The sequence below is a fragment of the Zonotrichia leucophrys genome, chromosome 2 (assembly GCF_028769735.1).
Source record: "Zonotrichia leucophrys gambelii isolate GWCS_2022_RI chromosome 2, RI_Zleu_2.0, whole genome shotgun sequence".
In the NCBI taxonomy this organism is placed as follows: domain Eukaryota; kingdom Metazoa; phylum Chordata; class Aves; order Passeriformes; family Passerellidae; genus Zonotrichia; species Zonotrichia leucophrys.
In genome coordinates, this window is record NC_088171.1 from 15,440,207 (window position 1) to 15,584,385 (window position 144,179).

Here is a 144,179-nt window from a genome sequence, read left to right on the forward strand (position 1 = left end):
CACAGAAAAAGATTTAGCTAGATGTATAGCTTTGATCTATAAATATATATAAAAAGCAGAAAGGAGGTGATTATTTAAGTCTGCCTGTACAGTTACTGTAAAAGCAAAGATCTCAGGAGGAAGAAATTGCCATCTGTAAAACTGTTCAGCAGTGAGCCTATCTAGACTGTAAAATATGTCCTAGTGTGCCCTGTTAACAGAAGATGGCTCAGTCACAGAGCTCCCTTTTTGAATAAATCTCTGAATCTGCTAGGGGATGATCAACTCAGACCTCTTTAATTGCAGACAGCCACTAAGGGATGCTCAGAAAGGAATGGAAATCTTTCACTCTGAAGTTTATGAGCAATGGAATGGTTCAAAATCACTTTCGAAAGTGAGCAAAATATATGACTGCATCTCTGCCAGGGGAAAGCTGTGGTTACCTGCACTGTCAAACGGGTAAGGAGTTCATTGGCTGGCCTAGGTCCTTCCCCCTTGAATGCACCGAGGAGTTGTAACACCCCTTTAGGAAGTGTCAAAATGAATCACTATTTAACGTGTGCTATGTGCAAAACTGCCACTTAAGTACGTATTAAGGAAATAAATGACGAAGGAAACACCTCTGGAAGATGAGCACTGTGAACTGATGGGTACGTCAGAGTTTTTGCCTGGGGAGTTTTGAGCTCCCGAGTCTTCCTGAGCTCCGCACGGGGCTGTTCATTGTTTTGTCTTTACCCAGCCCTTGCTGGGGGCAGTGCGGGCAGGGCAGTTGGAGCCGCTGCCTCCTTGGGGTGTTTCACGGCCAGAGCTGAAGGGGCAGAGGGTACCATCAGTCAGCTGCGCTGTCCGGGGTAATGGGCAGAAGAGAAGAAAGGAAGGAAAATACAGTACAAAAGAAAGAGCCTGTTTAGCCTATTTGCACTTGAAAAGGAAAGTAAGAGGCTAATGGTTATAAAGGGAAAGCTGAGGCGTTGCATAGCGTGGTGGGGCATATGTGCACCCAGGGATGTCCTGCAGGCTGTGCTCTGCGTGGTGTGGGCACGGCGGTGTTGGGGAACAGAGCTAAAGCCATGGAGTGTCTCCACCTCCGGTACCGAGGGAAGTGTTGATGTGTACCTGCAGCAAGGAGCGCAGCATAACCCACATTCTCCGCGTTCCTGAATCCACAAAACTGGGCGTGGAAATAACTCGGAGGTGCCCCCGGGTGTGTGTTGCAGCTATTTCCACAGCTCCTCTTGTGAGGAGTAAATGCCTGAAAACCCCTGGCCTGTAAGTCAGCTAGATTGTTTCCTACAGTTGGAGACAAATACACTTCACAGCTTATAACAGAAGATATTGAAGATATCTTCTTGAAGATATCTTATTGAAGATACCTGTGAGTCCACTTGCTCTTTCAGTAGATTCTTGATTTTGCTTTTGTCAGGAGCAGCGTTAAAAAGGAAAGGTAAATTAGCTCAACAAAGTGTAAATGTCGGGCGTTATCCTGTCTGCTTATCGCCCTCATCAACAGGCCAGGGGCGTGTTGTGCGGCCGGGACAGATGTTTTAAGTGATCACTCATCATCCGATAAACAAGGGAGTATTTGGAGGATGTTTTGTAATGATCTTCCCTGAGAGGGTGTAAATGATTCTTTGAATGCTTTTACTGCAGGAAATGCCCTTCAGCAGAAACCAGGACAGAGCTTTGTCTGCTGCCCAGGAAGGCTCGTTTGAGCCGCAGCCCTGCGAGCCCTTCTGTGCCTGCGGCAGCCTGGTCACCGCAGTGCCCGGGGCTGGGTTGCGGGGGACGGCAGCAGGGTGAGCCTCCTTCCTGCTGCTCCTGTAGGAGAGGATGTGCTCCCACACTTGGTGGTGGCTTGGCTTGGCTTGCAGGGGCAGCGCAGCTCCTGCTGCTCACACGCGGGAACAGAGCCCTGGTCCTGTCACACCGGGCTCAGCCCCTGCCGCCCTTCCCCTTCAGGCTGCAGAGCTCCCTTTGCCCAGCTCGGGTGTGAGTGACTTGTCCCTGTGCTGGGGGAAGGGACGAGCTGCCTGCTTTTCCTGGAAGGCCCTGGTATTGCTGCTCTCCTGAAAGGCGCTGGTATTGCTGCTCTCCTGGAAGGCGCTGGTATTTCTGCTCCTCCTGAAAGGCGCTGGTATTGCTGCTTCTCCAGGCCTGCTTTCCTCTGGACACGAGGGCTGTGCTCAGGGTTACACAACAGGACAGGAACTGAGCCACAGGTCATGGAAAGGAAGGAATTCAGGCCAAGCTGTGGTGGAGTAATAAAGGTTTTGAGTTTGGTCTGTGACACTTTCTAGGTCTGAGGTTCAGCTTGACTTCAGGCCAAATGATGAGTTCCTCCACTGCCAGGGCTGTCATCCTCCCTGCCCAGTAAAGGGCTGTTTTGTTGATGAGCCTGCAAGGTGGTGATGAAGTGTGAGCCGCTCTTGTGATCTCCCTGCTCGGGGCACCAAACCCAGAATTGTCCACCCGGGGCTGAAGTTCCAGCCGTGCTGAGCCAGTGAGGGGCAGCCGGCCCTAACCTGGCCCGGGCCGGAATCTGCCCGAGACCTCCCGGTCGTGAGCGAGCACGGGGCGATGTGGCCTCGTGTGCCGGGCACGGCCGGGTCAGGGATCCAAGGATCCATTGCCCCCTCCCTCGGCCCGGGCCCCCGCTCTGCTCTGCCCTCAGGCCGGACCCCCGGGCTCAGCCGGGCCCGGATCCGCCCGGGACGCGGCGCCCGCTCAGCGCCAGGGGGCGCTCGGGCTCCCCGTGCATTCCCGGGATCGCCCTCGGTTCCCGGTGTCCGGGGCTCCCTGTGCATTCCGGGGCTCCCCGTGCGTTCCCGGCATCGCCCTCGGTTCCCGCTGTCCTCACGGCCCGGGGCTCCCGGCACCGCTGCCCACCCTGGGTCCCTCTTGTCCTACCGGGAGCCGCGGCAGTGCTGCTCCTTCCCCCTGAGCTGCCCAGGATTGAATCCTGGCGTTAAAACATTGGGAAAAGACGCACGTTGTGTTTCTGAATTCCAGATTTTCCACTCTTTGTTTAAACCACTTTTTTTTTTTTTTTTTTTTTTTTTTTTTTTTTTTTTTTTTTTTTACAGGAAGATTCTTGGAAATGTCGCAAAATTTGGTTTCTTTATTTGAACTGCAAAATGACCGGTATGAATTTATGGCAGAAAGTCAGACCTGTGCAGTGGGTGAATCATTATCAAATCCACTCATAGGTGAAGCTTGAGACATTTTTGTATTTTTCTCTCTTTTCCAGCTGACTTGTCTCCATTGATCCGCAGATACTTGAGCAGCACAGGAGAGGTGGGAAGAGTCATTCCTGATGAGAAATGGATTTTTTCCTCCTGCGCTCATTATTGTAGAGGACTGTCAGTTTCCCTTGGCAGCCTGTACAATGGGCTTGCTCTCTAATAAATGCAGATGGCATTAAATTAACGTTTCATTCCCACAGTGACAAACAGTGGCATCCAATTCCAGCACAGGATAATTCAATGACAAAATGGCAGCAGAGATGTACCTAGCCTGTTATGGGCTAATCAGTGATGCAGAGTTCAATTTGGACTCAAAGCATCCACATAACTTGGAGTGAGTTTATTAACCTTTGTTAGCTGATGAAAATGAGCTGGGAAGTGCAAAATGAGAGAATATGCATAATAATAAAAAAGAGCCAAAATGTATAAAAATAAGCATAAAAGCATGAGTAAAATTTAATAACATTTTTATTTCTACTCTTCGTGTAGTTCTAACTGAAACCTATGCAGGAGCTGTCAGGGAGGATAACTGTTTCCACTACTGACTGCAGGAGTGTGAGCACATGTGGGCATGAAGAAAAGGATCCTTGGTTTGTATGCTGGGCTGATAAAGCTGGTAGCAATTGCACTGCCAGCCTGGGAAAGGATGGAGTTTGGCTTTGTCGTGTTCTTGGTCAGAGTTTGGAAACCCAGGACAAAGCAAGGCTGTGGAGAAGGAGACCCAGAGGTATCTGGGAACTGTTGCACCAAAGATCTGCAGTAGAGAAGAGCAGACACTGCAGGGGGACTCCAGGGCCAGTGAGGGGCGAGCAGAGCCCCTCAGCACCAGGGAGCTGCTGGCCCTCGGGCAGGACCTGGCCCTGAGGCTCCTCTCTGCTCCTCCCCTGCTGCCCTTGCTCCTTCCTGCTGGTGCTTGCCTGGTGGGCCTGAGTGCATCTTCCCCTTGGAGTCACAGCACACGTGGGAAAGCACTCCAGGGGGAAGTGGATACTGAACTTTTTGAGACAACTTGCAGAGAAGCAGAGATTTTGCAAGGACAGGAAATTCAGCCTTCACTTTTACAGCATGCCCCGGGGTTTTGTTCTGCACATCAGCAGTTCTGCAGGAGGGAAAGGACCGGTGGCAGCCTTGGAAAACACAGGGTTCCCCTTTCACTTGTGCTCAGCTTTCTGGGCCGTGTGTTTCTGAAAGGCTATTTTGGTGCATGCATTCTCAGTGAGAGCAGTGCTTCAGTTAGTGCTTGGCATCAAATCTTAGGGGTGCTAGCTGCTTTTCACTTTTCATCAGATGAGATATTTAAAAGCATCTCATTCGTGTCCCCAAGAATTAGTCTGAAGATTCTCATCACACTTGGTGTTTTATTAATGGAAGCTTTTGGAGACACATCTGGCATATTTTATTGATCATAATCTCATGGTTGGAAGCTCATCTTGGTAGCTATAGCAACAGAATTTTTTTATTTCAAACGTCAACACAGCTCAACAAAAAGTGGAGTAAGGGGGAGCAGATAATTTAAATTGCTAGACAGCTAATAACTCCTTCTTCTGTAATAACTCCTTCTTCTGTAACCAGTTCTGAGATTTCTGGTTTGATACAGTAAATACTGAATAGCAACTAAATCTTTCAATGATTGTCTCTGCTATGGAAGCTTGTGAAATGCATGGATGTGGTGTCTCAAGAGTCTTTTTTTGCTGATTGTCCATTGCTCCCATCCTCTGCCAGGCTACAGGGATCATGAGCAGGCTGTGGGCACAGACCATGGAGGAGGAACAAGAGTACAAAGGATGCAATTGCAGCCCTCCCTCTACTACCCAGTGAGGGAGGGGTCCCAAGCACTGCCCACAGCAGCAGGGCTCACTCCTGCTCTTGGGGGCAAGAAGCATTCCCAAAACATGCCTGGGAGCTAAGATGAAATGATACAGACTGAAATCATAACCTGTGAGTGTGCTCTGATGCCTAAAGACCCCTATGAGGTTGGCACCCCTGAGTTTTCCCATCAGAGATTTTCTCAGCCGTGTCTGCTCAGGCACAAGTGGGACCTGCAGGTGACCTGGCCTGCACTGTGGGTGGCTCCTTCCTCTGCCTCCAGCTCCAGTGCTTGGCTCTGGGAGCACTCCCAGCAGTGTTTCTTCATCCTGCCTTACAGCAGCATCCTGCTAGCACTTGAAAATGGTGATGCTGGGACAGCCAAGTACAGCAGTGGGTGGATGCTGTTGCCTCCCTGCTTTCCCTTGGGGCTTCCCAGCAAGGCAAGTGGAGAACCACCCTCAGCCTCCAGCCAGAGCAGAAAGTCAGATCCAGCTGTGGCTGCCTGACTTCTTCAGGTCTGCAAGAAGCTGCATATGGGTATAACCAGCACTTCCAAGAGATTTCTAGATATTCAAACCTTTACATCATCTTCTCAGCAACTGAAAAAAACCCAGGCCTTTGGAAGTGCTGGAGAGAACAGCCCTGAGAAAATTGCAGAGGGTGAAGGGCAGACACCCTCCCTGGGGGCTGGAAATGCAAATGTTGGAGGGAATATATTCCCTCCAGCTCCATGGCTGGTGAGCAGGGCAAAACACTTGGGTGTCCTTAACTTGTTCCCCAGCTGGTGATTGCATTCCCCAAATCCTGCTCCCGATGGGGGAATTTCCCTGGGCCACAGAGCCTCGGGCAGGGCTGAGGTTCTTGGCAGCCCCCTACAATGGGCCTAGGTGGTGGTGGTGATGATGATGATGCTGGTGGTGGTGATGATGGTGAAGTCAAACTCACAGCTGACAGGCAAACCATTCAGGGGCTCTGCTGCTCTAAATGTCGCCTGTTTGAGCCCCTTCTGTGCAGGGCTGTCCTCAGCCCCAGCAGCAGCGCAGCCCAAGGCTGTCCCTGCAGGTACCCCTTCCACCCAAGGCACCGCACAGATCACCCTCTCAAAACCCAGCCGGGGTTGTGCTTGAGTTTATTGGGCTTTATTTGTTTGTTTATTTTGGGGTTTTTTTGTTGTTGTTTTTCCCCCCATCATCTCTCCCGGGCTGTGCTAACCTCCCGCACCCGGAGCCGCGGCCGCCCCGGCGTTTCCCGCACGGTGCGGGCCCTCAGGCCGCTGATCCCGGCCCAGGTCACCGAGCGGGAACAAGGCGAGGATTGTTCCCCGAGCCGGGCTAAGGCAGGAGCGGCGGGCACGGGGCGGGCCGGGAGAGCCGCGCCGCCCATCCCGGCACGGCGCAGGGCGAGCCGCGCTTCCCTCGGCCGCGGGGAATGGATGCTGCAGGATGGATGCTGCAGGGATGGACGCTGCAGGGATGGATGCCCGAATCCGTGCCGAGACCTCGCTGTGCCGAACGCAAGGGTGGCTTGGCACGGCTGGCGCTGACTTGGTGGAACGCGCTTCCCCCGAGCTGCAGCCTGGGAGAGCAGATAACCATCGGGAAACAGCAGCGAGCGCTGCCGGGGTTTGACACAGCACAATGCTGCGCTGCTCGGAGAGCACATCCCTGCCGGGACAGGTCCCTGCTGCTTCCACACCCCGGATTCGGGGAGATGAGGACACACCACAACCAATCTGCCCCATGGTCAAGGGTGGGCCCCATGGGGCTTTGCTTGCTGATCAGTCAAGTGCAGCCCTGTGAAGAGTCTGTGCTTTTATACGGCGAGAACATGGAAGAATAAAGCAGGTCCATAAAAGCACACAAAACCAATGTGCTTGGAGAGAATTTCAAAGGCAAAATTACTCATGTGGTTGGGGAAAGTTGAGGGGACTTCGGAAAATTAGTGTGGTGGTGTACTTGAAAGGAATAAAGGGGTACAGAGTTTGCTCAATTTAATTTCTTCTCCTGCCTTTACATTTCCTGAATGCTATTCCAGGAAAAGTCTTTCACCTTATGTCAGGACCCAGGACATCCCTCTGGCTGTCCTGGATTGCCAGGACCCCTGCCAGGGGGCTCAGAGACCCTGGCACAGAGCCCAAATTCCAGTGTGGTTTTGATTATGACCCATGGAGCAAATTACCAGCCTTAGATGAAGATCTGCAAGCCATGACAAATTAAGTAGAATGATAGTGAATTTATCACAGGGTGAAAAAGTAGATTTTGGGGTTTTTAGAATGGGGTTTCAGGAAGGCAAGATGGAGGAATCTGGGCATGTCCAGCCTTTCTCCTTCTTCTTCTTGGCCTCCATCTTCTGCTGTGAAGTTGGCACTTTTGGATTGGTTTAGAGTAGAAGCTCGCTGTCTAACATAGGTGATAGGTATTGGAAAGTAATTGTAAGCATTGTACACGTAGTTTTTAGTATAAAGACATAACACTCCCCCGGGGGCAGGGAGAGTGCCTGGACTGTCATGCTGAACAGACCTCAGCTGGACAGGAGAAAAAATTTTATAGATAAGGAACAATAAACAACCTTGAGACTGAGAAATGAAGAGCTCTGACTTCTTCAAGTACCAGGCTGGGAAATGAGACTTTCCAACATTTCTGGGGCTCACTCTGAGCAGCGAGAGATCCCCACAGCCTCAAGCAGAGGTTTTGCTGCATTGGCACAGCTGAGGGCCTCTGGCACATCAGTGCTGGAAGAGTTTTTCTGGTGCTGCTGCAGGCAGTGGGCAGCATCACTGACAGGATCATCAGCTGAGAATTCAACACCCTCTGGGGAGTTTTGAACTCATACAGACCTCGGATATTTTAGCAAAGATTGAGGCCACCTTTTGTTTTAATTCCCATTGTGTCTTTATAGCTGCGCAGATTGCATGCCACCCACATCTTAGAGAGCCTCAGACAAAACCATAACCCAAAATTTGGGTGCATCACAGCAGGAGATAACTGGAACCCAGGAGGGTTCTAGTTCTGTTATCTCCTGTTCCACACCTGCAGACATCAAAGTCCCTGCATGTCTGTCACCCCCTGGGACACAGCTGGGAGAGGGGAGGTGCTGACCCCACACACCCAGACTGGGGCTCAGAGTCCCAGAATCTGCTGCAGGCAACATTACAGGTTACATTATTTGGCATTCAGCATTTTCAGGAGTGAGGATGGGAAAGGGCTTTTCAATATCTGCTGATGAGTGGTGGCCTCTAGGCCAGGGACTCACACTGGCTTGACCCAAGGAATATTTATGGACTCCATACAGCAGTGGAGAACTTCCACCAGTGGAGCTGAGAGGGCAACAAAAGCTTGCCACTGCCCTTGGGCAGAGGAAAGACCAGACCACGAGTTCCCATGTCTTGGCTGTTTTAACCACAAAAAACTCCTAAACCAGAGGGTGAATGTAGCAGCAATGAAAACCAAACCCAGGAGATAAATGAACTGAAACAGAAAGTCATGACTCATTTATGGTGAATGGGTCTGCACAGAATTTCCCATTCCCACTTCCCATATACCTTCAAAGAACTGTAAAAACCCTCCTCTCTCTTTAATTTTTTTTAAGCTGAGTTTAGAAAGAATATTTGCAAAGAGCTATTGCTTAAGTTCTCATGAGGAGCAGGGCTGGGCTCTACCCTCCTCAGCAGCTATTTCAGTTCCTGACTGGGGAATACTGCACTCCCTGCACTGCCTTTTCATCTTGTGGGTACTTACCTGCCTCTTCTGCATCCCCTGAGTGGTTGTGATATTATGAATGCTAGTCAAAAATGAAATATCACAGGGTGCTATTGCAGCCTCAATCATCCCTATGACTCTGGTCTGTGCTTGTAGCTGGTTGTGTGTGATTATTGTAGCAGGATTCTTTTCCAGGCTTGGAGCTTGTAAATGCCAGCTAGAGAAGGAGAGCAGGGAAATGAATTTAGGTGAGGAGTTAGGTTTATCTTCTGTACTTGTTACTGGTATGATCATTTGTATTTGACTCAGTCAGCAGTCATTTAGTACACAGGCATTAACAAACATTCATTAAAGCCAAGTAGAAACTGACTGCTGCTTGATACACCAAATACCTCAGGCTCCTTGTAGCACTGCAAAATGATTGCACTACTTATTCACGTATATATGTGTATATATATATATGTATATATACATACATATATACATACATATATATATATACACACATATATATACACACACACACATATATATATATACACCACGTGTATATACACAAAGATGTGTGTAGATGCAAGCATGTGCATGTATGTTTGGAGACTGTGATGTTCTGCTGATCCTTCAGTACAGACTCACCCCTGAGGACGCTCTGCAGTTGGAATTACCTCACTGAGTTTACACCACGAGTGTGGGGAGAGGCAGGGCTGCTCTCACTGTCGGTGCAGCCCCAGCCCACGCAGCCTGAAGTCAGCAGCAGCCCCACCAGTGCCTGGTGACTGTGGCCAGAGTTCCTCCCACTCCAGGGGGCAGAGCAGCTGTGCATGAGCTGCCCTCTGGAAGGTGGGAGAGGAGCAGCTCCTCTGCCCCAGCAGGGCACTGGCTGCATGAACCAGCTTGGTGCAGGTACCAAGTGTCAGAAGAGCTCACATTTTATTTGGTGTTTCTGTTTCCAAGGCAGAGCCTGAGCTGGCTGCAGGGGCTGCAGCTCTCTCTGGCACTGAGAGCTCTTTGTTGCCCACTCCATGGGGCACAGTGAGCGTTCACCAAGGAGCAAAACTGCCCTGAAATTGCAGTGTGGCTCCTAAAACTGCGGTCACACCACCACTGCTGGCAGCAGCAGCAGCCCCCAACTGCTCCTGCCAGGGCAGACCAAGGGGACACCTCGCTGCCAGGGACCAGGGGTGGCTGCAGCCCTTGGGCACCAGGGCAGGGGGTGGCAGCTGTTTTGTGCCACCTCTTTTCTGCACAAGCACCCCCAGAGCTTGTGGGAGATCTTGTCCTGCACTCTGATTTACTTGGAAAAAGATATGTCACTAAATATTGACTCATTCTGCAATGAGCCTAATACTTTCCAAACAGCTGCAGGTCTCTCCTACCCTCTGAAATATTCTGTGGGGGAGTGACGTGGAATATATTCCCCTCTGAAATATTATTTTCATTTGATGTGTGTTCTAATGCGTGTGCAATACTGTCAGTGAGATTACTCCAAGCTGTCACGTGTTGAAGACTCTGTGCAATTTGTTTCTATAATGGCACTTCTGACTGCTGAACAATTTAAACTTTTTTTATAAGCAGACAAATAAGTATTGGGAAAGTCTCTCTTGAAACAGGGAAAACAGCTCCTGGGGGAAAACTACTTTTATTGTTCTTGGTTTATGAAACACTTAACAGAGGTCAGACTTCTTTTCTGTGTAAAGATTGCACATGTGGGTACAGAATGATTTTTTGAGTCTCACAGTATGTCAGTAGCAGCAGTAGAAAGCCATTATTAAGCATTAAATAATTAATGTTAATAACTAAGATGCTGATGGCAGGGATGAGGTGGCCGGGCTGTGCTCAGACTAAAGCTCCTTGCTCCTGCTCTGCCTCTCAGGCTGCCCCAGGCAGGGGCACACAGCATCTTTCCTCTGCCCCCACCTTCCCTGCCAAAGAAGGGCAGGATTTTGCCCACAAAAAGGCAGATTAAATGAGAACAAAAGCCAACCAAAGGCACCCCCAGAGCTCAGGAGAGGGCAGTGTGCATTGAAGGGAAGCAGCCTGCTCCCTGTGCCAGTGACTCACATCCTGGTGCTGGGGGCAGCCACCAGGGCATGGCTGGAGCCAGGATGCCGCTGGATCCATGGGCACGTTCAGAGGGAATGGCCCTTGTGTCACCTGCGCTGCAGCCATGCCCTGGGTGGCTGGATGGTCCAGAGGGGCAGGAGGGGCTCAGCAGGGAGGCCCCGGGTGTCCCAAGGCACAGGGACTCTGTGGTGGGTCCTGCTGGCTCCCTGGAGCTGCCCCAGCTGCCATGGTCCTTCCTGGAAGGAGCCTCTGCTGTAGGAGATTGGCTCATGTGAAGTATTATTCACAGTCATATTTTACTACATACACCTCCAGGCTGGCTGTGATGCCAGGAAAGATGTGAGGTTAACAAACCAGGGAGTCAAAATCTACTCTTTCCACTTGGTGAAGAGTTTCACCCTCACACTGTCACTTGGGGATGTACCTCCAGCTGGCCCTCAGCTTTTGCTGCCACTACCTGCCTAAGAATCATTGCTATTTTATACTTCTTGAATGACTGGCTTGAGCAGAGCAAATCTCTGATGTATTCCTACCAACCCTGTGCATGTGAGCAAGATGAAGTATAGAAGCACTCACCAGGACAACAGTAATTAGCTGCAACTCATGAATCAAAATGCATAATTAATGCTGTGTCACATGCTGAGCATCAGTCATGCAATGAGAGGGCTGTGATGGCAATTAGAAATTCCTGAGTTTTAGGTCCATTGCTGGGTCAAAAATCTTGCTCCACTTATGCAAATTGGGCAGTATCAGCTGGGCAGTATCAAGCCTTTGTGCAGCATCAGGCTGAGGGACTCTTGCACCTCACAGGAGCCCTGTTGCAGCTCCACCTCTGAAGAAACGGCAATTTCCCTGTCCTGGAGCACACCTCTGAGTGACAGAGTAATCCTGAGCCCAGGTGAGAGCCAGCTCTCCCCCTGCAAAAGGGGAATATTGAAGGTCCTCCTACTCACTTTTCTTTGCTTGAAGTCTCCTCCTACACAAACACCAAGAGCTCCTTCCTCTCATTTGAGCTTCTCCCATTCCATGGAGGGTGGGAATGGCCCTGCCACAGCCCAGGGCTCCAGCCTGGAGTGTGAGCAAAGCTGGTGTGGTGTGCCTGCCCCAGTGCCCATGGCAGTGCCGGGCTCTGGCACCTGTGGGTGATGCAGCTGGTCCCTGGGTATCCTGCCTGCAGTGACCACATCCAGAATACCCATCCAAGAGCTCAGACACCTTTACAATGACTCAGCTGTTATTGCCTGTCAATAACATTTGCTGTTTCAAAAGACATCCTGGGCTGGTGCCATCCTGTTTGTCCTCTGGTCCTTTCAAACTCTTCCAGCACTACAGAGGCACTGTCAGATGTGTTTGTTTGGGGACCCAGCCTAGTATTTCCCAGTATTTCCCAGTCTTGTATTTCCCAGTATTTGGGATTTCTCAGTCGAGATGAATGTTGGGGCATTGTCATGGTCACATCTGGATACAGGGAAAGGAAGGACTGCCTGCCAGCACAGGGGACAAAGAAGTGGTGTTCCCACTGGGGCTGAAATTTAAAATCACACTTTTCAATCTCATTCAAAGGGGGAGGTTTGTGCTGGTGCAGACAGCACAGTGTCCCGTGCTGCCAGAGGGAGGAGGGGAAGGGTGATCCCTCCAGCTTCCCCCTTAGCACCACTCCCACTCTTTCTCACTGATTTTTAGGAAGCAAATTTCATTCTGCATCAAACACCTCCCACCTCTATATCCCACACTCCTCATGGCCTGTTACTGTTTTGCCAAAAGCACTTTGAACTAAATGCTGCTTTCAAACATGTCCCCAAGCCCTCCTGGTACTGCTGGATCATCTTTTTTAGCCTTCCACCCTTTAATGGCCCACTTACAATATTAATGGTTCACAGTTCTTATAATATAAGATAAATCTAACTCTGCATTTTTTTACATAGTAATTGTTATTAAATCTCTGTGTTCTGATGAAATATTATGAAGGAGCTTCTACCAGCTGCCTCAGTGGTGAGGCTGGATGCACAGACCACTGATTTCTTTTGTTTTGTGGAAGATGCACAGGACTGAAGAAGGACCACATATTATTTTTACTGCAGACTTTCCACAGGTCACTAAACTGACACCTACAGTAAGCAGACCACCATTATTATTCTGAACAGGGAGGCAGCCCCATCCCAGCATTATGAACTGGTTTGAGAAAATTACTGATTTTTTTCAGTTCAGCAGCTGAACCAAAATGTTAATAAAAGAAACAAAGAGGCAATTACCAAAGTGAGCAGTATGTAAAATTTGCAGGTGTTTCTTTTAGGTAAAAAAAAGTCTTGTCTACAAAAACCATTCCATCTAACCCACATTAAAACATTTTATTTCCTTGCATTTGAAAAAAAAAAATAAAAGAAAAAAAGGAGAGGCTCCATACCCAGATCTGTTCCTACACATTCATGATCAGCTGAGAAATCCTCCCCCAGAAAGCAGCTGTGCCCCCCTGCACTGGGTGAATGACGAGGACCTCACACCGACCCAAAACCTGCTGCTGTGACCAATGGAGCAATAAATAATGTCTTGTTCGGGGATGATCTCCTGAGGAGCCAGGAAATTGCTGTTCCTGGGCTAAATGCTCCCTGATGGGTGGGGAACCATTAGGAGGGGTGTGGGTCTCTGATGCTTTATGGGTGAGGGTTTTTGGTGCAAACTGAAAGTGTCCAAGGGCTGGGGCCAGGAGCATCCTGCAGTGTCCTCTCTCTTTAGTGGGGTGAATTGTCACCAACAATTAATCACATTTTTGTTTGCTTGTGTGCTATTTTTCCCCACAAATTTGGGTCAAATTGATGAACACTTTTCAGTAATAACTTATTCAGTAATAACTGAATTACTTTTTAGGGAGAATATTAGTTTCTTTCTAAGAAACTGCTGAGATCTACCTCAGCAGATTATTTCTATTAGCAGCTCTGAGAATCCTTTGGACAGCTGGAGACCATGTAGAAGAGACAGAAGTGAGACTAAACATTTTTCTAGCAAAGATATAATTAGGGATTAGAGAGACTGATCCTACTGCATAGTGTAATTAGGAGATTATGGTGTGGCATTGACTGGGATTAGATTTGACAGAAAAATCTGTGCCCTACTATATAAAACCTTCCAGGTTTTGAAATGGAAACCTATTAACAAAAAAAATCTTCACTGTCTTAAATCCATGTTGTGCAGCAGCCTGGCTGCATGTTGAGGAGTGAAGGGAAACTTGTGTGGTCTCCTGGGCAGAGGTAAAGAAACCCGTGACAGGAGCTGAGCACAGCTCTGCTGCTGCTCCCTTTCCCTGTACAGAAACTGTCCCAGCTGAGCCTCCTCTGGTGTGCCCAGCACCCCCTCAGCTGAGCCTTTCTTGGGCACCTCCTGGGTGGCAGCACCATGGGCAGGGACTCAAGGCTCCTCTGCTTCTCCTCTGGCTTCTGGGCAGGTTCCTGCTGGGATCTATGTCAGTGGTACCTCAGTGCAAACCCCCTTGGGTTTGGGAAGATGCTGGAAGTGCACCTGGCCCTGGGCATGCCATGGGAGGACAGAACCACTCTTTCACTCAGTAACTGGGGCCAGGGAAGGCTCCCTGTGGGCTGGAGGGCAGGGAGAGAGGGAGAAGCTCACCTGAGCACAGGCCTGGTGTTGCAGGGCTCTGCATCAGCCAAGCCAGCCCCTAAATCCAATGAGCACCAGGAAAATTGTAAGAACCAGCTACATGGATCACATTTCCACCCTAAAGCAGTTCTAAAATCAATAACTCAAAAAACCCCCTAAATTATACCTCTAGATGAACCACCAGCAGCACAGGCTTGGTGGGCTCTCAGTAAATTAATTCTTGTTAAAAGTCAATAAAATACTCTAGTGAAGCATCCCCCAAAACAAGCAGCAAGAGCAATTCTGCCATTCTGCTGCAGTGGTTTTTGTGCTGCCCAGAGACAGATTCCCTGGGGAGAAGAGGGAAATTGGGAACTGCAGGGCTCCCCTGCAACTCCCAGAACTTTGCCATGGGTTTCTCTGTCACACACTACAGCTGCAGCACCAAGGCTCTCCAGTTCCCACAACATCCTCTTCTCTCTTTTATGCAGTATTAATTCTTCAGCACAGGAGACACCTTTTCACTGTGTTATATCTATTACTAACTATTCCTGGCAGAGTAGATTGTAAATGTGAACAACTATGAGTACTCCACTTGCCTCATTATATTTCCCAGCACAGGAGCTGGATAATAAAACAACAACTTCATCCTATGGTCAATAAAGAGGAAAAATCTGGGGATGAAATACATGTGACAAACCCCCAGTGTGAGAAGGCACTGCAGCCTCTGCAGATACATTTTTTAGTTTATCAAAAATCAATGTATTGCAAAGTTTCAACAGCCTTCACAAGAAGATCCTGACCAAATCAAAGGCTTCTTTTACTTTGGGGAGCATTGATTTTAGCAAGGTCAGTTGCCTTTCTCTTGCTGTGCAATCACAGAATGAAAAATTGCAGAATTTACAGAAAATGGAGAGTCATCAGCATATCATCTTGTCAGAGCCTGATTTGTCTGGAGACAAGTGACTGTCAGATTTCCTCAGCCTAGGAAGGGAATCTGAGCACTATCTGTCATCTAGTAATTGTGCTAAACTTCCCAGCACTTACATCCAGCCAAACATTTTGGATACTAAAATGAAGATTAAACATGTGATTTTAAATAAAAATTATTCCAGAGTAAGTGCTTGGATTTTCAAATATTTCAAATTAATGTTTTGAATTGTTTTGCAAATTTCTCTCTCATATGAACTAAATCTCCTATTCACTGTAGGCTTGCCTGGTAAATATGGCTTTTTCTCCTCTACATTGTATTTTCCTTGGTCTGGATTGTTACCCACTGGAGTACCTTACTTAGCCTTTTTGCTATCTGACAAGCTAATTAAAAAGTTACTTGAAGTTGCAAATAAAGAAGTAAAAGATTTAGCACTATAAAAAGTAATCTGTATGCTTCTATAAAAGCACGTCTCTGGGGGATAGCAAATGACTGCAACGTACAGTCAGGAATAAATGGTAACACAGCAAATCAGAGCTGCAATTTCATCTCCCATTAAGAGATTAAATAATTTTCCTTTGACAGTGATTGCAGTTGAGCTTCACCATAGCTGAAGTTGAGTTTCACACCTGAAGGACAGGACAGAGGGACCTGGATGGGCTCAGGCAGTGTGGCCATGGGAACACCCTGAAGTTCAGTGAGACCAGGGCTGGGGCAGCGCCGGGTACCAGCACAGGCTGGAGAGATGGGGAGAGCCCTGCTGAGAGGAGCTGGGGTCAGGGAGAGGCTGGGCATGGCCCAGCCATGGCACTCACAGCCCAGAGAGCCAAACGTTTGGGGTATCATCCAGAGCAGGGTGGGCAGCAGGGGAGGGATTGTGCCCCTCTGCTGAGATCCCCCTGGAGCTCTGCATCAGCTCCAGGCTTCCAGCACAGCAAGGACATCCTTGGAGGCCACCAAGATGATTAGAGGGATGGAGACATCACAGGCACCTCTCCTGTGGACAAAGGCTGGGAGAATTTGATTTGTTCAGTCTGAAAAAGTGGAAAGAAAAAAGCTTTGGGGTGACCCAATTTCAGTTTTTCAGTATCTGAAGAGAACCCACAAGAAAGATGAAGAGGGAACTTTTCAAGAGAGCATGTAGTGACAGAGCAAGGGGGAATTGATTCAAACTGAAAGAGAATAGGTTTAGATTACATATTAGGAAGGAATTCTTTACGGTGAGAGTGGCCAGGCACTGGCACAGGTTGCCCAGAGAAGCTGTGGGTGCCCCATCCCTGGAAGAGTTCCAGGCAAGGCTGGAGGGAGCTCAGAGAACTTGGTTTAGTGGAAAGTATCTATCCATGGCAGGGGGCTGGAACTGGATGATCTTTAAGGTCCCTTATAAGGGGACCTTATAAGTTTTGTTCTCTCATATAATATGAAAGCATGAGAACTTGTTTTAAAAGTGTGTGTTGACAAAGTACAGTAGACTTTTCCTCCCACATTTGGCCCAGCAGGATCATTAAGTCATTTGTCAGAGGCTGCAGAAATGGTCAGGAGCTCCTGAAACAGGAATTTCATTCCTTTTTTCCATAGAAGGATTCTTGTCTTTTGTAAGGTCTTGAAGATCTTAGTGTTCCTAAAGTACCTGCTTGCTTAGGGGAATTTTAAATGTGAGTCTTCTCACTTGTGTTTATTTATTGAACCCTGGGGAGAAAAAAGTCTTCTTGTATATCTAACAAAGTACCCTGAAAAGATCTATATTTAAAGCAAGCCTACTCACCTGCCTCACAGCCCAGTTCTGTGGAATGATCTCATTGCTTGGGATTCATCCAGAGCCCTGGGGTTCCCTAAACACCCCAAAGATGCCACTTGCACTGGAGTTACCCCCCAGTTTAGGGCCCTGACTTCAGTTCCAGGGCTGGGATGGATTCCCTGGCAGTCCCTGCTGGTTTTCCACAACAACCCACAGTGGGTGAGGGGCAGGGTCTGTGCAGCTGGGCCGGGAGTCCCCCAGCAGCCCCCAGAGCCCTGCGGTGTGGGGAGAGGAAAAGCAGGGAACAGAGAGCAAGGCAATGAATAATAGATTACTAAAATCTAGCCAGCGAGAGAGCGCATACACAGGAGAGGGATAGAGTGCATAATTCATCTGTAATTGCTTGGAGGGGGGTTTAAATAAAGAGGAGATCTGGGTTTTGTTTCCCTTTGTTTCTCTTTTGAGTTTTCCAGCAGTGTAAATGTGTTTTTACTCACCTGTCTTGGCCTTAGGGCTCAAAGGTGACCCAGCTACCATCCTGCCATCTGTCAGGTGATGGGGCTGGTCACACATGAGATGCCAAGGTGTGACTGAAGCGTGAACTAAAAATGACTGTAGCCTATAATAATGCAGGCCCAAAGTGGGGAACATGGAGGATACACCTTTAAAAAGACCTGGACAAAATGCTGATACCATCTTGTCAATGTCTATTTCACAGCTCCTGAAAACACCCCGAAGGAATTTCTATCTTGTGATTCATGGTTAATCATCCAGCTCACTTTGCAAGCCATAAAATGTAGTGAGGTTGACTTTTGTCACAGCAAATGAAAACCTGTTTAACTTTCGTGTGTTCCTGCTGAATGAACAAGGGAGCACAGCTTGGCTAAATTGGGGTCTGTAAAGGATGCTTCCTTGGGGATTGAGTACGTTTGTGTCTGAAAGTGATGATTCCATGTGATAACTTACACCCTGCAGTTGTAAAGATTAAACACCACTAATTCTTTTTTGCATTACAGGAAGTCACAGAAATATAGGCCCATGGTTTCAGCTCAGAGCTCTCTTTGTGCCAATATCCTGTCTCTGAAAGTCAAAAACATTAAGTTCTTCTGGAGGAATAGCAAGTGAGACAACATGCCCTGGTTTCCTAATCAGCATGGGGAGGGATGAAAGGCTGGACTCTGCTGCAAAACCTGAGCATTTGTGACTGCTGCTGTTCCAGGGCTACCTGTGTACAGTGCCTTTTGTTTTCTCATCTTGCTACACCCTTGGCCTTGGTGAAAGGCTTTGGCAATAAGTTCCATGTTCCAGCTTATGTGAAAACCTTTCTCAGTTTCTGCTTTGTAGCATTTCAGTATCACTGGATGTTCTCTTCTTTTTTCTTTTTATGAATAAATGCACTTAGAAACTTTTGATCTGAGTTGTCCTTACCATGGTGACAATTTTTTTTTCAGAGTTTCCTGGTACTGATCTTTTCCAAAGATGAATGTTTTCAATGTCTTAAAAAAAGTCTCAATAAAGTGGGAAGAATGGGTAATGCTCACTCAGAAAACATGCAGAAGACTACAGAGCTACTCACATAAGAGAAAGAGAAAAACATGTCTCCCCTATCCTCTTTTGAGAAGCAAATGCAAAGGGCTGAGGAAGGTAATTGTTTTGTGTGGGTTTCTATTGCAGGAGCAATAGCTGAAGATCTATAAGTGTTAGAAATTAGTAACTGTTTATTATTTCCTCATTTGTTGTATCAGCAGATGTGTTTTAACTTCTGCGGTCACGGCAGCTTCTCAGCCTCCACAACAATAACCTGTCTCATGCTTATTGCTGAATTATGGTGTGTCCAGCACCTAACAAAACACTCAATTTGTGGCATGCACAGAGTACCTGGTCCAGGCTACCAGCTCTGCCTCTCTGTTGCTATTCTGTTGAGATGGAGCCGATCAGTGAGTGCCAGAGATCATTTAGTGCCAGATGGACTGGCACAGAAAGCTGCACTTCCAGAGGCTTGCTCAGAAGTGACTGTCCTGCCCTTAATTTCTGACCAAGAGATGACTGTAGATACTGTGGTTCTTTTGAGGATAACTTGTGGTTATTAATGCACAAAACGATTTCCATTAAACAGGAGTGGAAATGGGTGATATATTTCCCAGGAAATAGTAAATTAACAAGAAATTTGGCTTCAGTCATTCAAAAAAATTCCGATTTGATCTGAACTCATTTGAACGTTGCTGCCTAGGGAGAGCAAAGGGAAAGCCGTGTCATTGTATTCCTATCACAGAGCCGGGGGAGGGCGACGCCTCATTTGAACGTTCAGGCTTGCCATGAAAAATGCAGGTTCAGTATCTGCTTGAGGGGATTTAAGCCCCTCTACCACCTATTTCTCAGTCCTTCATCACTACCAGCCACACCATTTAGTATTCTGGGGTGCCTGCAATCCTGTTGCTGCTGTTCCACTTAGCATTAATAATTAAATCTTCACTGCAGAGGGGCTGAGCTTGAGATATCTTCCATCCTCGAGGAGTGCTCCAGGCTGAGCAGCATTCACACCCTTTGTTCAAATGACTGCTCATATATTTTCCACGCACCAAAACTGTGGCAGACAGAGGGACCAAAGGTGGCCCATTTAGAGTGACTGTTGTGGTTAGCAGGCTAATCTGGAAGAGATTACAAACATTATTTTAAACCCAGTTTCTGCTTAATTTGAACTAAGATACAAGATCATTGTTTTGGTATAATAACTCTAACATTTAAATTTGTTTTGACCCTGGTAAGGACCTGGTTTTAATTTTGTTGTCCTCCTCCCGCCCTCCTTGCTCTTTTTGTCTCGGAAAGAAGCCCGAGAGCTCTCCCTCCCTTTTCATTAATTACAAACATAACGCTAACAAAACCCTGAGCCAGTGAACACTTCTCACTTGGCTTTGGAGTTTATTCATCCCTAAGGTAGAGCTATTATTTCATAATTGGAAGCACCTTCAAGGGACTCTTTTATCAGCAGTTTAATAGATACTCACAGCCCTGCCACTGCTTCCTTGTGAATCTGCCTTGGTGTTAAAGGCTTTTATCTTGGCTCATCTGTTTGCAGCTGCTCCGGGGCTGCCCCCTTCCAGGACATAGTTTCACCCTGACCGAAACCAGCATCCTACACAGCTTCACTCTGTCCTGGCTGTTTCACCCTGACCGAAACCAGCATCCTACACAGCTTCACTCTGCCCTGGCTGCAGACAGGTGCTCACCATATTCCCTCCCGTGCTGCAGGAAGAGATCATGACCTCAGTTATGTGAAACAGTGGATGGAGAGAACATGTTATGTACTGGTAAAGTCATGGCCTGGTATGCACAAGGCCTCTAGACTTTCTAATTAGGGCCTGAGCTAATTAACTGGCTAAAATGCCCATGTAGTGGACACATTTTTATTTCGTGGGCTTCTAAAGAGATATAAGCCTCTAAAAGGTTTAGCATTTATTAAATTGAAACCTGACATTTCAATTGAAGTCTGTGATTACATGAATGAACAATTTTTATGAGAGTGTGGGGATTGCTTTAATGGCTTTGATAAGGGTAAGGCATTTTCACAAACATTTTGGGGAGTGTCAGCTCAGTGAATGGCTGAGGCTGGGGGAAAAGGCATGAGACCACAGCTATGGCAAAGAGGGGCAGTGCAGTGTCACAGCAAACACAGCCTCTGATTTCTCCCTTTCTTTATTGCAGAGCAATTGTAATGGTCAAACCACGACCTACATGAAACATTCTAGGGGATCCTTTGCATCAGCTTGGGATGTAAAACTACACTGGCTGAGCCAAAATACAAAAAAAATTTCCATTCTTTCTAATGAAACTTCTATTTTACTATTTAAAAACCACATGAAAATAACAAAGACCCAGCCAATCCCCTTTTATCACTTTCTCCCATGGTTTCCTCTCTAGTGAAAAGCTGGAATGACTCATTTCTGGCTAGAAGCAGGTGAGACAGCAGCAGCACTGACTGTGTCACCTACGGCGTTATTGCTAGGCCAGCCTTTGGGCAATGAAATTCTTTATAAGGGTTTCTGTTCACTTTTTAGTGGAAAGAGGAAGGAAAAACCAACAGAGAAACTTGCAAGAAAGCAAACATAAGCCAAAATGTGGGCTTGGATTCCTTAAGATATCTCTGTTTGAAGGAGTGATGGGCTGGAAAGGGTTTGGGCCCTGAACTCCAGTGACTCCTTGGGAATGGCTATGATATACCAAAATTACTAAGAACTCTGAGCCAGCACATAGTTTCCTTCATACCAGCCCACTCAGGGACTTGAAATAACTTTTTTTTTTTTTTTTGGTCAGAAGCAAAACTCAGAAATGAAAGATAGAAACACGGCTTGTCATGGAAATGTTGTGACCTTCTACCTGACTCTTTCTGCTATTGGCACAGGAGGATTGTTTTTTTCTTTTTAAGAAGCAGAATGAAATTCAGAAGAGTTGGTGCAGGGGCCATGATGGAACAAAGGAACTGGAGAAGGAAGAATAAAAGGTGGCATCTGTACTAGTCAATTAAACACAGTCACAGGTGCTGGAACTTGATCATCCATAGTGTGAAATTGTGAAAGCAGTCCTACCCATGGCTTTGGTGAGAGGCTAGCTTGCCATCTTCCACACATTCTGCAACAGGACCATTCCCAGCCAAGCTTTAGACTGTGATTTGCAAGAATGTTTACTCAGATGAATATCACAATGTGCAGATTAGGTATTTTTGTGAGTCACTGGGATGCATAGAGTGAAGCCTCTTCCACCAGGATTGCTCTCTAGTCAAGAACAGCCCCATGGTGACCAGTAAATGGCTTTAAGAGAAAATACCATGCTTATATAACAAAAGAATTTGGAGAACATCTGAAATAAAACGTGTGTCTATTTTTCATATGATTTCAGGTGGCTGAAAATTAAAATCTAACTCACTCATTTTTCTCTCATGAATTTGTCTAATTCTTTATGAACATGAAGACTTTTGGCATTCACCATTTCCACTGGCAGTGATTTCCACTAAGTACATGAACAGACTGTAGGGTGCAATTGATCTGATCACATATGGGTGCCTACCCTGAGATGAGATGAATTACTCCCCAGACTCCTTTGATTGTGATAAATAGAAGTCCACTGTGTCTGAAGGGAGCTTTGTCATCCATCTTTGATGTAGATACACACTAATAGATACCCAAAAAATACTTGGGCAGGATGAGCCTCTCCTCTGACTTATAGCTATGCTTGTGAAGATGAGGGGAAACCTATCCAGGCTGTCAGTTTCTGCTGTTCCTCAGAAAAAAACACCCAGTTTTAACCAGACAGCCTCACGTAACTTCACTTTGACCATCCCCTGGGAGCTTTGCTGGACCTTGAGGAGCCTCTGTGGCTGCATGGGACCAGCAATGTGCAGTGTGAGCTGGAGCTTCCAGTTTCAGAGCACCCACCAGTGACTGGGTTGTTTACCAAGCCATGCCAGACTCTTGCCCTGAAGTAAATTCTGAGCTGCTGTGATTTGAGGAACCAGAAACTCCCCTGTGAACCTTCTCTAAGCCTGAATTTGGTGCAGTATAATAAAATTTATTTCAACATGAGTAAAACATTTATCACACTAGATTTTATTTAATTCTTTTTGCAAATCTATGTATTATTTAGATTCTGCTTATCAGTGGTTGATAGACAGCCCTTCCTTTTCATTAGAAAACATACAAGGTACGTAGAAATTAAAGACACTTATGTAGGGCTATCCTTAATTCTCCAAGGTATAAATGGACATTTACATTGTGCCTTTGAATATGAGCACTTATAATTATAGGTTTATAAGAATAGCTATTACTATTAGAAGGATTAATTGCCTGTTAGCTCAAACCATGATGAGATCAAGACACGACTAGCTGTGCAAAGATGAGTAAGATTTAGCTTAGGCAGAGGTCTTATGCCAAGGTAGCACAAAGAAGTGTCTGCCTTCATGTACTGCAGGCTTTAGCTATTCAGTCAGAAAATTATTCATTACTTTTCTCCACTTTTAATTCTGTGCTGTGACTCAGAGGTATATTTTAGTGCTCCACACAGGAGTGATACAGTTTGGAATACTGTGCTCGATAAGAGAAAGGTGATAAAAAGTTTAATTACACAGGTGAGTAGGGAACCAGCTCTTGGCAAGAGCAGAATCAAAAGATCTGTTAGACCAAAACAAATCTCACTTTGTTCTTTAGTAAGGCTGACAATCAGATAGCTGCAAAAAATGTCCTTCACTTGCAAGCTGAGACTGCAAATACAAACAATAGGTATGTTTGAATTTTTGTTACAGCTTCCACTGGGTGCTCCAAGAGAGATGTGAATATTGAGGATCACAATGGTGACGCGGCTAACAAACAGAGCAGAGTGAAAAAGCATGTGTTGGCCACTGTCCACTCTGCCTAATACAATTTGCAAAAATAATCTGCTGGCAAAATGGAAAAAATTTTACAAATTCCTTGCTGATTTTTCACAGTACAACAAATCATCTTCTCTGAACTGTGGATGAAAGTTCCTCCTTAAGGCAGAAAATTCCTTTGTAGTGTCATGGTGAAAGAAGTTCTTTACTGAGCTGGTGAGAAATCTGGGTTCCTTTTTCTACAGTCTTTACTTTGGTTGTTCCCTCGTCAATTGATTTTCTTTCTAATGCACAGTTATATAAATAAAAATGGCTCATCTATTAGTTGAGTCAAGAGATGGGGAGTGAATTGACAAGTTCATGCAAAAAGCCCACAGCATCTGCACTTTGTGAAAAAGTGCTTTTGTAGTACAGAGAAAGAACAGAAAGAAGGAATTGATTGTATGTCTACGTGTAGGTGGTAAGAGTATTTTTAGATAGAGGTGAGAAGCTGAAAGCTGTCAAAAAACTGAGAGTAGGAGCAGAGTACACAGGAGATGTCCCAGGTAATGTGTTTTAGATCAGGCAAGCTCAACCATTGTATAAAATACATTTGTAAGTAGGATTAAAAATGAAATAAAAATATATTCTATTTATATAAAAAATATTTGCTGAAATAAGTGCATTTGTCTAAATTCAGAATAGTTTCTCTAGAGCATATCACTGCTAAGGTTATAAGACCAAAAAGGGAAAAGGTCTCTAAAAAGAAGTGAAAACTTGAGGAGACAGCAAAATGAGCAAGGTGGATATTTGCAGTATCTGCCTGTTAGATGTGACAAAGCTTTTTGTATTTGCCTTCTTAGTCATTTCCAAAAGAAAGAATCAACATAGTTCATAATGAGATTATGTTTGGTAAGGAGGGGTGGCAAACAATGAATAAACAACCCAGATTTAATACCAATCACGTTTTCAGCAGCACATTTCTGCTGGTTACCTAACACCAGTTCTGGCACTATGAGTAACAGGATGGCAGCAGCCACTCTCAGATACGCATTTCTAATTAATTAAAACATGACACACATCTAGAATTACTGTGACTGAGGCATAAAATAATGGACAGCTGAACTTGCAGAGATTTGATAGACTCAGAAGGAAAAAAATAGAAAAGAAAAATATGGCAATTTCACCTTCAAAATGAATAGGCTCAGCTTTTTATGCATATAAAACTAGTACTTGAGAACTTTGAATCTGAGAAGTGAAAGTAACATTTCTATGTCTTATTCAAACACCAGAAATGGATTTTTTCAAGACTGGATTTTCAGAACTGGGAAGCTTGTTTTCTATGGATTTGTGTTTTATCATAGATAATAACTATCATCTTTTTTCCCCCACAATTGCAGTGTTTATGATGTCACTTTCTTACGTAGATTCTTCTCCACCTCTATATGTCTGACTGCTTCCACAGACCTTGTGGGAGCTTAACCACCTTTAAGAGAACTCCCTTTTGGCAAACACAGCTAAATTTGGACAAAGGTTTTGAAGGTTTGGCATAATAGAACAGATAGAGACTTCAAACACTGATGTTTCCTAAGGAGCCAGTTTACAAAGAGAGAGACTGATGTCGTTGTGTGCAAGGTATGATGCAGAACATGAATTGAGTCCTGTGCTCTCTACCATAGCTCTCATGTACTACATAAAGCAATTATAGCTGGCAGTTCTTTCAGCCTGGGATTTGTGAGGTCAGTACATCTACTGCATGTTTCCAACTAATAAATACATGCAGTCCCATCTGAGGTATGAGTGTGGCAGCATTCCTACATCTCTGGGAAAAACAAGTCATGGTGAGTAAAGGTTGTGAACTTTAGCTCTTTCTACTCCAGTGAAAGGGCAGAGAAATCCTTCATGGGCAGAATACGCAACAGATACTAAAATTGGAACTTGGGCTGGACAGTTTATTTGTAATGTGGAATCTTTCATGACTGCACTTGGGCAGGGACTCAAAATTACATATCTTCTGGCACCTTCAGCTCTATTATGCCTGTTGATCTTATGTGGGACCATTGGTTCAACCCTGACTCAGAGGGAAGAGTGCCTCAGACTGAATCACTAATGCCATATCCTGCAGCACTCTAGTGAAGCCTTGGCAGTAAGGAGGGATAATTACAATGTGGTTACTGTGACTGATTTTTGGGATGCTTTTATGTACACCTCAGGCATGTCAGCAGGTAAAATGCAGTTAGCTTGTTCAGAAGTACCCAAGTGTTCCAAGTACATTATTTTTTACCACAAAACTGGGCATACAGATAGAATCCTACTAGACAGAAACATCCAAAATTACTCTGTATCTTTTTCACGTATGTGTAATTTACAAAAGAGTGAGCATGAATAAAAAACGACTGTCCTTTTCACATTTCTTTTGCCTTTTAAGGACAAACAATGGACATCTATATATGAGATGTTGTTTCCCTTACAATACAAATGCTGATGTCTAGTCTGTTTTTTCCAGACCCTGTGAATAACTGTTGAAGGCATGGGTGTGACAGTGCTATCAGTTTTACAGCACCAACAGAATTTAATAATTATGTGTTGTGAACAGACAGCCCAAAGTCAAATGATCCTTGGTGTCAAGGGGACATTCCCACAAGTACTCAGGCTTGAGAAGAAGAAGCTTTAAGATGTATGAAGTGTTTTCTACTTGTCTTGCAAGTTTGTTGCATTACACATATGAGATTTCAAAGAACTATCAGTATTGAAAGTTCAAGATGGACTGCAGTTCCATATGAAAATATGTCCACATCTTCAATTAAACCTATTGATGCTGTTTTAATCTTTTCTTCAGTTAAAGTCTGTTTCTCTCTCTTAATGGCACTTCTCAGGTCTTTTCCCATTGCTTGTCCCTCCCTCAGCAAACCTGTTCTTTCCACCATTTGATGGTTTTACTGTCTCCTTCCTCCTTCCGTTTGTTAAAATAGTCAAAGAAGAAGTTAGACCAGCATTATCCTTCATTAGATTAATAGAGAGCAGACAGTTTACACATCTCCATGCCATTGTTTCAGGCTGTTTGCAGATTCATTCAGATACTGCTGGATCAGTTACAGTCAGTTCATGCTTTCAAGGTTATCTTTGCAACCAGGAGAACCAGATACTGCTTTTTCAAAGAGAAAGATAAGATTACTTACAATTTGAAAATGCTATTTTCAAATTGTAAAAAAATTTTCAAACAATGTTTGAGAACTTTTTTTTAATATAGTAAGAGATACCACGTGAGTTAACTCGAAATAAATGTGAAGGAGTATTTCTTATTATTTCACTTTGGGTAACTACTTAAAAAATGTGGTTTCTTCAGGTATCGTCTATTGAACAATCAGACAACCCTGTTTGCAGGGAGGAAGGTGTTTTTGTTTTTCCTCTGTTCGTTTCAGCAGGGACAGAGAGGCCCGGGTGTTTCACACACGGCATCACTCGGGAGCTGTTGGCACCGCTCCAGCCGCGCACCGGAGCGCTCCGGCGAGGCGGACAGCAGGACGGACAGACGGACCGGTGCGAGCGCCGATCTCTCACCGGGGGCCGGGCGGTCCCGGGCACCGCCCCCGCCCCACCCCCGCCCGGGCCCGCCCCGGCACGTGACCCGCGGTGACGCCGCCGTGCCCCGGAGCCGACACTCGCCGGGGCCGCGGCGGGAGCGGAGCGGGAGCCGCCGCAGCAGGAGCCGGAGGGGGCCCGGCCGGCAGGTGGGTGCCTGCGCCGCGCCCCTCCGCCCGCCGGGGAGGGAGGGCGGGGGCGGGAACGGGAACGAGCGCGGCGCTGCTGCCGCTGGGACGGGCGGGCAGGGCTGGGTGGCCCCGCGGGGGAACGTCCGCGCCCGGGCCGGCGCAGGGGCCGCAGCCCCCCGGGCCGCCCTCCCGCCCTGCCGCTGCCGGTGCCCCTCGCAGAGCGCTCCCCGCGCCCGCCGGGCTCCGGGCGGCGCCGCCCCGCGCTGCCCCCGGCGGTGGCGGCGGCTCCGTTCCGCGGGCGGCGCCGGGAGCGCCGAGTCGGCGGCGCCGGGAGGCAGCTCCGCACCTGGGCGCCGCCGCGGGCCGCGCTGCCGGGCCGGGCCGCCCGCGCTGCCGTGTGCGAGCGGCGCCCGCTCACCTGCGGGAGACAAAGGGAGGCAGCGGCGGCTCCGCCGCCCTTCCCGGGCGCCCCCGCCGGGCCGGGGGGATCCGCCGCCCTTGTGTGAACTTGAGCGCGGTAACTTGGGGTGGCTGGGCCGGGCTGGGCCGAGCCGCGCTATTTATAGCCAGCCCTCGCAGTCAACAACTTAACAAAAGCCCGCACCGAGGAGCGAGCGGGGCTGGCAGGGAGGCAGCGAGCGGGGGGAGGGGGGCGCGGGCTGCAGCGGCGCTGAAAAGTTGTCCTGACACTTGTTTAAAATGCATCGCTTATTCAGTGCTCTGAGTCACGGGCAATTATTAAATGGTTGCTTATTATGCCTCTAGCGTTTAAAGACGGGTGAGCTCCGGGTAGGTAGTTTACTTGCGAGTAGTGCTCGATTTCGAAGAGTGTTTGAGGAAAGAGCGAAGGGCTGAGCTTGTTTTCATACAGCTTGTAAGTTGTCTGTGTTTTGGTTATATCTGTCGTTTCCATTTGCCTCTATTTGTGTGCAACTTTTGCATGCTCAGTGGTGCTTTGCAGAGGGTGGCTCCTGCAGGCGCTGGTCTGCAGGAAAATACTGGCTGAAGAGTCAGGGGTGCTGGACAAGCAGTGGTGCCCCTTGGGAAGAAAGGTATGAATGGGTTTGAAGTCTGACAAGGGACCAGTCCCCCAGGCTGTGGTCATGCAGGTACAGCCTGAACCCTTAAGAAAACTGCCCAGGGAGAAGAAGAATCATGGAATCTATTGAGGTGTAGCCAGGGTATCTCATCTGGCCTGAACTGTTAAGAATTTATCTTAAATTAGCCTTCGTAATTGAGTTTATTTCTGTATCAGCACTGCGCAAGGGTTCATTTCAGTAGTGGGTGAAGTTTGATGCTGAAAATGGAAAAAGATTACACAAGTCAACTGCTGCTGCTTTGTAGGACACTGTGAACAAGGTCACACAAAGAAATTTAAGGCGATCCGTTAGTACTCAGTAGCACTTTTAACAATTTATCATCTGCTTGTATTGGAAAGTAAGTAACAATTCCCTGACCCCAGAAGGGGCTTTTTTTTTCTTTCTTTTTTTCTTTTCTTTTCCCTAGGGGAAAAGAAAAGAAATAGCAAAAAGTATTTTAGGTTATTTCCCAAGACTCAGTTACCTGGTTCGTGAAGATGAGAAGTAAATCTTCTCATCTTCCAGAGATGCACTGTGCCTGATAATTTCAAAAGAGAGTGGGAGTGAGTCTTGAATTCTAGGATAATGCTGAAGGTAGGGGTGATCATATCTCATGCAATACATGAGAATACTATATGTGTATCACATATGATTATATTTATGATTCTGTGTCTTAGGACTGTGCTTCTTTCAAGCATTTCCATGGACTTGAGGATCAATCGAGAGAGCACCATTCTGTAGCTAAGGCTGGATGCTGAAAGGAGGTGAGGGTGCAGCTGCAGGGGTCAGGTTGCTCCAGGAAAGGCTGCGCTCTGAGCGGACCTACAGCTCTTGGAACCCTGCCTGCCTGAGGGTGACTGGAGCTGTCACATCGGCTCTAGATACAAACGGTTTCGTTTTGTGGGGACGCGCATAAAAACGTAGCTAGAGGCGAGGGTTGGCATGCCGAACCCCTGGTGCACCCGCGTGTGGGGAGAGTTCCCCGGAGCCCCGAGTGCCGTGCCGGGAGGGTCCGATGGGGCAGGGCCGGCCCGGTGCTGGGAGTAGCGAAGCCCATGGGGCAGGGCCGGCCCGGTGCCGGGTGGATCCGGTAGGGCAGGGCCGGTGCCGGGAGGGTCCGATGGGGCAGGGCCAGCCCAGTGCCGGGATCAGTGGAGCCCATGGAGCAGGGCCGGTGCCGATGGGGCAGGGCCGGCCCTGTGCCCGGTGTATCCGATGGGGCAGGGCTGGCCCTGTGCCCGGTGTATCCGATGGGGCAGGGCTGGCCCGGGCCGGGGCGCGCCCGCGGGCGGACGGGGGAAGGGAGGAGCTGACCTCTGCGAACACCCAGGGCTGGCAGCCTTAGTCAGCCTTAGCTGAGTAAGAGATGGGAACGGTTCCATGGCAGCCAGAGTCCGAAGGGATCTCCCTGCCCCGCTGCGGAGTGAGAGCCCTGCTCGCCTCTGCCGCACCCCGTGCCTGCCCTCGGCAGGCTCCGCTCTCGTGGGACAGCGGGAATGATCCGTGAAATGCTGGCTTGTGTGTCCACGGGGATGTGACCCACCTTAGATCATCTGCCAGTAGTGACTGGGGTTTTCTTCACCAGGAGAAATGCGAGGTCTGAGTCTCTTTTTTGGTGTTCATGAACATAGGTTTTCTTAGTGAGGCCATTTGTTATTAATCTCTCAATCACATACTGAGACTTTAAATAAAGTGTTAAGGTATGAAAGCTTACAGATGTTCTCTGTGGAAGTAAATGATTTTTCATATTTACCATCCTCTAATTAGAGTAGTTCAACCTTCTTTACCAACGTGGATGCCATCGAGCATGGCAGGTAAATGGTAAGGAACAGAAATACTGTGAGGGTACAGGACTGAGCAGCTGTATCACTTCAGCTGTTGGCTGGTAGCACAGTGAAATCAGTACTCCGGGTGTCAATATTGTGCATTCACACCTGCGTGGTTGTGAGCCCCTTACAGCAGAGGTTTGACCAAGGCTCCTGTGGTTCTTAAAACTGTTCTATGTTCTTTCTTCATGAAAGGGCATTACAATTAGCTGTCCCCTGGGCTGCACAGAGAGTACAGGCAGTCTACCTTCTGTGACACAAGAGCTGCATTAAAAAAAAAAATAAAGCAAAACAAAAATTAATTCATTTGAATCTGTGAAATCAAGGTGTGGTAGCTGTTTGCTGATCTTCAGGGTTAATTTCCTACCTGTACCATACATATTTATTGCTTTTTTGGGTTGAGGAGGAGAATTGGAGCCTTGCTCAATCATGATGATGTGATCTGTTTGTAAATCTGTTTCAGTATTCTGGCTGAACGCAGCCTGTCTGTCTTTAATCATATGTTCAACATTACCAAATGTTTGCTATTGACTTGATAATTTTGCAGCTTGGATGAAAGACCAAAAATTGTGCTGCTTATTTTTGTTATTTCTTTTTTGTTGTTATTTTTTGGAAATGGATTAGGCTGCAAAACTGACTTCAAAAGTGGGTAGAGCTATTTCTGTAACTGTTCTGTTTTATTTAACTTGTATTATTCAACATTTTGGGTTTTTTAAAGCATAACATGCAACCTGTTGAACCTTTCTGTCTTGAAAAAATTTTAAGCATGCATTCTCAAGAAGTTGTCATATGGAACTGGCAAAAAAAGGAATGAAAAATCCAAGCTTTTAAACATTTGTTAGTCCTGTGGGAAACCAGAGGCTTATGTTCTCTCTTTGGTTTCTGTGTGGGAGAAAGATTTTGAATGGAACCTTGTCCTGTGGTTCAGCTTTTTGAGGTAACAGAGCTTTGAGATAAACTGCAGCTTGGTAAGACTTGCATTTTTCTGGTGTCTGACCTGGAAGCCTTGAAAGGGGTTGATAGCAGCTTTGAAGAAGTGTTGGAAGGAGTCAGGTTTGCTAAGAAGAAAAAAATAGCATTTGCATGGCAGAGCTTCCAAAACTGGGAAGAGAGTGGGAATAGCTGCAATTTGTTCATGTTTACCTTCTGCTGCTGTTGCTAAACAACTGCAGAGCTGCACTTAAAAACACCTATTTATGTAGAATACCAGGTAAGCAAGTTGTTTTGTACCAAGGCTGTAAATAGACTTTGAATGTCAATGTACCATTTTATGGTAGAGAGTAAACACCAGAATCCTGGCATTCTTTTCTCCTGCTTTGTGTTCCTATTGTCAGCTTTGTTGAATGTGGCACCATCATTCCTTCTGTCAAGTCTTTGATAAAATTGCAAACCTGACCTTGTGGTTCTGTGTGGAACTTTGAAAACGGTGGTGGCTTCCTGGTTACCTGTAGGAAATGCTTCTTGGAAGTGAAAGAAGATGGTCTGTAGGAGAGAGACATAGATTAAAGATGGGCACTTCTGTCTTGGTGTAGTATTTGAGCTTTTTACCTTCTACTTTGTCTCTGAGTTATGATCCAAATGTATTTTTTCAAGGCTCAGATTAAATAACAGAAATAGCAAAAGAAAATTGAATGGTCCTTAGTGGGTTTCTGCTTTAGATCTCCCCAGAAGTTCTTTTCTGTTGTTATTTCTGTCCTTGGTCCCGTTTAGCAGCTGAGTTCACTCTGCATGTGTGTGCCTGCATGGAATTGCATTAGTTCCACTCTGTGGCAGGGTAAAGGCTACAAATCTCATCACAAAGTCTTAACTTGCAGGGCTGCAAGTTTCTACATAACTTTTCTCATTCGTGAAATGTGTGCATTTAAAAATAAAAAATGTGTTTGTTAATCTTCATAAGATTAAATATGGCAGCATTTTACTTGAATTCTCCTACTTTCTGTGTGAATGATGGAGATCTTACATGCATTGATTTTCAAGGTTAAAAATCCTACTATATTGTGTTCAGTGCAAGTTGGCAAGACTAATGCTTACCCAGCCATGAATTTGGACATTGATGCTACATGATTAAATAGAATTTGTTTGTAGGTGTGGATGCAGTGGCAGTTGTCTGGATTATAAAGATGCTGAGAAGTGCTTTTCAGAATTTTCATGTATTAGTAATTATTTCATTACCCATTTTGGTTCATAGTCCTGTTTTGTCACTGTGTCACTGTTTTGTTTGCATTTTAATTTCTAGCCCTTAAATATTTGGTTAGATCAGGTTTTCTGTAAGGTAGATAAGTCTTCTTTGGAATATTTTGATTAAAACTAGTGTATTAACAGTTCATTTAAGAAATTAAGCCTATATGTAAGCAAGAGATTGACTCAGATCAGTCCCCTCACCAAATCCCCAGTGATTAATCAATATTAATCAGTAATAGAAGCAATAACTAATTAATTAATGAAGCTAATGAGCCACTTGATAGCAGGAGGCTTGTGTGAATAGGACAGTTCAATCAGTGATCTAAGTTGTTCTACTGATTTTCTGTTTCAACACGCAGAAGGCTATCTGAAAATACTGCATTTTTCATCAATTAGTCTAAGTAGGCAGGATTTCTTCAAAATTAGTTTTATCCAAAGTGCTCTTAAACAGCCACTTGATTACATATACTGGTTTTTTTATTCTTACAGCTCTGAACATCAACAGGAAAATAACACTGAAACAGAATGTCGCTTTCCTTTTGTCTGAAAAGGTGAAATATCTTCAGATAGAAATGGCTGATAAGGGTGGGAAGATGCTTCCAGGACAATTTTACATTCAAGTGGAGTATGACTATGAGTATGAGGCCAAGGACAAGAAAATTGTGATCAAGCAAGGGGAAAAATACATCTTAGTGAAAAAGACTAATGATGATTGGTGGCAAGTCAAAAGAGACGAAAATTCCAAACCCTTTTATGTGCCAGCTCAATATGTGAAGGAAATACCCCGGAAAGCACTGATGCCACCTGTGAAGCAGGCAAGCATGTTGCCAAATAACACCTTGAAGTTGACACATGGATTACAGAGATCAACAGAAAATGTGAATAAGTCACCAGAGCTTTCTAGTTTTGGAAAATGTTCTCCAGTTCAAGTGTCTTGCTTAGTTCGAGATGCCAATCAAAACCTGGGACCCAACAATAGCCCCTGTCAGACTTTTGGGTTGAGTCTGGACCTTACCCAGAACAATGGAAAACTTAACAATGAGTTGCAATCTCCCAAGGTTTCCAATCAGTTTAGAACCATTTCCATGGGTCATTTCCCATGCCCAGAGTTCTTGGAAATAGAGAAGACCAGCTTTTTGCATGAACAGTCTTGTGATTCAGCAGGAGAAGGCTCAGAAAAAATTCACCAAGATTCAGAGTCTGGAGATGAACTCAGTAGCAGTTCCACAGAACAAGTGCAGGTAAGCTGAAAAGTGGCCACCATGTCTGGTTTGTTTTCTTTTGTTTTTGCCATAATTGTCTGCTACTGTTTTGAGATTTATTCCCCAAAATTTCCAGTTGTTCAAATAAAAATGTCTTCTCTCAGCATGAAATTGTTACTAAAATCAAAGCAGTTCATGTGTTTAGTTCTTGCAGAATTTCTGTGCTATGGGAATTTATTCCATTCACATTATTCTGTGATTTAAAGTTAAAGAACAATAGTGTTTCCATATTAAGATTGTTTTAATATTACATGGAATTTGGGTTGTATTTTCTTTCAGAGGAAGGGAGCCTACTGCTGTAACTCCTCATGATTTGGCCTGTTGAAATGTGCAAGTTACTGTCAGTTTTCCCTAACTGTGTATAGATAACATAAGAACTGTAAATTAATGTCTTGGTGGGTTTAATTACACTTAAGACTTATATGGAGTTGAATTTCTGGCTTGATCATTTTATTTGTAGACTGCTTTAATGAGTCAGCCCTGCCAATTTTGCTTCTCACAACTTTACTCTGGATTAAAACTCAAAACATGTGAGTTTGTTAATTAGTATGGAAGAATCTCAGGAATGATGTACTCCTACTTCTGGTTCAAACTGAGCATTGACGGCCTTTGTCCTTGGTAAAGCAGTTTCTCTCACTTCTTAATTTTTTTTTAACAGGCAACCCCCACCCCCATCAAAAGATTAGAACTGTGACTTAATCAGGTCACTTCTGGTACGGGTAACCAAGTTAATTAGTCTGTTGTAATCCAGGTTTGCTCTTAAACCAGTGATGTTTGTGTGCATACGCATAGTTATATATTTATATATGTGTGTATGTAGATAATTTCCCCACCTCACACTTGCCTTCCCCATCTTTCTTTAGGGACATGTTCAATTATTTTAAATTCTGTTCAAAGCTCCCTACTCTTGAACTTAAGCTGTAGTGTGAAACTGTTTTTGCTTGGATAAAAAGTGATTGTTACAGTAAAAAGTGATTGTTACAACACTTGGCAGCATGTGTTCAGAGTAGCAGAGTATCTCAAATCAAACTTGATACTAACATTAGACATGAAAAGTTTTACCATTGAGAGCTGTGAATCAGTACTTTGCTAATAAGAAACAATGAAGGCAAAGCTGCTTAGGAACGAGTCAATATGGGAAGATCTTAAAGATACAAGATTGATTAGGTGAATTACAGAATCTTGAACTGTGTGTATGTATATTTATTGTAATATTTAGAATGTGTAGTTTTCAATATCCTACTATGTTCTTGGCCTCATTCTTGATGTTCAGTTTCTATAGTTATAGGTCACCACGTCTCTAATATTTGTATATTTTATGTTAGTTTTAACTTCATCACCCCTCCCCCAAATAGTATGGAATGAATAGGATTACTGAATTTAATTTCTTTTCTTCAGTGATGTCTTACACAGTGTGAGAATCCATGAGCTTTCTTGCACTTTCTTTGCAGCACTGCCCTAGCTCAGTGTAGTTGATATGAACCACTCAGAGCTTGGCACGATAAAGTGATTAAATAATTAGATATTTATTTTAGAAGTGTGTGTTGGCATGTTACTGCCATATTAATCAATTGCCAAACAAATTATGAAAATACCAAGGAATGTTTAGAAAATATATCCTACTTTAAATGGTTTACTACATTAAAATTTCTATTACATGGTAGGACAGTTCCTTCTTCTGTGTTGACTATAATTTGATGCATTTCCTTCTGTAAAGCAGATGGAATTAATATTACATGGGTGTCTTTTGTCAATAATAAATATATGGCCTGCAGCTCAGTTTCCACTGGACTTTGTGCCTCTTGATGCAGTGACACTTAATCTTTTCACCATTCTCCTCTCTCCCCACTATACTTTATTCAACGCTACAACTGATTTATGAATTTATATCTGAGTGGGGCAGCAATGCATGTATTGTAGACACTGTTATGGGAGGTCTGAAAGGGGGGAGTTTTCACAGTGTTTAAGAGTGACAAATGCTAAAAATGCCACACTTTGGCTGTGGAAAATGCTTGGCAGTTTCACTTGCCATTATGAGAATCTTGGGCAACAAGAGTGTGGATGCTTGCTATGCCTTGCAGTTTGCCTTATTTTGTAACTTAATCTCATGGTGCACAATTGCAAGCTCTTTAAATACAATGAAAATGTTTGACATTTAGTAGCCGTGGGGATTAAAGCAGTGGTAGAACTGATGTCACCGTTAGCTCAGTCTGGATGTTCAGAGTGCCAGCCTTCTCACTGGAACAGCTTGGCAGTTTTTTCAGAATTCTTTCAATAATGAGCATTGTTTAGTAGAAATCAGCTGTGTAGAAATTAATGGCTCAGAAAGCTGTTTTTATTGCTCTTAGTCTGTAGTGAGAACATCAAGTTCCTGGCTTTCACGCACAAACAGGATTTCACTTCACAAGACTGACTGCTTCTCCCTCCCCTGCCTGCTGTGGAGTTCAGTTTTATGCAGTCTGCATTATAATAAACTCTAAGCTACAGGTGTTTTCTCTTAAATTTAGATTAGAAGCTAGAATTACCTTAATGATGCCTTCATGTAAGTAATTTTTTGGGGTATTGAGGTGAGAGCATTCAGTTTTAGCCTGACCTTCAGTGTGTTTTCACTGTCCTTGAGTACAAATATATGAGATATAGAAGAATGCTTCTCTTGTGAGATCTTCGTAAGAAGTGGTTACATTATTCTCTGCAGATTATCCTCCTCCTCCTTGCCAGTAATGAAGTGCTGGTTCTGCAGCTGTACAGTCTTGAAGTCATAAGCTTGCTGGCTGTGGAAATACTGGAAGATCCAGAGCCTCCAAAGTAATGCAAAAAGGAAGGATTTTTTAGCAGATGAAATATGTGAAGGACAGACAGGTAGCAGTGTGAGCAGAAGGATTTGCTAATGAAGGTGTAGCAAGGGATTTGGTCGAGAGAAACATTAGGACTGGGTAATAAACATTTTTGATGTTTTATTGCAAAGAAATGATAACTGTTGGTTGCCACTCTGGTGGATAAGGCATTGTAAGAACCATAGGTTAGCTTATGGACTTGAGCTGTGGGAGGCTGGAGGTAATTAGAGGAAGTAGGGCTTGAGAGGAAACAAGCTTCAGTTTAACCAGATTTAAATCTCTGGTGTTGACAGTAACTGCAGGTCGAATTGGAACTGAATGAAATGGTTTGAGTGAATGCACAGCTGGCTGTAAGAATCACTGAGACAATGGTGGCACTCAAAGCATCAATGAAGTTCAATGAAATTTCAGGAAAATGGTGCCAGGTGTCGTGTTCTGATCCCAAGGAAAGGGCAAAAATATTCCTGAGGGAGGCCAAGCATATGGGGAAGAAGGAAAGTTCTGAGTGATTCTTTAGCAGATAGGGACAGTACTTGAAAGAAGCAGATGGGATGTTTGAGCAGTATGCAGTAGAAGCAGAGACCTGGGTAATTGTTCTGAAGTAAAAAAAGAAAAAACAAAAAAAGGACCTACACATTCAGGCATGCCTAAACAGGCAGGAAGAGCTGAAGCAAAAGAAGAGATTAAAATGGTCTTCAAAAAGCACCATGGGCAATGCTTCCCTTCTTACCAAGTTTTGAGAGAGGGTGTGCAGACAGGGAGAGTTGGATAAGTTCAGAGATCATGTTAAGAATGTTTAGGTGATATCTTTGAGGATGATACTTCATGATAAAATTACAGACAGAAATTTAAATCTGCTTTTTGCAATGCTAATGGATAACCTATGGGAAATAACTTTGTTTCTGATGCATGTTACCTCCTCTTTTGTCATAGGAGACATAGAATGTATTTAAGAATAAATACATGGCACTGTCTGAATGTTACTTTTTATGCTTATTAAAAGTTACTTTTAGCAGCAGGTTGGTTTTAATCATTATAAATATAGACAGTGACCTATTTGCAAAGATTGTTCTGTCTTTCATCCTCTTTAGTAATTGACTATTGCATAAACTGTGAAGCACTAAAGGGGATTATCACTAGGATGGCTGTTTTGCTTTGATTAATTCTGAGTAGTAAAGATCTTAAAGAGCTCTTTCTGTCTTGCCTTTGCAATTTCTATGGGATTGCAGTAACTTTTTATTCAGGAAAATCAAATATTTTCCATTTCTGTGAATGTCAGCGTATCTTCTGGAGATCTTGGTGTTCTTGGCTTTGTCCCTTAGTTGAAAGACTGGTGGCAGGTTTTTAGTGTTTGACTGCCTTGCTGGTCAAACATTAAACCTCTTAAATAAATGGCTATCACTGTTTTGCTGGCCACAAAATCAGTTTGCTTTTATGATAAAAAAATTTAATGTTACTTTTTTTATTTCATTCATTTGTCCAAGAGATGAGTAATTTGACAGTATGAAGGAAGCATGCAAGATTTTTTTTCTTAGTAAAACTGAATGTGTTTGCAGATTCATGGTGATATGTATAATGTAGTAGTTTGAATTATGTTTGAAGTACCATCCTTTAGTCTCTTACCTTCTTAAAAACAGCATTTGTTATTCTAATGATGTTAAATGCTGAAATATGCACATTAAAATGAGGTGAAGAATAACTTTCAATGACAAGGAACTAAAAGCTTTATAATTTAAGGAGTTTTATAAAACATTAATTTAATTTTTTTTTCTGGGATTTTGGTAGCTGCTGCTAGAGGTTTGTAAACAGCTTGAAATGTTTGCTAAATTATGTTAATAACTGAAAGGTACTGGACAGATAATATTAAGGAATATTTTTCCTGGCTGGTTTTGTGTATGTGGTTTTTTTTCCTATGCAGTGTCAACAGGTGTGGATAGTTTCACTTTACAGTGCTGCTGTTTGTGATCAGCTCAGCCTCTGTAGTTTTAATAAGTAATTCAGGTTGCTGATAGTTCTCCCTCTTGGTCCAGGTGAGTAAATCTGGATTGAGGTGCCCTAAAATGAGCAACCCTTGTGTGTGGCACTGCCTGCATCCCATATGCTCCTCTGCACATCCCTGCTGCAAATCAGATTGAGCTACCTGAAAAAATAAACAGCAAGCACCAGCGTTATCTGTGTGAGGCAGGTGTCAGAAAATCACCACCTGTGAGACAAGTTGGTTTTAGTTGAGTGGCTTGTTCTAATACTGGTGTTGGAATGCTCAGCTCAGTAAGCTACAGATCTGCTTGTACATGCAGCTTTGTGTTGTGCTCTCAGACTTGAAACAAACATCTAGTGCACTGTCAAAATTCTGCAAGTGCCAACACAGTCTTTTGACTCTTTTACTACCCCTATTTACCCTAATTTCGTGCAGAAAATGATGAAGTGGAGCTTTGAAGGCACTGGTTTAGATGAATAAACCTGTGGTTTTTATCCTGATAGAATTACTTCCTAGCTCAAATACAGCTCTAGCTGCGCTGCCTAAGGAATAATAGTCATAATATGGGATTGATTTTTCTGTTTTTACCTAGAAAAGTGTAATTTCTGGTGTGCAATGTGTGAGTTTTGGTGCATGCTGTCCCACCTGTCCTTTCTTTTGAATTCAAGCCAGGTGCCAGCCTCAGCAGGGTGATGACAGAGTCTTTAGGGATGGTGGAAAAGCAGTCCTAGGAAAAGGAATTTGTCTCACTGCTGCCTAAGCTGAAAGCAGCTGGAGATGCTGGGGACTTGCTCTTTCTTGTTGGCAGTGCTTCTGTCATTTGAAGTAGGGAACCACCAGACACAGGAAGGACTGTGATAGGTAAAACTCTGCTTGAGACTATATTTTGAGATAAATATTTTGAGAATATTTGATCATCTCTTGGTCTTTCACATAACTCTGGGTACAAACAATTGCTTTTGCTATGTCTTTACCTGGTTACAATCTAGGCAGTTGCTGAATATTGCAGTGCTTTCCTATAGAACAAAGGTGCTGTTATTCTGTGGAATCCTAAAGAAAGTATCATTTGTTTCACAGCAGTGTGACAAAACATCAGGGAACGTATGACTCTGTAGAATAAAATGCAAAACACTTTTTCCCTTTTTTTAGGCAGCTCTCTGGAATAGTAGACATTTGTGTTTAAAAAAAAAGCAAGCAAAATCTGTGCATATCTAGTACCCATGCAGCTGATACGTCTCTGACAGGCCTTGCCAGGTATGTTTGCTTTAAAAACGATAGGAACAAATGGGTTTTGCCTTTATGGGGAGTTTGTTTTAAAGCTGAGGACAATACTTCTGGACAAAACAATCTTTCAGGACAGTAAGAACTGAGGATTTTCAAATGAATTCTGTGATTGTGAGTAACTGGACAACATACAGTTAGAATATTTGTATCAATTTTGAATTTAGCCTATCTTAAAGGTTTTCTGACCTAGCTCTTGGGAAAGACTGTAGGCTTCTAGTAGGTTATGGTTCTATTCTGGTGGATATGAAAGTGCTAGGTTAGTGCAGAGAGGCATTCAAACAAGCATAGAGAATGTCAGTAGTAGGAAATGGTGCAGAACGAAAATGCAGAATGCAAATTTCTTGGTGTTTCTGTATTCTAAGTAGCATGCAGTTGCTGGCCTCTCTCATCTTGAAAAGGAGGTAATTTTGGTATACTTTTCCTCCATCTTTTGATAGTTTGTCCTAAGTGTTCATAAACTCTTTTGACAGAGATTTGGAGCTTGTGCACAATGATGCTGTGAAGATTGGCATAGATGTTTGGAGTCTGTATTTTAATACATTCTAGTTTTCCATCTGATAAGTTTTGTAAATGAAAGGTAGAAGCTGAGGAGCTGTCTGAATGAATTTAGGTTATTGCTTATGTTGAGTTTTGATGTTAAATTATCTGGCTTCACCTGCTTATAATCAAAATCATGATTAGAAACTTGGACTCCTATTTTAAATCTGAAATTGCATATTACATTTTGAATTTAAATTATTCCCTTTTAAAATAGTTTACCTAAGGCTTCTGGATGATCTTTAGATCATCTAGTTAAATTTAAGTGACTTCCCTGTATTTTGTTTAAATGCAGTGCTGAAGAGCAGAGGTTTGTGTCTGTTTTCTGCTGATGTGTAGTGTACACAGTTGCCATCTTTTGCTTTGTGGATTGTTGTTCATCTGTATCACTTTGCTGCTCCAGTCACCACGTGGCTCTACAAATATTTATTTCCAGTGCTGCAGGGAGGTGGTGGTGCTGGCCTGGGCAGTGTTGTCAGAGTGTGTCCCTGGCCTGTAAGGAGCTCCTTTATGGCAGCCTGGATAGGCACAGTCTGGTGCAAAGTCAGCAGATGTGAAGGACTCGAGGACACACTTGCTTTTTACTGTCACTGATGTGATGGGACTCGGGCAACAAGTGTGCTTATGCAATACTGTAATAAAATGTTATGTCCGATAAAAACAAAAATACAGTTAGCAAACTTTCTGGACTCTCAGCTGGTTGTTCAGCATGTCTAGTAATATTGCATGCTCATTTATTTTCTAGAGAGCTTGAAAGATCACCAGGATATTGTTTGGAAATGATGCATGGTACCACAGAAATGTTACAGAAAGTATTGCACATAACTATTGTTTGTGTTTTAGATATTTTCTATTTATAGATGAAGCTTCTTCCTGCATTAAAGTGTTGCAACAGTAAATGAGGTTCTTGAGTGACTTGGATTTGCTTTTCCTATTGAAATTGAATGCAGGTGTATTTCCCTCCTCCCCCCAGCCCACACCATTGAAGATTTATCAACATGCTTGGCACTATCCTTATCAATTCTTGGGTATCTTCATCCAACTGGAAAAGCTAAAGTAGAAGTTTGTCATGCATAACTGCATTGTGCTTGAGGCACAAGGGACAACGTGTGTGTGTGTGTATATATCTATATACCCATGTTCTCTCTATATGTGAGACATCAAAAACCAGATCAGCTGTTCTGTTCTTGATAGCCCTTTGATCTTGATTTGCACCTCATATAGTGTGACTACCAACTTTAAGCTTTCTCACAACAACCTCAGGAGATGTACTCATCAGTACTGTCACTTTCTGCCATCCAGAGAAGTCCATTTGTCCTGGCTGTGACTTTGCTGTGTTGATCCCTCCTGGGTGCTGCACTCTAACTTGTAATGGCATTTTCATGCTTCCCTGAGGCTGTGTGCTTTTGCTGCTGCAGTGTGTGCTCCCCCATGCTGCTGGTGCCCACCAGCTATGCCAGGGACCTGCAGGGCTTCCTCCCAGGAGAGCTTTTCACAGCCAGGCTCTGGGGCTGCCTTGCCTTGGGCAGGGAGCAGGAGCCCTGTCAGGGGCCTGGTGCTCACACAGCTCTGTCCCTCTGTCCCTCTGCTCACTGAGCTCCTCACTGTCACCCACTGCAGCCTCCCCAGTAAAAGCTCCAGCCTCTCTCTTCCCTTGCTTTCATTTTTGCCTTTAGCAGCCTGAAGGTGCTGCCTGAAGAGACATAGGGTGAGGGAAGCTCGACTTGAGATAGTTTTTCTTTGTTTTTCCATTTTTCCATGCTTCAGTCTCCAAGAGAGACCTGTCTTGGTGTTTCACAAGGTTGTGGGTTGTCGTCCACCATGGTGTAAATTTCATTTTTAAGTTTTGCTTACTTTTCAGTTAATTACATATGTAAAAACTGCATTGCATCCATTTTTGCTTTTTGCTAGTTCATAAGTTGCTACTGTAACTATCATTGGAGCAAAGCTTAGATTTGTACTTAGGCTTCTGGGTTTTTTTTCTTTTATGGAAAACCAGAAAAATCTAAATCCTGAGTGTTATGCTAAAAATCTAGCTCTAAACTCTTATTCTTCTTTTCTTGTTTTGTAAATCTTTAAAGCCTCAGCAGATTGTATCCAAACCTAAGAAGTGATGATTGCCTGTACAACATTGTGAGGGCTGTAAAACAGCTTTTTCCAGCTGCTGCAGGTCTTTGGTTGCTGTTTATGAAAACAATTGAAGTGAACATTGTGCTGAGATGGTACTACATTGACAAATTCTTTCTTTGCAATTAGTTTTCTGAGGAAAGTAGCTTGAAGGACTGCATTTAAATTCTGTGCCCATAGATGGTCTCAGGAATTGTATGTGCTTGTCCTGCTCTCATATCATTACTTTCTATCCATAAACTGCTGCTTTGCTTCTCAAAGTATTCTGTTAAATGGTGATTTGAGCCCTGAGCCAGCCTTCTCTATTTTCCTTGGTGTGGATGGATCTGCTTGAGTGCAGCCTCAGAATTATAAAGTAAATAAAATTCCACAAATACTCAGTCTTTTTATATCTTCTTAAACAAAATCTGAAACAAAAATTGCTGGTTTAATATGCATTGAAGTAAAGTGGAAGTTGCATTTTAAGTGGAAGTTAATTTAACATTTTCATGTTGAAACACAAAATTCAGTGAAAAATGTACACTTCTTTTTCTAGATACTGATTTGCAGAAATAGCTGTTATTGGAAATGAAAGACATTCTTGCTAGTGTAAGGAAAATAAAGAGGAAGAAAAACTGCAGAAATGCATGGCTGAGTGTTTCATGCTTTCTGTCCTTACACTGGGTGCCAACAAACTGTCTGCAAGTAGAGAGAAACAGACTAAGAAATACAGTGAAAGAACAAATACTTCTATTTTCAGTAGTTGTAGAGAGGGAAAAAAAGATGCAACCTGGTTGAGGTTCCCATGAGAATTTTATTGCTTTGTTTAATTCTGCTGTAAGCAGTACATAGAGTCTATTGCTGGGTATTTTGGGAATTTTGAGAAAAGTCTGTACAACTGTGTGCTTGGCTTAAGCATTTTAAAAAGCCCTCAAAAGTGATCTTAAAAAATCTCTAACTTCTTTAAGTTAGGCACAGTGGGTTGGATATATTCATAAAAATGTTCCTCCTGCTATTCAGTATACTTTCACAAAACAGAATCCCAGTGTTAAAACTGGAGTGATCACAACCTGTTATAGCTCAGTTAAATTTGGAAATTAAAAATATATTAGAAGCACCATGGCACAATTATGTACAGGCTTCTTTTTGTGTGGTGTTAAACAGCTATCAAGGGCAATATTCCTGCTCTGCTCAAAATTTGAAACACCTCATATAAATATGCTAACGGATACCACTTGCTCATCCTATTGTGTCTTTTAAGGCAAAATTTCAAACTGAAGTCTTGACCTAATGTTCCCTGTATGTCTTCTCTGGCATGAGACTTGGCTTTCAGTTATCCTTCATTACCAGAAAGAAATGTTATACGTGATGTAATAGGAGGCGTTCTTTGTCCTAAGTCATTAAAATACATGAGATTGAGGGGGTTCAAGCAGCCCTAACAAAACCTCAGAGTTTTGCTTGTGTGTTGTAGCACGTACATTGTCTTGAGAATAGAGGCAGTGTCTTGGGAATTTAGAAGCCCTTGTGACATTTTGCCTTGATTCTTTATATCTCTCTCCCCTCCAGAATAAGTGACAGATGCCAATATATGTGGGATTTTTGTGGTTTATTTAGAAATTTCAACATGCAAACTAAACAGCTGAATACTTATGTATAGTGGAGGTGACAATATATAAAGAGCCTGTTAGGAGCCCAACTTATAAGGGGAATTTAATTTTAAAATACTTCTCTAGTGGAGCTGTGAACTTCATTTCCATAATTGCCAAAATCAGAGGTATTTTTCCTGGTCAGAGGAGTTTTAAACACAAAACACATGCAAACTACTGGAAAAGCAAAAAATATATTCATTTCAATGTTAAGTATTTTTCCCACCTATTGCTTTTTGCCTTAAGGTTTGTTTGCTTCAGGCAGGCTGGTGAATGTCCCATTCTAATATACTGGGAGACAGGGAGGATTCCAAAGAAATGCAGTGTCCTAAAATACCAAACTCCTTTGAACATGAAATTGTAATCTCCTCTCTAAGTCCTTATACAGTGACTTTGTCTTGCACGTTGTAAAAAAAGTCTTGCTGTCTGTCACAGAACCCACTAATTATATTCAGTGTTACACAGTAAACATGTGAGAGGATACTGGATCTGAATACAGATTTAATAAAGGAAAATCTAATACAGGGACTAGTGGGTTTTCAAGACAAGAAAGCCTTATATTTTGACCATTCTTTGAAATCTGCCAGGTGAAAATGAATTTAATTTTAGATTATCTATTTTAATAATAGGATAAATGAGTAAGTGGGAGAATGATGCTTAATTTTAATTTAAAAGATTACTTGTTAGCTGAAATTGGTTAAATATATTAAAAAATTTGAATAGTGTGGGGAAAATGGTTTTTGTGTAATCTCTAAGCTTCAGTCTTTATTGAAGGAAGGCTTATGTGGAGAAAGAAGCCTATGAAAAGCCATCAAAACCACATCAAACAGCTTCTTGGTCTGGATCTTCTTCATGTTGAATGATCTTCTCATATTAATGCATTATGCCAATCATATCAATAAAGACATGGTTTATGACAAGTGACTTAAAAAAACCGATACTTGTAACTTCTTGCAGCTACCAGCCTACCATACTATGGTATGCCAGCCAGTATGGCCCGCAGCTCTGCAGTGCTGTGGGAAAAGGGGCCATAAACCTTCAGTTTCTGCTCAAAATAGATGAATCCAAGTGCTAAAATGGAAAGTGTGTGTTCTTAGCAGAGTTTAGCAGTTTAACATCTCTCTGCGTTCCTCTGAGGGGATTTATGGCTGCAAGGCTCATCTTGAGGCTTCACTGGAGGTTTTGTTATGATTGCTGTGCTGTTGCTGTGCCAGATAGTTTGCCTGTCCTCTAATCCCCATTTCGGTGGCAATCAGAAATGCACAGCTAATGCTTCCAGTAAGTGTTATTTAGGAGATAGAGCTAATCACCCTCCATACTCAATTACTGCTCTTGTGAAGACAAAAGCATTTGGAGCAATGTTAGCCTAAAGCCTATTCAGGCACTTAAATTTTCCCAATAAGCTTTTTATCTTTAATATAGCTGTTGTACTAAATCTGGCTGAACAGCAAAATCTGAACAGTCATGCAGCAGGATAAGCTGTGGCACTGCCAGCAGGGTTGCAGAAGGCTCTCTGGGCAGTGGGCTGATCAGCTTTCAGCACTGTTACTCTACAGCCCCTCGTGGGACCTGGAATCCAGAGCTCCTACAATGCCTGCACTTGCATAATTCACCTTTTTGTATGAGCTCAATGGAAATCTCGCTGGAAAACAACACAGAAATCAACAGCAAAGTATTAGTGTATCCAGTAATTCAAAATACATTAATTATTAATTAATTTTTCTCTTGAGACTCCCAGAAAGTTCAGCTTCCATTCCACCTGTGTTTCCTGCAGATGAACACTAGCTTTCAAGAACAGCTTCATGTGCAGAATATTGCTATGTACTCGAGCAAGCATACATGTCCTTTAAAGCATTTTTTCCTCTGACAGCTTGGCAGACAGTGCTGCCATACTTTGTGACACTTGCAGTTTCAATGAGAACATTCTCCAAAGGATGGTGGCTCCAGCTGATCCCCTGAATGCTGAGCTTGGAGTTGGAATTCAGCGGCCCGGCCCGGGGGAGGGCTGGGGGAACAGGGCACCGCTCACTGCCTGCTGCTTAATCAGCATGAAACCATTAGCAAATTCTTGCCATCTCAGCTATAATGTACTGCTAATAGGTTTACTTTATTGCAAAGGACAGTCAAAAAAGCCTGGAATGTTTTAGTAATTTTGAATAAGCATAACATTCCTCTTAATGAAGTTTGACAAGGTTTTCAGAACTCCCTCACGATGTATAACAAGAGTGCCATTACACATTCCTGTGTACTGTGTGCTGGTAATTTATTTGTGTCTTTTGCAACACAACTCTTCTTACATGAAAGCTTTTACATTAGAATTTAAAATTATGTTATTTTACAAAATAGATTCCTTGCAACAAAAGCATCTGTGTGGTTTTAGTCCATTTAAACACACTCTCTAAATTTAGTCACGGTTTTACACTTGTCAGAAGACTTTGTAAATCCTGCTTCAGTGAAAAAAAATCACAGAAATTATTTAGTGTTTTAAAAATTAATTTAGATTATGTCTCACTCCCCAGTATTTTGGAACATGCTTTGCAGTCTGGAGCAATCAGTGAATGTATGTGTTAGTGTGGCCTCTTTCAGAGAGGGTTAGTGCCAGATATCTGAATCTGACTGTTTTCTTTTTCCTCTCTGTCTTTTGTTTAGAGGCAGGGTTTTTGTAGGGCAGTTTAATAAGTCCTTCATTTTACTGATAAATTGCAATGAATCTCTGATACCTAGGGCTTGGATGATTTTCAGTTTTTTCTTGTCAGCAGTGAAAAATGGTGTTGGACAGCAGAGGGAATTCAATTAGGTCAGTTTATTTTACTTTTAGTAAGTTGTGAATTTGTCTTACAATCACGGGAGAAGTGAGGGGGGTCACTGTGTTTCCCCATTCCCCAGTGTGGTAGCAGACAGTGAGCCCAGGCAGTCTGCATGGTGGGCAGGGATGTGACAAAGAACTCTGCTTCCTATTTTTATTGCAGGGTCTGGTTCACTTACGGCTGCTCTCATTCATTTCTCTTAGTTCTGAGACCCTTATCTCATTCCTGGAGCCCAGAACTCAAAAAAGGTTTTTATGATCTTAATCCAGCAGTGCTGCTCATGGTCAGAATGGCTCTACATTGAATGCAGTGCCAGCCCTGGGAAGACCAGATGCAGTATTTATGATTAGTACATCTTTAGCAGACCCTCTCTGGATTGGTATGACTGGGACGGCGGGCTTTGGGAGATGGAGTCTACTTCAAATATCAAAATCCTTGACTCCCTTCCCTCACACACCTCCTCCTCCTTTCTGGCAGGCTGTGCCTCTGTTTCAGGTCTTCATAAGAGGCCTTTCAACCTCAAACTTTGTTGGAGACGGACCTGCAAACAAGCAGGGGGATTTCTGTTAAACATTTGATTGCAGTAGATGTTCATACTTGTCTGAGTGAATGAAATCCACAGAGAAAACTAGAGTAAGACTTTTGTGTGTGTGTCCTGTTACTTACACAGTTGGCATCTACAGTGAACACAGCATTTTATCTTGCATAGATAGTACCATTGATTGCTCAGCAGTCCATGTAGAACATAAGGGACCATTGGAACACGTTCTGACACCTTTTTGCAACACCTACCAATGGACATAATGCAGTAATTTTCTGTGTGAAACAAGGAGTATTGTTGGGAGAGGAGAGATACTCAGATTTAGTTTTGGCTTTGGAGGGTGGATAGCTGTGCTGAGCTTCTGGGGGAATTGTTGATGTGCCCATTCATTACTATTTTTGAGTATTGTGGAATACACTTTTTCTCTCCCCCCCTTTTAAAACAAGTTTCTAGACTATGTGACATGCTGCTTTAGTCCTTTCACCAATTGTTTTATGTAAGATAGAACAGACATGCTATAGGCACTATGCATTGATGCTATTTTGTGGTTCTTTCTTGATTACTGTAGCATAAAATCAACTGAATTTCTTTTATCCTCATGGCCATGTAGATGTTATGTTTGTACTGTGAAAATTACAATTAACTGCTTCTGAAAGGATGAATACTGGATTTTAGGTTGCACTGCATTTACTCAGAAGCATAAAGAAGTTAAGCAAAAGCCCCAAAGCCCAGTTCATTTAGTTTGCAGGACCTCTGTCTCGTATTACAAAATTCAGCTTGCTTCATCACTTGTGTATTTGCAACTTCTCAGGGAAGAAAAATGACTTTAAGTTTCCTGTCAGTGCTGCAGCTGTGAAAGCGAACCAGGGGGAAATGGCCACAGGTCCAGTAAAGCTACTCCTGATTAAACATGTGTGGTTTGCCAGCTCATAACATTTTAGGGCTGTTTTTGCAAGTTGTACCTGGGAATTGACTTCACAGCTGCAGTTCTGAGGATGGTGAAGTTGATAATTCACAGTCAGGGGAGAAGTACGGTTGAAGCCCAAATATTCCCACTTGTTGGTACATTTCAGGTATTGCCTTGGGTGACTTAAATTCTGTGCTGGACAGCTTTTTAGTGTAGAGATGATTTTACTGCCTTTTTGATCATCTCTGGACATGGAGGTAGGTTTGTCCATTCTTGAACTTCCTTGTTCTGAAAAAAATGCCTATTAATCCCACAAAGTAGAGCACTGTGTATTTTCTTTTCTGGTTTGTTTTGCATCTTAGTAATTTTTGGGCGTTAACCACCTCAGTGAACTGAAAATGAGGTTATGTCCCTATTTTTTTTCTGAAATCTGAAAAGCTTGATTGTCCATAATTCATTCCTCACATTTGTGGGAATGTCTGAAATTGGAAGGATGACTAGATTCAGTGGTCGCCTCTTGTTTTGTCCCTGCTAGTTTTGCTACAGGTTGAAGAAAATTGTCCTTAACTTTTTCTTTTTTTGGGAAAGTATGCAGAGGGAGGGGAGAGAAAATGTCCTCTTTCCTTACTGGTATGATTTTATGACATTTTCTGGGTTTTGACTTATTTTGAGTATTAAGATACCCTGGTGGTTTGCAGAGGAGAGGAAAATATAGCATCTTCCCTGGCTTAAACTGATTTAAGATATTCCCAACATTCCTGACCCAGGTTTCCTTACTAAAAATTAACATTAGTAATATTTTTTAATTTTTCAAGATGCTGTGAGGAAAATGTTTTATTTTATACTTCAGATGTAAAGTATTAAACGTGTTAGATCTAATGTTTGATGTTTAAAACAGTATTTCTCAAAATGCTGACAGAAACCATGTTCTTCAGAATTCAGTTTTTTCATTCCAAGTGTGGGACTTCAGCTAGTAAACAAAATATCTTTCACTTTTCACTCTTAGCTTTCATCCAACTGCTGAGTTCTGTACTCTGAGGTAGCAGGAAGAGCTGTCTTCAGTCAACTTAAAATATTTTTTATTCTCTGCCTGAGCTACTTGGGGTACTTCTTTCCTTCTTTGGTGGTATGAGGTCTCTTCAGCTTTATTTTTTGAATGCTCTGATCACCTTGATCCTGTATTGCTCTTTCTTACAGGCTGCTGGTTTTCCTTAAGAGAAAACAAGACCTTAAACCCAGCGTTTCATTTTGCATACTTGTACAATAAATCAGCTTCTTACTATATACTTTTAATAGCTTCTTCATTTGTTTCAGACTTCAGATGTGAATGTGCTGCTTTTCAGGATGAGGGTTAGAGATTTGTAATGTAGCCTTGTTTACAAAGCCTTGTGGGAGTAAGGAAAATAGAGAACAACCCCACTGTGGTTCTTTCTTGCTGCATAGGGACAGAAGCAAGAACACCACCAGTGCTATTGAAGGTTGTGGACTAAACTGCACTTAAGCTTTCAAGGAAAGTTCCTTATTTTGCTGATCAGGCTGTTGCAAAATTTAATTCCTTGTTTGCTCTGTATGTAAGTAAGTTTTTTGCCCCACTTCAATCGAGCCATTTTTTTACTGGTACCTGGGAGAACTAGACAGTTCTTTACTTATTGTTGTTTCTATAACTGATTCTGTTTTAGATACTTGAAGTTAATTCCTTCTCTCAGCCACCTTTGGAATTTAATTAAGCAGCTAAACCTCCTTAAGAGCTAACACAGAGGTAGTGAAGGAGGAGGTCCTGCTCTCCTATCACCTTAGTCAGACACTTCAGAGGTGTCTCTGGCTGACCTTGCAGTGACCTGCAAACACCCAAGGAGTCTAAATATGGGAGAGCCTTTTGTTTGTTTGTGGAGTTTCGTTTGTTTTGTTTTAAAAGTCTCAACAGGGTTAGTTTATTGCCATTCTGGTTTTTTCCATCGCTTTGCTGCAGGGCCACATCAGCATCAGGGGTGCAGAGGGCAAGGCAGATGGGGTTGCTCCTTCTGGTAGCTGGTGGCAGGTAGACCAGCATAGCTGGGTCTTGAAAATGTGTCATTAATCTTTGATTTTCTGAAACAAATAAATTTGTGGTTTTTCTTGTTTTCTAAACTTTGAGTTGTTGCCTGACTCTGTGCTTTATTGATTTGGTCACCTGAACTGAATTAGCAAAAGTATTTGCTGAGCTTCTGTACAAGCAGAAGTGTCAGTGTGGTTCTGCCTTTCTGCACGAAGGAAATTCTTTGCTTGTGTGCATGGGTAGTTAGGGTAACTAACTCATTTAAAGTTACTTTGACAAGTTACTTTTCTCTTGGCTTCCCTTTCTTCTAAGATTAGCAGACCAATTTTTTCAAAAGGAAAAAGTGAAAAAAAATTATTTTGTTTTTTTTAATAGTATACATTCTGATGTGTTAGAAATGATAGCTCTTGTGTGTACAGACTTAAGAACATTCTGAGGTTATTATTTCCCTAATCCAAGTTTGTTTTATGTTAGAGTATGAATACATTACTCGATGGATAGATTTTATAATAGTTTCTCTAGACTTTGGGTGCATAATTTGTGTTTTGGTTTGTAATGGTATAGAGTTAGACAGTATGTAAAATGTAGCTCTTCAAATCATATGTTTTGAAATTGTTTAGGCAGTCATGATCCCTAGAATATGCTTTTTCAGGTGTTCCTCTGTATAAATTGAGCACTGTTGAAACTTGTTTCCCAAGATTTTAATACAATGTCTGTGGAAGTCAACGTGAATAGCTACAGCTACCTCAGCTGTTTCTGAAGTTTATTCCTGAGTGGGCAGTGTAATCAAGGAAATCGCTCTCTGGAGTTTTGGGGCACATGAGAGGTGTAGCTGCTTGTGAATGGTAATTGTAGGTAATAAACTCAGGGAATGCTTGGAGAAGAAGATGTGGAGGGTACAGGGTAAAAAGTGACTGGAGCCTACCCAACAGAATCTATTACTGTTAATATATTAGTGAGGCAAACTAACAGATGCCCTTCTATTATTTGATTTGATACTTTGCTTCCTAGGCCAGTTAACTGTGTTCTTCACTGGGGTTTGCCACCTTAATTAATCCCATAAGATATTTCCAGTATCCCAGTAAGTGTGCTCATATATCAGCTTTGCTCATATGTTTGAATACTGGTGATATTCTGCAGCTGCACATGTTATTAAAAACTTCTAAGTGTTGATGTTCATAAGCTCAAGAAGATATTTTGAAATTATTCTAACACCTAACAAAGAAACACTACCATAACAAATGCTTGCTGGATTTGCTGCCACGAGCAACATTTGGTGAAGCAGTTTCACACAAGTGAAATCTGCTTTTGCAGCAGAGTAAAAGGACAGCAGCTGTAAACTGAGTGGGAGTTCTGCATTTTCTTGTCAAGTGTTTGGAATGAAGTACCCTTTCTAACAGAACACATATTTGATGACTGTTCTGTTTTGGAACTATCTCTTGCAAATAGTTATTTTCCCTATTTTTTTAAGAATCCCCAACTATCTATTGTAAAAGTGAACCATTATAATATACATGTAGAGTTTCTTAATTGTTCTGGGCTTTCCCTTCTCTTTCTAATAGGAGAATATTACAGTTTTTGCTCTACTGAATGATGGGGTTTTGGTGACTTGTGTGGTAGTATTTAGACTTCATTTTGTTCATTCAAGTCGTTCTCAAGCTATCTTTTAGGTTTTTGACTTGCTCAGTACAACTTCAGTAACTTGGGAATTTTATCAGAGGTGGTGTTTATTTTCCCATCTGCAGTTTCATGGGTTCCTGGCTTTACACTGCTTTGTGTAAGCACTGGACCCTCAATAGTACACTTAAAGGCTATGGGATTTGTACTTTTGAAAATGTAAAGTGTAGAAAAAAAATTGCTATTCAGTTTGAAGTGACTGTAATGGAAACTTTTCCATGACCTTTAGGCTATTATGAGTTCAAATGACACCATTCTACACTATTCCACAATAATATTTCATAGGAGCACTTCTTAGACGTGCTGTGTTTCTGTAATGGATACAACATAGAAGTGTTCAATGAAGATCTTTATAATCTGCCTTTAAGAATAGTTTCACCTCTCTGAGGCAAATGAGATGTACAGCTATACATTAAACCAGTTAAAACAGTAAATGCTTTGATAAGTGAGGAGTCTCCACTATTTCTGAAACTTCAAGAGATTATTCTGCTGTAAGAGCTCTAAAACAACTGAAGTGCTTGTTGTGTTCTTGTGATACTTGCCATCTGAAAACAGTACCTATTGGCCTATTACAGGATAATTTTCCACTGGAGAAAGCAAGCTAGGCTTTTCTTGTGCTTTCTTAGTGTACTATTTTAGTTTGTATCCTTGAGAGAGATCACAAATGATTCCCAACTACTTTATTGTTCACAAATCTGCATTCAGATGTACTCTGGGCTTCACAGAGCTCAAGAACTGACAGCAATTGAGCTAAAATGCAGAAAGAACTTGAAACTTAACTTCCCTAAAAGTGGAAAAATAAATGTGTAAACCTCCTTCTGTATGGTATATTGAGGTTGTTCAAGATGTGGGCTAAATTTCTGAATTAGGTTACAGGTACTTTCAACACACATAATAAAGTTATCAGCATTTAATCTGATGAACAGGGGGAAAAGGAGTGAAGGAAATTTACTCTCTGACTTTTGAACATTGTCAAATTTGGCTCGTCTTTCCTAACTGGGGTAAGCTTGCTGTGTAAGCATGTATGACGTAAAGTGTTTCATATGGTATTGAAATTTTCTGCTATAGGAAAAGCAGCTTTGTCTATATCCTTGGACAAAAGCTTTTTTATGGAAGGGAGAAGCTAGATTGTGCAAGTGGCAAAGTACAAGTACGGTAAACACTGTCATCTTTGTGCATGTTTGACAAAGGATCCCATTGTAAGATCTTATTTCCGTTTTTTAAAATATTTGACATCACTGTTGCTGTCCTTCAGTATACTTTCTTTTATTGCTGTAAACTTCCTACGTGCATATGTCATAGTTTGCTCATGCACTGAGCAACTGCAGGGACGTGAATGGGAAGTTTGCAGTGTATACAGGGGAAAAAATGGTTTTCCATCAATTTTCTTTGATAAGTCACTTGTGATGGATGATCTGGGAGTGGTCTGTGGTACTCCAAGAGCCAGCCAAGTGCTCCCTCCTGTCCCAGGCTGTGTCCTGCTGCTGCAGCCAGTTTCCATTCCTGTTCCTGAGTGCTTGGCAGTGTGGCAGGAGGAGCCACCTTTCGCTTTCTGTACTGCAGGATTTTGCAATACAATTAAATGTATCATTATCTTGATGAGTATGGAAATAATTTAAGTTACCTCTTTTGGGCTACAAAGGGAAGGAAATGTATTTAGTTTGAGGGGCTTTTTGCTATGCCTAGATATTGGTAGATTACAGTAGCACTAGATAAAGATGTATATTTTCATCAACTATAGAATTTTTTTTTGTTTTATGAGAGAGCTGAAACAGAAGGGAATTTACATGGCTGAAATAACACAAGCATATTCAGGCAACCCCAGTGTCCTAAGACTGTTTCATAATCTGATTTTATTAAGCAAAATATTAATAGAAGTATGTATAATAAAATTAATTGTATGCAACTATCTCCAATAATAGAAAGAAGTAATATCAGCCTGTAGTTCAGTGTAAGTAAAATACAGAATTTCCTGAAAGATAAAATTAGCAGAGGTGAATCATGCTTAATTTAACTGTTTCCAGTCTAATAGGAAGTTATGACTAGTCATTAAAAATTATTTTGAATCTATCTGCTTAATTTTTAAATGGGACACTTTTAACTGTTGAATGGCCTTTATTAGGCAGATATATTTGAGAGTTGATTTTATTTCTGTATTGCTTTGCAGTGTCATTTTTTCCTTACCAATTTATAATGGCAGATCAACTAAACACAAGAACTTCAATGCACTTAAATAATATTTGCACTAGTATAGCTTGTCTGAAATTTATAATCAGCTGTTAACAGGCTTATAATATTTACTCTCATTGTTTTATATGTTCCTTAGACTTAACAGTGTGAATTATTCAGCCTATGTTTGAGAAGGCTAGAGTGTAAAAAGTTGTTTCAGTTCCCATTTTAATTTGGCTTGTTAAATTATCTTACTCTGTTCACCTCTGAGGTAGTAGAGGACTCACTGAAAAATCTCCTCTGTGTGTTTTTGGATATAAATTGTAAATATGCCTGTATCTGTTAGAAAGAAGACAGAGTCTGGATCATGTTTGTAAAAATATAAACCAAAATCAGAAACAGGAAGGAAAAGATGAGCTAATTATTCCAGTTGAAGCTGTCACTTTATGAACATGAAACTGTAGAGTTTTTGAGATTTCTTTTGTATTGTTCCTGTTTGAATAAAGCTGGTATTGAAGTCCCAGGCCTTCCTAAAAGGACAGTGGGAATTCCTTGGCAAGAAGTTCAGTTGTTGAGGGAACTGGGATGCTTCATTCCCAGTCTCAGGATGCTTTGGGGTTTGCCTGTTTTCCTTTCTTCAGCTTGCTGCTGCAGAGACTGTATTCCCTTACTTTCCTTCAATATAATACTCCTTTTTTTGCATGGGTAAGGATAATCTGTTGTTTGTAACTTCATCAGGAGTATTGAGATATGCCTGTTTTTTTTAAGGTTCTTAATTTTTAGCAGCTACTTACAGCAGTCTGAATGCTGCTACTGAAATGAAAGCTTTTACATTCATGTTCATTGCTAACAGAGGCACCATAGTGAAAGCAATTTAATGTGTGGTAGGTCATGTTTTGCAGGCTAGCATTGCAGTCATTCTTTGAGCAGTTGTTATGTTCTACAAGTTTTTGTCTTGAATTTAAGTTCTATAAAAGGAAAAAAGGTAATTACCAGTTGCAAGCGAACTTTGTTTTCTGGCTTTTTGTTGCTGGCATACTCTGCCACTTCACAAGGTACTTTCATTACTGAAATGTTTACGTTTGCTTTCCACTGCACTGAGTTCAGGTTTCCAGAGGCCTGATAGCATATCTGTGGCCTTTGTTAAAAATGTTGACTGTTCATTCATGAATGATTAACAGGTTGTTTTTTTTTTAAAGGCCCATATCTGCTTCCTACTGTGCCAGTATAAAAACTGTGTTCTGAAAGTTCTGTGTGTGCAGTCTCTGTTTGAAGAATGTTGTGTGTTGATCCTTGGAAAGGAAACTTGGTCCTGCTTGCATGAAACTCTCTTCCTTATCAATTACAACAATCTAGTGTGAGCAGACATTTTGGAGAGACTGAGGTTAAAGGTGGCAGATTTTTACAGTATTCTACAGAGCATTACTGGGCTCTGGGAGAGGCCCTTATGTTCTTGAAGTTGCCAGTGTGCTTAATGGACTGTACAATTTTAATTCATGTTGTAGTGTCATAGAAGTATTTCTGCTTGCTAATTTTCCTACATCACTTTTCCAGCAAGAATCCTTCACTGTTCTTAGCAGGAGAAAGCAACATGAAGAAGTCTGAAATCCATATCAAATAGCAAATGAATGTTGAAATGTTTGGAGTAGAAGGCGTTTAGTGCGTGCATGCATGGGCACGTTGAAGGACGTGTTCTTGCAATTCTGATAGTGAGAAGACAAGGAGTCTCTTTGGGAAGGTTTAATTCCATGTTTATGAGCAGTCAGAGTTTGATAGTGCAAAAAAAAAAAGCCTCAGGGAGGGAAGTTCTCACTGGAAGTCCTGCTTAGTGTTTAGCATATATTTGAATGTCCCTTAACTGTGTATGGTTTTGGGCATACACCCATGGAAGTGATCAGGAGCTGTTTTGGTCTAGGTGATGCTTTGTCTAATCATATTAATATATTGTCAGTAAGTAATGATTTTGATTAGTGGAAGTTAAATTAATCTACTTTTTGGCTTAAAATTACTCAAGTTTTTTGCAAAACTCAGTTGTGAACCCACAAAATGATCATTTGGAAGGAAAGGAGGAGGTGGTGCAGTACCTGGAGCACTACAGGGCCATGCGCTGTGACCTGCTTGTGTGGGACTCCCCAGCCTGGGGGGGATTGACTTTCCTGCCAACGCTGGCATAGAACATACACTGATGTTAATTTCAAGAAAATTAAATAAAAGCTGCTTTTGATAAATAAAAGCTGCTTTATTTATCAAAAAATAAGATATTGACAAAATTAGCCTTGTTAAGGTTGAGTGCTGTTGAACTGAACAAAATCCTAGACAAAACAACATACCTCATCATGTGGCTCAGGGTATGAGGAAGTTTCCTTGTGTGCTGCAAGGTTATTAAAAATAGATCCTGATAACAGAGTCATATCCCTCAAAGACGTACTTATGAGCTAAGCTGCATGTTACAGTCAGATTGGTGACTTTGCTTTTTCTTAATGCTTCACTGAAAACAGTAATTTCCAGATGTCTTTCAAAAATCTTGCTGTTCTCTCTGAAAAATCTGTCAGAAGAGAAAACAGCAGGGAATGAAAGTAGCTGGAGGGTTGGCTGGGCAGGACAGCTAGTTGTCTTGTTTGTTGCTGAGGAGAAAAGTTCTGTCTTCTCCTTGAAAACCAGAAATTGCTATCTTGAGTTTGGAAGCACTAAGTATTCAGAAGAAAATCCCTCATTTACACTTTCATATTATTATGTTTTAAACTTACCTTGTGTGCTGCCTGAGTTAGGTGGCAGTACTTGGGCTGTGAGCTCCTAGTATTGGCTGAGCACATCCATGTCCTGCAGTTTCATCTGGAGTTGTGCTGGTTATAATGCTGGAGTGGTTGAAAACCTCCATGTGAAGCCTCTGAGCCATATTCCTGTTGCTTGAAAAAATACTCCTATGCAAAAATATACCAAGCATTCTGTGTTTCAGGCTATTTGGAAAACATTTTTATTAATACACACAACTGTTCCTTTAGTGATGGCACTTAGCTGTCTTAATTAAAACAAAATAGTGGCTGTTAAATGTGGGCCAGACAGAGGAGCTGCCTTATTGCTTTGTGTGGAAGAGGAATTTCAGGAGGAGGCGAGGGTTGTGGAAGCCACCAGCCCCCCTTGGCAGCAGCCAGGGTGCTTGGTGGCGCCACTTTTGCCACTTCCTTGAAAGAGAGGAAGGAGCTGGAGGTTTGTGCGTTCTGTGGTGTCATTTCAATGACAAACCCGGTGGTTTACATGGGACGTGCAGCTCTGAAGGCTCTTGGACACCGAGGCAGAAATTATGCTCTGGAATGAGGAGGCATCAAGATTGCTGCCCCAACATCCCAGGGAATTGATTCATCATCCCTGAAGACATTAGGGTGGTCTTCATTCACAGTAGTGTCGTTTATACTCTTAAGGCTCTCAAGATCAACTCTACCAAAGGTAGCTGTTCTACCCTCGTCACAAAAAAACCCAAACCAAATAAAACAAAACAAAAAAAAAGTCAACATGTGTGACTTGGATAGTAGAAAAATAACCTTTTACTGTTTATCGAGTTTTGTAACAGATTTTTTCCTTTGAATCAGGTATAGGAGGATACTGATTGGTTTTGGCTTTCAGATTTTGCCACTGCTGCAATTTTTTTGTTTTCAGCATTTCACTTGTGGTTTGCCTGAGATGTACTGTACTTGCTATATCTGGCAAGCTGTGTTGTCTCTTTTAAAGGCATGCACAACAAGTCCATGCCCGTTATAATCTCATTAAGTTCCTCTCTAGCTGTTTCCCCCTTTGGTTGTGGATATTGCCCATATTTGGTTCTACCTATGGTGCAATCAGTTTATATCTGATTGTGTGGTATGATACGCTGTCTTGCCTGAGCAAACCCTGATAATTTATGATTAGATGTGGCCTAGATTAGCATCTTATGATTTTAATGTTTAAAAGTACATTATAAAAGGTCTTTTATGTAATGTAGCAGCAGCAGGAGGCACAAGGACTTGCCTACAGCAAAGCTGCTCAATTAAAACCAAGGGGATGGTATAAATTGTATAGTTTTTCCTTTAGAATACCTAATATTATGCCTCAAAATACAAAAATGGCGGTGCATTACTAGGAAACTCTTTAATTTGGTTTAATAACTAGCTGCTTTCACAATCTCATAATCACAGTTCTTGTGAAAACACATGCTCTTAACTCTGCATGGTGTATTTGTATTAGGCTTTAAAAATTGAACATCTGAGGCTTTATTTCTCTTCTAAACACTTTAGGGGCTCATTTGGAAATACTTGTGGTTTCATTAAGTTCTTTGGTCTTCAAACCATAATTTCTGCTGTCTGTCACATTAGCAAACTATTTATTAATAAGCAATTGTCATTAGTGTTTTGTTTTCTTATGAGTATTTGTTGTTCTACTTTTGTGCGTGTATGTGAACAAAATAAGGTAGATAAGAATATCCACTTAGTTTCTTCAAGAAGAAAGGGGTAATTGAAATACTTGGTGATGTTGCCTAAAATATTTTCAAATAAGCATGTTTGAAAAGGCATACAGGCAAACTGTCCAGGTGTTTCTCAGAATTTCTTAGTCAATTACTTATCGCAACATTGCGCTCATCTTTCTGATTGAGCTGCCTGTTTAGACCTTGCTGAGAATGCAAAAGTGCTGCTTTACATTCACCATCGCTGTATCAACAGTGAGGTGGAAAGGTTGGGGAACAATCTTTGCCTAACGTGTGGCATCTCAGAAATGCTATGTATTGTCTTCAACAAGATCACATTACTTACAGTTTCTGAGCAATAATTGAACTGTAAAGCTGAAGTTTTTCAGCAAGGCATGACAAGCATATAATTTTTTGATGATGATTCCAGTGTATTTCATATCCACTGTAAGACATAATTATCAGCTGTCATCAGGAGGAATGCTGAAAAATTGGTTCAGTATTAAATAATATAGCTTGTGATATCTACCTTAGAATTAAGAATCTAATGTTCTTATACCCCAGCATTTTATGGCTGTCCTTTGTGCTTTTGTATTTAACAACAAAAGAAGGAGTTTGTTGGTTTGTTTTACTACTGCATTCTGATTTGTAAGGGAGCATTCAAAAATTCATTTGCTCGTTAACAGTGCATTTCTTCTCTCAATAGCCAACTACTCCACCAAGCCAAGGGAGGCCTGATTCACCTGTTTATGCTAACTTACAAGAACTGAAAATATCTCAGTCTGCACTTCCACCTCTACCTACAAGTGCTCCAATCCAAATAAATGGGGAATGGGAAACCCATAAAGATACGACAGGACGCTGTTATTACTACAACAGAGGATCACAGGAGCGAACATGGAAGCCTCCGCGGTGGGCCCGAGATGCAAGCATTAATAAAGGGGATTCCCAGAGCCATGCAGATCATGAGGTAGTTCCTTCTGAGATCAAAAGCAATGAGATTGTAATGCATTTGAATGGTCTTTTGCTGTGGGATTTGGTATCTCTTGGTTTTGAGGCATCAAGGACTGTCTTCCTTTGTCTTTTTGGTTATGTGTCTTGCTATGAAGTGGTCAACAGTTTCACTCTTGAGTTGCTTTTGTGTACAGGAATGTGTGTGTAACTGTGTGGAAGAGTAGCAACTTGTAAAAAAATGCCTGTAAAAACAACCCCATAACAGATACTGCTACTTTTGACTAGATTCCATTCAGACCATGAACATATTTAAGTATATCAATGGAGTTTTTTCATTATGTAAAAGTTCTGTTTTTGCAGAGCCTTTTGGTAAAGCTTTGCTGCTGACCTTGCTTGAGATAGTTGAAGCTTACTGTGAAGTTATTTATGTTAAAAGATGATTTGGACTAATATTTGAGGTGCCAATTTATTCTGTGCAGCCAGTTGCTAGGGAAAGTCTGATCGTGAAGTGTGTTAATCTGAACTGCAGTGGTTCAGATAAAGCAAAGAAATAGTTGGGAGATGGATATTACTATTTAGATATGCTTAAAATAGTGTTCTTGTGTCCAAACAGTACTGAGGTTAACCAGCTTCCTGATGGAAAGAGAAAGCAAATATTTATCAAAAAATCTTCTGCATATTTCACTTCTATATTCCCTTTTCAAATATATATACACTTTTTTTGGTGGATTTTCTCTTGTGACAACTATATATAGTGTCTCTATTTATCCTATATATATATATGTCTAAGCTATAAAATTAAAATTGAATTGTGAACTGCTCAAAATTTTGATTGCTGGAAGCCTGTCACAGAAGGCTACCTCTGGAAAGGTAGTAAGAGGAACAGGTGAGAAAGGGAAATGTAAACCTTTCATTTCCTTTGGCACTGGCCTTCGCAGCAGCTGTGACATCCACAAGCATTTAAATAGCCAAATTTTCTTGCCTCAGGTGAATGGCAGCAACAGGCAAACAGAAGTAATGTTTATGCCTGTCCCTTTGGTGTCTCTGGTGATGGTCTCTTAATTTACCCCTGACTGTCCTTCTGCTGGATAAGACTGGTTTTAGTCTGGGTGAGCTGATTGCTTTTTTGAGTAGTGGTTCTCCTTGTGCTGGTGGTAATAGTTTTCTCATTGTTGTAGTTCCATCTCCTGGATGTTTTCTCATTGTTGTAGTTCTTCTTTTCATGGAAGGATTGCAAGAGTTCTTTCTTCCTCCCCATCTGCAAGCAATCCCTCTGACTCTTGCTCATACATCTGTACCATCACTTCACCACATGGTTGCATCTTTGGAATGCTTGATTTTTAATTTACTTTTTAAAAATTGCCCATACCTTCTTTCATCTCATTTCTTCTGTTTATTTGTGGTGCTTCAGGTATCACAAGTTGGCCATCAGGTGCTTATGTCTATCAAGTTTTCAGTCTTTGTGAGACCAGTGGAGATACATGTTTTGATTTTCAACTAGACACTAAGTCTCTATTTCCAGTAGCATAAGCTCCTTAGGTAATTTTTGTCTTGGTTGTGTTATCAAAACATGGGTCTAGGGAGAGATACACATTGCATGGTCATGTCAGCCCACTTCCCAGCCGTCATGTTTTGATTTTGAATCTGCCTTTCCCCCCACCCCTCTTTCCTTTTGTTTCTTTTCTGTTCTGCATTTGGGAACATGCTTCACACTCCACTGTTCATGTTCCTTTTTGGAACCTCTGGGTATTTAATCCATATAAAGCAAAGATTGAGATCCAAGCCTGAGCTACAGGAAAATGTAGGACGTCTCAAATTTTGTCGGATTAGGGAAAGTTAGAGCTAATATATCTTAATAATTGTAAGTTGGCTTTTATGCTAGCCTGAGTTATACTCTTTTAATAATAAAAGAGTACATGCAGAAGGATTAAAAGCTAGTTTCTACTAATTTGTCCTCAGAGGAGCTTGTGTTGTATTAGATAGCAAAATGGAAGATGATGTAAAAATGAGAGCAGAGAGATCAGCTATTATAATATATGAGTAATATATGAAACGTGACATAGTTTAGAGTTGGTCTTTGAACTCTGTGATTAGGAAATCAAATTTTATTGGATGATTAACAAGGGGCAGAATTGTATCTTATTTGGTAAAGTAGCTGGTCACAGACATGGCACAAAGAAAACGTAGTAGGTCATGAGAGTTAAATGGATGTTATATGTTACATGGATGGGATATGGGGAAGCACTGAAGTCCTATGGATAGGGGCTGTAAGAAGGTGTATAAGATTTTGGAACTACAGATTAAATGTATTAGTGATTTGTTGATGTATCTGAGGAAGAAGTGTTTAACAGTAACTAGGTGGAATTTGTCAAGTGAAGTGATTTAATTGAGTTGAACTGTAAAAGGAATGAGATGTCACAATATCAGAGAAGACAAACCCTTAATACCTGGATAGGAGATCATAATGTGAAGGAGACATCCACAAATTACCCAACAGCTGTAGAAAAGCAATGGGTTTTAACTGAATTTCAAAATGAGATTTAAATCATGTCCAGAATGTGATTTCATTCCATGGTTTTTGTTTTAATATTAACAAATGGTAATAAAGGGATGGTAGCTTCCTTAATTAGTATTCTTCCTGATTATTTTCACTTGCACAAGTAGTAGCAATGTTAAAAGCTAGAAAGGTGAAGTGATAGGAGGGACACAGGTAGCTGTTCCCAGTAAATGCATGGTGATGAACTGGTTTCTGCCCCCCAGAACTTTCTATAGAAGCAGAAGAAAGCCAAGAACGACAATAGAAGCAATGCTATGGAGGACCTTTTCTGCAATTCTCTTTAATGTCACAACAAAGTTCTTATAAGGCACCTGTCTGCTTAAGATGGGTTTATTTAAGTGTGGGATAGTGTAACTGTGGATGAGACTTGAGATAAAACACGAACAATATGAAAAAAACATATAGGCAGTTAAGGCTGAAAAAGTGTTGAAAGTGAAATTGAAAGCTGAGGAACGAGGTTTAGTCAGTGTTCTCTAAACCCTGTTGATGCAGCTTTAGCAGCTGTTCCTGACAGCTGAGGGACAAGGAGTGCCTTGGCTCGGTAGAATTTGTAATAACTCAGGAATTCTGTTGAAGTTTAGGTCTGCAAATGTACAGGATATGAGTTAAACTGTGCAGCACCTAAACTATTATTATATGGATGCCATGCAGATAGACACATTAACATTCCTCTTATAAAACAGAGGCTCTTCTAGGAGAATTTTCATTTTTAGGTCCTCTGTTTAGTTTTACCTGCGTAGGGTGTTTCTTCAGTATCAGGAGTTGCTTGGAAGAGGCAAATAGCAATGCATTATATTATTAGGTCATAATCTCTATAGATAGTAATAATAAAAATGTCCAAAGTCTTCTACATTGATTTACCATATGTCAATGCAATTAATATTTAACTATTAAAACCATGTAAACTTAAGTACATGTATACAATATAGTTATCCTGTGAAACAGTAGTTCAAATGAGGCCAATAGCACCCCTGGCAACTCTTCAGTCTTAATTCTGCAAGTGTAAAAATGGGACTGAAGAACTCCCCCCACCTTGCTCCCTCTGCTCTCGTCCCCTCCCCACAGTGGTTAGGAATTGGCAGGTGAGAATTTCACATTGCCCCATGTGCAAGAGAGGTAGCATTGGTTAATCCATAGTTTACATGCTCACATTCTGTAAGCTGTAGAGGACATGTGCATTTTCTCATGTTCCTTAATTAATGGTCTGAAATTTTCCTGTGGGTTTTCCTGTGCTTGGTAAACTGGGTCATGTCAGTTAAAGGAGTGTGTGTCACACAGGTGCTAAGGTACTCAGAAAAGTAACACCAAAAACCTACACAGAAATCATTTGGATATGTCACTAAACATATAGCCTTTAAACCCTCTGAATTTTAAAAACTGGGGAGTTTCTGATAATTTAATATTTTTTGTAAGACTTTATTTTTTTTGGAGAGGTTTTTTCCTATTTAAATTTGAAATTGTGTCTCTCTCCTACCTTGCAGTTTTTCTCAAAACCCTTATGCCAGTGTTATTGAACCATAGTATTTTATTTCTGTAGTTTCTGAGTAGCAGGGTGTCTTTAATGTTTTGCCTCCTGCTAGCTGAGGATCCAAGACATTGTGAAAGGAAATCTGCATAGAATTCCTCAGGAGACCACAGCACAGAGATGTTGTTGGAGATGAAAGGAGGGAGATTTTTCTTTTGGATGCGTGGAGTGGATGCTTAAAATAAGACTACAGTGTGTGAGCAAGGGGATGAACAAGGTTTATGGGGGTACAGAAATAGTTTGATGTGTGTGTAAAATCTTTTCTCTGCATTACACATCAAACTTGTTCCTAGGATAATAATTGACTTCTACCTTCAGGAAACAATTTTTCACCTCAGCTAGCTGTGCCTTGTGGAAAGCCTTGCTTTTGCAATGCTCTTTGTCATGTTCAGTTCGAAGGAGGAGAGTGGAAATTCATAGTATTTTAAGATGCAGTGGACAAATACTGTAAAATGCTGCCATCTAAGAAGGTGAAACTGGAGTTTCAAGTTGCCCTTAATCATTCCTATGTTTCCAGATGTATTTGAGAAAAGGAGAAGGATTTAGGTATGAAATTAGGGATGGTGGTAGAAAGCTGAGGTAGCAGGGCTCCCAGGTTTTTTTTAAGGCAATGTAGATTACTAAAGCTAACTCTCTTCATCAGTAATGTAAATTTGTAGGAATAAAATTTGGATAGACAAAACCCCTGGAGTTAAATTTGAGTAGTGAAATCTGATATTGTGGAAATTATCAGTAAAAGCTAGTTCTGAAAATACTTGGAATTGTCTGCACTGTAAAAATGCATCTCATTCTCTCATAAGATATAAAAATGTGAACTCCCTGTTTTCATTACTATTCTCTTTCTAGTCAAATAATCTTTGATCTTTCAGATTTTAAAGCGCTTTCATTCTCAAAACTGCCTTGTATGTTTCTGACTACTTGTAGCATCTTTCATCAGAAGAAAACGACCACAGTTCTTGTTACAGCCAGTCAGATAGTCAGTATGGTTCTCCTCCAAAGGGTTGGTCAGAAGAGTTGGATGAACATGGTCAAACCTTATATACCAATGACTATACTAATGAAAAGGTACTTTTTCCTTCTTCTCATCATGTGTTCTAAATCTTTTCCACTAATTCACTTCTAGAAATGAAACCTACATTTCCAAAAGTGAAGAGCATACCTCACCAGTAGCTCCTTTTTTTTTTTTAATATGCATGAAGCTTTAGCAAGTGAACTTTTTTTCTTATGTATGTTTTTGTTATTTAGAAGAAGTTTTATTTCCAGTTGTGTGTCAGATTATATTGAATGAACATACCATGTATTATTTTTTAGTTCCTGCTCTCCCCCTTTCTTTTGGTTATACTTCAGGATTGAACTTCATACCAAAAAGTTTTTCTTACTGTCAAGAGCTGCTTTTGTCTACATAGATGTTTTCAAACTGAATGCAATGTTGCTTTACCGCTTTCATAATTTCCTTTATTAGATATTTTTCACTACTGCTTTCAGATGTAGACAAACTTCTTAAACTACAGCCATATCAGCAGATTTATGCCCTATTTTTGCTATCTAATTGCTACTGACAACTTACTGGGCACGCCATAAAAATTTCTCCCACTTAAGATAAAACACAATATTTGTTTATATTTGTAAAGCAGTCCATTTTCTAGTTGTTCACTGAAGTTGCATTTTTAGTTTTTTAAACTTCTGAAGTTCACTGAAACAGTACTTTGTTGTATTATAGCACCACCTGTTCTTGAGCAGAATTAGGCAAGTCTTATTTGCAATAATTTTCAAAATAGTTGTATTTTTTTGTCCATTTTAGAATTTTATTCTCTTTAATCATTTTCTGACAAACATCTGTAAAGCACAGTTGTATGTATTAGCAAATATACAGCCTTCTTTTTTAATTCCATTGGGATTGATAAAAACCAGCCTTTCTAACCACAATTATAGAAAGGCAATCTTGTGAAACCTGCTTGAGCCAAGAGCCTTGCTGTGAGTGTTTCTGTGTTTTTCTGCAATCACCTTGTTGAGTTTTGCTCATTACAATTCTTTTCTTTCTGCATGACCAGTCTCAGTTGTCGTGGGTTTACTTCTTTGATTGTGGGAGGTTACAGAAATTATATTGTCGTCTTCATGATTTCTCTAGGGACTGCATCTCATGTTTCCATTGATGTTTTAAAAAAGTTGTTCAATGAGTGCATAAACCTCTCATATTATCAGCAGTTGCTAGTTGAGCTGCTTTTTTGTAATTTTATATATAAGATCCTGATGCAGATCTGATGGAAAAATTGTGCCTCCCTAAACAGACAACATAATGTTGATAAGAATGAGATATGGCATCTTAAAAAAAATCTATTTATCAGAGTCTCTTGTGTGATATTGCTGGACTTTTTTCTGAGGAATTACAGAAGAAAAACATCAGGATGCTGAAAACTGTTGCTCTTACTGCAATCTAACCATAGTTAGTTAATGGAGGTTGTGCATTAGACACGGCTGAAGGGGATGGCACTTAATTAAAAATTAACTTTAAATCTCAGGTCTCAGAGATTTTCTGTTGTGACTGTCACTCTGATTACATTTTCTATCATCACATTTCTCTCTGCAGTGGATAAAACACGCAGATGAACAAGGTAGACCATACTACTACAGTGCTGATGGTTCCAGGTCAGAGTGGGAGTTACCTAAGGTGAGTGACCTAAAAAAGAAACTTCAACAACTTGGGGCTTTCCCATCTTCCTGAATATCTGTTCTGTCAGGCCTTTAATGTGAGGTATTAACCACCAGAGGACTCACATATTGCTCTTTGTTTTTTATTGCATTTTTGTGGAATTTCTGATTGTGAAGAGGAAAAAAATGTACTCAAGAACATGAAAAATGAATGTATATATCTTATTTAGATGTCAAAGGAGATCTAGTGTCTGCTGAATTGAGCAAAGGTTTTATGCAGGGCTGCAGAATGGCATCTGTGATTTTGGTGTCATAAAGAAAACCTACATAGGAAAAAGGAGAAATCTTGTTGAGAAACTGTTGTCTATTTTTATAACCCTCCAAAGTGGTTATACAAACAAGTGTATAAAACAAAAGTTTCAACAGTTTTGTGGTATTTTTGAGGATGGCACAGTTTCTCCAGAATTCTGTTCTGGTATTTATTAATTTTGTAGTGAAAATAGAAATTTGTAGGGAAGTGACAGGTCTGGGGACACTTGGTAGTCTGAGGATGTTTCTAATACTATTTAATTCTCATAATCACTTCAAAAAACTGGGTATTTGTCATATGGATATTATGTATGTCTTCCCTGCCATTTGTTCAATACTACATAAAAAGCTGTGACCATTTAAAAAACTGTTTCACACAAAACTGTGTGCATAAATATATGAAAAAGCATGTTTCTCCATTATTGTTTCATCAGTACAAAAATCAGTGTCTTGAGTCACTTCCACTTAGAAAGGAGCAACCTTAATAGGTAGTGCTTTCATAATACTTGTGAGAAAATATTTACATGAAAATTAGAAATTCAGTAGAAACATCTGAAGCACTGAAGAGTTGAGTTAGCTTTGAGAATTATGCTATATGTTAGTCTGATGTGTTAGGTAACTTAAATTTTGTAGCATGTCTCAATGTAACCATATCATCTGTACCTATTGGTTTTTAAAGCTGTTTAGCATTTGATTAGTTATTGGATTTATTAGAAGTCTTAAAATCTGATAGACCAGGTTTTACAAGAAGTAATTATTACTTCTGTATGGATAATTGAAATAATTTTGGGGAATAATGTCATGAGTACTTCATTCTATGACTTGTGCTGTGCAAAAAGTTTTGACTTGGAAGAAATTGTGTTTCACAAAAATAGATTGAGTTAGGATTTGAATTAAATAGCAAATTGCCTTTAATCCAATTAGAATAAGTCACAAAGGTAATCCAGAGCCATTACCTGAGGTGCATTAGGAGGCATGAGGGACTGGCTTTTAGTATTTGTTTAATAATGCATGTTATTTTAGTGATTCTAAACAAAGTCTGAGTTCTGTTGTATTACTAGCCACTTCCAAAATGAAACGTTGCCTTTGGTTTGTAATTTGTGATCTGAAAGTGATCACATATTGATGTTAGAAATTTTCCTTGAAAATTATTTCTTATTATTCATTTGGGTGGAATATACTTTTTAATTCCTTCTTGAAACTAGTAAATTTTGACTAGCAGCCAACAAATATAAGGTTAACAGAAGAAAATGAGCAATTGACTCTTAGATTCAGAATCCTTTGGTTTTATCTTTAAATGATGTAGAATAGATTAAATATTTCAACAAAAGATTAAGCTAGTTTGTGTAACTATATATTTGAAGATGTTATGCTTGTGAGTAATTAAGCGTGATTGAAGATTAGTCTCTCAAAGGTCTTGATGAAGCTGGTTATAAAGTACTTACAAATGAATTAAAGAACACTCAGACCACAAAAGTGCTTTGAAGAAAAATAATCTGTTGAAAATTGTCTTGAGCAGTAAGAGAAAACCATAGAAAGATCTTAACATTGTAACATTTGCTTAAATGAAAAGCAGATTAAAAGTAGGAAAAATCCTACTCTTGCTCAGTTTGGGTTTGGTTTTTTTTGTTTTTTTTTTAATCCTCGGTGTATTTGGCACAAATATTGCCCTCCGAATCTTGTGAAATAAAGCGATGTAAAAGCATGGTCATGTAATACTATAAACCAGAAAAAGAATAGAATCTTTTTGTTAGATGGTTCTTAATAATCTGGATTTCATTAGAACTAAGAATGGTTCAGAGATTTCTGGAAATAGCACACTAGCTGAGCTAATACTGTGACATTAAAAATCTTCAGAGTAATAGAATTAACTATAAATGTGCACATGCTTGGGAATAACACTCTGTTCTTGTACGTTAGAAATTGTGAGGGTATATGTTGGGAAGGGAGGACAGTTACAAAACAAATTACTTTAGACAGTCTCACAGAAAGCCCTCCAGTCATGTGGATTTAAATAACATCTAGGAATAGCTGGATGCCTCTGGCTAAAAATGATGTTTCAGATGCAGTAGCTTTGACAACTGCTGAAAAGTCTATTAAGGCTCATGATGAGTGTGACCCAGCTTTCTGCAGTGGAAGAGAAGAACATACTGAATTAATCTTTAAAATGGATAATAATATTTTAATCATAGTTTCTACTAGATCCTGCAGGGGACTGAGATTTCTCATCTGCAGTATTCTGCTGTATTCAGTTTTTGGTTCTTGCCAATTATTAAAAAAAAAAACCCCAATCAAAACAATCAAGCAACGAACAACCCCAACAAACAAGCATTTTAAAGTTAGATAATAAAATATGTTTCTTTCCTGTTTAGTAAAAGAATACTGTCTAAATTCAGTTGAAGAAGGGCTACAGCCCTATTCCAGAAACATAGTTTTCTAATAGGAATTTTATGACCTAAGCAAATGAGAAATCTCTAGTAAGGGTGAGGGGAATTAAATTCATCTCAGGAGTAAGAACTCTCTAATTTCTGAAGTTTCAAGAAAAGTTAACCTATCAAAGTGACAAAAAAACGAAAGTGGGAAATTGAATAACTATCAAAATGAATAGCTCAAATGAGAGTTATAAGCGATAACCTAATAAAAAGTTGAGATTACAAATCTCTCAGATTTTCAAAATGGATTCCTAGGCCAACACCTGACATAAGAGCATGATACTTGGCCTTTCTCTGGGCAAACTTCCTGATCCAAGAGTAGTCTTTGGCAGAAAACGTGTCTACTGTAAGCCTCTGGAGTGAACTCAGTTTTAGTGTTAATATTTACAGACTGTGATATTGAAATTGCCTGTGTTCTTGTCACAGATTCCTGCAGCATAAGCTCTCCTTGCTGTATCCAGAGAGGAAGGAGTAGCTGGAGGAGCTTCATTTTTGGCAGTGTTAAAGGAGCAGCAGTCTGTGAATTCACTCTGTGCACTGCCAGCATGGGGGTGAGCTCAGGGGCCTCAGTTCTGGTACTTGGTGGATGGTTTTCCTGATGGAGACCTGAAAACTGTCAGAGCACGATAGCTGAAAAAGTTGTACTGAAACAGGGGGCAGGTAACATATCAAGAACATATCATGCAATTAAATGGTGAAGGAAAGTAAATATAAGAACATGTAAATAAAACTCAGTTGTCTTATAGTGAATTTGTCTTGTTCTGAGCTGTGCTGCTGGATTTGAGGTTTACCCTGTGCGCTGGCATTTGCGGCTACTGCAAGTCAGTGCACTAGGCAGTTCCATTAGCAGTAGTGACATTCTTGTTCTTAAATTTGGGATTGCCTGGTGAAAGATGAGACAGCCTCAGTTGGTGCAAGGATCCAGGATCCAACAACACAAGTTGTTAAAAAAACAAACCTGATTTAAGTATAAGAAGGCAGTCAGGGTTTTTTCCCTTTCTCTTTAATATCTGTATTTCTACTCACAGAACCTGGTCTGGTCTTCCTCATTTGTCCTGGGCTTTAGTGGCTCCCACCTCCCCCAGCCTTTGCTTGGGCACACAGCAGGACCTGTGGCAATCAGCAAGGACTTGGGGTGCTCATCAAAGATGAGCAATCCTGGTGACGCTGAGGATTGATGAAAAGGGGAAGCAATGGATGTCCAAGACAGCAAAGTGGACAAAGTGGGTTATTCGGAGGTGTCTTTCAGTCACTGGTACATTTGAACTCGAGCTGCTTGTGCCATGGTCTCATTTTTTCTGGGTTCTGTTCCTTCTGTGTGGCTGAGGCTCCAACTGCTGCCACCCTGACATCCTCTGGCTTCATTCCCTAGAGAAAGGAAGGGAATGGAATCCCTTAAAAGGGCAAAACCAATCCTATTTATTTATGGAGGTTTAAGAAGAATGTGTTACTGATTTAGTTAATAAGAAAAGCAAAAGCTGTAACATAGGTGTTACATCTATCACAACAACAAAAAAGCTTCTTCAAAGCCAAGGACAGTAGGAGCACTAGAAAGTAGTTTTGTTCTGAGGCAGCTTTAATTTAAGGAAGGTTCTTCTATTTCAGACAGTCTTTTGGGACAACTGCAAATAACATATATGAGGGGCTAAAGGATACTAGGATAGCAGAATGTTTTTAAATGCTGCTGTTCTGAATTTGATTGCATTGAGGTTGTCTGAAATGCTTCACTTCAGGTCTTTGCCAGCTTTCAGTATTGGTTGCTTCCCAGTCTTTTCTCCCTTAGCCCTCCCAGTTCCTTTGTCTGGCTGAAGATGTTGCTAACACAAACCAAGAAGAATCTTTTTTCTGTTTCTTCAAACTGACAGATCTGTGCTATCTCTGTAAGAATGGGGACAACTGCTACAAATAACTTGGAGGTGTTACATTTGTTTCAGCCACAATTAGGCTAGGACAGAGCCTTGAGCCATGCCATGTATCAGCTTTAAATTAAATAGAAGTCACTCAGCCAGTTCAGAAGGTTAGAAAATTTTATACTGAGGCAAAGAAAGCCTTTAAGTAGCTGGAGAAGGTATTGAACAAATTCAGCAATGAAAAGAATACTCTGTGACCTAAATTTACACCACTGGTATCCTTGAACTACAGCAAGAACTGTTTCCAAAAAACCCCTTGGTGTGTGCAGTCAGAGAATGAACGATTTGCTCATGTGCCCCCTGTGTGATAAGAGATGCTCCCAATGAAATGGAGAGCAAACTGGGGTGATATGCCAGAGGGATTAGTGTATTGGGACAAATTTGAGTTTGGGGAGGATTTCCAAGGAGCAGTAGTGTGTAAATGTGGAGTTGTGGTCTATGTTTTAAAAAGCTTTAGTGTTAGGAAGCAAACACCGCACCCTAAGAAGATGCTGGTAAGGCACATGGTGTAGAAGGGCCTGTCCCACCAGGCAGTGTGTAATCTTGAATGGGTCAGTTTTGTTGCAGAGGACAGCCTTGCCTGATCTGTCTTCAGGATCACACCAAGTCTTAGGCATAGAAAGCCTGCTTATGGTTATGTAAAACCAGGATTTTGTTTGAGGGAAGGCAAGCCCAACCTAGTTTCTGATAAACAATGGTGAATACTGCAAATGCAGGAGGAGAGAGAGCAGCTCCTGTGCAGGTGGGAGTCCTGTAGAGATCAGGGAACTGACCTGAAGCTGTTCTGCAAGGCTTTTTGAGCTGAGCTGGGGTGGGGCAGAGCAAAGGGCAGCAGGGTGGTATCACCCAAGCAGGGAAGCCTTCCTGCTCTGGCCACCTCTCCCTGGCCAGGGGACACTGCCTGGTCTAGGGATGGTGAGCTCTGCTGGACAGTGTGGAGTAGGAAGTGGGGACTCTGTCTCCCTCTGATTCTCTTTGGACATCACAGACCAATTCATGTATTTTAAAAGTGGAGACTTGTCCTGAGCCCAGAAACACAAAACTTTATTTCCACATCATCCTTCCTCCCAGTGTGTTTTACTATTTATAATGAATAAAACAAACAAAAAACCTCTTATACATCTGAGAAAAAAAGATTTACTTGAAGTTTCTATTGTGAGAAATGGGGCAGAAATGTCAAATGTTCCCATTAAAGACTTGTCAGTTTACCAACACTGTTTGTATCACCAATGCAAATTATTTAAGCTGCTACAATGCATAGAGCTCAGTGTTCCTGAGTTGTTAGCAGTGCTTTGTTGATGAGCTCCATATACTGTTGCTTTGCTTTGTTGTTAAATATGCTTAGTAAAACTTGAATTTCATGTTACAGTTCCTTTTCCCTTCAAGGTGAGATTGTTTGTTAGAGAAGTTCACTCCTGTGGCTTGTGATAGTATCAAAGGCACCGTTTAAGTACAGATCACCTGTGCCCATATCCTAACTTGTGAAATGTACTTAAATTCAAGATAAATTACTTCAAAATACATATTTGTTCATTCGATTCCTTCAGTTACTCAAATGGAAAGTGCATGGAAGATTTCCATAAATAATGTATACCAGTGTCAGTAATGTGTAAATCTATTTCTGAAATAAACAGTTCTGTTTCATAGCAAGAAATGTGTTGGAACTGCCCACCTACATGGGTTAGAGCTGTTGCAAGGAATGCTGTTTGTTGCATTCTTTGTGATTTAGACACAGTTTGCTGGAAGTTGTTTAGATTTTAGTTTTGCTGGCAGGCAGTTTTGCTGCACGTTGCTCAGCGTGCTGCTGTGGTTGGGGTAGCAGGAGCTCTGTTAGAGTGGATATTTCCTCAACGAGAAAGCAAAGCAGCACTAGGGTCCTTTCAGCAAGTATCACAGCTCAGCTTCTGATTTAACAAGGAGACAAACTGAGAGCTGGTTAAACCTCACCACTGTGGGGAAGCAGTTGTCATGTGAGTGCAAATGTGCTGAAGCCAGTACAAAGGCAGGCTCAGACTTTCTGCAGTGACAGCTGATCTGTTTCTGTCTGTACATGAACTACCAAATTTTATTCTCAGTTCTGCAACATCCATTCACTTGGGAGTGTTTTACTTATCTTGTGCTTATTAAAATAATGTAACAAAACGCTAAAGTTATTTCACTTTTAAGCATCTGTTGGCTTATTGGAGCACTAACTCTGTTCATAGTAAACTACAAAGCTAGCTCAAGCATTGTGAGTGCTATAGCAGTAGCAATGTTGGTTCTTTATTTGTGCAATAAATATAACTGTATTATGCAATTTTGGTTAGATTTAGTGTTGCTGTTTAGGTTAAACCTTGCCATGCTTTGTTGGTATGTGCAGGTATAGGTTATTTTGTCTTTGAACACCTGAGGCTCTGAGCTTGTAACAGGAATCAATATCAAAACTGTAGAACTCATTGTCCTTGCAGAGATTATTGCTTTAGCTAAAGGGAACACTTCACTTTTCTTTGTTATTTCCTACTTAGTGGATTCTAGTGCTTTATGTCACTCCACAAATGCTGCCTTAAGTTTCTTTGTATGTGTGGATTTCAGTCTTTTGATACTGATTTAAAAAAATGAGAATTTAGTAAATCGTTTAAAACCCCCATACATCCATGTTGTCTTTTCTTGTTTGTGTTTTCAGTATAACACTTTGTCTGAAATATTTTTAGAATTTTTTATAATGTATTGTGATGATGTAAAATGGCAGCACTATTAATGAAAAATATGCTGCAGTTGTGAGATCTAGTTAAATGCTGTGTCCTTCTCATGAACCTCACATTTTCTCAGCGAGTTTGCATGCTCTTGAGTTACTAGAAAACCTATGATAAATATGGTCTCTCCTTGGTTATTACAGCTCTGCTAGGTCTTAAAATTATTTCCTGCTAAATATTTATCTTCCATGTTTATGGAATGTGTACATCTGTATATGGTAAGTACATTCCAAACCAGCAAATTATTTTATAAGCAATTTGATGTGTTTATTCTGTAAAAGCAAGTCCTCACTCTCATGTCTCCTCATCCTAGGCATCCCAAATCTTGGGGTCAGAGTTATACCAGGCAGTCATAACAATCTAAATATTGTTAGGATCACAGATTTTCTTACACAAGAGCTGGTCAGGTGCTGTAGTTCTGTCAATGCAACATGAAGAGTGAATGTTTACATTTTGTATTTCCTGTAATTCCTTGGTGGTTCTCAATACCCTGTTGGGGTTGCAAAATCAGCAACATCTACTGCAGAAGAAATCAAACACCTCTCTGCCAACTGAGAGTATTATCCCAACATGCCAGTCTTAGCTGCTGCTTCAGAAAGGACTGCAGGAGAAAGGAGAATTCTGAAGACTAAATGCAGAATAAAACCAAGGCTGTTCTCACACACTTGGGTGGTGACATCGGAAGTCTGAAAGTTTACACTGCTTAGGCATATGAGTGGTGTGTCCAGGTCTTGTTTGCATGATTTAGATTCTATTTAAAATTTTATTTTTCTTTTTTTTAGTATAATGCTTCACCACAGCAGCAGAGAGATATAATAAAGAGTAGGAGTCTGGACAGGAGGCTACAGGAACCAATAGTTCTAACAAAATGGAGGCACAGCACAATTGTGCTGGACACCAATGACAAGGTAGGAGCAAGTTACCAACATGGTGAAATGCCACTTGTTTCTGATGTGTGACATATTTAATGTGCCAGAAGTTACTATGCATGAATTTCTGAAATTTCAATTTTCTGTTGGTCTCTTGTATCATTGTGTATAACATGCAGCAAAAACAAGGGCTGTGTAATAACTTCACTACTGTTACTTTGTGAATAGTAGATCTTTTATTGTCCTTGAAGTATTTTAACTAGTGTTAGTTCAGGGGAAAAGCTGTGCATGATTACAACAGGGTTTTAATATTGTTTTTGAAGGGCAGAGGACAGTACTGAAAGTGCTGAAACACTTGGTTTTGATCCTCCACAGCTGAGCTGGTGTTTAGCCTGAAAAATGCTGTGGGTCAGTAACAACAAGAGCTGTTTTCTGCCCATTCCCAGGGCATGTTCTTTTTGGGCTGTACAGGAAGAGGTGCTGTTTAGGCCAGCAAGGAGACTGGGCCTTTTCATTGCTCTCCCTCTGCTTTGACTTTTTCCATTTCTGCTTGTGCTGGGCCATTCTGCCCATTGGTCAGGAGAGCTGATGTGAGCTGAGCAGGAGGAAATGGGTGATGTACAGTGATAACATGTTGGTTTCTGTGGCTTCACTGCAGTCCATCCCAAGATACCTGGAAAATGAAATAACTTGGTAGTGCTGAAATCTAAGAACAGACTTCTCAGAATGAAATGCTACGAAATGGCATTGTAAGCTCCCTTTTCCTAAAATTCAGAGAAAAAAAAATTAAATCACTGCAGATTTGAAAATGTAAGGAAAGGCCTATGAGTGGCCTTGTGTAATCACAGATGTCAAAACCAAACTTGAATGGACAAAACACAATAGTTGTAATGACAATGGATCTGCTGCCCAGAACCTTACTTGCTCAACCTGTTGTATCCATTTTAATGGACTTGCTTTCCATGAGTTGACTTAGCTCTTCAGAGCAGGATTTATTGGATTTGATCTTGAGCTTTTGAGTTGTCACTTTGGGATAGATCATGTGTGGTGCTGAGGAGGCAGTGGGCCGTGCTTGGCTGGGACTTTGCACCTTTGGGCATTAATTCAGCTCCAGCAGTTCTGAGATGCTGCTGCTGCTCCTTTCCCCTCCCTCCTCCTCCTCCTCTGCCTCGTGCATCCTTCTGTACCAGAGTCTTGTGGCACTCCATGAGACACAGCCTAGATGGAGCCCTGATAAATCAGAGCTGAGTGGACACTTCTAACCTCATGTGCAGTTTATGCTTCACAGGTATGAATGATTTTGTTGGAGATAGCTTGAACTTCTGGCTTCGCTTTTAAAGGAAGATTTAACTTTTTATTTTTTGGCATAAGATATATTGCTGTTTCCATATTGGAAAGAACTTTATGTAGTGCTGCACTAAATGAAGAAGCTTTTGTAAAACATTAAATAAGTGGAGCTGTTTACATTTCTTCAAGGCTCAGTGTTCACATATCGAGAACTTAAACCTAGCGAAGCAAACATAAACCCCACAAATGTTATGGGTAATAACCAAAAGAAACTCTATTTGAGCTGCATTTGTGAAGTCTTAAGTCAGCAGCCTAAAGCTCCTTTAACAGTCTCCAAACATGTAGGCAGCATGTGTTTTTTTATTGGTGAGAAGAAAATAGTTTATATGGAGCACAACATTTGAGAAAATTTAAAACATGTAGTGGAGCAATAAATTAATGTTTTATGGAAAGACAAATAATTTTTAGTTCATTAATGCAGCTGTTTTATTAGCACTAGCAGGCACACTGTTAATATATTCTGCTTTAAATTAGTATGCGGAAAGGGAGTGTTTCATTACCACAAATACTGGATTTCTTGTTCCAGAGTTGCTGTTGCTGTATGAAAGCTGCCTCAAATTCAGCATGAAATAGAAAGGAAAGCAACTGGTATTTGTCTGGGTGGCCACATGAACCCCAAACTTTCTTTTCAGCTGTCTCCTAGGGAAGCTGTTTTCTGTTTATTTTCCTTATTTGTTTTTTTTTTCCTGGAAAAACAATGGAACTCAACTGTATGAAAATAGGGCAGTCAAGAGAATACCTGAAATGTGTCAGGATGAAAGTATGGGTTGCCAGGGCTCATGAGAATTTGATGATACCAAACATACTGGTTAACAGTTTATTGGCTGTGGCACATATCTGGATATAGCCATCAACTAGAAAATTTGATAAGCATGGGAAAAATACCTTCCTGGGGGGGAACAATTGGTTTTCTTAATTTGAATTTTTTTTTTTCTTTGCAGACATCTGAAAATATGGACTTAGGAGTGCTAAAGTTCTCTGTTATTATGCTACTAAAAGAACTAGTGGGTCATTTCTAGGTAGATTTGGAAGTGAATTTTAAAGCACAAGTGTGCAGAGTGCTATGTAATGCTGCAAAACAAACTGGGTTTAGGAGAGCTATCAAGGGATTTAAAAAGAAAGAGGGGGAGAAATGTGTTAACAGTAACAGAGAACAAGTGATGTTTTTCTTCCATTTGAAATTCTTTACCAGATTTTCAAGCAATGTGTTTGTGCAAGGCAATCATTACTTCAGAGGAAATGCACATGCCTTTTTTTTCCCCTCAGATGGGCAATTTTTCTAGTTTTCAGAGATTAAGTATTTTATTTTGATCTGTTGTTAACAGTTCAAAACAAAATCCCAAATCTCTAGAGATTTTCAGTGTTTGATTATAAGGAGATTAATGATCATGAGCCACAAAAATTAATAAAGTTGGTATGTTTTTATATTTGTATTTATATTTATATATATTTTTATATATATATATATATTGTTTTTCTATATAAAATCTTGTATTTACTGACCACACAGAAACATATTGTATTCTTTAAAATCATTTTATTTGTATATGGTATAATGTAATCAGCCATTATTTTAAATATACATCATAATTTGATAGCAATGTCTTGCAAAAAATCTACCCCTTTATAAGGATGAAGCCTTTGCTTGATGCTGATGCAGCATGTATTAACATCTTTTTTTCAAATGGTTATGTACTAATTAACCCAGTTGGTGTGTTGTCTGTAAACCTTGTAAGAACACTGTTTAGTAAGTAAGTTTAGAATGTAACTGTCTGAGAATATTATGAATGCCTAAAAGAAGTACTTTTCTAATCTATGAGTGTGTTAAAAGAAAGAGAGAGAGAAAGTATCTTTAGGGAAAAAAATAATTGTATAAAAGATGATAACAGTATCTGTTGACATTGACTCTTTGAATTTTATAGGAATTGTCAACTGCTTCTAAGGCCAGTTTTCCTGAAAATGAATCATCTCCTTCTTCACCAAAGCATCAAGCCACAGTCAGTATGCAAAATGTTTAAATAAATAAGTAGATATTGTAGAAACAGAGCTATTCATGATTAGAGAATTGTGGGCAAGCCTTCTTGTTCTTGGGAAAAACAATGGGATAAAACTATTTGAAGGCTTTGCATTTTAAAAGGAATGCATTACATCCAGCTCTGCTTTCGGGAAAAAAATGTGAATGTCCTTGGTTTAAATGCAACTTAGTGATAGTAGGTTAAGTCAAAAATTCACTGTGGCCAAATTGTGCCTAATGATGTAGAACTCACTTTGCTTCCTCCAACAGTCACATCTTCTTACATAGCATCTAGAAAATGCTAACAGTAAAAACAGAAAATTTCCCCTCTTCACAGAATCCCTCACTGCTAGTAATAGTTGATATCTCTAATTTTGGCTTGTGTTTCAGTCTTATTAAAGAGACATTGGGGACCTAGCATAAATAAACTGTGTCCTTTTGTTTTAGTAGAACAACTTCTGGGAAAAGAAACCCTTAGTCTGCTAAACAGCTTTTTAAAATTTCAGTTTATATTTTAAACGTGATCATTCATTTTTAAACAGCAGGAAATTGATAAAAAAAACTTCATTCTTTTGGATTCTTTTTTTTTTTTTTAATTTTGGACCTGTACTACAGTAGCATTGAAATAACTAACTTGGTCAGTTTTACCAGCCCTGTGATAGGAACCTCAGGGCATTAAAGACACAACTTCTCCTATTTATTCCTTACTCTGCATGCAGGGGAATAATTCTCTGGCTTAGTCCTGATAATCCATTCTCACAACACTTCGAACAGTTTTTCACAGTAAAATAAACATTCTTTGTTAAGCAAGCATAGCTGATAACCTTACACAAAAGCAATTATTGCTGCATGTGATCTAATTTCTTTAAATTCGGATCTTGAATTTTTGAAACTGTATTTTGCAGAAGAGTTCACTCATGATTCAGGTAATAGAAAAAACATCTGTATTTTCTTTAGCTGTTCTCTGGGATTCAAATAGTCCAAAGAAAGCTGGTAAATTTTGAGAATTTTGATCCTTAACCTGCTTTCTTCTTATTTTTCCTGATTCCTTTAATTTTCCTGTTAGTACCCCCTAGTGTTGCTGCAAAGTAGGGCAGTATGATCCTTGCTCTGAATTATTCTCTGGAACATCCCCACTGGTTCCACTGTGAGTAATTGACAAAAACCATGATTTATTTTGGGAAGTGAGCACAGGTTGCTCAACCTCTGTGAAAGTTGGCAACAGGCTGTTCTGCTTGTTAAAAGGGTGCAATGCATGGGACTGCTGGTCCCTGGTCCACATGGATCACAAATACAGTAATCTAAAGAATGGGATAATTCATTTGTTTGGCCTTTTAGAGAGTGGATGAGGGAAGGGGCTCACTTCTTCTGTTGAAAATACCAGTTTTGGAAAATAATGCATCTGTCACTGGCTGGGAAAAGCATTTCAGCCGAGTGAAGATATTAAACTGAGTAGGAACAGGAGTTACCACTGGACTGAAGTAACATCTGATCCACCAGCAAAACACCTTTGTCCTTGATAATGTGTCTTTTCTGTATTTTATGTGCTGGGCTTGAAAGCTGCAGGTAGAATTTTTAAAGTCCGTGAAAAACAGATCTATGTCTCTGATAAGAGTGTTGTCCTTGGTATCCCAGAAAAAAAAATCTTCAAAATTGTATTGTGCAGTTATGGTCTATTTAAATTTGAGATTGAGAGGAAAATTCTGAAGAGGATTTATCTTCTATTTTCATTGGATCTAGAATTGAGGTCATTTTTTTAATGATAAAACTAATTTGGATCCATTCCCTAGTTGATTGTTTCAACTGTTACATACATTAGGAACTCTTAGAAGCTGTTACTGAAAAGGAATTGATGATAAAATAATTTAGCATTCTTTTAGCACCACTGGCTGGTTGGACCAGGCTGGGGTGTCAGAAAAAAATGATAGCTTTTCATACCTCATTTTAAGGTGATGGTTTAAGTGAATCTTTTTATCCTAGAATGCTTTTCAAACATTCCTTAATTTCATTATTTTTACACAGAGACTAGAAATACTTCAAATATTTGAAACTTGCAAACAGCCTTCTTGTTCAGCAGTGTTCTTCTCCCACCAATCACTGACTGGTGTTCCAGTTTTTTTTTTTTGTAGGCATACTAATATAGATGGTTTTCATCAACAAGACATAACTAAGTAGTTTTCCATGGGGATAGGAAGAAAAGAGGACATCAAAGAAGTACTTCACTCTTCTGTTTTTAACATGAATATGTTAATTTTTTATGCACTTCAACCATGTTTTATTTAAAATATGAAATGATATTAAAATTAATAGGAAGAATTTATATGGGTATCAAGGATGGTTTTTTGTCAGCCACCTCCTTTTTTAGTAAAGGACTATTGTGATATTATTATATTACTATTATATAAATCACTATAAATTTTACGTTCATAATTTTCACTGTCTACTATCACAAATTATTTAATTTGGCTTGCCCAAAGAACCTTGATCTTGATGAGGGAAAGCTTTTTACCCTCTAAATGGTAATAAGTACTTTCCCAGAGGAATTTTGATTTTGCTGATCTCTGAATACTTAAATATGCTTAAAGACAGTTTCTTGAAGTTATGGCATGAGCAAAGATGGCTTACAGCCAGAAATGGATTATTTGGGGGATTGAATTCTGTGATGTGATGTTAGTAGAAGCAGGTTTTCTTTTATATTTCTTATGTCTTACTCTTATCTTACAGGGTCAAGAAAAGTATGGGTTATTAAATGTGACAAAAATCACAGAAAATGGGAAGAAAGTTCGGTAAGTCTTGGACTTGAAAAGTGCATGTGCTTAGGGTTTATCCAAGGTCTTTTGTATTAGGACAGCATACTGGGGTTTGCAACTTCTTACTTTTTGTGTGAATTTGCCTTAGAGGTTTTCCTGTGTGACACAGCTTAACCTTAGCCCATGTGTTTGTCCCAGTGAGCTAAAGCTGATGGACTGCAGAGAGCCAGAGGCTCATGGATCAGGGCTTCACACAGGCCAGCCTTTTCCTGAAGGGGCATTGATGAGAGACAGCTCTTTAAAATGGGATTGATTCATTGATTGATTTACTGAAGAACAAGTCTGTATAGGTTATAGTGTGCCTTGTTCCTTGGATAAAATCAGTGTAAGAGGAGCTTTCAGACTTTCACTTGCTGTCCTTTAACATTGAAGGAGCGTACATCTGTGTGTTCCTTAATTCTCCCTTCACTGTGCTTGTGAAGGCTTTGGAGCAGTGTTTTGCCCAGTGTCAGTCTCCTGTAGGTGATTGACCTAATTTCCAACTTTCCTCTGCGTCCCAGGCAGAAATTTGCACTATAAATCATAATGTGTAATCAGGTGATGCTGTCTAACTGCATTTCTGGGGTTTTGAATCAATGGCAAATACTGCAGAGGTGTGGCATCCTCAGAGTTAATTGAGATTTGCTTCTTGCCTTTTCCTCCCTTTTTATTATTTTTTGGTTAATTTAATCTTTTAGATCTATAGTGTGTTCTGTCTAGTTCAGTTTCCCAGAGTTGTGATACATGAAGCATGCTTGTTCTGAGGATTAAATTGCCAACACCCAGCTGTTGTTGTAGAGCCACCCTGACCTAGTCCAGTCTGGCTGGGCAGCACATCTGACCTCCAGCCTGGCTCCTCAGAGTTCTACTGAGAGTTTGCTAGGGCTGGGTAGACAGCAATGTGTGTGAGCTGCTGCTGGTGCAATGTGCTGTCTTCATTTATGTTGCATCTGCTGGAATCATTGATCTGGATTGTTGCACTGCTGAACAGAAAGATGCATCGTGGCCATCCTGTCACTTTGAGAGCTGCTAAGTAATAATTCATGGGGAATGGGAATTGATATTCAGGGCTTGTCAAGATTTTTTTTTAATAACCTCAGGAGGACAGGTCTGCTGGCATAAAATCAAATAGTCAGACAACTGAAACAACTTGTTCTTTCTCTTAATTTTTCAGATGTGTAGGAAGTACTTTTTTGCCAATATAAATGAGCTTATTACATAAACATGGGACAGTTGCATCTCAGATCAGTGAATTTCAGAATTATGCAGTAGTTTGGCATGTTCTGTTAAGTACACAGGGAGCTGAGCGTTCCAGATTAGCCCCTTTGAAATTATAATTGCATGGTGTTCTCTTGGTGTACTGCTTCTACTACTAATTAGCTTTGTTTGAGTTAGACTTTGATGGTCAGGCTGGGATTGTTAACATATGTTTCCTTCTACAAATATGATAGCAATTAAGACTTACTGATGCCACTAATGACTATATATGTGCTTAACTATATTAACTTACAGGTCAGCTCAGCAACAATGATCGACGGGTTAAATATCTGCTTTCAGAGTCAATTTATTTTATGTTTGTTTACAATTATTTACAGAAAGAATTGGATGTCATCATGGGCAGTGTTACAAGGGTCATCACTGCTGTTCACTAAAACCCAAGGAAGTGGAACTGGCTGGGTAAGCCCAGGAACAACCCCCACCCTCACTGAAGTGTTAGTCATGTAAAGCACCATAAACTAAAGCCCTCTTACTTGCAGGGCCTAAATACATACACCTACACCTAATACAGAAAAAAATACCTGTGTAGAAGTTGCCATAAAATAGTTTCACATAACCATAATGTAATTATGATGTAGAATAAGAAGAAAACCAGATGTATGTATGTATTTTTGACAGGCAAGAAACTGATAACATTCAGGTGTTTCTTAGGCTTGACGTTATTTCTCCATGCCAGATACTTTAGTGTTCTTTACTAATGTGTTTGTCTGAACAGTTTGTGTGTTTTACCATTCTTGGATTTTTTTTGTAAACTCCAGGTAATTTTGAATGTGATACATATAATAAAGAAAATAGTCTGACACATGGCTTCTTGCCTTGGCCTGTTTGAGCAATGCAGTGTTATTGTCTTATGATTTAGTCTTTGTCTTGCTAGATTCCATATTTTGTTCTTGGTCTTCATAGTGCATGATAAGTACTTGTACTTATTTTGTTGTCTGATGAAGACCAAAAGAGAAACATCACACTGAACATGATGATGATTCAATTTTTTAATCACCTCTAGTGTAATAGCACTATCATTAAATTTGTATTTATCCAGATGCATTCCTGCATTAATAGGTATAGAAATGGCTCTTTATGTTTGGCTTTCATAGCCTCTTTTGGAGGTCTGACATTAAACTGTGTAGATCTCCTCTAATAAGTAAAGACAGACCAGAGCCAGTGTTCATTATTTTCGTGTATTGTCACGTGAATTCCAGCAAAATCGCCTCTTACAGATCTGTGCTATCTTGCTGTGCTTTACTGGTCTTTCTACCTGCCTCACTTTCTCCTGCTGTGCCTCATTATGGATAATGAATTGGAATTGACAGTTCCTTTCCATAGTATTGAGTTTTTTTCAGACCTGTAAATATATTTTTCCCCCCTTCTGTAGAAGGGGTGGCTGGAAGAAAATAGATGAGGATAGATAAATAAAATTTGGAGTAGAAGAGAATGAAAAAGGTAAAGCTGGACAAGATGATCATGCAGAGGGAGGAAAGAAAAACAATAAAGATGAAAGGCATAAGAGGTCAGTTCCACTGTATGGCAGGAAGTGGATTTTGGTCACTTCTGTGATTGACTTTTGCAGCCAAAGATCCAAAAAGTGTTTCAGTTTTAGATATTAATAGGCATATTGCAAAGTAAAAGTTCTGCCTATGTAGCTAGTCAAGTTCCAAAATCTCATTTACAGCTACTAATACTCTTAATTTAGATGTGGCTGTAAATCAAAAGAACTGTACTTTACAGCTGTATGTTCATATCATTAAGACACACAATGCTAAACTCTTCATGAATATATGATAATGATGATGTGTGCCTAAATTAATTATCCATAAAAGATAAGCTATAAGCAGAGTTGCATGATTTATGGGCACTAGTGTAAGTCATGTTATGCCAGATAGAATAATTTAAAAATAAATAAATATCTTAACAAATAAATTTAAAATTAAAAATGTGTAAATTCTTTTGATAATTTAAGTGGAGCAGAAGTCCCATGTTCAGAATATTTCTGTGAGACACTATCAATTGTGTGTAGTGTAGAGCACTAGAGTAGGGTCAGCAAAATAGATATCAACAGTACAAAGAGAATAAAATGAAGCTGGAAATATTAAAAGAGAATCTCTCTCAAGAACCTAATGTTTTACATCTGCATGATCATAGCTGACTTTGTAGGTACGTAATTGAGTGTTCAGCACACACTCTTCTTGGTCTCTGTAGGCAATTAATTTTTGTTTTTTAGGTATCCAAAATTCCACCTCTCAAATTTTCTTCTGTGTCTATATTTTGATAAGGTGAAGTCAAGTCTAACAGTGTGACATATGATAAGAATTACATTTCTTCTTCACCTTATGAGAATATTTAGCATTCATCTAGTGATTGATATGACCATATCTTCTTTTTTTGTGCATTGTTTTTTGACTTCATCACTCTTCTTCCTTTTTCTCATCAAGTCATTTTGCCAAGGGGCCTCAATTCCTGAGCTCTTACTCTCGCTGCTTTCTTCTTGGAAAAATGCTCTCAGTCATCGACCTGCTGTCACCTATGTAAACTCTGCCCAAGTTTCAGCTATCACTGTATGTGTTCTTGTTGCATGCCTCTTGTCACTGTAAGGCTATTTGCCACTAATCCTGAAAGTAAACTTAAATTTTTCCAAGATTTCATTTTGACACTACATATAACAGCTCATGTATCTTGTTTGCTGTTTTTGAAAGTCATCCAAGGTGCAGATTAACACAAGTTTATTGCAATAATCCTGTTATTGTTCCACTGGAACAAAGTAGAAAGCATACCTAGTTGATTGGTGCTGAATTATAATCCCAAATTTGCCTACTATTTGAACCACTAGTGCCTTGACTAATAAGTAGCATGATATTCTGAATTTTTTAACAGATGTTTTGTCTGATTCATTCTAACACAACTAATTTGGAATCTTTTTATGGTGCCTATGATACCTTTGATACAATGGTGTACATGTTATTTGATAATTCTAGCTGTAATGGGAATACCTAAAAATGTAAATGTTATGCATGAAGAGGTGAAAGGAAAAGAGCACAAGGATGTTCTGGCAATATTCCACATACAGAAAGCTGATGTAAATTTGTAGAATTTTTATATGTAATTTAAGCATCTGTAGTTATGTTTTGAAAATGCCAAGCACAGAAGAGCTGCCTATCAAAAATTCATTAATTAACCTTGTGTTTAAAATGATGCAACTGTCTTTTTCTTGTTTGTGAAATAAATTGCTCTGTATGTGGAAGCCTGGAACAGATAACTTGTGGACAGTTTGGTAGCCTTGTAAAAGGCCACTTATAATAAGAAGATTGGATGTTTTTTAAAAGAATTTTTCATTCAGTTTTTGGTGTGAATGTGATGTATTATTGTCAAAATGACAGAGCTTCATAAAGCAAAGAAAATGGCAACTGCTTAGAAGGATTCATCTGTCAGCTGTCTGTAATAGTGACATGCCCTCAGTGACAAGTACAGTGGTGGCAAACCGAGCCTGTAAACTTCCCAAACATCATGGAAATAGATGCTTTTCAAGATTCAGCTGAGCAAACTCTTGTTGATGTTACACAACTGTGATTTTAGCCAGGGATGTTATGTGTACATTACCACAGCTCATCAGTATTGAACTGCTGATTATGCAGGAGCTCAGATGCTTTTGTGAAAACTTTTTGGAATGCAAATGGTCCTATCAGTCTGGTTAAAAGCAATCCATCATTTTGCTGTGACAATAAAGAATTTCCACCTGCCCCCCCCCTTTTTTTTTTGCTTAAGCTGTAGTTTTGAAACTCCCCTGCCAGCCAAAAAGGTGCATCTGTCTCCACAGCTTTCTTTCCACAGTCCATCCATGGATGAGGAGGACTTGGAATTAGAGCATCCTACCCAACTCTTATTAGAAACAGAATTACAAGAATGTCAGGTGTCATTTGTACATCCAAAGTCTTCCAATAAATAATTACCAGTTCTGTTTCCAAAGAGTGCTAGAATGTGTCACAGTTCAGACTGTGTGGTTTGTCCCTGTGCAGGCTTCCAGGACTTGGAGAAAATCTTGAAAAGATTGAAAAGGCCTTCTATTTATTGATGTCAGAACACATCTTTAAGGCTATCCTTAAGCTGCACAGCTCTATCTAAAACAAAGAAAGCACCCTATTCTTTCAAAGCAGTTACCTCTCCCATGCAACCAGCATAAGTGCATCCCATGACTATGTTTTTGTCCAAAAAAAGCTGTCAGAAGTGACTGTGGGACAGCTTTATATCTGGGACAGCTGGCAGCACCACATGCAGACCTCTCCCTCTTTCTGTCGTCCATTGCTGCCCTTTCCAATATTCCCAGGCAGCTCAAAAGAGGAATCCAGTAAGAGTAAGGCGTCTGCTCATTAAGAGCTGGATTTCTCTTGACTGGTGCTGACTAGGTAGCACTGTTGAAAGCAGACTCAATATCTGTGTGGCAGCAGATGCAAAAGGAAAGGCTTTGTTGAGCTCTGTCAGCAGAACCTGCTGGCTTCAGGAGGGCTCAGTTGCCTTCAGCAACCTTTGTGTGCAGGTGGTGTGAGCAGCCCTGTGCAGCACTTGCTCCTGAAAGCTTTGAGGAGGGAAATGGCTGCTGGCATCTCATTTTCATAGATCTGGGAGCAGAAAAGAACCTTGACAGGAAAGCTCAAAGGAGAGCCTGCATGGTAAACTTAAAATGTCCTTGAATAAAAAGGTTGTGACAAGAATGTAATGTGTTGGTGTTTCAGAAGAGCTTTGCAGGGTAGCTGGATTATTTGCTTGGGTTTCCTCATCCTTGGCTCTCACACAGCAGTTTGGCCAACATTTGAGTGAAGGAGTGGTAAAAGTCTTCTTTTTTTTTCCCTTTTGGCTTTAGTTTTTGCTTTCTTCTGTGCTTCTCTGAAATACTGAGGGGACTCAGGCCAAAAAGAGGGGTACAGTTTAAAGCTGGAGGTAGTGCTGAAATCTGTCAGGTGTGGATTCAGCAAGCTAATGTAGTGGAGGGCTTTTCTTTTGGTCAAAACAGCACTGACAGGTGACATTTTTTTCTTGTTATGTGCTGATGTCACCTGTAGCAAGTCCTGTCCTGTGAATCTCAGCATCATGTGGGCTGTGGTTTTAACTAATCACCCCCCTGCCCCAATCCTGTAGAGGATTTTGGCACTAGTTTCCTGTTCTCTCCAGTGCCAAACTCTATAAATTGATTTAATTTTTTTCCAACACGCAGCAAGATTGATCTAGACAGCCAGGCAGTGCGTCTGGGACACTTTGGGTGTGTGTGCAGCAGTTATGTGACTTTCTCTTGAACAGGCAGCTGCTGCAAGAGCCAAAATGGCCCAGAGATTGCTCTTTGGACTCTGCTGCTGAGCTGGGCTTCTCTCAAAAGCTCTGCTATAATCAATGAGAAATGTTCTTGGATCAGGTGTCTTAGAATTAAGTTTGAAAGTGGAAGGTGGTGGGGATTTTTTTCCCAAGTGCTAATTGGCATTGGGTGAATTAGAAGCACAGCCCTATTCTGATATTTCATGGGTAAAATAAAGAAGTTAAGATGCTGCTTTCCATTCAACACTTCATTGCCCTTAGGACTCTAGACTGGAGATTTTCCAGTGGTAAACAGCCTTTCTGAAACACAATTAGCATTAATTAACATCCATGCTGGGAGTTTAATCAGAAGCAGCAGATTAGTCCTGTTTTCTGAACCATCTTTTCTCCCCTTGGGTATGGCTGTTCTTGCACAGGCTGGAAACTTGTGTTTGCAGCAAGGAGCTTGTCCTGGGGCTTGGGTCCCCCAGAGCTGTCACGGGAGCAGCACTCACACATCAAAGGCTTCATGAAGAAATAAGAATCTTTCTGGGGGAGCAGATGCTACAAGCTTTTCCTGGAACTACAGCATGAAATTTCTGTGCTGTAAACTGAGGGACTTCCAGCTTTTCCATATTTTACTCATGTCACTCGCAATTAGAGCTTTTTGTTTGTGTGGGCCGCTGAACTGGTTTCCTTGAGAAATTACATTTCAAAGCTGTGTGGTATATGTTGAAATCATAGTAAAAGTACTTTATTTTAAAAAATTCTGATAGCTTATATAAATGTGAAGGTAGGAGGTAAGAATAGCTCCCTGAGGTTTTCCTCCAAATTGTTTGAAGGAGTTACTTGTGGGTTATTTGCTCTTTAGTAGACAGACAATGAGTTCTGTTTACTTGGTACGACATACTCCAGTATTGCAATAGAAGCGCTACAGAAAAGTATAAGTGTTGGGGGGTAAATGTTTTTAAAAAATTATAAATAGACAAATGTACAAACTGAGAGTGCTCTTTCAGTGTGGATGGATGTGATTCCTGTCCAGCAAGTCTACTGTTTCTGGTTTGATTTTTGGTTTTGTATACAACCGCTGATTAAGTGGCAGAATGTTGGGGGGTGTTTTGTTCAGTTACTTATTAGCTGGTTTTGTTTAAAGCTTGGGACTGTCTTGGCTAAAATCAAGCTACAGTCAAATGTTGTATGGACTTCTGCCATTAGTCATAGGAAAAAAATCTCTGCTGGAATCTGATTGGCATTTAAATTTGTAGAATTTTGAGGGCTTTAGGCTGAGCAGCTTGTAACAGTCGTGCTTAAAGGTTGTTCTGTGGAAGGTTTTTCGTTTTTCTGGTGTCATGCCTGTTGATTCGTGGCAAAGTACTGTATCTGGTCTAAGTTGTACAGACTGTAAATAATACATGTTATGTTTAAAAGATTGCAAGACTGTAACGAATTTCCTCAGGTTTAATTTTATCATCACTGTTTGTAATTTTTTCCAGAAGTTTGGTGTTAATCAGTCTAAGCCAGAATTTACAGTGGATCTCAAAGGGGCTTTGATTGACTGGGCCTCGAAGGACAAATCCAGCAAAAAGAATGTTATTGAGGTAAATTATTTTATTTAAATGCAGAATTATATGCACTTCAATTACTGATGTATGAAATTTTCTTTAAGCTTAAAATTAAAACCTCATAAAACTGAGTTTTATCCACATCTACCTGCTTAAATGTAGCTGTTAGTACCTGCAAGAAATGCCCATTTTTAATATGGCTGTATGGGATATGTTTTGCAGTTTTAAGCAGACTGTTAAAGACTGTTCTCCCTGGTAAATGTTCTGGAGTGTCTGTGTATTAGCTAACAATTTTGCCAGTGAGAAGGTTAATTTTATTTTAATTATTTTACTTTTGAACTATTGTGTGTTTATCACTTCTGATGATATCCGTTTCTATTTCTTTAAAGCTAAAAACCCGCCAAGGTACTGAGCTCTTAATTCAATCAGATAATGACAGCTTCATTAATGAGTGGTATAAAGTTCTTAACTACACCATCAACAATCAGGTATGTATTTGTATCATGAAGGGTCTATTTTCACAGTAATATTATTTAGAAAACTAATTGATATAACAACTTCTAAAGTTTCATGTGCATCTTCATTTGCTGATTTTCTTGAGAGCAGGCAGGAGTTTGAGGATATGGCAGTTCCTGGTGGTGGTAAGTGAAATATAGCTAATAGTAGCAAAGGGAGAAAGATGGTCCACTAGCTTAAGATGCAGAAGGTGTGGGCTGACATCCATCTGAGAAATGAACTTACTTCTCTGGCCAAATACTTGTTCTGTCTCAGTGACCTGAAAGGTTCTGATAGAGAGGGAATGAAAGGGGGAGGATGGCCAAGGGGCAGCTTAATGACATACATTTATTAGCATTTGATACTGCCCTTCACTTATTATGGCTGCACTGAAGTGCAGATTAAAAGTCCTGGCAAAATACTGTATTATCTCTTCTTATCTGACAGCATAATGCCAAGTATTTAATTATCAGAGAAGTGCTCAGGTGTTTGCTTTTGATATGCCAAATAGGATTAACAATTTTTTAATTCAGAAGTTGGAGGAGATCTTGGAGAAAATATTGCTCTCTATCAAGTTTGCTTCATGTATATTCTTACTTTCTAATAGTTCCAGGCTTGGCTGCTGTCCCTAAGCTCCAGTTTTGTTACTTTCAATGCCAGTCAGTGTCTTTGAATTCTCTTAGCTCTGTTAGTGCTTTTCACATATGGGTGTTTTCCACCAAAACAGAGCAAGTTGATATGAATGGTTGAGTTTCTTTCTGAGCACTCATGGCTTAGTTCCTAATCTGCTGTCTCCTGGTATGGGAATGTCATGGCCCTTAATACCCAGGCAAGGCATAGTCACTCAGGGACCCCTTCTCCTGTCTGCCCTGTGTAACACAACTGAGGCCACTCCTTCCCTGCTTAAAAAAGAGTGAAGATGGAAAGGCTGAGATATGCTGAGATGTGGGGTGTTACATGTTAGGTTGAGGAATGGTGGAATAAGGAGAGTTGATCAGCATTCTGGAGGAAATGGTGATGGATACTGCTGGGAGCTGGTAGCCAAGAGACCCAAGACTACAAGGCATAAGTCAAGAAAGTGCATTAGAGTACCTGATAATCTGAAGCATTGAAGCTTTGGGTACAAAAATCCATCAGATCTAAAGCCAACTTTTAATTTAGGAAAGTTTATGGTAATAGCAGCTGTGATCTCTTTCCCGTGACCAAGGTACTATTGCTAGCATGACCAGATCTTCTTCAAAAGAAAAAACAGATCAGATTCTGTTCTCTTTGCTCCCTCAGGCTCTGTTGTGGCAATGTCCTGTACAAGAGGAACCTGCAAAGGATGTGGCTGCTCTTTTTTAAACATGGAAATTTTCATGTTATTACTTTAGACTTGTTGCATAGTACGAACTAGATCCCAGCTGACTTTTTTCCAAAGCATTTAATAGTTTTAAAATATGCCAATCCTAAAAAGCTTTGAGGCCTCTTGAAGAGTGGCAGAGGATCCTTAATGGGGACATTATTTGCCAGTTGAATATATTGATCTGTGATGTGTAAAAAGGCTATCCAAAGCTTTGGAAAAGGAACAGGAATGAAGGTGTTTAAAGGTAACAGATTAAAGTACAGTTTAGTCCAGGAAGTCATGCTGCTGCTCAGTGCTCTGGAGTGCACAACCTTGCCTCATTTTTTAGGATTTCCTTCCTTGTAAAAGAAAGCACTCTGCAGACAGATTTTGGAAACTGCATAGCAGTCCAGTTCACTTCAGTTGAAGTGAAGTAAGACATGCACAGGTTGGGAGGGGAATATGTTGTACTGAAGCTGAGGAAGCTTCTTTCCCCATTTCCTGGTATGTCTGCAGTCACACGCATAGCCTGGGCTGCAGGTGAGATAGCAGAGTCTGGAATCTGCCTCCACACTTCAGCATGATCTGTGATTTCACTTGACAATGTTTAATGAGAATATGCTGATAGCAGGAACACTGGGAAAGAATTTTAGACACTGGTACACTTATTTTTCAGAGTGAATTCAGTGTATGTTTTGACAGTAGTGAGATTTTCCAACTGATAGTTCTATTTTCTATTAAAAAATTTTACTTAAAGAGAAAACAAGTTGGGTAATTGCTCTAGAAATTTTTTTCTTCTCCATCTGTCAGGCATTTCTGTGGCAGACCACTAAATAGCTGATGTTTGTCTATTGGATATGGAAAATAAGGCCAACCAAAAATCATTTCTGTTGTTTATGGGTTGATGTAATGAAGTGTTATCATGAAAGACTGGTTGTACTTTGTTCAATGTCCAACAACATTTTCTTTATTGAGTCTTATGAATAAATAGTGTTTCTCAAAGTTACTCACTCTGCCAATGAGAATTGTCTCTGAAGATGTTTAATGTCTAGAGTTCAGGAAAGAACAAACTGAATGTCATTTTAGGGGGCAGAAATTGTGTACTGTAGAACTGTCTGCAGGAAATGTGTGTGTTAATGCTGTATTATCTGAACTGGCAAACTGAGCACTGCATATCTTCTTAAATCCCACAGGTAATAGAATCTGATGAAGCATTAGATGATGAGGTACCAGATTCCCCTGGAGTGGAAAAACAAGACAAAGAGAAAGAAAATAAAGACTCTAAGAAGCTTCGTTGTGAGTTGAATTTTCCATTAATTTAATCTAGCGATGGCAGTTTTCATTTTCTGCATTTTCAGTATTTTGTGTAAATAGGGAGGAATTCAAAAGGACAGCTAAAAATGAAACTACTGGAGTTTGGAAACAATCTTAATATAGTTCATTCTGCATCTTGGTGCCACTTGGTAAATTTTCTTCTATGTTTTATTAATCATACTTTAAAAAGGGAAGAAGAAGAAAAGAAGTGTGAAATGTCTTTAGCTCCTGTTGTATGACACATTTAAAACAGGAGAAAATAAGCAGTGGTGAAATTAATTATTTTCAGGTTGTTGTCAAATGCATAGAAATAGTATCTGACTTACCAAGCAAACTGTTTTCTCTCCTTTCCTTCCAGGCGCTTATATGAAATTTTCAAAAAAGTATTTATTTTTTTCAAGATAGTTAACCTAATGGGAAGCAGGACTGGTTTTGAAACATAACTGCACTTGTAAATTTCCACATCAATTCCATACATAAGCTACTGTTTAGTTGGTTTTGCAAGTGTTCAGTGATAGGGTTGTCTCTTGGTAGTTTGAGAAATGGATGCTATTTACAAGGAGTTCCAGAAAATTAAGGAAAAAAAATTAGGGATGAGTTGCAAATTTGAGTAGATTTTTTGTGTTTTGGAACGTAATTTTTTTTTTCTTTAATGCTGGTTCTTTGGCTGATAAATGCAGTGTTGGTTCTGTGGGTAGTAATGCCAAATGTGTTTCTGTTTTCAGCAGTGAAAGCACCCAGCAATATAGACTCCACAGATCAGAAAAAGACCAAAACGAAGCTCAAGAAGTTTCTTACACGGCGCCCTACATTACAAGCTGTCCGTGAAAAAGGCTACATTAAGGGTAAATGAACCTTTTTAACAAAGGACATAATTTGAAAAGCTGAATTTAGTAGTTCATGTGTAAAATGGGGTTAAAATGGTCTAGTTTCAGAGTAAAATACATGTGTATAGTTGGTTTAACAAAAGTCTTGGATGTATAGTGGAACTGGTGATTGCTGTACTTCTGAGTGCTGTACTGGCCATTAGGCTGCTCGGAGGATGCCTCTCCCTCGGCTCCGTGCTGGCCGAACTGCAGTGAGAACTGGGGGCCCAGGAGCCCCTTTGGACTTGGACTCTCTAGCTAAGAAGCACTGCATTCCACCCTTCTGAGCTGGAAATCCAGATATCTGACCCTCAAATGTGCAAACAGGGGAAGGAGCAGCCCTTTGGGTACAAAACTGAGTGCGTGTGCTCACCCAAGGGTGTTTTAGTCCAAGTGGAACCAGACAATCATGTGCCATATCATAAGAAATTAAATATTTAGGGAAACCAGGATGAGGTTACAGGAGTCTTAACTCAAACATCTTTTCCCCATAACTTTTTTTGAATGTATACATTATTTTAATTGTTTCAGATACTCTTGAATCAAAGTTATGAAAGATTTCTTTTTGTCACAATTTGACAAAATGGTATTTGCACAGGTTTCAGTTAATGTGTTTGTGTAAATTATTGACTTGGTACTCATTGTAAACCTTCATTTATTTATTTATTTGTATGCTTTAGCAGGACTTGTAGGTGGTGCTCTACTAGGGTCAAAATAGCATATGGGTAGGCAAATACCAGACAAATCCTACTGTGATTTGCCTCACCGCATACTTTAACAGGTGTGCTTCTGTTGCATGTGGCATTCGATATATTTGTGTATCTGCAAATATAATTTACTTGTAAATGATGGAAATTTTGTTTGGAATAAGGGAGCATTATTCCCAGACTTTGACATTTTGCTCTGCTTTGCAACTTAATATTCATGTCATGGCTCAGTGACATAACTTCTGACATTGGCAACAGTGAACACTAAGCCAAGTTTAACTTGTACATGTGCGTGCTAATGACTGGATTTTTAATAAAGGCATTAAGGAATGAGGAGTTTGGTTTTTATTTAAAAGCATGGTGTAAGTTTTAAAAGTTGGATGGGCACTGTACAGCTTTACATTTATTGTATGAATGAAGAATACAGAAGTCTTCATTTAAAAGCCCAGCGTACTTTGGTGGCTGCTGCAGAACAAGCCTAGTAAATGGAAAGCTTGGCAAATCCAGTATGAGCAGAAAAACTAGTGAAAAGTTCTGGAAGAAAAAAAATCCACTTGAAACAGCATGCACCAAGTGGAGAAGGAACTGTGTAAAAGTTTTGTTACATGGAAAATCAAAAGTACAGTTATTACTTTTAAGATGTGAAGAAAAAATACTACTTCTGTATATGTTGAAATTATTAAAGTCGAAGGCAATTGTAGCAAATTATTTTATTACATACTACTATTTTCTTCTGCTAGCTAATCTGCATTGCTTTACCTGCCACAGCTGCATGCTAGCCTGGCTTTCTGCTGCGTGGGCTTTTTCAATCCTTTGCTACTGATTCTGCTTATAAAGCTCGCTGCGTGAGTAGCTGCCACAGCACCGAGGTGGTGTGGACCTCTGGCCTTATCACATCCAGCTAAGAATGCCATTAAATGCCCATTTTCATACTGTAAAATTGGTTTGGTGTGCTGTTTGGGTTTCCCAAAGCACTAGTCAAGATGCAAGAGTTGTTAATCGACTGAAATTACTGAACCTGAAAAATGGGCTAGGTGCCGTGCATGATGCAAATGCAAGAGCAGTCTCTCTCTTGCAGAAGCTCTGAAGTAAGACACTAGATTCTGGGAAGATGGCCACTTATGTACCTAATTTAACAGAGTAAACAAACCAACAAACACCCCTTCCCTTTAAGAGTGGAATCTTTGCTTCTGTCTCAAGACCCCATGTCACCTTCATGCATCTGAACCGAAGAGGCCATCTATTATTTTGGCATCTTTGATGAAAGCCATAGAAATGGATCTATCAAAGGTTTTGGTGATAACAATCTGAGCAAGAAGAATTTACATGCTGCTAATTCACTGAGACATTGCAAGATTCTCCTCTCTGCCCAAGCTAATTTTCAATTTTGCTTCACTTTATGATGGAAAATTCTCCCCCTGGATTGTGCAGTTTTGAAAATAAGATTCAGATTTACCATTGTCCATAAATATTTGTATTTAGATTCTGACCTTGCAGCCAGGTTGCCTATGCATGGTTAGACTTGCATCCATTCAGAGCTCTGAGGTAAAAGGCTGTCATTTACAAATTTGCATCAGAACTTAATAATGTCAGAAGACTCTACATTAAAGTAAATTAATATGTAATGCTGTGTTAAACAGTGGGTGCAGGAAAGATGACATTTTGCAGGGCTCTTTCCCAAGCAATGCCAAAAGCTTTCACACCGGTTAAAGTTCATAATCTCTTTGAATTTTTAACAAAGATTGCAATAAATGCATGTTGATCTTGGGACAGGAATGGAGTGTAACAGGACACATTTGCATCCATTACATTTCTTATAACATTATTGATGAAATGACTCATAAAGTATCACCTGATGGATTAAAAGGATTTCAGTAGCAAAACTTCCTTTCTTGTGTAGCTGCTGACACTCTTCTTACTGGGAGCTTTTCTCGCTGGGAGCTGCTGAGAACTCTTTTCAAAACTTTCCTATTTCCTCTCCAATGCTGCAACAATTGTATCCAGTAGACTTTGCCCTTTGTAGAGGTTTGTTTTAACCTGAACTAGTTCTGTCACTCGTGTCCTGTTCCACTGTAAATCAGTCTCTTTACTTGGTTCCAGATCAAGTTTTTGGTTCAAATCTCACCAGCTTGTGTCAAAGAGAAAACAGCACGGTGCCAAAGTTCGTGAAGCTGTGCATTGAGCATGTTGAGGAACATGGTATGGTTGAATTTTTTGTTTACAAATCTCTCTAGCTCACCACTCCTAAAGTTGAACGTTAAATCTTAAAATGCTGTTGGTTTATTTAGGGAAGCTAATCTGAGACTTGTATCTGGAGTTAGCATTGGGTTTTCAAGAGTGAGGACACAGGTGGGATCCAAAGTGGGGAGAGGGAAGGAAATCTTATATCTGAGAACCTAATCTGCTTGAGTGTATTTCAAGCTGAGGAAAAGGCAGGACAGCACCCTGGCAGCAAGACTCCAAAGGAAGAGGGAGTACAAGAAGTAGTAGAAGAGCTCAGCTCATCAAGTTTTCTTTTTCAGATTAAAAGTGAGACTATTGAAATGCAACTATTCATTTTTGGAAGGTTTAAGCATGCTAGCAATCACTTCTTTTAAAAATGCCTTGAAATGAACTTTTAAGAAAAAGTTCTGATCCTGCTCTGTGTATGCACTGACTGCCACAAGACCAGCCTGCTTGTTTGATGCCCTTCAGCCAGTTACACAAATTGCTGTGTTTTATGCAATTCTGGAGATTATCAGTGTCCACATATTGACTCCATTTTCTTTTGCTTTGATTGAAAACTATGTATTTCCTACCTAACAAGTGAGAACACTTTGTTTGAAAGCTACATGTGACATTCTGGGTTTTCTGCTGTAAAGCACATCTTCACATTTTTGTTGAAAATTTGTTGGTTGTGACTTCTGGCTTGGCTGTAGTCTCTGTGGGTTTTCTTGCCTGTTTCTTGCTGTTGTCTTTGCCTTATCTCTTGGAAAAGATGACTGAGAGGGGATTATGGAATCTCCATAATCATCATTCAGATATTTACCAGTCTGTTTATCTGAGAACAGTCCCTTGAGTATCAGGGTAAGTGTTACAGGGGAGTACATGTGAATTCTAAGGCACCTTCCATGGGATCTTCATTCAGCCTCTAGTCCTCTTTGTCAATGTTTCTATCTTATGGCCTGGGAGGGGAGAAAAACTGCTTCCATTGCATTACTCCAGTCTGACAAACTGCCACCTTGCTTGTGGCTGCAGGCTTTATTCCATTTGTGATCTGAAGATTGTGAGAAAGGGGTTTGCTCCTTGCTTTGTTCCTTTTTTTTGGTTTTTTTTTTTTTATTTTAAAGGCAGGACTGCAGTGAAGATAGTGAAGTTTTCCTTTTTTAAATACCTGAGGGGAAGCTGACATAAATGAACAGCTTTTTTTTCCTACCTCTCCAAGTCTTCTTCCTTCTGCCAATACACTTCAGATCAGTTCTTTCTGTAGTGGATTATGGGAAAAAGGGATATGTCAGATGGTGCTGGTAACTGTGCTCTGTTGCATCAGACAACTCCTTGAGGAGCTACAGGGACTTGCAGGTATTCTGGCAACACTCACCCCCTCAGTGGCACTGACTCACCTGCTGCATCCAAGTGGCTTTTCAGATAAATTCTTTACCTCCTAATCACTGCTGAGTAACTGCAGTAGCAACCACAGAGACACAGTTTTCTTCTTTTCTGGTCGAGTGTGCAATTCTGTGAGGCAGGGGCTGCCCATTTTAGTTCTGTGGGCTGTTGGGTAGCTCTGAGTGTGCATGTGCATCATTCCTTCTTGTACACCTGGTCACTTGACAACTTTGAGATGCTCTCTATGCATGACTTGATTGGGTTTTCTTAACCATACATTAAAAATTGAACATTGTATCCACAAAATACCTGGTTATTGCATGTTGGACTCCCATGTATTCCCTGCCCACCCACCAAGAGCATCTTAAACAAGACATCTGATCTCATTCGGGAAACTTGGAGCTGTTGCCTCATTACTACTTGAATAGGAAGTTTTAGAGATTACTTTGAGCTTGATGCTGCCAAAGTTGTGCCAGCAAATTAAAACCCCTCTGTTTTATATGCCCTGCCCATCAAAACAAGCTAGTTTAACTTTTAATTTCTTTGTTACAAGGTGGGTTTCCTTTGCTTTTAATTTTGCTACTAGGTCTACTAGACCTATACATATGTAAGTTATTAAAATGGATTTATCCCTTTGTTTCAGGATTAGATATTGATGGCTTATACAGAGTTAGTGGCAATCTTGCAGTGATACAGAAGCTGAGATTTGCAGTCAATCATGGTAAGCTTCCTCCAGTTATATTACAATGGCATATATTTTCAGATTGTTGAAGTCCTTAGAAAGCTAAAGAAAAAGATTTCTCTGTAACATATAATGAGAAATGACTGTCATCCTTGAAATAAAGTTACTTCAGAATTACAGAACTGACTGTATAACATACATTACTTGAAAAACCTGATATTCTGAAGGTTTAGTCTCATGTGAACCTTAGAGGCATTGCTAGAACAGAATTCTAAAAAAAAGATGGTAATAGAGTTGAAGAAGGGAAATTGTTTCAAACAAAATATCTCACTGCCTTATGGGAAAACAGCAAGCATGTTGAGCTTTTACTAACATTGAAATTGTAAGTTTATGGGTTATTTAGTGAGATTTGCTACTGCCCTTTAGTGGGGAGAGGGCTTTGCTCCTCTTCACTGTACTCTGTGTATAAAACCCTTTCTTCTGGCAGTATCTTAGCATAGCCCATCCATCTGACCTCTCATTTCCTGATTGACAGGATCTAACAGTAAATTTTGTATTGTGTCAGCAGCTCCTATTCCCTTCTGGAAAATGCCCTGCGAGTAGGGGAACTGTATGTAGTGCAGTAGGCAGAGTTTAGCCATCTCCATCTGCTGCTGCAGCTCTGTATCCCAGATTGGGATATGGAATGTGCTGAAGTAGAGGGAGTCTTCAGTGCTTTGAAATCAATAAGTACCGAAGAAAAGTTGAGTTTATTAAAAAAAAAGGGAAAAAAGAAAAAGAGCCTTTATAGTTGTAGTATTATCATTAATTATTTATTTCTCTCTCTCAGATGAGAAGCTGGACTTGAATGACAGTAAATGGGAAGATATACATGTCATTACAGGAGCTCTAAAAATGTTCTTCAGAGAATTGCCAGAGCCACTGTTCACTTACAACCACTTCAATGACTTTGTCAATGCAATTAGTAAGTCTGGAGAACTGGCACATGGTGTTTGGATAAGTCCTGTACAATTTGAAACATGATTTTGGCCATGAGAAGGATGTTTTGGTTGAGAGCGGGGTGCCTTGTCCGGGATTCCTGTCGGTGCTGCCGGGGCTGGCCGGGAGATGGCAGTGTCCTCTCTCGGATTAGCGCCGCAAACCTCGGCTTTCCTGCCCAGCCTCTCAAATTTTATGCTCAAGTTTTAAACAAAAATACTGAACTTTTGTTTCTCAACCTCACCCTTTTGCAGAGCAAGAACCACGGCAGCGTGTCCCTGCTGTTAAAGATTTAATCAAACAGTTGCCAAAACCAAATCAGGACACCATGCAGGTACTCTTTAGACACCTGAAAAGGTAAGTGACAGGTAGAAGGAAAGGCTTTGTGTTGATGATCATTCCTTAAAGATAAAGAATCCAATTTAAAGTACCAAGTGACTGTTCTTACTGCATTTTTTATATTGGACTTGATAAAAGCATGTATCAGTCTGTTTGGATATGAGCTTGCAGAGCACAGACTTGGGAGTATGTTGCATAGTTGTGATGTTTGCTGCCAAGTCCTTTAGAGGGACTATGAGAAGACCAGCGATGACATTTCAAAGCAAAACTTTTTTCATAGAGAGGGGAATTACAGCAGCTGTATGTCTTAATAGCAGGACTGCTCATTAAATAAATACTCTGAATAGCCATTTGCTTTGGGGTGTGTCTTTTTCTGTCATCCTATTGCTCTAACACTGATAAATCTCTTCTTGTGTATTCTTTTCTCTTTCAGAGTTGTAGAAAATGGAGAAAAGAACCGAATGACCTATCAAAGTGTAGCAATAGTTTTTGGTCCAACCTTATTAAAACCAGAGAAAGAGACTGGTAACATAGCAGTCCACACAGTATACCAGAATCAGATTGTAGAGTTAATTCTACTGGAATTGAATTCCATCTTTGGACGCTGACATTTTCCTTGGAGGAGAAACTGGAAGTGATGGGTTGGCAGCAGTACTCCATCAGAAGAAAAACCTCTTGCTGTATATGATGTTTTATGTTTGTGGACCAAGCAGCAACTTGTTTTTTTGCACTTTTGGGGAGGGGAGAAACAGGAGAAATGTTTGACCACTTTAATGCGAATTAAAGACAACACTTCAGATTTCTTTAAAAAGTTCAATATAAAAAATTAATTGAAAAGTTTCTAGTTTGCCTTTTTAAAGTATCATTGGAAAAATCTAATATAGGTTCATACACTGGATATCTTGGAGAGTAAAACTAATAATCTCAGACTGGATAATCTGGAATTTAATCTCAAAATTCTTCCATATGATGGGGAAAATTCCTACCATTTTTCCCAGTATGGAAAAATTCAGTGAAGTTACATCTTAAGCTTGTTTATTACAACCTACTTAGATCTGTATGACACTTTTCCAAGGGGTTTCTGCATGCCTGATTGTCCTAGACTTGTGCTAACAGTTTGGTTTAGTTATTTAAATCTAATTCTTCCCTTGATGTCTGCTGCCCTCTGTTCTTCTTTTTTTCCTGTTTTTCTGTTGTTGGGTTTTCTTGTTTTGGCTTTTTTTTTTTTTTTTTTTTTTGTGGGGCTTTTTTTTTGTTTTGTTTATTTGTTTGTTGGATTTTTTTTTTTTTTTACTTCTTTCTTTCTTCCTCTTTTTTCCCCCAGCAACCTCTCTGGAAGTTCTTTGCTGCTTCATAGAGCAGCACACTATTACACTATTTCAAACACTGAACTTGTAAGAATATCCAGCTATGGTTATTTGTCGTGGGACATAATAGAAGTAATATTTAATAAACATGTTCATTTTTTCAGGGTATGTCCTGAGCTAAGTTTTGTGTTATACTGATCTAAAGCTAAAGTCCTAAGTAAATACCTACTGTAACACTGTATTGAGTTCTGGTTAATGCTGTGGTAGTGGAAGTTCATTCTTGGTGTAAATACAGGCTGTCCTTTTGATTCCTGTATATAAGTCAGTTCCTGTATAGTTGAAGAACACTTTAGTCACACATTTCTAATCATAGGTAGATTAGCTACAGTAGCGTAATGTTTCCAGTGGATGTCTGGGTTTCAGCAGGGAAAGAGGTTGTGGGGAGGGAGGGAGATCTAACTGTGTGCACTTTTAGATGTTAATTACATTTGCGGGCAAATAACTGTAATGCAAATGGTACTGGAGAAATACTGAGTGTGCTTGCTAAATTGTTAATGCACTACAAGAAGAGCCTTTTAGATTATTTAATATGTACAGGATACATTAGAAAAATGTATTATGAATTCTAACATCTGCAGATAGTGAAAGTCATGTTTTGATAGATAGATGTTTGATGGAATCCACTATGCTAAATTTAAGATTTTCTTTTTACATTAATGTAGAATAATTTGTAAAATTGGTTTTGAAAGATTTTGTTACAGGGAGCATGGTCTGCTGAAGATTTTTTTAAATGTATTTTTCTAGACTAACTGCTGTATCTGACATATTTGTTATGTCTAACCTGAATAAAGAAAACCAATAGTTCTTTTAGAGTTTACCATACCCACTTCAGACAACACGAGCCCCCTTTGAACAAGATCAATGTATCTCACCCCTTAGCATGGATGGATACCACTTGTGACAAAGAGCTGTCACACTGGACTGAAATATGAATGCCTACTTTATAACCTGACAATTTTAGGAACTTCCCAGTCCCCTTCTTTAACAACTTGAATTCTAACATAAGGTTCACAGAGGGCAGAAGTAATTTATGGATATAAATTTGCAGTCTTTGAAACACATCCCAGCTTGGAGCCCGCTGTACAGGAAGCAGTTACGTTGAGGAGGGGATTGTGTCAGGAGCCCTGGCTCTGCTGTGTCCCTGTCACACACAGCCCTGGGGACACACTGAGCTCTAACCAGACTGATGGTACGAGAATTTCACAAGCATAGGGCTCGCATGAAAAGTTTTTGGAGATGAGCGAGGAGATTAGTAACCTTGTGGCTTTCTCAGTGTCTTCTTGTGGTAATGGTGAAGTCTTGTGGTTTGTTGCAAAGCGACCTGGGTGAGAGCTGTGAAAGCCCTGTCTCAGAGGTGTGGTGTCAGCCTCCCTCTGGGCTGTCACCGAGCAGTGCTGAGCCTGTGCCCTGACCTGCTAGGAAATATTGACTGAGTTGGAATCTGGGGCTGTGCATTATTCAAACCCTGCCTTTGGCTGTAAAGGAAGAATTCCTGCTGCTACATGAGAGGGCTTGTTCACCGGTCACCTTTTGTTGCAAGTGTTACCTTTTTCAAAGGAAGAATGCCTTTTTAAAGCAATTTGATGATGAGGATGTCACACTTTTCCTTGTATTCCCCAAAAATAAAGCATTTTGTTATTACAATATCTAGTATGGTTTTGTACAGTGAAGTTGTCTTAATGTTCTAATTTTTAGTTTGGGGAGGGGAGAGGATTCTTTTTAATTGAAGGAGGTGTAGGCAAACACTTGAGACATTCAGAAGAGGAGGAGTTCCAAGCTGATGGTACATTTGTTGTGGCCAACATGAAACTATGTATGTCACCACATTAGGTTTCTTCAGTGCTTGAAAGATTTTGTCTTATTCCTGCAGTTAGCTTTCTTTTAAGTCAGCAAAATGAGGGATTTGCACAAACTCACCAGGGGAAAGCTATCTGTATCAGATGAAGCATATTAATTTTTTATATTCCTCCGTTCAGGCTCTATATCAGATTTAGTTCTGGTTTAAAAGCAATTTAAAACCTGAATATAAATTTTTGGGGGCCATGACCACTCAAGAGAAACTGGAGGAGCAATATTATGCATTGGTGCCAGCTGAAATATTTGTTCCAGCACTAGAGCTGTGTTCAGCTACACAGCAGTAGTACCAAGCAACTTTCAGCTGTGCTTGATCTGTCCTGGTTACAGGTTTCTTCATTTTGAAGCTGGAGAGAGAAGTGGGCACAAAAAAGATGAGGCAAATATGCACAGTCAGTTTAGCATTTCAGGTAAACTAGTTTTTTTAATTCTGAGTTGCATGCAGGAAGCTTTATTTACTTGCAAGTGGATAGGTCATGCTTACTGTCCAGGCTCAGGAAAGCCTCCCTGTTTTCACAGAAATCCACGATAAATTCCCTTTGTACTCAACTCACTGTATCCTAGCAAGCGAATCCTTGCCTTGCAGCATGAGAGAGAAGGGAGTTTATAGGTAACACAGTATCAGTTTATTCCTATGCTGGGCGCTGACTTTCTTCCCCTTGAAGGGAACAGCTTTATTTAGCCCTAAAGTAGTGATATTTTCAGAATCAATTGGTTAATTCATCAGGCATCACGTAAGGCAGGCACAGTGGGGCATTCTGCCGGCCCAGGGGGAGGGACAGCATGTCTGATGAGGCTGCCTGCAGCCGCTGGGGAGAGCAGAGCTCCTCTGAAGAATCTTAATTAGCCTCCACAATTGGGAAGTTTTGTGGGCAAGCAGCTGGTAGGACTGGATCAGGCCTTTACAAAAGTAGCCCTATGTGAACGTGGGGCTTAAATGAACATTCCCCCCCTCTCCAGCTCCCCCAGCATTCTTGTAAACAGAGCGCTTGTAAAACAAGCTCACACTGTGTAACAAACCAACATGAAAGGCATTCAGAGGCGACTTGGCCTCTCAGTCCGTTTTATTGCCCTGAGAATTAAATGGCAGCTCTAATATTAGTTTCCTACAACTTCCCCAAACAGATTCTAGTTTCAGCTGCTACTTTAAAAAAATAAAAGAAATCTGTGTTGTGTTCAGCAAACTTAGAATGCAAAGTGGAACAAGCTGGTACAGTGTCAGTTTTATTTTTCAGAGAACCTCATTTTACAGCTTATATATACAGCTATAACCTCATTTACAGCTAACATATAGTGGGCTGGGGAAGGGAAGAGAGATCCTAAGTGTGGGAATAAGTAAATGCAGAGCACTGAAGGTAACAGACAAAGCAGGTGTGATGGACAAGCAAGATAGCAAAGAAACATTCACTCAGAACTGCAGGAATTCGGGCCAGAGACCTGGGAGAGAGCCAGGCTGCCTAGAGTGTGGGCTGGAGTTGCTTTTTATTTTCTCCTTTTCTTCCTTTGCATGTCTTAAAGTACAGATGAAGGCCCAGCTATGTTTTTAAGGGTCATTTGCTCTGCAAAGAGGTGGAGTTAAGTAACATTGCAAAGCAGCAGTGCCTGCCTTTCTCCATCTTTTCTGGAGTGCTTCTATGTGTCAGCTCCTCAGGGATCCACTTCTGTGTAACTTCCCTGGACATGAGCACCTGAGTGCCAATGGGAGTCAAGAGCTATGTCCCTTCATCCAGCATCTGTGCAATATGAAAATAAACTTGTTCTCAGTTTGGCAATGTTGCTCTGGTGGCACTGAGGTCCCCATCCAAGATCCAACCCTTGTGGCAGCAGATCCTGAGAAGCACAGGTGGTCCTGTCTGCTACAACCTCAGCACACAGAAGAAACAAATGCATGAAGCTCAAAAGTGAGAGTATGCCAAAAAAATAAAGCTCCAAGCTAAACTATCTTCACAGCTAGTTCAGATCTGTTTGCACAGTACCAATCTGCTCAGAATAGCTTGTTAATTCATAATGTGAAAGAAACAGCTGTCTCCTAAAAAATTAAGTACTGTAATTAAAAGCTGTCATTTCTTATATCAGGCATTGGAAAATGCATGTTAAACATTGGTCAGCCTGTCCAGTTCATCAAGTGCTGCAGCCAAATGACTGGAATCAAACCCCTGGCAGTGTTTCCTGGCCACTGCTGTGCCGGTGCTCTCTGCCTTTATGAGGAGGCTGATGCTGAGCTGGTGGTGGCTTGGTGGCTCCTGCATGCACCTGTCCAATTGTTCCAGTAAAGGAGGTGACTAACCTGGAAAGTTAGAACTGAAAAATCACCTTTTTACAAGAAAACCTCTCCTGTCAGCCTGGGCTGGGTGGTGCTTGGCTGCAGGGGCTTGAGCTGCACAGTGCTGTCCCCAAGCTCTCCTGCTGCTGCAGGGATGTTCTCCCTGGCACTGAGTGCATCTTCTGTGGGTGCTGGCCTTGCCAGGCCCCTGCCACACACATGTGACCTGCTCAACTTCACAGCTTTCTTCTGTGAGGAAAAACTGAGACATGGCTGTGCAAAAGGTGCAACCTGTCTCTCCTCTGGCAGGTTGAAGGGTGCCACTGTGTTTCCTGCTATGACAAAGCTGTTTCAGAGCTGAAGTGCTGTTCTCAGTAACACACTAGTCCTGCTCTGATCCAGCTCGGACCTTTTACTTCCTTATTTGTACAAGAGTCTGGAGCCCTGGAATGTGCTGGGCTCTGCCCAGGGCGCTGCTTCCCTGGCAGGGCTGAGGCACGGACACCCAGCCATGGACACAGCACAAAGCAGACATCAGTGTAAAACCAGGGGCTAGAGAATGAGAGAAATGTTCCTTTCCAGGTGATAGTTACAGCAGGCTGTGTGCTGCTCCTCTGGTGCTGCAGAAATGTCTGTAAGCTGAGCAATCAGGTATTGCATTTGGCACAGGGCTGGAGGAAAGCAAAGTGTTTCCATGCAACCTCTGAATCCCCATCTGCATTGCTTGTGCAGGCTGAGCTGTGAGCCAGCTGCCAAGAGGACAGCACAATCTTCAGGTTTGCATTAAAACACTGCAGCTGTAGGCCAGGATCATCCTTGTTGCTTTCTTTTGCCTGAGCTTCCCAGCCTGTCCCATTCAAATGCATGAAAATTAATATCTTTCTGTCCACCTTTCCTATTTATGGAGTACAGCAGCTCTGTGCAGCAAGCCAGGTGCTCAGGGCCCTTGGGTACAGCTTCCCACCCTGTATATGCACAATTTAGTTAAGAGGGGGAGAAGACAGTTTATTATAAACATTGAACAGTGGGCGGTATCATTAGCTTTTAAAAATCATAACTAACTCCCCAGGTGGTTGTCCTAATGTGTTCTGGGCTTTCCTCGCATCCCTGAGATTAAAAGAACGCCTGAGCACGAGGGTGGAATGCAGCACAGTGAAATGTTGAGTGCTGCTGTTGGTGGCACAGCAAATCCCGCCCTGCCAGCACCAGTCTCAGGTGGCAGAAGTGCTGCCCATGTTGCACAAGGCAGAGCCTGGGGACCAGAGCCTTTCCTTCCTTCCTTTCTGCTGCCTTTCTCATTTGCTTGGTTGTGATCTAAGGCTCTGGGCATGTTGCAAGCCAGACATGACCATTGTAGCAGTCCTCCCAGGTTTTGGAGAATCTGTGAATGGAATTGGCAGTAGCCTCCTGTTTGGCCATGGGCTTCCTTGCTCCCACTTGGCCATTCATGGTCTCTAGCAAATGAAAGCACTTCTTCTGGCCAAAGGCTTCCTTCCCATTTTTGTCCTAAATGAGCACTATCAGTTGAGCAAACCTGTCTCATCAGCCATGGCAGCACTCACAGCCCTGCTGGTGGGCAAATCTCTCTGCTTGACATCTGCAGAGACATGTCCTTGGGAGGAGCAAAAGCTCACATCAACAGCTGATAGATCAAAGTGCTCCAAAATTTACAAATCTACTCAGAAGAGTTGGCAAGGAGAACTGGCACTAATTATCAGGGAGGAAAGTGAAAACCATCATGGGCAGTTGCACTGGGTCTGGGCAGAGGAGCTGTTTACTCTGACTCCTTTCCAGAACAACAAGTTTAGGTGATGTCACACTCAGGCAGGTAACTCTTGTTATCCTTGTGAGCCAAAGCTTTTCTGGAGTGCCAGGGACCAGAGCAGTGGCAGAGAGTGCTGCTCCATGGGCTGGGCTGTGTGCAAGGCTGAGGGAGCCTGGAGCAGCACTGGCGAACCAGGGCACTGCAAAGGGACTGCACTGACCCCAAAACCAGACTTGGGATGGGGAACAAGAAGAAGAATGGCTTCCAGGAGCTGTCACCAAAGCAGCAGCCCTGGCACACCCTGCTGTCTCCCTAGAATGCCCCACAAACCTCACAAACATCCTGGAAGGGGCAAGGCCCACAAAATGGGGAAAACCCTGGGGTTCCCCTTCCCTCCTCTTGGCAGTACCCTCCCCTCTGTGTCTCCCATCACAGCTGCCACACTCTCCTGTCCTGCTCTGTAGTTTCCATGAGCCAGGTCACCTGGGCAAGAGCTGCCCTCCAGCTGTGCCCTGCACAGACAAGGAAAAGCTGGAATTACCTTTCTGCTCATGGCATGAATGGCAACATTGAAGGACCATGCTGCTAGCTACCTTGTGGCAGCTGGAAGAGGTTTTGGACACAGAAACACCAAACACATCTAGCTTGTTTACTGTTTTGGAGACAAAGCTGGTGACAATGACCTATATAACTTCGTAATGGGTCTCAGCATCTTGTAATTATGTACAAAAAATTAAGGCTCTGAACATTCAGAACCAAGATTAAAATAAAAATAAGGTACTAGCACATTTGGCTTAGTCTAGCAGATTTGGCTGACAAATTAAAATAACAAACAGAGGTGCTATTTATTATTATTTTATGTGAGCTGGTGATCAACACTACACCTGCAACACCAGGAAGAGGGTGACAAAGCTGAACTTCCTGTCATTTACAGGAACCCATGAAAAGCCTTTAATTCAACCCCTGTAAAGCCATTCCAAGGTAGTTTGGGGTCTAGTAATGATTTCCCCACAGTGCATTGCTGTGTGGAGGATATGGCCAATCCCCTGCCTGCCAGAAATTCAAGGTCTGCAAACCAGAGCCTCCATTTCCCTTTTTAGTCACACAAAATGGTCCCCAAACAAGTCACCAAATCCTGGGTGAAGTTGAAAGAGCTGGAAATTATAAGCCAGGGCAGAGCAGATGGTGCAGTCAGAGTGAGTGAGTTACTGCTCCTTTGATCCCACCATCTGGGCCCCCTCCCACCTGCCCTGCACACAAACCCTGGGCAAAGTTGTTGCCCGCCCCCAAAGCTCTGCTCCCCACCAAGCTGCCCAGCATCTCAGAGTCTTGCACAAACACATTTTGTAATTAAAGCACTGAAAAGAGAGGGAAGACACAATTAGGAGGACTCTGGTCCTCTTTTTGCAACCTTAACCCTGCTCCTGTTCAATCTGGCAGAACAGCACTGTCACCTTTCCCCAGGATAATGAACTTGGCTCTGTCAGACCCTTTCCTAGGGAGGTGAAATATCTAACAAATTCTGGCCCCTGTTACCCATTAAGCACAAATTGCTTCAGAATTGCCTTGACCTCATCACATTGGTCATTCTTGGTCCTGGTCATCATCCTCATTACGTCTCCTCTGCAGAGCACACTCATGAATGCTACCAGGCTGCAAAAAATTCCCTCTTCTCATCCTGATTCTGGAGTCAGACACTGGATGCAGCTCCCTGTGGGCTGGAGGGCCCCAGCTCCAGGCACAGGAACCAGGGCAAAGTTCTGTGCTGGCCCTTACCATGATGGGCACGAGCAGGAGGCACAGCCTGGGCCAGGGTGGGCTGGATCCCCTGACTGCAGAGTGCCTTGGAGAGCACAGGCAGTGCCTACGAGCACAGGGCCAAGGGGGTATTCCAGGAAAATTTCCAGGCCAAGTTCTCTCCTTGCCTGGGACCTCACACCCATTTCCTGTTTGCTTTACTGTCCAGTTGTTGGCCACCAGTAGAATGAAGGTCACAGCTCAGTTTGTTAAAAATACCCACCCAATTATCTGTTGGATATAGTTATCCTGTATTTTCCTGGTTGTGAGCAGTCCTGGAAGGCACAGGACCACTCTCCTCAATGAAGGCAGCCAGTCTGGGAGTGTGGTGTTCTATCATTCCCTGCTTTCTCCCAAAAAGTGCCATGTGAGGGCTCTGAGCTCCCTTTTGAGGGGGTCTCACAGCCTTCCCTCTAAGAGTGCTGTGAGGTCTCTGGCACAGAGCAATCTGCTCACAGCACAATTATTCTCTGCTAAGGCCTCAGCGACCATGAGGCTCCTGACATTTTTCACTGCCTGGAGAGGGGTAATTTTTCATTGCTTTCCTGAGGACTCTTGTACTTTGCAACAGTAATGGAGCATCCAGCTACACCAAGCTGCAGCCTACGGTTTATTTTTATCTCTTGATGGGCATAAACTGAAGGACTTCCAGCTAAGATCAGGAAAATGGGGAGTTATAAGCAAAGCTAGTAAGTACACAGGAGAATCTCCTATCAAACCACAGATTTTATCATGGTGCATGCAACATGTTTTTGAAATTGTGTAATAACAAGATATGCTTTACTAAATACTAAGTAAAAAGAGACTGGATCTTAAGTTGCACCAAAATAAATAAACTCTGAAATACAGTCAGCAGTATCATACATGCTTCTAACTTCATCTGTCCCCAGCTACAGATCCAGAGGCCACATCCAGCTGCAGCTGGTGTGGGACTGTGTCAGCTGAGCTGCTGGTTGGGAAAGACATCACTTAATCTCTGGATACATACTGAGGCAAAAAGAGCCCAGAAACTGTACTTTGGCAGGATCTGCACATCTCTAGCTAGTTACTGCATTTTTTCACATAGTCTGTTTAAAAGAAAGTAACTGTTACAGAAATCACTCTTGCAAGCACAGCTGGTAAAAAAGAAAAACAGCAAAAAAGCAGAGTAGAAAAGGATTGAAATTATAGCTCCTATTTGAAGAACCATTGCAAGAAAGAGGTGTTTGGAAATACTTCTGAAATCTAACATCTAATTTAACTTAACAAAACAGATAACCAACAATCTGCAAGCCTGAAAAATAAAAACATCTGAGTTTTGCCAAACATTTCCAGTGATTTGAGAAAGAGTAAATATTTTCATTTCAAGCTCTAAAAAAGGAATTATTTCTGAGAATGAAAATGTAAAGCAAAAATCAAACTCTTTTAAAATTTATTTTTCTGGTAGCATTCCCCGTGCTGCTGCTGAAGGGCAGCAGGCTGGGCTGCCTGCTCAGCCTTACAAAGAGTGTGGGGAGAGGGAGGAGGCACAAACAGGGCTGGGGACACTGCCCTGGGCAGGGCAAATCCCTGCTCCCGAGACAACTGAAAGCCTTCCTGCCCTGCAATTACTTCTCTCTTGCATTAGACAATCTGCACTTAGGTGACAGAGTAAAAGTCACTCGAATTTCTTTGGCACAGTCTAGGACAAAAATTAGGTTGATGCTGTTTGCTCCAGACAGGGTGGGTTTTTTCTTTTCTTTTCTATTCCTTTTAAACCCAACCCTAAAATTCAAATTAGGCTCCAGCTCAAAGCCTTTACCACTAGGGCATGAATGCTAAATAGCCTGTTCCCAGTCCAATCTGTTCACTGCTTGGCTAATGATTATTCTCCATAGAAACCTCACCAGAGTCAGTTATTATTCTCTCCTCATGCACTTGTATCTCTCTTGTATTTATATAAGATTAAGTAGCCCTGTTAAGTTTTTACCTCTCTGATTGGAGCTTATTTTAACCTCAATTAAGCCATCAGCCTGGGTTTCTGAAGGCAGAGCAATAGCATAGCCATTATCATTCTCTCCACCTTTTGTATGAAAATGATGTTGGGGATTGGTTGCTTTGGGGATTGCTCTGTGGCAGGTAACCAACGCCGAGAGTCGGAGGATAAATGGTGCCAGACTCCCAGAGGTGCCGTGGCACTGTGTAATTATTGTTCCAGACAGCTGAAAGCAGCAGGGTTTCTGGTTCCCCTGCTTAGTTTCAGTCTGCCATGATTGCTGGCACAGAAAGATGCTGATTGTAAGTAAACATCAATTATGCCCCGCTACCCCACTGCTAACATCTCTGGGCTTGCAAGAAACAGAAGCACAGTACTGTGCTTGGCTCCTACTACCAAAAACCATCTATATGGATTTCAACTTCCAGGTTTTTGTCTTGCTTGTCAAGGGACATTGCTCCTAAATTCCATCCTCATGAATAATGAGAGTTATGGAGCTCTTTGTATCACTACTTAGGTGCTGTACTTCAATGCTGTAGCTAATATAATGACTAAAGTACTTATTCTTTGAAGAAGGCATACTCAGGTGATGCAGCAAGCAATTCTGTTATCTGCCCTGGAGCAGAGGAAGCATTTTAGAGTCTTTAAAAGAAAAAGAAAAAAAGCAACCAACCAACAAGGCAAATATAACTTATCAATCATCCTATATGTCAAGGTAATTCTTTTCAGATGATGTGTTTTTTTAAATGTCAGCCTATTCCTTACCCTTTTTTATGTGGCTTTGGGATTTCTTTTTTTCTTTGCTAAAGGAGGCTTAAAAATGCAGAGCCCAGGCTGTGGCAGATGACAAGCCCTGCTCCTGGGGCTGTGTGGACAGTTACAGAGCGATTTCCGTGGCGCTGGAAATGCAGCCCCGACGCTGATGGAATTTCGCTGTGCTGTGATTGCACCGCACTGCAGTGAAATGGGTTCAATTTGATTATCTGGCTATTCCATTTCGCCTATATTTACAACCTGCCTGACCTCTGGGGGAAGGGGAGGACAGGCAGCCAGTCATGCTGGAGACATTTCAAAAGGTCAAAGCAATACAGCGTTTACCACTATAATTCACAGGCTCTACAATTCGGAGATAGCGCTCTCACGACAAAAATTGGCAGACGAACACAGTTAATGTGAAATATTTATCTATTCCCAGAGCAAACACAGAAAGAAGAGAATGTTTTCAAAATTCTTCCCTTTCTCCTTTTGGCACATGATGATATATAAGTGCTTAAGAGCAGTGTGCAGACAATACCTTCTCTTTTAGAAGTTGCCCTTGGATGGTGCCAAAAGGTTTGTGTTGGACTGGCTACCTTGTTCACAGCCTTGGTGCTCATGTGAACACATCCACAGCCCCGCTGGGAGGATTTTGAGTGTGTTGTTGCTGCTGATGCTGCTCCCACATGGGTTCTACCCTCTGCACCTTCACCATCTGTACTCAGCAGTGAGGCCTCAACCTCCCTCCAATGTTGTACCAGCACCTTGGGGGTGGGTGAGAGCAGAAAGTCCCCTGCAAATCTTAATTAAACTTCACATGCAGTCCTCCTGTCTTGAGGTGCAGATTCATTAAGGTTGTAAACAACCACCACTCATCCCAACTGGTTAACAAAGAAAATGGTGTGTTGACTCCAAAGCACTATTTAAAAATTCTGGTGTACTTTATAGACTCCAACAGTCAGAAAGTAAGAAAACCATCTTCATGCTCATGAGGTCTGTGCAGCTGCCTGTTTCTGAGATTTCCATCCCTCCCTAGCCTGGACCCCAGGCCTGGGCGGCCATGCAGTCTGGATCTACATTTTGTACCTCCAACCTCTTTGTTTTTAAACACTGCTTATTCCTAAATGTCCCCCAAATTAAGCCTTCTGGTACTGGGGACAGAAGTGTTGTGAGTTATATTAGTTTCATTTTGAAATCTGGACTGTTTTTTTTTTTTTTTTAATATGAACACTTTGTATGACATTTCTGAGAGCTGCTGTCTATCATTTTGCATCTTATTGGATTAACGTGTAAGACAAAGTGGAGTGTGAGAGGCAGCTATAGGACCTACTTCTTAGCATCTTTCATCTTTGCAGGAAAGATATTTGAAAGTCAGCCTAAGAGTGCAGAGCAGCTTGAAATCAGGTACGGCCTCAGCTCTGTGAGTCAGCACAGATCAGCCCTGGAAGTGTTCACACAGGGAAGCATCTCAGTCAGATGCTGCATCACATCCCCAAAGGATCACTTGAGGCTCATGCAGCCTCTTCTTGCAGCTGCCACAAGCTCTTGGTCCTCTTCTTAATCCCTAAGAGAGGTCTCTGGTGACAGCCAGACCCTGCACAGAGCCCAGCAGAGTTTTCTGTGTGGGACAGGGACAGGCATTGGCTTCACTAGTGCTGGTCAGACTCTTTCAGGCAGAAAATATTTTGTCTGCCTCCCTGTGCTCCAGTCAGCACCACATCACCATCTTCCACCAGTCCCCACGTGGGTATTTGGTGACTCACTGAAGAAATAGCAGCTTGCAGGGAGGGGAAGAAGAGGAAATGAGACCTGTGTGCTGCTGGATATGATAAGCCAAGTGAACAAGGAAGAAAAAGGAGTGTGCCAGAGGCACAGACCATGCTTATGGTGTGTTCAATTCTCACCCACAGAGCATCTCCTCTGCAGCCCAGCTCACTCACAGAGGAGGAACCCAGCTCAGACCAAAGAGCAGCTCCCTGGTGAGAGGGTGGTTGAAAGCAGCTTCTGCTTACACACAGGGCTTAAAAAAACCCTTTGCACCAGAGGAAGTAAATGCTGCTTTAAGGTCACAGTACCTGGCACTAGCTGGGAGTTTCCATGACCTGGGAGCAGGACACGATTAAGCAAGTGCTTTGGGGTGTCTCATCCCAGCTTAACCACTGGCACACTCTTGGGGTTTTCTCCTACATTGTAAAGGCTGTAACTTGCCTTTACCTCTAGATTCTTTTAACAATTCTCCCTATCTCCTTCCATTTCTTTTTCCTCATCTTGCATTTTATGTCTTCCATAATTCACTCACCTCCCTCCACCCCTTTCCCAAGGCATGTCAGGATTTATAATTATAAATACTGTAAGCAGTCCAAAATTCCTTAATATAAGACCATTTTCTGGTGGATGATAAACCCATCAACGGCAGAAAAGTTTACAAGGTTGGCTGTGTGGGATTTGTACTTTGCTTTGTAGTGTTTGGGAGGCACTGTCACAAAATTTGCTCAGAGAAACCTCAGAAGGAGCTCAGGGGAAGACCCTGAGGTGAGAGGCCTTCAGTGGGGAGCATTAGCACATCTATTGCTCAAGGCAGAAATTCAGAAACTGGCTGAGAGGTCTCATGTTAGTGATGAGATTTTGTCATTTCCATGCAGCTTGACCAAATTTGGCCAATTTTTGAGTCTGTGAAAACTTTCAGACTGCACATGAGCAATAAATTCCAGCTGGAGGTTGCCAGCTAAAATATCTTTGCAGTGAACATGTGCCCACTGAGGGGCCATGAGATGCCAGATGAGCTTTCCACACCTCCCCTTGTGGGGCACAAAGGACAAAATTAAAATTATTTCAGAAACCTTAATATTAGAGGCCCCTTTTATTAATTGCTTGGCTGAATGACCTTACAGGAAGCTGTGCAGACAAACAAGATGAAGATTCCCACTGTAACAAAGCCATTGGAGAAATGAATATGTTCTGTATTTAAAGTATGCAAGATAAAGCTTTTACAAGAAACACGTTCATATAACCAAAAATGTCAAAGGTATGTCTTTATTGTTTGTCAAAAGAATTGTTTAATTATTTATTGCTCCACACTGCATTGCCAAGATTTACACATTGGTTCAAATAACAGAGTTGCTTAAAAGAGCAAGATGATGCCTTTACAAAACAAGCCTGTGCAATTGGTATAAGCTCCTCTTGGCTGGGCTCTGTCATGGATTGTCTGTAATATTACACTGCCAGGACACAGGGTAGAAAGGAGGAAAGCCATCAGGCTAAAGCTCAGGATGCAGAATGCTGAGAAGGGTGAAAGACAGCATCTGCAGGAGTTTCTCCCCTCTGGAAATCAGGCTCAGCAAAAGCCTTCGTCAAAGTGAAGCAAGTAGTAAAAATAACAGGGCAATAAAAATTGAAAGCAAGACAAAAATATCCATACCAAGAAACAAATCTACAAGGCAGGACGAGGGAGCAACTCAGGGAATTTTTCTGCATATAAGAGAACTTGGTAAAAAATCCCCAAGCTCTCCACCCTGCAAGTCATGCACTGGTGATGGGTGGATGGAGGATTGGATGTGAGTGCAGCCACAGCTCACCCGTGTGGGGAGGACACTGTGCTCTTCACTGAGACCATGCTGCTGCAGGAACTGGCATGCAACAAGGGGTCAGAAGGTACAAATCTCTGCCAAAGCCACACCTGCACACTGAGCAGAGCCAGCGGAAGGAGGATGGTGAAGCCTCAGTCTCCAGGTGTGAGGTGACCAGAGGGAGCCATCCAGGCCAGGTGAAGGAATGAGCCACAGGAAGAAATGTCATACAATTGACAAAATGTTGCTTATAGAAAGTCTACAAAGGAAAAAAATGCCTTATAGTGTTTCTTGTTACTAAAGCTCCTTTCCTATTTTTCTTTATTTAGTTCCAGCCATGAGCAGAAGGAAAAGCTTTAAAAAAGAGGCAAGCAAACCTCTAATCCTGCATGGGTTCCTCCAGGCTGTTAACAGCTCTCCAAACAACTACAGCTACACAGCCTTGACATTCCTGATCTTTTACAACAAACTGGGCTTTGAAACAAGATTTTCCATGTTTGCTTCTTCATGTTACAAAAATTAGAAAGGAACAAAAAATTACAGGCTGCACCAAAGCACAGGGACCCAGAGGGACATTGCTGAGCACCCGCCCTGTGTCTGACCCTGCTCTGGCACACGTAACTGGAGCTGCTCTGGAAATGCCAGCCGTGTCTGTGGCCTTCAGGAGTTTTCCTGCCAGGGCTGTAACTCCAGCAGCACGTTGCTGAAAAGCCACAGAAGAACTGCAGGAGCCTTGTGGTACAAATGGGCAGTCAGTGCCACCATTCCTGTCCTGCGCAGCTATAGGCTCTCTGGAACTTTGCCCTGATGGGAGCAGTCAGAAGCACAGTATCACTGTAGAGATAAGAGTGCAGGGGACTTCTGGAGGTCAGCCAGGGACACCTAGAGGAGGCTGCCTAGGACCATGCCCAGATGGCTTTTAAATATCTCCAATGATGGAGACTGCACCACACCCCTGGGCACTGTGCCAGTGTTCAATCACCTTCACATGAAAAAGTGTTTCCTCACTTTCAGAGGAAGCCTTGCACTACCTAAAGCGTTTTGAGCACTTGGGCTTTAGGGTCTTGTGAAGAAGCAGGAGCAGAACGCAACAAAACCTGTTGTTATCTTCTGCTCATGTTTCATATTTCTAAAGTCCCATACTGTCGCAATCATATTTCAAAAGTCTCATACCTTCTCAGCAATATTTCTTGGGGGCAGCGCTTCACAGCACAGACTTCTTCTTCTGCTTGTTGCTGCTTCTTAGTCAGAGCTCCTTCCAAGCTCTCCTTGATAGCCAAGCCCACCCCCTTTTATCCCAGTTATCTTCATTAGCTACAGCTGCAGCCCAATTAAGGACATCACAGTTGCAGCCCGTCAAAACAACCAGGGCTTATCAGGGCAAGGCCTATATACAGATATTTAGATACAATACAGATATTTTACTAGGACTCCTACTATAAAAACCCACTCTACCTCTGCTTCTTTGGTGGCCAGCAGGCAATGATTCTCCAGCCTCCTCCCTTCCTACCACGATTTTATTGACTGCTGGAATAGTGGCTGTACCCATTGACAGAGCAAAAACGAACATTCATGCCCAAATTGTTAACAGATGTTGGGAACATCTCAGAAAACACACGAAGCCCTAAACTGGTCTTACAGTGAGATTAATATTAAAACGTCATCCCGGCATGGTGCAGTTCACAGCAATCTGCCAAGACAAAGAAGGCCTTTTAAAAAGTTAAGCCTGTGCTGTAAGTCCAAATAAGGGAAGAGAAAAATGGAAGTTTACCCTAAGCTATCCTTAGCTCACCTTACTATGTCTAGATGTGGCAGGTTGTCAGAGAACTCTCCAAGAGCCCTGGGAGCAGGTATGCAGCAGATCAAGTTTTTCAGCTCCCAGCTGGCAAAGACGTCACTGGTGCTTGCAGACTGGAGCTCACTGGGAATGTCAGCAAACCTGGTTGGATTTTAAGCCTGTGTTTTTCAGTCTCCTGACATATTTAGGCATGGGATGAATTTGCAAAACTCCAGCACCACAAGTTTTATACAGAGAGCCATGGGACTTTTGTTACTCTCTTGCTGTCCCTTCCAGGTGTTTCAGAGGAGTCTGAAGAATGCCTCACTAAAGAGATCCCCACAGAGCATCCTACCACTTGTTAGCTGATTTACAAAAGAAAGACAGTTAAGTATCAGTTTAAGGGCAATACAAAACCCCTGAAAATTTGCACTGACTATGATTTGACACCACAAACTGCCTACTGCACATACACAAAACCCACACTTGGGAAGGAATATTGCATTGGGCAAGAGAGAGAATGTGCGTAATAGGGTTATGGATTCAATGACTTCAAAAGAAAATAAACATGCCCAAAGAAAAGGGATGTTCAAAGAACAATTTAGTCTTCTACATTTTGGTGCCTTTTGAAACTATCCTGGTGCAAAAGAATTCTCTTCAGGCACAGGTTTTCAAAGAAAGGCTTTGAGAAGTTTTGCCTTAGAAATTAGTACTTGTGATGCAGCAGTAGAAGGAGATCATGATGAGCAAGAGCTGGTTACAAAGAAGGAAAAAGATAGAAGCTAAAGGGAGCTGGGAAAGGTCAATAAGCACAGGTGGAGCACAAAGCAGACTACAGCAATTACAGCATCATTCTGCTCTTACGCCAGTACTGTACTTAGTTGAAAACATGGTGCTTTTCTGTTCCCTGCAGCATAACCCACAAACTGGCAGGATTTCTGTGTCAAAAACCTGCAAGTCAACATGCTGTGTATTTATATCATTAAAGAAATAAGAGGTCACTTCATCCATGGTGTTTAAGCTGATATATTCAAGACATAAACATGTTTTGAGTGACAAGGCCTAGTAAAGTCATTCCATAGTTTCCTGCTATGAAATTTCTCCAAAACTTCTGACTGACTGTTGCTACAGGTGCATATGGGCACAGCTGGAATACTCGCTACAGCAAACTCGTGCTCCTGCACGTCTCCATATTTGCTCCCTGTGCTCTCCATATCCCTCTGAGATCAAAGATACCACCATGTCCTGTTTCACAGCACAGCAGGGGCTGAAACTGGAAGTGACACGTTTAGAGAACGGTTCTTTAGTGCTAGCACAGGTGCCATGAGTTGCCACTCGCCTTGATATTAAACAGGTGTTAAACAGTAGGCAATTTTATAAGTTCCTTTTAACTGGAAAGTGTCTGGAAAGCAATGAAAACCTCACAGAGAAGTTTTTGTGAAATGTCAGAGGGAAACATCTGTTCTTTGAAAATGTAATAAGAGGGAAGCACTGCAGTGAGAATTTTCTCTTTGGCGCATTTTTCCCATGCCGGGAAATGCTCCGCTGGGACTCTCACTCTTGCCTGCTGCAACGCTGCTGGTTGAAGGTTTTGCCTGCAAGAGCTGTAGAATCTAAAACTGCCAGAGCTTCAGGCAGGACCTGAGCCACCAGAGAGCAGGTGGAGTGAGGCAGCTCAGCATTGCACAGGCTTCCCAGGAACACACGGCCACACAACTTAGCAACATTTTGCCTTTAATTTGTTGCATTTCCAGCAAAACTTTAAACACCACTACTGTTCATTAAATTATGTCACTTGGCAGGTTATTTCAGGGTCTGTCACTTAACTGAAGTTTACTGAAGGCATCAAGGAAGATTCCAAACAGAGAATAACAGGTAGGAATGAATCAGGAGCACTTACAGTACAGACAGATCTAACACATTCCTCCTCCCAGCATTTACTACTGACCACCCATAGGTCACTGGGCAACTCAGACAGAGCTTATCCTAAGGGATAAATTTGAGATGGCTCCTGAAAAGCTGTTGCTTCTGTTGCAGGTGCAGCCCTGGCTGCTTTGCTGGGGCTCAGGGAGGAAAAGTGACACTTCTAGAGCATCATGCAGCTGATGTTTCAGCCTCCCCTGACATCCTCTGCTGCCCCAACCCCAGGCACAAAGATGCTGTGGGTCCCCACTTTGTCACAACCTCAGAGACTCTTGACAAAAGCAATTTGACTGGTCATGCAATGTGTCCTAGGAGAGAGAAAAGGGGCTGCTTTTCTAATTAGACCTAAGGCTTGAGCTATATCCTGAGTCTGGTGTATACCTCAATATAATTTATTTGCAAACTCAGGAGATCTGAATTACATCAAGAGAAGCAAGACAAGTTATACTCAGTAAGATTCTCATTTCTCCAGCAATTTCTTTATTTTTCAACTCAGTCAGAGGATAGCAAGGACTGATATCCTCTTACATCAGGGGAAAGAGGTTAGCTGGAGGAACTGCAAAGCTTTTCTCTCTATGGACAGGTGATGACAAAAGCAGAAAACAAACCCAATCTTGGAAGACTTCTGTTAACTCTCAGTTTGTTCAGCTTAGGGCAAACTCTCAGAGCCAAAGAAAGTGGTTGTTTACTGTTGTGATATCAGCTTTTAACTGTTTGGTGTTTTGGGTAGAAGAAACAGCTTTTGTTCCATTCCTCTGCTTTATTTGCATGCTCCTGCCTGCACTGGTTTATTGGATTAAAACATACAGCTTGAGGGGGTAAACCAGCCAACAAACAGGCATGGAGCTCCACTAGGCTGGGGCAGAGGTGGTGCAGTGCAGGCTGCCAGCAGAACATCCACACCTGAGAGCATCATTCCTCCCTGAGCACGCCTCTGTTGGGGCACCTCTCCATGGGCAGCACCAGGGCTCATCCCTGGGTGAGAAGTCACATCCATGTTCTCTTGTCCTGGACTCTTCTTCTGGGTTTGTGGGGGTCCATTTGCTCCATGTCTGCACCTGCCTAGAGAGCTCCTGGAATAATTTTGGACCCTAATCAAGTACTTGCAATGTCTGTCCTGGAAAAAGGCTCAGGTGAACTCAGGCCAGGGCCTGTGACACAAAACTCTACCTATGGGACATGCAGGCATTAGTTAGTCACATGTTTTCATGGTCCTATTTAGCCAAAACAAGATGATTGGCACAGGATGGAGTTAATGTAGGAGGCAAACCTTTACCAGACACCCCTGCACTGATTTTCCATGGGCACAAAGGCCATGTGTTGGGGTGCAGGCTGCTGGCAGCATTGAGCCACTAGCTGACACTGTTTTTTGTCACCCTCCAATGTTTAAACAACAAAAAAAAGCAAAAAACCCTAACAAAAAATCCCCCTTGATTTTGGGGGGCAGAGGAAAAGTGACCTGTGCGCATACAGGCACTTCCCTGCTCAGGCAGGGGCTCAGCCAGGTGTGCTGCTTTTCCTCTGAGTAATCTGCAGAGGCACCAGGCTTGAGTTGTGCCAGCTCTGTGCAGGCTGTTTGCTGCTGTGCTCTATCCCCACAGTATTTGCCATAAGCCAGGCTCCTAAAAGGCTTAGTGTGAAGTCCTTTACAGGAAAGCTATTTGGCATTCATCTGCTGCTCAGTTCCAAGGCGGGTTATCTGGGATAGGCTGCAAAATCATGGTGTACATATTTACAGCTTTGCATTACAGAGCTAACCCAGCTCCTCCCACCTCAGAGCCTTCAGGAGAAAGGCAGCAAGAGCCTCCACAACCCTCCTGCAAAGAGCTCTGCCCTCCCTGGCAGCAGAAAGGCTGCTGTGTTCACAGAATCACAGAATACTCTCAGCTGGAGGGGACCACCAAGCCCAACCCTCAAGCAATAGCCCCTGCTGGGATTGAATTTGTGATACACAGACATCAGCTCACAAGGCAGGCAGTGTCCTTGAGCACAGAGGATTAACTTCATGACTGACAAATTAACTGTCCCATCTTCATTATTGTTCCAAAAAATTCAGAATGTAGCAGGAAATCTGGCCTCCTTAATTGCCTTTTTCTCCAAAGCAGAAATCACATGAAATAAAAAGGCTCCAGCTTCTCACCCACAGGCACGCTTTTAACCTCCTGCAAATACACAAAGATGATGCACAATGCCCATATTTCATCTGCAAATGTTACATTGGGCTTACAGCCCAGGCTGAAACAGATGGGCTTAGGTTCTAAAAGCAAATAATGTGTCCTGAAACACTATTTCAGCATGTTCCTTTTAGAAGTACAGCCTAAAGAGAAATTCTAGGTGCACTGATGGACAGCTGCTTCACCTCTGAGCAAAGTGAAGCCTGTGCTTTCCTAAGCCACAGCCTCTGCTGCACAGACCAGAAAGCCCAACCCATTCCTACCTGTGCTCTGCAAGCCACTTTCTCCATCCTCTGCCCCTTTTGTCTCCTTTCAGTTGTCTTGATTTTGTGGTCTGAAGTATTTGGACACTTCCTGCAGGAGCCTTTTCCCTCACAGAAGCCCCAAGTCTTGAGCGAGGTCATGAGCTTTGCATGAATGGCTTAGCCTCCACTAATTAGGAGCACCTTTTTAAAAATATATATTTTTTAGGCTATACTGACATCTGCAGGTGCACCATAATGGATTTTGGAAACTAGAGACACTATCTTTGGAGAATCAGCCTCCAGGTTTGCAATGAAAAGGATGATTGGGGTGATTGCATCCCTGGGAGTGAGGGGAGGGGGAGCAGGGCCAGCTCCCACGAGAGGGGGCTGCCCACTGCAGTGGCCAAGCCCTGGGGCAAACCCTCCCTGCTGCTAAGAGCACTCACTCCTTCTTCAAGGAATTGTTCTCAGGCCAGCAGGTTCATACAGAACCTGCAAGGTGCAGCTGCTCAGAACTAGCAAAAAATTGTATTTTGTGATATTTTGGCTGGTATTCAAACCTGTGTTGATCAATGTTGGCCTTAGTTTAAGCAATAGCCATAAAAACCTACATTTGGAAAAATGCAGGATATTGTAGATGAGAATGAAGGTTAAATTAACTTAGGTCATTGTTGCTTGAATTTATAAATACCTATTGAAATTGTACTCAGTCAGAGAATAATGTGCTTTGCAAATAGTCTCAATTTTCTACAGTTCTGATCTCAAAGTGAACAAGTGAACATCTCTGATGCTGGAGATGTCACTGCAGCAAGATGTCACACATTCTTCTAAATCAAATGGGGTTCAGAGTGCCTTGCCTTTAATGAAGCTGTAAACAAAAAATCCATGAGAGATGCCTTTTGAAATAGTTGAACAACAGGTGCCAAGACAGGTGGGAATTTCTGCCACTTCATGCATGCCTACAAGCTGCAGACCTGAAGGAAATTGACTGAAGCTTAACTACCCGTGACATTGGTATAGTATAACAGTTTTGTAAGTTTATGATATACCAATAGTTTTTCTTAGATATGTTCTTTGTGAAGTAAACAAACACACAGAATTATCCTCATTTACCTTCCAAAGATTTTTCTGGCTTCTAAAAATATTCTATTACCAGTATAAGACTTTCTGCAGTATATAATTCTGAAAGCATTTCAAGGCATAAGGATTTGGACAGTCATTGTGTTGCTTCTAGGTATTATTACACTATGAGAAAAGAATAAATAAATTAACAAGACAGAGTCCTTTTTGTTTAAACAGAGGAACTTCCAGTATCTAAGTTTTGATTCGCCTCACATCAAATTAAAACTTAGGTTCTTTGCCCAGGTTTTGAGGGTCCCACCAGACACCCAGGTCTGCCTGACCACAGGGAGGCCTGAAGCAGGGGCCTCCAGGGACACAATTCCCACTTTATCCCTGCAAACTGTGCTTGTGGAGCCCTAGGACCTGCACCTCTGAGCCCTCCAGGCACATTGTAACTCACAATAGGCGTAGCAGGGACTGATCCTGGAAGCTGTTACTTTTTAAAATGAGATTGCCATGGTTGAGTACCAGGAATTAGGTGACATACAGATGAACACAGTAAAGCAGAAGAAAGCCTGGTATGAAGAAACTACACTTTTTTATGTGTAGGCCAGGCTCTGCTCACTTTGGCTTTCTAGGTAGTCCTACTGAGAGTAAAGCAGATCCTGGAGCAGCTAAAGAGAAGGAAGTTGGACTGTGAGTGTGCTAATGTTAGAAAGCCTTTCCCCCTCCCAACAAAGACAATACATGTGAGTGCTGCCTCAGTGCTGCTGCAGGTGCAGAGCTGCACTTGTACCATTTCCTGGGGCTGGCTGAGCTGGTGGCTGCCTGGAGAAGGAGCTGAGGTGCCATTTCCCCTGTGAGCTGGACAGGAAGGGGCTTGGGCACCTCCTCTTCTGCTGAGATCTAAGTGCCTCAACCACAGCAAACAAGAGGAGGCAAGTCAGCCAACACAGCTGCACAGTGCCTGAGAGTCACATCCCAGAGTCAGATTGAAGCAGCCCTCAAAAAATTTGAGCAGCCCTCAAAAAATCACTGCAGAGCTTAAAAATGATCCCAGCGTGTGCTGGTGCAGAGTGGAGCCAGCCATGGGTCAGGGCCTGTGAGCATGAGAAGTGACCCTCTGCTAACACCACACTCTCAGTACACATCTCTCAGGGCAAGATTCACAAAAAGGGTTCTTGAGACCTTATCTGCCAACTGGAGTCATGGCCCTGAGTTATGTCCTGGAGGTCTCTGCACATTGTATGACTGCAGGGAGTCAAGCCCCTCTGGGTTTTCAGCACACAAGGAGTGATGAAAACCAAGCTGCAGGGTAAGAAATAACCCTGCACAGCAATTAGGCGACACTCAGATCTGTCTTGTGCACTGGCCCATGTACCCAGCAAACAGAGAGGTCCTATAGCAAGGGCAGTGGCTTATCTCTAGCTGAGATTGACACCCTTGGAGCTACAGAGCCTATATCCCTCAGGCAGAGCTGCAGCCTTTTATAAATCCTGCAATGGCACATTGGCTGATGAGGTAGGAGGCAGAGGTACAGCTCTCCCTGGCTGTGGTAGCCTCAGGCATGTCCCTGCCAGCCCCAGTGCAGTGAGAGTCTGACTGAGGGCAAGGTGGCTCTGCCAGTCCCCATAGCAGAAGCCACTTCTTATGCCTCACAATACAGGACAAGGCTGGAGAGCCTGAGTGGATCAAAGAGAGAGAAAGCTCACTCAGCCAAACAGGTATAGCAGCTCTGAGGCAGATTGCACTGAGTGTGAGCTTCTCTCTTCCAACAATTTAACCACCAGCATGAAGTGCCTCAAACGGAGAAAAGCTGATCCTTCTGACTCGGCTGAATTAGGGAGAGAGGTTTTCAAACATTCTATGGAGACGATAAAGGCTAAAACCACTAGAATATCAGCAAATCTTTACTGCCTTCACTCAGTTTATTCTGAGCATCTGGACAGAGATCTTGCCTTACATGTGAGCTGTGGAGCAGCCCACCAGGCACATGCCAGAATGCCTGGCAGCATGGAATCTCCCAGGAGTTCATCACTTAGCCACACTTTTGCCATGTGGTATTTGCATCCTTGTTCTCAAATTCAACAAGCACAACCCCAAACCAAGCAGAGTGTCCATGGTGCCACCATTTCCATCACAGCTTTACACCTATGGAGAGAAAACTAACCTCCTGTCTCCGAGATTCCACAAGAAAAGCTCTGGGGCAGGTAAACTCTGATGTAGTCATACACTGTGTGCAGCATGGCTGACAGCCATGGACATGAAGCATGTGAGGGAAGGGAAGGGAAGGGAAGGGGAGGGGAGGGGAGGGGAGGGGAGGGGAGGGAAGGGGAGGGAGGGAGGGAGGGGAGGGGAGGGGAGGGGAGGGGAGGGGAGGGGAGGGGAGGGGAGGGGAGGGGAGGGGAGGGAGGGAGAGGAGAGGAGAGGAGAGGAGAGGAGAGGAGAGGAGAGGAGAGGAGAGGAGAGGAGAGGAGAGGAGAGGAGAGGAGAGGAGAGGAGAGGAGAGGAGAGGAGAGGAGAGGAGAGGAGAGGAGAGGAGAGGAGAGGAGAGGAGAGGAGAGGAGAGGAGAGGAGAGGAGAGGAGAGGAGAGGAGAGGAGAGGAGAGGATGGGTGCTGTTCTCACATCCCAGCACTGGTGGAGACCTTGGGAAGAGGTGCCCAGGAGGACGAAAGTGCCAACTTCTTGCTTCTCAGTGCCAAAAGGCTTTTAGTACAAATTACCTAACAGACAGAAATATAAAAGCCATGACCCTAAAGGCCAGGGCAAACCTTCCTCTTCTTCTGTTATGAAGATTAGACATTTAATAAAACCAGGAAAATTGATTGCATGCAAGACCTGTTGAAGGCCCTGGGCTGAGGACCTGGCTCATGTGCTCACATGACACAGATTTAGTTCAGCAAAGAGGAACCTGAGGGCAGGAAAAATCCTCATCCAAACTCTACTTGGTAAAAGTGATGGGGAGAAAAGAAAGAAAAACCCAGAGTCAGTAGCCAGAATGTATATTTTGGTTTGTGCTTTGTGATAGTCTAAACCTGAGGTCTGATCTGAAAACATCTGAAATGCAAGGAATTCAAATTCAGGTATGAGTTCATATTTGGATTCATTCCAAGCAAAACAAAAAAGGACTGTCTTCTGCTGTTTGAAGATGAAACACCTTTTTTTCTGCCAAACTGTCATTACCAAGCACGAATTTAGCACAATTTAAAAATATTTATAAGGGTGTGGGGGGGAGCAGAATACATTTACTTGAGTTTTAAACAGATATTAAATGGTCTAGATATGGAGGTGCCACCTATGGAGACATAAGACACTAGCTCAGCTCTGCAACTGGGAGTTTTCCAATCTTTTAAAAAAACATTTTACACATTGTCAAAACAAACTACAGATAAACAAGCATACAACAGGTGAAAAATGTGACTGCAAGGGCTGTGATGACAGTTCTGTTTGCACAATACATTCATTTCAGGGTACTTGAGCATCTGTTACATATTTAGTTCTTTCCTGCTAAAGACAATAAAGCGGGTGAGCATCACTTACACCTAAGAGACCATATGTTTGTGAGATGCTGGGAGGTTCACTCAGCAGAGAAAGAAATGCATTCCCTTCAGGGAGAGAAAAGCAGATCAAATTTCTTCTTTGCACTTTATTATAATGACATTATTAATGCAAGTTATAGAAAATAATCTACACAGAATACAGCATCTGGGCTAAATGCTTCCTCTTCCTTGCTGCCAAGACATTAAAAAAGAGTCTTGCTTTGGGTTTTGTGGACCAAAAAAAGTACAGAAAATAAAGTTAAGAACAGCCGATTTCCTCTACCCTTTGTAATGAATCCACTTCTGAATTGTTAGAAGGACACACTGGGCATGAAAAGGTGGCTTCCATGCAGGTTTCCCCTACTGGAGAGAAACTCCCAGATGCTCAGCTTAAAGCCTCTGCTGAAGACAGGAAAAGAAGAGGTTGTTTTGATTTGAAAATTCTTGTTTATGATGCCCCCATTCCCAGAAACACAGCAGTGGCTGCTTTTGCTCCCACAGTTTGAGGCAATTTTTCATGTTTCGAGGAAAGCCATGATTAACATTCATTCAGAATTATGTACACTGGGAGTACCATGTCCACTTGTGGACTGTCCAGAACAGAACAGACCTTGAGATACTGAATTGTGCCCAGAGGAGGCCACCAAGATTGTTGGAGGCTGTGCATGTGGACAAGGAGGGGTTGAGAGGGGCCTGGCCAGCCTGGAGAGGGATGGATGTCTGGGCTCCTGCTGCTGTCTACAGCTAATGGCCGGCAGGGAAGAAGGGAGAGGGAGCCAGGCTCTTTTAAGAGGTGCACAGCAAAAGGCAATGAACACAATCTGGAACCTGGAAAACTCCACCTAGATACTAAGTTGGACATTCTGCAGTGAATGGAGTGAGATCTCCCAAGGTTACTCCTAAATGACATCACTCTGCAATGCTGGAGGAGCAATCCACCCTCTTCACATCTCAGTTGTGATGGGAAATGCAAAAGCAAAGTAGAGGAATCATATGAAAACAAAGATGCATTTTTTATTTGACTACATGGTGTCCAGGACAATTCAGCCAGAAGGGCCCAAGCAAAGAAAATTTCCCATTTCTAACTTCTAACAAAGTTCACCCAGCTCAAAAAACTTACCAGGTGAATACATCTCCTCTTCATTGGCTGCAGCTCTGCTGAGACAGACAGGGGTCTCAGCCTGAAGAGAGGTTGTAAATTTAGAAATTAAATTTAGGTGTGTGCACTAATTGGCCAAATGAGGTTGTGTTAGTGTAGGTGCAAAAGCAGAACTCCAGGGGAGTCTCACTGCAGCTGAAGATGCTGGTCAAGTCATAACAGGAAAATATTGTTGGCTGTGAAGATACCCAGGTTACTTGCTGAAGGGGTTTTGAAGTGTTTAGGTAACAAATAAGATGATACTCTTCCAGCTCTAAGAAATTCAGGTCTAGACTGCAAATTGCAGTTATACTAAGAAGACAGGAAAATTACCCTAAAAGACATTTGGAGAGGACTGAGTTTCTTTGTGCACACCGAAGTACAGAAGTGCAAGTGCTGTGATGTGACCTTTCCCTACAAGTATGTGTAGTGGCAACAAAGGGGAAATTTTGTGTGAGAAAAGCCAATGGATTTTCTGCTTGAATGGGTTTTGTTTAAAACATAAGCACTAGTATTCTAAATAGTACTTACTGTGGGGTTTTTAACAATGCATTAAATGTTTGTTTAGCAAGGAACTGAATGGTATTTCCTCATTGATGCTAACAGGAAGCCCTGGGACCTTCAGTCAGTAACTGAGATCTGTGTATTGCTCCGGAAGGACAGAAATGATGTTGATGTTTCAGGAAAGGGTTAAACAGAGATCCTCAGTGAAGGAGAGCTGGATGGTTACAGCAGGACTGGCAGTGAAATGGGATTGCACAGGCATGCAAATGGAGAGGACAATTCCTACAGCTGAGCACTCTCTCAGCTGCTTCCCTCTTACCAAATCAGGACAATGTTATCCAAGATACCCCAGCTCCTTGCTGGACAGATCTCCACCCCACCAGATAAGGGCCCTGAGAGCTGTAGCAGTCAGACAGGACAGAAATGCTCCCATGAGGAGCCAGCTGGCACAGGTCTCATCCCATGAGAAGCAATAGTGTAAATGGATCTGCCCCACAAACACTCCTCCTTCTGCATGGCCATTACCAGCTGAGGGGGTTCTCACTGACACAAAGGGCAGAGGAAAAATCTCTGGGGCCATGCAAGCCTGCCAGCATTGCAGAGCTGGCAGTTTAGGGATGCACTGTCAGCCTTCCCAAGCTCCTGGGGATGGAGACAGGCCTGAAAGGCATTTTGCTGGGCCAAAGAGATGGTGCCTGGGGCTCCTGCTTTGCCCCGCACCAGTGCTCCCAGCAAGGCAGTGGTGGCAGAGGGGAAGCAGCCCCAGGGGAAGCAGAGCTGCTGGGCTGCCCTCTCAAGCACGCTCTGGACTAAAGCATTGGTCACCCTGGAGCATTTAGTGGGGAACAACTGAGCTGTGCAAAGTCCCAGGGGAAAGCCAGAGCTGACCTTCACTGTGCCCTCTCACTCCCCTGCCACCTCCTCCTCCAGGCTCCAGCGGCCCAGAGCCCACCGAGCCCTGTGCCTGCTGCTTATCTTGTAAAGATGAGCCTGGGGCGTTTCATGTTTCAGCCTTTTGTGCCCTTGAGGGAGGAGATAATGGAAGACCTGGCAGGAGATGCACACACTCTTCAGCTCAGGGATTCCCCACACCACCTTTGCAGGGATCCCTGGGAGGGCATCACACTGGTATAAATAAATATTTACCAGCAGTGCACCATTAATCCATATGCTTTTTAAAACAGAGAATGTGAACATAAATAAAGCTGGGCTAAAGCACATATATAAAATTTGCAGGAAACACTTGAGACTTGGAGAAGCATCTTTCCCGTACTAGTGGGTTTCCTTCTGCAAAAACACAACAATAAATAAGAAGTACTTCAACTAACAGCTATAAATAGCATCTTGTGTGCACACTCAGATGATTTACATGCTTGTCCTCAAGTGATTGGGCTGGAATGAGTTGCAGCCTGTTCCTCTTCCTACATGGCAGGAGTTCTCCCATTACCTAAGCTTCATTGTTTTTGCACTTTTTATTCCAGGGCTTCACGCATGGCTTGTTTGCTGCTCAGTTCCTTCCCGTGTCCAGCTTCCCTCCTTGCCAGCATTTCCAGCCATGGAGATGACACCTGATGGTGAGCTGATCAATGGCTGGTTTCCTTCCTCTGAAGTCTGTCGGCTTCACAGATGTTCCCACTTGTTTTCATGGGATATTTGAAAACATTTCAAATCCACCAGTGCCTGAATGAAAATAATTCATGCCTGAAGTAAATGTGATAATTTTAATCATATGAATCCTGTTGTAGAGAGGGACACACACACATGCATATACATTCCACACTCTTTCTTATGCAGATAATATGTTTCTTCTATTGTTTTCTCTTGGTATGAAGCAGTATCTTTAGAGACAGGAAAAATTGCATAGCACTGACATGAAGTTTTTACTACTTGAATTTTTATGGCAAAGGCACTAGTGGAAATTTCCCTTGGGAAAATACTTGGCATATGAGATTTGAGATTTCTCCCTACATTAAGGAACATACATAAATGAATCTTGATTGTATGAATTGCTAATTGAGAAGATACAATGTAACTCTCCTTGCTATCATAACTGTAGAATTGCATTTGCCTTCTTTAAGACTTTGGTACTGCCTCAAGTAAATAAAGGCCAGAGAACGTGAAGTACCCCAGTAAAACACACCATTGTCCCAGAACAGGAGTTCAGAGGCTTTTTAATCTGCTGTGCCAGCTCTCAGCCTTTCAAACTACAGCTTCACAGATGAGTGCCATCTCCTCTGCAACCCACACATTGCTGGAGGTGGTTCAAAGACATATGGGGAGTGAGAGCCTGTTACCAGCAGCAGACAGCACAGCTTCTGCTGGAGGCCAGACACAATACAGCTGAGAGCCTGTGGTGCACAGATGAAGCCAAGGCTGTGCCTGCTTAGCCCAGTGCTCTGTCAGCCTTGGCAACCCCCACAGGCCAGCACAGAGTCACAGCCATCGACTGGGAGCTGTTGGAGGCTGAGGAGAAGTCACCCATTGCTTTGTTATTTCTTGTAGGAGCACATGGAGACAGACCTCCCAGTTTATCCCTGTGGAGCCCTGTGAAGATTCCTGTTCCTCAAGCAGCAGTAACAGCTGCCAGAGGATGTGCTTGTGCTGAGGCTCCACACAGCTGCAGGGAGCTGCAGAAGGGCTGGAGGCACTCCTACTCACAATGGTTGTCTGCCTGCAGCTGGATTATGCACATGATTGCTTCCAATGTCCTCAAAAGGTTGAAGAATGCAGAGAAAACAGCTCAGACAATTGTTTATTTGTTTTCAAAAAAGGAAAAGAAGGAGACTGTCTCAGTGGAGAACATCAATTCATAGCAGAGTACCCGTCTTTGGGACTAGAATAAATGGTGTCTCCACCAAAGGAGATGAATGCTGGTATCTCCTGCCAGGCTGGGCCATGACACCACCTCCTGCTTTTGCCTCACCATGAGTGGCAGGACAGCTTCTTCTCGAGTGAAGTTCAGCAGAATTAGGGTCTCAACCTCTTTGGGCATCTGTCAGTAGAGGGCAATGTAGTTACAAACAACCGACCTGCTCCAGGTCCCCACCCAGCAGAAGGCATCGACCTTACCTAGTGTTTTATATTGCCATGTGTGACCTAATAGTGTATCCTGCTGTTATGTGCCGTGTTTAACATACCAGCAACACTATGTCATGCAGCTGATACTAGAATTAAGGTCTAGGGTATGTGTTTATGAAGGCAGGTTCCCTTGTGATCACTGCTATTTGTGGCAGGGGAAAGGAGGGGACACAGCCCTGGAATGGGTTTCCAGTGGGCGTTTGTTTACTGTACTTTCGATGCACTGGTTTATCAGCCCAGGGAATAAGTTATAGCTTCCCAGCCTGCCTGTCTGGTTACAAATTCCAGTCTGTTCCTCCAGGCTGAATATAGAGAGCAGCTGGCTGAAGCTAAATGAATAATACTGCCTCACAAAACAATAGTGCTGGGCTCAACATGTTGCACAGACATCTATTTTGAGTTTGGATATTTAAAGACTAAGGAGGCATGACAGGCACATTTATGGGGCAGCAATTACCAGCAGCCTGCAGACTGTGCCTTGGATGTGAACAGATTAACACCTTCTTCTCTGTGTGTGTCAAATACTCTGGTAAAGAGTTCACCTTTGCAAAGAAAGTGTCTCTGAAGAGTTGACAAGTCCTTCCACTTCCTGTACATCCAGTACTTTCCTGTTGGATAACCTTAAGCAGAAACTTTCTGTGCTACAATCAATCCTATCTAAAATAAAGAGACAAAATGTGCTGCTGTTATTTTACTCCATTCTGTAACTTTTATTGGTGGGAAATGGTAGAAAGATCTAACAGATCTTTCTGGTTATTAAATTTCTAATTTCATTCTGGTCTAATGAAACCCCTAAGAACCTCCTTAGCACATAAGGTACCTAAATGCTCAAAAGCAATCATTGCTGTTCGAAAGCCAATGGAAAATGGAGGTAATTTTCTGCTTTTCAAGACAATCAGAGCTAGGACATAACCAGATACATAGGTTGCTTTTGGAGATACTTCACCTCTTTCAGTTTCATCATCTCACTACAGCTATAAGTACCTGCATATCCCAATAATCCAGAAGGAGGCTGGATTCTCATTTTTCTGAGTACAACCTGATAGCCTCTATTAATTTCAGACCAAGCAGAAAATGGATTTGTTTGGCTTTGTGTCCTGAGCTTGCGAGTATGTACTGAAAAACACAGCGACAGGACACTGTCGCAACAGATTGAAACACTCTCATGCAGGGCAGTGCAAGGATGAGGCTTTAAAATGTATTTGTTTTACAGTTCATGCCATAAAATCATATATACAAGCAGTCATAGGGACTTGCCTTTGGTTTTATAAGCTTATAGTAGCTTCAGGTACTCGGAAGTTCTAAACTTTGACTATTCTCTCCAGCAGAAAGGAAAACTACTCTCAATTAAATGGTGCTTAAGGGAAAAATTGAGTCTTTCTTAAGAAGTTCACTGGCCAGTGACTCTGGGGTTGGAGAAAGCTCTAGATCACAGTGGGAGGTCACTCAATAACCCAGGTTTAGGGGCTCAAATATAAATTAACATAGGATAAGAAAGTTCCTGGCCTAATCTCCAGCTAAATTAGCAGTGTGGACTGGCCTGCAGATAGCTTATGCACTGATGCATTAGTAGGTTCATGGCAAGTAACTAAAAATACCTAGGAAAAGGTATTGAGATAGTTTGGTAAAAGAATGCTAGGAAATCCTAAATTGCTATTCATGCCAGAATTTGCTGGGTTTTTTCTGCAGTTTTGAAACTGTTCTCCTATCTCATCATGTAGTTCTGCATACAGAAAAAACTGTTCTCTTATCTCATCATGTAGTTCTGCATACAACAAATGACTGGGACAGTGAAAACAAGCAGCAAACAGAAAATCCCAGTGAAAAATACAGTATATCACACTTCTGACTTTTGTCTGAAGATGGATTGTGATACAAGTACTTTGGTCTAAACAATAATGTCTGTAATCCTTAAGCTGGGCATGTATTTAAATGCTTTGCAATACTAATAGAATTTATCTGAGGTTTTTGGAAAGCTGAAAAAACAAGTATTTAATATTTTTTTAAGAAACAAAAAGATTCAGAAATCAGGTTGTGATTTCTAGAAAAAGGAGGATCTAGTAGCAATTTCAGTAGAATTAAGCATTCACACCTGTATTTGTGTCATCAGGCTTACAGATAATTAAAGAGGATATTCCCACAACCAATATTGCACACTTATTTACCCATATAATCTCTCTAAGCTCTCAATAAGGAGTAAAAGGCTTCTTAGTGGTCAGTTCAAAGAACCTAACCTGGAACTGTGCTCTAGAGCACATGCTTGAAGAGACCAACTCAGCAGTTAGCCTGGATCATGCCTTAGAACCACAGAGTAATTTAGGTTGGAAGGGATCTCTCTCTGCAGACCATCTTGTCACCCTGCTGCTCAGAAGGGGTCAACTGCAGCACGCCGCTCAGGGTGTTGATGAGCTGGGCTTTGCACAACTGCAAGGATGGAGACCCTACAACCTCCCTGGAAAGTTGTTCAGGGTCAGGACATTCCTCTGCCCTGCTGATCAATCAGGTTTTCCCACTGCCTGATTTGAATTTCCCATGTTCCAGCTGGTCCACTGCCCATCACTGTTACCACTGAGGAGTCTGACTCCACCTGCCCTTTTGCGGACCCCCTTCCTGAAGCTTTCCCTTCTCCATGCTGAACAAACCCAGTTCTCAGCCTCTCCCCATACATCACCTGCTCCAACCCCCTCACCATCTCTGTGGCCTCCTCTGGACTCAGTCCTGTTTGTTGAGGTACTGTGGAGCCCAGAAGTGGACAGAGTGCTCCAGATACACTCTCATATCTCCCTGCCTGCTGCCTCTGCTTCATGCTCCCCCAGCTCAGTGTGGAGCTGGCTGCCTTTGCTGCAAGGGCACACTGCTGCCTCACGTCCCACATTTGGTCCACAAGGACTCCCAGATCCTTTTCTGCCAAACCCCTGTCTGTTTGCTTCACCCCCACCCTGTCCTGCTGTGGGCGGGTGTCTCATCCTAGGTACAGGACTCTGTGTTTGTCATTTTTGAGTTTCAAGAGATTCTTCTCAGTTGATTCTCCAGGTTGTTCAGCAAAGCCCTGAAGCACAGCAGCTCTGCCCTCCTGCATTTGAATTATCCACCTCTCCCCATTTCAGTACTGCCTACAAACTGCAGGGAAGAGGAGAAAGGAGTTAATGGGACAATGTGCATCCAAACCCCAGACAAGCAGTGTTTGAGGTCTTCTCTGCATGACATAGCAGCCATGCACAGCCCTCCTGTGAGTCAGCAGTGGGCACACTCACAGCACCTGGCAGTGCTGGGGCAGCCAGGACAAACTTCCTGCCACTAGCAGAAAACCTTTCTGGGTGCCTGTCATGTTTCAGGCAGACAGAAGTGTAGGGCTGCTGTGACTGAATGTCTAGGGAATTTGCCTGCTCCATCTGAAGGGTTTATTTTTGCAATAATGTAATAGTAGTACGGTAAGCAGGAGACAAAATGACATTACATATTTTTTTATCAATTTCTTTGCCATCAAAAGGCACTGTGAAATTTTTTCCATGCCCCAACAAAGGGACATGGGAAATAAGAATCACTAACTGAGCTGGTAGTTTCCCCTAATTTCAGCTATTCCCTATAGCAGTTTTTATCCAGATTTTGAGGGTTTTTTTCTGGGGCCAACTGTGTCCCCCACTGAAAAAGTTGCAGCTGGTCCAGATCTAGTGTGTTAAATGCCTTGTTCCTATTTCTGAGAATGTTTTACTGCTCTGGAAACTCTTTTAGGGCCGTGTGTCCAATAAAATTCAGTATCTAGATAGTGAAACAAACTGTGCAGAACACACTGAGCCCGGCCTCTGCTCACCAGCGCTGCTGGTGCTGCACAGCTCCGGGCCACAGCCCTCTGCCAGCATGGCTGGGAATGGCTCTTTGTGTCCAGAGGAAGATACCAAAGCACTCCTGTACCAGGGAGAGCCCCAAAGCAAGAACAAACCACTTGTCCTCACCTCATGCAAATGTTACTGAGCACAAAAGGCCGCGCGGTTTCTCAGGGATGCGATTACAAAGGCGGGGGACGCACATGCTCTGCCTGTTAATCACCCCTCGGGTGCTTAGAAAATGTAAATGTGCTCTCTGTGTGCTGGGCTTTGGCAGTGCCAGCTCAGAGAGCTCCAGCTTCACCCTGCAGCGTGCACAGCGCTCCCTGACTCCGCACTAAATAGGCTCCCACCTGCTGCAAGACCTGAGCAACCACTTGGCATGGCTTGCTTATAAATAGCACACACCTAATCCCAGCAGCAAATTAAATTAGACTTAAAATATTCACACAGTCTACACCTGGCTTCCTGCTAATGGCAGCTACACTAGTAAATGTTCTTTTTCTCTACCAAGCTGTCCCCTCCAAGGCAGATCCCACAGAACTCTTTTCTCTGAGCAAGCATGGCTGGGATAAGGGATGTGCTCTGCCTCTGCCCCTCGTTTGAGCCAAGTCTGCCACCCAAGCAGGCCACCCCTGAAGCCTGCTGGCTTTTTTTTTCCCCAAAGAGATATCTTCAGTTTGGTTTTTTTTTTTGCATCATGCACAAAGTACCATCTTCTTTTAATTTTATATACATATATATATGGGGGGAAAAAAAGACAAAAAAGGACACCATTTGCATTTTCAGAGATGCTGGCAGAGTATGTACTGGGCACTTCTGAAAACAGAAAACTGTATTTATTCAAAGTGTCCAATAGGTGTGCCCCTTAAGTCTTGCGTTTTCTCAGTGACACACTGAATACAGAGATTGATGATATGACTTTAAGATTTGCTGTATAATTGTTTCCATATAATAATATGATAAAATGTGTTGCTTTTTTTAGCACCTACCTTTGGCCTAAAAGGCAACTTGCCCTGCTAGACTTCCAAGGAACTGCTGCAGGAGGAAGCAGCTACTGCCATACAAGTGGTTCAGTAAGCAGAACCTTTATCTGAGCAGTGTTGTTCAGCCCAGGCTGCAGCCGCTGCCTCTGCCAAGGATGGTCCAGAAGTTTGCAGGACAATGAAATCTGTCAGTGTGAACTGTGAACCACCTGGGCTGGACCCTAACAGGCTGCCCCAAAACAGGAAGAAAACTTTGAAACTTCTACATTATTAATTTATTTTAAAATTCAACATTACTTGTTTTTGTTTAACCTTGATTTATGCTAATCATAATGGTAAGGGCAAGTAATTCAGAAAAAAAACCCCAAAAAACCCTATCTTTATCTCTGGCCTGAGGACAGTATTTGGTAGTTCACTCTTTTATAACAATTCTGGCTGCCAGATTAAAAAAAAAGCATTATTAATACATCTCTTTTCAGAATCTATCAGTCTACATGTCCCATATGGCAAGGTTTAGGCTTTAAAATATAGTAAATATAATATATTTATCCAATTTTGGGGTAGGGGGAATATGGAAAGACCAGGCAACAGTTTATAATTCAGGTTCTGTTAATTCCATGCTAAAAAAAAAACTTTGAAAACCACTGTGGAGGCAGCATTCAATCATGTGTCTAAGTCAGAGCTATATCTCCTGGCAAAGTTGGAACTGAGTAAGAGGCACTAAAACAGTCTTCACAAGCCCTATAAAGCCCTTGTGCAGTTCCTTTCTGCTAGTAGTTATGAGCCTTGCTCTTAAAGATGTGGAGGATTTGCCAAAAAGCTGTATCCATGTAAACATGACTTCTGATTTCATCACTTTGGAAAAGATAAAATGGCAGTTACACTCAGGGTACCTGAGGAAATGACAGGCAACATTTGGAAAAACTGGTATAAAATATTAATTGTTTGCAAATTGCTTATTATTTGCAGAGCACTGTGTAAAAATAGAGAGGTTGCCTGTTCTGGCAAGCCTATGGACTTTGTTGTTTTAGCCAGGAGCATGAAGCCAGACTGCTGTGGCTGAAGGGGAACCACTGCTTTAATCTGCACTTCTCACCAGCAGACCCACACATTAAAAGCTGCTGCCTGAACAGCCAAGCCACCCAGTAGGAAAGATGAAAGGGAAACCAGGATTTTGAAAACAGTCTTTCTATTCCTTGCTTTGCCTCAGAGACTGTGGGCAAGCCAAAGGCTCATGTTCCCCATCTTTTAAAGGCTGGTGACAGCATTTTGCTGCCCTGCAAGGATGATGACGATATGTACATTTAATACTCTGAGACTCTCTGTCACTAAAAAGAGAGAAGCATCCTGAACGGATACAGAGTAGACAGGCTGCCCTGGAAAGGAATGGCTGAGGAATGTGGCTTAGTATTTGCAAATTATAGTTGACACTTTTTTTAGGACTTAGTATTTTCTGGCAATGATAATGTTCTCAAAGGAACAGACCTACAGTCTCTTGCAAATCATGCACTAGAGCAGATGTCATATTTCTGATATTTCATTCCATTACGTTTATTTTTGGAACTCTAAAAATTCCTAAATCCTCCAAATCTAGACAGAACACCCTATCTGTGTTGTAGCATAAATATGCATAGCTAAAGCCCTGGTTATGACTGTCAATACTAACTAGAGAGCCCTAATGTACTTAAATTTAAGCCCACTTAATTTGCAGAAAGCTATTCAGATGCTGTCAGTCAAGCTGGGAATTTGAAGAATATTTAAGTTGTTGATTAAGTACTTAACATTACAGGTTAATCCAAAATTGTCTGTCCTACTTTTCTTGTGGTTATATGGTGACCTGTATAAATATTGGAGTTCTGTCTCACTCCCTCCAATGCAGTCAGATCTCATCACCCCAAATTATCCAGGACTAGAAGAGGTACAAATCTGCATTCCTATGTCAGGCTGCTCACTAACAGCTCCCTTGTGTTGCCCATTAGCTCTCACTGATGAGATGCAGATATTCACTAGTAGAGTGTGTGAGGCCCAAATAAGGCAGGAGGAGGAAGAAGAAGAAGAAGAAGAAGAAGAAGAAGAAGAAGAAGAAGGTCCTCAGAGCTGCTCCTCTTTCCATACCTGTGGTGGGGCCATGCATGGGCAGGGAGAAGGTGAATGCCAGCAAAGGCACACATGGGAACAGGCACACTCCTCTGAGAGAGCCTGGGTTTTGTTAGAGCTCCAAAGTGCTGTGAGTCAAGGTGAAACTGGCAACACTAGATCCCTCTCTGCCCAAAACAGCTTCCATCTGAGAAAATCCTGGCCCTGTCATCATTTTGCACATGAAAGTGGGAAGGTGAAACCCTCTCCCCTCTAGAGACTGAGGATTTGTGCGCAGGACACCAGGTCAACATCACAGAGCAGAACAGAGCATTTGTGCTGCCAGCACCAGAGCTTTCATGGGGAGGCTTTGATTTCGTTTTTCTTGAAGCCATAGGGTCTGCAACAAGAGTTTACAGAATGTTTTTAGCATAAAACAAACCAAACTATATACAAAACTCCCCATCAACTTTCTAACCCTTCTTCTTACAGAGAAATGCCAAAAAAGATGAGCAAATGCCATGTAACAGACTTAAAACTCAAAAGTCTCCCATCTTTGTTGTGGGCTATTGTAAAATCTTGTAATTTTAAGCAGATGAACAGGAGGAATGTTGAGGCTGCCAGCCCTACTTTGTCTTGCACCATGCAAGCCAGGACAGCTCTGTACTTCTGGAGTTCTCTCCAGACACTGTGTTACCAGAGTTGTGCTACAAAGCCTCTCTGCAGGTGTGTATCTTGCGAATTTCATGTAGGGAAGAAGACCTTAGGTGCCCTCTGCTCTCATAGGCTTCACTTGAGGTGTTTGGGGCCAGGAAGTGTTCACATTTACCTATCTTTGATGCTGTTTCAAGAGATGAAAAAACGCAGTGTGGTGATTGAAACTCACCAACTGATTGCAGCATCGATCACCCAGTGACAACATCCTCCGGCACTTCACATTGTCACAGAACCCACCTCATCTTCTTCAACAATTCCCATAGCTGCAATTGCCTGCTCTTCCATGTGAGATCAGGGAAGAGGATCATTGATTTCTTGCCTGTTTTAATGGAGCTTAGCAATTAGAAGAGAGGTAGAACAAACATTGCATCATCAACCAGTTCTCACAGGTAAGCACCAACTGATCCTCACACCACAATTGGGACAGCAGTTGGTAAAGATGAGAGGTACAGACATATACACAGATTCAACATGATGGAGGAGTTCCTGGTACTAATTTTTGGGGTTATCTGCACAAACCCTGTGTCTTTAGCAAGTTACTTTCTCTGCAGTTAAGGAAATTAAAGTTAGATTACAACTTGCCTATTTGTCTCCTGGACTGTAAGGATGAATGGCTTGTTAAAATAATATATTCTTTAAACATGATTGACATGCTTATAACTGGCCTAAAAATCTAGTAAAATGACACATGGAGTATGTGCCTTTGTGTTAGTTTAGTCTTAAATGTACATGAGAATTGAACCAAATGTTGTTCCCTTCAGTGTTAAAGAAAAAAGCTCATGGCTTATCTGTAAGTGTTTATTCTAGTATGTGTTCACTTCTCTGGGAGTTAGTTTTTTAGCTGTACTCCCAGGGTAGCCAGGATGTTGGTAAATATTCATTGGCAAAAACATCCCTTCATGATTGGAATTCACTCCCAGCAGGCATTAAATTGGAACAGAAGAACAAAGGATATGCCAGACTTGATCAGACCACTGGTCTGTCAAGCCTGGTACCCTGCCTCTGGCAGTGGCCCATTCTTTATGCTTCAGACAAAAGAAAAAACATTTTAAAAAACAATGCACCTGTCTGGAAATGCATCCCAAATACCTAACTCAGACTTACTACCTCATCTCAATGTAGCCGGGACCAGAGTAACAGAGAACAAAATAACTTAATACAGTACTGCAGGGAATGATTGCATTAATTTTATTTTTGCTTCACTGTATTGATCATTTCTTTAGGAGAGACCTTACTTTAATATTTATGCAGTTCTGAGTATCTCTGACACTGTTGAAAATGAGCTGTGGCTTCTCAGGGATAATTTTGTGGGTGAGTGTTTCAGAAATCAGATTTTACTCTGGCAGTCTGGCACACAAAACCTGCCTTTCACTTATGGTTCAAAAGCCCATGAAGTCACCAGCTTGGGTGGCCTCAGCAACAATTGCTTGATTCCAACAATTAGGTTCTGCTTTTATTATTGCAGTTTATCCTGTATTAAGGCTTTATCAGGTCACCCTGCTCAGGACCCACTGTAGTAGCCCATGCAGAGCCTATCTCAGTTTTGACACCCCCTTTCAAAGGTTTACTGTGCTGAATAGAATCTGTGTCAAGAGAATGGAATAGGTAAGCCAGCAGGGAAGGTGAAGGGCAAGTTTCTACACTCATCAGGAAAAATTAACAGGATTCTCCCACACTGGTACAATGACAGATCTGATCTGCTCATTGAGGATGTGGTTTCATTGGCAGTGTCAGGAGAGAAACTGAGGTTTCAGTGACATGGAAGCTGAGTGATGATCTCAGCCCAGGTATAATTGCCTTCTGGAGAAGATCCGAGGCCTGCTGATGAATAAGGTGCTCAGTACTCAGCCTTGGGTGCCAAATAGCAGCTCTTAGCAAATCCTAGAGATCCCCAATGCTGTGTTCTTCATAGGCAACACACAAATAATACAAATATGCCATGTCTTTGGGCAGGTCAAGTCTCTTCAGGCCTGTGAGCAAGCAGAGCATCTCTGTTTCCAGGTGAGTAAGAAGGGCATTTAGACAAACTTCCTGCACACTTTGAATTCCCCTGCACTGCAGCTGAGAAATCTTTGATCCCCAGTGCACTGTATCACACAAAGTGTTTGTGTCATGAAGTCCTTGCTTTTGTCCCTGATAAATTGTAGCCACGTATGTCTAAGGCAGAGCTTTGTCAAACCAAGGTGCGTGAAAAGCAACGCTCACAAGGGCGTGGGGGACGCCACCGGCAGTGAGTGCTGAGGAGCCCGGCCTGGGGAAAGGGACCAGTGCTTTGGCCTTAAAAGCTGTTCTGAGCACGTCCAGTCTGCATGGGAAACTCAGTCAAGAGCGGACATCTGTGTTTTCGGTCTGTTAACTTGTACTTGACAGCTTGGGTTTTGGCAGCCTGAAAAGATTAAAAAAACGCAGCCCGGCCAAGGCTGGCCTTGCACCGAGGACGATGGCGGCGAGGGATTAGAGGTGAGGGGAGCCGAGGTGCCAGGCACAGCGGTAGTGGTGGGCCCAAAGCTATGACAACAGCCACGCTGCTCACTTTTCCTCAGCTGGTAGCTGTTTGTTTGAGGATTTGTGCTGTCTGCCCCCTGGGTAAGGGCTTGCACAGTGCCTGCTTGGAAAACATTTCCATCTGCGTTTCTGCACACAGCTGCCGGAGGAAAGGAGCATGGCCTGGGAGTCTGACAGTGCTTCACACACCCCGTCTCCCTCGGGTGTGCCCTGGGCTGGGTGACTTCATGGCCAGATCCAAGCTCTTCCCAGTGCCTTGAGAGCTGGCAGAGCTCTCCCCCTGCCTCTACAGAGTGTTCACCCACTGAAGGTAATTCAAAAAAGGAGCTCATGTATCTGACTGCCATGGGATGTAAAGCTGGCTGAGAAGGAAAAGTGTAGAGCCTCCAGTGGGTAATGAATTTATGAGTCTGCATCTGTGGTCTTATTTGATGGTAAAGTTTTTTGTTTCATTGACACAAGAAGGGAATCAAGATTTTTGCCTGATTGAACCTGCAGCAGGGCAGCAGATTTAGAGAAATGTACTTGTCCACTTTTTGCTGCTGGAAGCTAAATGCTGAGAGAGCTGCATGCAATACTCACAGCAAGATTTTATCAAATCCTGCCATTGTTAGGACTATGTCAGACCAAAACACCTCCATCACATGGAATCATCTAATGCTGATGAGCTGATGGTATACTAGGGACAAGGATTTTGCAGGCATTCTCCTTCCCCCAGAAGCAAGAACCAAGCTCCTTGCCCCAGAAGCAAGAACCAAGAAGCTGAGACTGCTGTGTTGCTGGTGCATATCCTGGTAAAGAGATACTTCTGTGCAATGAGATAGGAGCTCAGAGTAGTGTTGAATGTCATTCTGAAAAATGTTGGTTTTGTGGAGGGGGCAATTGTTGTAATATCCAGCAGTGTTGTCTTCTGCCGGTGTGATGGATGAAGGAGCCAGCTGGAAGGCAAGGCTGTGCTGCTCCAGAAACCCACCCTGTAGGTGAGCAGCAGGACTAGCTGAACCTTCCAGACCTCTGAGAGCCTGTGACCATTCTAGCTCAAGGTCATTTAGCAGTAGCACCTGACAGAGAGACCATTTCTTACAGGCTAACTTGTGATTGAATATGTTTTGTGACTGAAAAAAATCCAATCAGTAAAGAGCAATAGGAAATGCCAACCTAGCAGGTCATTTAATTCAGTAATTTGTTAAAAAATGTGATGGGTAAGAGAGCAGGCTTACATTCCCAACATCTGTAACACTTATAATAAACTACAGAATAGAATGGCAACACAACAGCTCAGTTCTAGTCTCTGGCAAGGCCAGAAACACTGAACATTTGGAATTATTTTTGATTACTCCTCTAGAACAGCATGCACAGCCCTTATGGAGTGCCCAAGCTGCCATGTGTCTTGTTCATGGGAGCCGTGAGTGTCTGAGCAGACATATGGTGAGGCGAGGAAGCAGCCGGTGTGGGTGATGCACACACTGCCAATTCTCTTGCTGCTGCTGCTGCTGCTGGGCAATTAGGCACATCAGGAACTCACTGAGCTTCTTTCCCTCTCTACTTGTTCAGAAGTGAAAAGACAAAGTGTCTGCAGGGCTCATGCACACTTTCCCTGCCATTGTCTTCATCTGAGTCTCCCCTGGCAGTCACCAAAAGTAAGACAAAAATGTCACTGTTTGAGCTGAATGTATCTCTGTGCAGAGAGACCCTGTAATGCCTTCCACAGCATTCAGGCCTTGCCTTGGGCCTGCATGTGGCTCATGGCTGAAGCAGCCGTACAAAGGGGGCCCTTGTGCTGGACAAGTTCCTTTGGCACAATAAAAGTCTCTGCCATAAGAATAAAGCTTCTTTGTGCCAGGAGCAGAGCATTTCCAGTGTGTGGCAGTGGAAGGAACACCCCTAGAGACTGGGCAGCATCAGGCATCCTTTCCCAGCATGAGGCATCTTCCTCTGATGCTGCAGAGCACACTGCAGCATTGATTGCAAAGATGCAGGATACCAAAAGGGTCTTTCTCCTGCACCTGCCTCTGCCCCCAGGCCATGGGCCAGCTGTGCCTGGGTGATCACCTCACTGCTCTGTGAGAGAGCTTGGGGCTGCAAAGATGAGGATTTGCTGCTGCAGGGTTGTCTCTGAAAGCATGAGGTGGCCAATATCTGCTGCTCTAGTACAACCAGGCCATGCTGGGACCTTTGGCAATGATGCCAGACATGGCCAGAACACCAGGAGTTGATAATCTCTTCTGTACCCTGCAAAGCCAGGGTTGTGGTTCTCATGCAGGCCGTAGAGCTGGAAAGCCCCAAACAAGTGTCCATACCCCAGGCAGAAATGTCATTTCTTAAATGTTCTCCTGCTGCTGGTCCAAACCCAGCTTGCGAGCTGAGGGGGCCCCTGCTGCCACTGAAATGAAAAACACTCTGTACAGACAGGAACACTTGTGAGGCTGGTGCTTAAAACCACAACTGAAAACAAACCATGTCAACAGAATATCAAACCAGACATTGACTACCTCTGAAACCACATGCAAGTCTGACTTCAGCTGAGTCTGCCAAATGTGCATGGCAAAATGGCTGGTGTGGGCACATTTCCTGCTGTGCCCAGGCCTGGGCGCTGTGGTGCTGGGGAGCAGAGCATTCATCCCAGGGAGCAGCCAGGGGATGGACCAGCCTCTGGCACTTTGGTATGAATGCTCCCAGTGCTGCCAGGGGATGGACCAGCCTCTGGAACTTTGGTACGAATGCTCCCAGTGCTCCCCTGCCCCACAGCTGCTCCCCAGCCCCATGGCTGCCCCCTGGCAGGTTGGCAAAGCACTCAAACACTGAGCTGGGAAGTGCAGTGAGACTCAATTGCATCTGCTGGCATCAGTACAGGGCATTGGTGGGTGGGCAGGGTGGTCCCAAACCATCGTGGTATGCAGCTGTTGGTGGCTGAGGGCAGCAGGCCCTGTGGGCACCTTGACGTTGAGCAGCCCAGAGATGGTTGTTTTATCTGGCTTTAGTTACAGCTGGAGCTGTGGTAGTTAGGAGGACCTTTCACAGGGGCTTAGGGGATTCAGGCAGAGCCTGCAGGTAGAAAGAAATATTTCTGGATTTCAGACTTCCCTTTGGTTTGGGAAAGGGATGTTGATGGTGGGAAAGCTGGGCTAAAGAGAGGTCATGATCTGCTGTGATTGCTCTCGTTGACAGTGCAGGAGACACAGTCTAGTCTCCTCTCCCTGGCTGAGGGAAAGGCTGCCAGCTCCCGGATCCTGTAATGGCAACTGCCAGGGCTTTGTCTGTGAGCAGCTATGGCTGTGCACCACTGGAATGCCTGGGGAATTTCTGCCTTAAAACCCACCCTGCCTCCACAGCAATCAAGTGTCAGGATGAGAGGGACCAATTAGAGGGACCAGTGGAGAGTGGGAGAGGCTGCAATGCTATTCACTCTCTGTCACTTCAAAAGGGTTTTATTTTCTGTATGTTTAATATGCAAATATTTAATGGGGTGTATTAGAGCATTACAGCCATAACTTGAGACCTTTCAGTCAAGAGTAAACAGGTGCTGAGTCTTTCTTTTCAAGGCCAGGCACAGCTGCAAGCCTGCCCTCCCCAGTACATGATTATGGGAAGCTGCTGGGACTTTTTCCACATCCCTCCCCCACGATGCTGCACACGCTCCTGCAAAGACCCTTTTTTTGTCTTTCTGCAAAAGACTGTCCTCACTGTTCAAAAGGAACAGGAAAAAAGAAATGTGATTTATTAGCTCTGGCACAGAGGGCAAGGTTTTGACCTCAGGTGTGAATCTGAGAAAAATACTATTTTCTTGACAGCCAGCCCTCTTGAAGTGAATTAAAACTGCTATTGTGAGGAAATGGATTAAAGCCGTTTCAGCTTTTATAACAATACAAGCTGGTTACTTTATAGACCATCTAGGATGTAGACTCGCCCCAAGGTGCTTTATAATCATGGGTTTAAAGGGAGAGAATTTGCCTGCAGAGATGAATCAATGGGTGTATTTTATGAAACATTAATGACTGCTTTTGTAGATGTAAATTTGGGGGTATGTGCCTGCATCTCTCTGTGCTGTCCTGCAGCTGCAGCTTAAGCTTTTTTGCTGTTAGTGAAGATCATAATCCAGCAGTGCAGTTTTGCTGGAGGAGCTTTACATCATCTTGTAATGTAAACAATATTGTAAGAGAGCCCGACAGCCCCACAGGATTTTCATTGAGCTATGATTGATGTGGAAAAGGATGGAGCTGCAGTGATTCTGCATCAGTCACAGCTCTTGCCTGGCTCTAAAACTGACCCTGTTAGCACAGTCTGACTTGGATCATTTGTCTCAGAAGTACCAAGGGATTTTAAAACAGCTGTGGATTCAACCATTTCAAATGGGAACATATTTTTGGTTTGTGGTAAGAACAACATAAACCGTATGTGTTTCAGAAC

General features: G+C 42.1%; 1 protein-coding gene across 7 annotated transcripts; it reads left to right on the forward strand.

Annotated features, from left to right (window-relative positions):
* Positions 1-27,007: 27,007 nt before the first annotated feature.
* ARHGAP12 (Rho GTPase activating protein 12) lies at positions 27,008-101,071 on the forward strand. Of its 7 annotated transcripts, none has more exons than XM_064704003.1 (18): positions 27,008-27,120; positions 32,678-33,429; positions 59,113-59,376; positions 64,367-64,507; positions 66,030-66,110; positions 74,257-74,382; positions 77,613-77,687; positions 80,429-80,490; positions 82,089-82,170; positions 88,539-88,643; positions 88,997-89,095; positions 91,620-91,722; positions 92,466-92,585; positions 95,414-95,512; positions 97,545-97,622; positions 98,413-98,547; positions 98,816-98,918; positions 99,334-101,071. In XM_064704003.1, the coding sequence occupies exons 2-18, from the start codon at positions 32,761-32,763 to the stop codon at positions 99,506-99,508; spliced, it is 2,517 nt and encodes an 838-aa protein (XP_064560073.1). In that variant the 5' UTR covers positions 27,008-27,120; positions 32,678-32,760; the 3' UTR covers positions 99,509-101,071. The 7 variants fall into 7 exon arrangements, with proteins under 7 accessions (XP_064560073.1, XP_064560069.1, XP_064560072.1 ...); XM_064703999.1 differs by lacking the exon at positions 27,008-27,120 and adding an exon at positions 28,918-28,945; XM_064704002.1 differs by lacking the exon at positions 27,008-27,120 and adding an exon at positions 28,918-28,945 and having other exon boundaries at positions 92,469-92,585.
* Positions 101,072-144,179: the final 43,108 nt, after the last annotated feature.

Coding starts and splice junctions, on each gene's coding strand:
- ARHGAP12 (XM_064703999.1), top strand. Junction 64,508..66,029: donor ATGACTATACTAATGAAAAG/GTACTTTTTCCT, acceptor TTCTCTCTGCAG/TGGATAAAACACGCAGATGA. Junction 82,171..88,538: donor AAGGAAGTGGAACTGGCTGG/GTAAGCCCAGGA, acceptor AATTTTTTCCAG/AAGTTTGGTGTTAATCAGTC.